General features: G+C 33.3%; 2 protein-coding genes across 2 annotated transcripts in view; both read right to left on the bottom strand.

Moving 5' to 3' along the window:
- Positions 1 to 15,802: 15,802 nt before the first annotated feature.
- On the bottom strand, positions 15,803 to 98,324 carry LOC129218295 (calcium permeable stress-gated cation channel 1-like). The gene is made up of 23 exons (XM_054852528.1): positions 98,254 to 98,324; positions 94,168 to 94,364; positions 93,984 to 94,066; positions 88,887 to 88,989; positions 88,744 to 88,781; positions 88,504 to 88,643; positions 84,645 to 84,696; positions 62,059 to 62,170; positions 60,781 to 60,854; positions 58,429 to 58,509; positions 55,362 to 55,479; positions 48,746 to 48,879; positions 39,858 to 39,989; positions 39,557 to 39,713; positions 37,751 to 37,857; positions 30,987 to 31,073; positions 30,745 to 30,798; positions 30,502 to 30,664; positions 26,504 to 26,609; positions 24,602 to 24,769; positions 21,178 to 21,290; positions 17,392 to 17,454; positions 15,803 to 15,817 (listed from the first exon to the last, which is right to left on the bottom strand). The coding sequence occupies exons 2-23, from the start codon at positions 94,351 to 94,353 to the stop codon at positions 15,803 to 15,805; spliced, it is 2,286 nt and encodes a 761-aa protein (XP_054708503.1). The 5' UTR covers positions 94,354 to 94,364; positions 98,254 to 98,324.
- Positions 98,325 to 130,872: 32,548 nt separating this feature from the next.
- The window catches only part of LOC129218294 (uncharacterized), a 5,043-nt gene continuing 254 nt past the window's right edge, over positions 130,873 to 135,661 (bottom strand). Inside the window, exons 1-6 of the mRNA XM_054852527.1 lie at positions 135,438 to 135,661; positions 134,906 to 135,059; positions 134,041 to 134,181; positions 133,786 to 133,917; positions 132,235 to 132,402; positions 130,873 to 131,157 (exon numbers count right to left, since the gene is read on the bottom strand). The exon at positions 135,438 to 135,661 is cut by the window's right edge and continues 254 nt beyond it. Coding sequence (XP_054708502.1) covers positions 130,873 to 131,157; positions 132,235 to 132,402; positions 133,786 to 133,917; positions 134,041 to 134,181; positions 134,906 to 135,059; positions 135,438 to 135,661 — 1,104 coding nt within the window. The remainder of the gene's footprint in view (positions 131,158 to 132,234; positions 132,403 to 133,785; positions 133,918 to 134,040; positions 134,182 to 134,905; positions 135,060 to 135,437) is intronic.

The raw sequence follows: 135,661 nt of genomic DNA, 5'->3' as shown, positions 1-135,661 counted from the left end.
AAAACCATTTTTGTAAAATAACAAAAAGAAAAAAAAAAGATTGTAATGTAACAAAAGCTTAGTTTATGGCACCCTCTAATCTCGGCACCCGGAGCGATCCCCCCTCCCCGACTGGCCCAGCTCAGGGCCGTTAAAAAAATGACGACTTCTGGGGGTGACCATTTTCTGGCGCCCCCGTCCCTTCCCTCACACAGAGAGGTGAAAAAAGCACCGAATATTTTCATATTAATTAGTAGGTAATTGGAAATGTTTTCTGAAGTCCATGTGTGCCATAAATGAAATGAAAACTGAAATATATTTGCTTTTTTAGAAGCCTTTTCTTTTCTTTTGTAAGAATAAAATGTAAAAAAAAAAAATTGTAATGCAGCGAAAGCTTAGTTCATTGCGCCCTCTTACTCACATATTTTGGCACCCACCAGGGCGATTGCCCCTCTTCGGATAGCCCCGAAAGATGGCGCCCGGGACGAATATTTTCTAGTGCCCCCCCCCCCCCTCCAGTGCTTTTTCACACTGAATGATAAAAAAATGCCCAACAGTATTATATTAATTATTACATAATTAAAAATGCAATCCGTGCACAATTAAATCAGGAATTTATCCAATATGTTTGCATTCAAAAATACACTTTTTTTAAAGAATAAAATAAAAATATAATAATTGTTATGCAGAAAAAAGTTTAGTTTAGGGCGCCCTCTCGCAGTGGCGTACCCAGGGGGAGGGCTGATAGGGCTACAGCCCCCCCCCCCCGAAATTTTCAAAATTAATTATAAAAATTATAATAAAGAACAAGTTTTTTTTTATGATGTATTTTTGAAATCTTACATTCGTATTGATATCAGAAAAGCGATACATGAACTTTTCTTTGCAACAGTTCATAAGTATCCCCCCCCCCAGCTCAAAGACTTTCGAGCTCAGCACCCCCCGAACTGATTTGTCTGCGTACGCCGCTGCATCTCAGACTTCGGCGTGTGATGTGATTGCCCCCCCCCCCCCCTCTTGGGTCGGCCCGTGGCACGAGGACACTGCAATGCTTAAAAGCGCCATTATATTACAGCTAATCTCAAGGGTACACTTATAGGGGGAAGAGGGGGTTCCAGCCACCCCCCCTTTGAAAAAACTTTCTTGCTTTTAATGCTTTTTTCTTTGCAAAAATGCAGAAAAAATTTCTTTTTTCAGCCATTAATGAAGAAGTTATTAAAAATGTAAAATTTTAATATGTCTAATCTGTACTGAAATCGGTTTCTACGGGGGAAAATCACTGTTTCAAAAAAGAATGCGTCTAAATACGTATCAAAATAATTTTTTCCCAGTATTTACTGCTATTTTTCAATAAGAGAAATAGTCTTGTCTATTATTGCATTCGTTTATTCTAATTGACAATTGTGTGCATTAAATCTTTTTTTCAGAAATATTTTTCAAGTTTCTTTAAGCAGAAAATTTGTTTCAATATATATTATTTAATTTTCTTTCTAAGCTCATGCATTCTGTTCTCTTCAAACGCTCGAGCATTAAGAGCCATTATTTTGAAATTCAGACAAAAAACGGAAATTTTGGCAGTGACCATTTTTGATTTTCCTAATTTTTTTATATCTCAAAGTAGGTCATTAGAAGTAAACATTCTGAAATTTTTAGCTTTCCAAAAAAATTTTTTCGCTCGTTAAAAATTACCAAAGTTTGACGTTTTGCAGCGCTTTTTAGAAAAAATTCTAAAAAGTCGCGTTTCAGTGCGCTTTAGCTCTTTACAGAAACACCACCCCACGGTTATGTTTATATTTATTGGTTGTACTGTATCTAGTGATGACGACTTCATAGTTATTTTGGTTGGGGGTTGTTGCTTTCTTCAGATAAGGGGTCGCAAAGTATGGATTTTATCCGTTTTCGCGCAAGTTGAACCTGCGTTATTTCCCCCAAAAAGCCACCCCCCGAAAAAAATTTAACATATACTGAAAGTTTATACTATGAAGAGAGTAAATGACACAAAATTTGTTTGAGGTTTAATTCTTTTTAGGAGAAAAATGCCCTGATATTTTTTAAATTATCAAAATTTGTGCTTTTTTGATCACAACTAACTCAAAACAGCATCACTAGGAAAAAAAACCTTTTATATATTATGGTACCTGGCTATGTGTAAAACATCATGAAAAAGAAAGCAGCTTGGGATCTCTTCTTGTTTTCCAGAAAATAATTTTTTTTGTAGCTCATTTTATGCGTTTTCTCGTACGTAAAACGTGTGTCCAGTATGAGGATTATATCTTCTAAAACTTTAAGGATGTAGTAAGAATGTATATATGTATAAAAGAAAGAGAAAAAGACTAGTAATACTTTATTTTTCTGATTTTTACAAATTGATGTTATTTTAATTGCAGGTAATTCAGAAAACGATAAATCGATATCATATATTTATATATATGTATATATATATATATATATATATAGGGAGAGAGAGAGAGAGAGAGAGAGAGAGAGAGAGAGATTTATTGTATCAATCCCAAAATAATTCTTTCTTATTTATGTCCGTAGCAATGGAAGAAATATCATGAACAATATCTGTTTCACTTTCCTCTAAATGCCTTTTTTCTATGTCATCTTCAAATACCTCTAAAAGGCTGTCGGTTCTTGATAAATCAGTATTATCCGCTTTTTTTTTCCTTTGTACATCGGTTAAAAGCAGCTTCAATTTGACTTTTTGTCAGATATTCGTTCGGTTGGAATATTTTTATGTCTTCAATCATCTCTATTCTCATTGCATGTTCTGCAACAAAAGAGAAAACAAAGAAGAAAACTTTTTGGAAATCTCATGTGAGGGGTGGGCTCTCCCAACTCGTAAAAGCACACAATTTTTCATTGAAACAAATAGAATTTCTTTATGAAAAGTTCCTTTATGGTAAAAAAACCGGCAGAAAACAGACGGTCCGACCAAGTAGAACATGCAATGAGAACAGAGATGATTGAAGACATAAAAATATCAGGGACGTAACTAGGTCATTTTCGAACAGGGGCAAGACCTCGTTTCGGCGCCCCCCCCCCCCCCATACAAAACAAACAAAGCAACAAAAAAAAAAATCCCCGAGAAACTTCATAACGTTAACACCAGGACCCCTCACGTACATTACAGAGAAAATACACGCTCCCTACATTATATATATATATATATATATATATATATATATATATATATATATATATATATAATATCAATTATTATTATTATAATAGAAGTGAAGAATATTGAAAAGACCAATCTCCCCCCCCCCCCCCCAAAAAAAGCCCATAGATGCGCGACGCAGCAAAACTAAAAAGCCAAGTAAATATATAAAATATACAAGCCAAATAACAAGTTTCAAACAAATTTTAAGAATAATAATGATGAGAAAAAGAAAAATACAAGCAGCAATTAATAGAAAAAGTATTTAAGCAATTATTAAGGCAATTAATAGAAAGGTTGAAAAAGCAGAATCACGAGGAGACGGTTACATTTGAGGCAGTGATAAGCAAAGGGATGCAAGTGTCAAAATTAAAAATTTGGAGATAACCAGTACAAATATTAGGTGAATATCTCTTCTGTCTTGGGGCAAGAAATAGTACTAATAGCTCTGTTAGCTGCTGCTGTACAGCATGATTTAGAAAAAAAAAATAATAATGAAAGCCTACCTAGGCTATATACGCGTTTTACTCAAAACTTGTAAATGTCCACTTACATCCCTTTGCTTCTCACTGCCTCATATGAGCCAAGGACGAATTTTACACAAAATGCATTTGCAATTTATACATGTCTTGTAATGTAACTTTTCGTTACACCATGATGGAGTACTGTTTAACCAGTAGAACAAATAGATAAATAACATTCCATTTGGTATTATTTTTGAACCGTTTCACCACTGGAAGCCATATTTGAATTAGGCAGTGATAAAGGAGTCTGCCGCCTATAATGCCATAAGCCTTATAAATGCGACTTTTAAGTAATTATAAGTTTTTTTTTTATAGCTTTATCACTGTATTGCTTTTTTAAAACCAGCGATAGGGGGTAAAAATCATTAAGTATTTTATTTACTATTTTACACACGAAGTTATTCAAGGAAAAATATTTTTGTATTATTCACAACTTGTTGCAATATTGCTTTAAAAAAAGAAATTAAAAATTATAACTTCAATAAAACAAAGATTTTCAATTATTTATTTTTCAGTATTTTAATATACTACTATGAAGAAATTCCCAAGAAAAATAAGAATATTCAACTACAAAAGAGCAAGCAACATATCGCAATAATGCGTGAAATAATTTTAAATCCGATAAAATATTTAGTAGGTTATTTGTTTTTGTTTCTTACTTGAATTTAATTGAATATTACTATACTTGGCTTATACTGACTTTAAAATGTCATCTTACTGTAGTTCAAAAGGATAGATTATCTTATTTAAACTCTATCTTAATAATTTTATGTGCAACACATTTTAAATTTTTGCAATCTGTGCAGGTAAATATTAATTATTACAAGAGCTATTTTTTTATAAAGGACGCACGTCCCCCAACTCTGGTATATAGTATACATCTGAGAAACAGTTAATAGAAAAACAGAAACCTAATGTTCTTGAGATCAAAACTCTTTCTGTTAACCTTTGTTTTTAAAAAAAAAACACATATCTTAAAAATGTTAAATATTATATGTTTTCAGTGCGCTTCCGTTCAGGTTATTTTCATTTACAGTACAACTTAATTTTTTCCGAACTAGCGGAGACCAAAGGCAAGCCGGATAACGAAAATCCGGGTAATTTGTAAAACACATTCGTAAATAAGCAGACTTATCTTTTATAACAGCAAAATGCGCTGTAACAAACTTACATAGGATTGTTACTCGCAAACACTTAATCATTTATAGTTCAGCTGCTGTGGTGTAGGAATGCCATGTTGTTTATTAGATGACTATAATTTATTGCACGTCCTATGCAGGAGTTGTGTATTTAATCAAAATAAAGCGAAAATATTTGGTACATTGACAGTTTCGTTCCGGCTATCATAATTTAGAATTATATCATTTCAGTGAATGTATTTTTTAACTTTAAAAATTTGATCTGGATAAGCCGGGGATCTGGATAAACGGGGGCAAAATAAACGAGGTTCTACTGTAATTATAAATATGTATCAAAGTACCAGAGAAAAATTCAAGTTTAGAGCCGTAAAAAATAGCTGATTTTTGACACATTGATTGACGTTGATGATTTAAGCATATTTAAAATATTGTCTGGGTGGAAAAAATATATTGAAACTAAGTCGAAAATTTATCGTTTTAGTTCGATTTATCCTCAAAATAACCCTAGTATTTTCTAAAGAAAAATTGGCAGCCTCCTGAACTTTAAATTGAATCTCTATTATTATAGTGCGAGATTTTTTCCAAGAATGAGAAAAATTATAAAATTCAACAAATTTGTATTACATTATTCAAATTATATATGCAATGCCTTACTTGCTCTCCTAACGTCTTTAGCATTTAACCACGATGATAAATAAGATGAAGATTATATTCAGTAAATTACCGCCCGTTAGCCAGGGCTAAAGCAAAAATACAAGAAATACACCGCCAGCTCAGTCATTTCCAGCCGAGGACTGCAGTTTCGGGCTTATTAGCACTCATCAGCCCGGCATAGGAAAGTGACTTTTCTCCGCACACACCCCACCACTTAGCCGTAAGCCTTAGGTTCCACCATAGGAAAGTGACTGAGTTGGAGATGGAAAACCTCTTAAGGAAGCCAAGAGTGCGAAACAAACTGGTAGCTAATATAGAATTAGCAGACCAGACGAGTGACCGAAGCAATGGTTCGGTTCAACTCGAAGATTGAACGCGAGGCAAGATATATTCATACAAGAAATACACCGCGAGCTCAGTCATTTCCAGTTGAGGACTGCAGTTTCGGGCTTATTAGCACTCATCAGCCCGGCAATATACCTTGCCTCGCGTTCAATCTTCGAGTTGAACCGAACCATTGCTTCGGTCACTCGTCTGGTCTGCTAATTCTATATTAGCTACCAGTTTGTTTTGCACTCTTGGCTTCCTTAAGAGGTTTTCCATCTCCAGCTCAGTCACTTTCCTATGCCGGGCTGATGAGTGCTAATAAGCCCGAAACTGCAGTCCTTGGCTGGAAATGACTGAGCTGGCGGTGTATTTCTTGTAAGATGAAGATTGTTGGGGGCCTCTTTTTCGCAGTCTTTCGCTCTCTTTCTGAATTCAGCTTCAAATAGTTTTTTCGACATGTCTTAAAATTGATTTAAAACTATACAAGATGAGCAAAAATTATTCTGAGAACGGAGTAAAAAGAAGAAAAAAAGTTCGTGGTACGAGCTAGAGAAGATACTCTTTAGAGTATCTAAATGGTTCTGTTGGATAAAGATAAAGATAGTGACTTCAGTTCCTAAGCCATGGGCTACGGCCAAGGGAACAGTGCAACAATTTTCCCTTAGTCCTTGGGGTGGGGTAGACAAGTTCTCGTCATTGTAAAAGCTGAGAGAAAGACATCATGTTGACAGCTTTATGATGTTTAATTGTGCAAAAAGGACATTTGAGCATTTCTGCTGTTTTGTATTGGTGTGTACTTCCCTCAGCTTAGCTCCCATTTTCCTCCTCCGAGAGGAAAATTCTTAGATAAGGTATAACAAGTATTGGTCACTCTGAGAAAACACATTCATGCTATTTACTGCGCCCTCCTACTCTCTCTCTCTCTGTCTATCTCTTTCCCACTCTTTCTCCACATTAAACCGTGCAAACTTTCTGCCAGCGTCTGCACAGCATGTTTTTTTCCCTGGGGGGGGGGGGGGGTGACTTATAATAACTTGTCCTTTTTTAAAAAATTAAATTTAATCATTTATTAAGTCAGTTTAGCGCCCCCAAAATCTGGCGCCCGGGGCACGAGCCCCGTCTGCCCCCCTCTAGTTACGTCCCTGAAAAATATCCCAACCGAACGAATATCTGACAAAAAGTCAAATTCAAACTGTTTTTAGCTGATATCCCAAACAAGAAAAAGCGAATAATACTGATTTATCAAGAACTGACAGCCTTTTAGAGGCATTTGAAGATGACATAGAAAATAGACATTTAAGAGGAAAGTGAAGCAGATATTGTTCATGATATATATATATATATATATATATATATATGATATGGATTTATCGTTTTCTGAATTACCTGCAGTTAAAATACCATCAATTTGTAAAAATCAGAAAAATAAAGTATTACTAGTCTTTTTCTTTCTCTATACACACATATATACATTCTTACTACATCCTTAAAGTTTTAGAAGATCTAATCTGCATACTGGACACATGTTTTACGTACGAGAAAACGCATAAAATGAGCTACAAAAAAAATTATTTTCTGGAAAACAAGAAGAGATCCCATGCTGCTTTCTCTTTTATGATGTTTTACACATAGCCAGGTACCATAATATATAAAAGGTTTTTTTTTTCCTAGTGATGCTGTTTTGAGTTAATTGCGATCAAAAAAGCACAAATTTTGATAATTTGAAAAATATCAGGGAATTTTTCTCCTAAAAAAAATTAAACCTCAAACAAATTTTGTGCCATTTACTCTCTTCATAGTATTAAACTTTCAGTATATGTTGCATTTTTTCCCTGGGGGTGGCTTTTTGGGGGAAATAACGCAGGTTCAACTTGCGCGAAAACGGATAAAATCCATACTTTGCGACCCCCTTATCTGAAGAAAAGCAACAACCCCCAACCAAAATAACTATGAAGTCATCATCACTAGATACAGTACAACCAATAAATATAAACATAACCGTGGAGTGGTGTTTCTGTAAAGAGCTAAAGCGCACTGAAACGCGACTTTTAGAATTTTTCTAAAAAGCGCTGCAAAACGTCAAACTTTGGGAATTTTTAACGAGCGAAAAAAAATTTTTGGAAGGCTAAAAATTTCAGAATGTTCACCTCTCATGACCTACTTTGACATATAAAAAAATTATAAATATAAAAAATGGTCACTGCCACACCTTGTCTGGACTTCAAAATAATGGCTCTTAACACCTAAGATAGTATTTTTAATGCCACTTTCTTTACTGAATTTTAGCATGATGTCGTTGCATATACAAGTTTGAGTGGCCGTGGCCTTACATTTTGATGAATAAAACCACAACTTTCCTTCACACATTATCCAGGCTTAGGACTGGTAGCTTTAAACGGCTGGCATGTTTAAAAATTGTAAAAGTTGATATTTTGAAAATTACTATTTTTTAATTGGAACTGAAGTTTCTTACTATTGATTTAAATATGTTAATAAAATGCATTTATTTAGCAGAAGTGTTTAAGCTAGACTGGAGCCATTTCTTTTGTTTTTTATCTTCATTTCTTTCTTTCTTTTTTTTTTTTTTGAAAGATCGGTTTAAATGTCGTATTCGAATCGTTCGAGTTCGATTTTTTTTTCAATGCATCTTTACATAAATTTGGATACTTGTTTTCTAGTATATGAAACAAATCCGTAGTGACACCTTTGCCTTTGTAAATATTATTTTTTCTGTGAATATTTTTGAAAACTTCTTCAAATTCTTCTACAACCCTTGGTTTTTCGATAGTAATTGTTGCATGTTGCAACAGCACAATTGACATTATTATCTCCTCAACAGATAAATTTAAATATAACAAATTTGCATATGAAATGACAAAATTACTTGAAACAGAAACAAACAAACAAACTTAAAAAATAACAATCAAACATAAAAAATAACAACTCGAGAAATAAACGTAGGAAACTTAAGACAGATCTCAAACCCCTAACAACTCTGACGTCACGAACTAGTTTTTCCTCCCAGCTTTTTTCAAAGGAATGAAGTAGCCCTCATATAGAGGTTAAAAGAAAATAGCCCATCTGGAGTCAATTTTGTGGTTTGCCTCAAAGCTATGGACACAAAGACTAATCTCCTTTGTGAGACCAATGGTGTCTTCCCGGAACCACCCACTGAGTTTCCTACGGTTTTATTAAACTCCGACAACATGTCGGAGGGGCAGATACAGAAATAATTTTTGGAGGGGCGACGGAAGTTGAACCTCCTCCCCCCCCCCACCGATTCAATGTTTCTTAAATGTTTTCAGGATATTTTTTTTAATGTATTTTTTTGGATCTCGCAAGGCAATTAATTTACTCTTGTACATAAGTATTATGAACTAATACACTTTGAATGCGGACGTAAAATATCTTTAAAATTTCAAGCAATTGAATATATAAAACCCTTTATATTACAGTTTTTATAAACTAATTTATATTTTAACTATAACTATCATAAATTTAAGAAAATCATAGCTTCATGACATATAAGTTTCATTGAAGAATTCAGAAACTATTTCTTTGCGAATTTCAAAGCAGTTGCTGATTTTTTCTTAAAACCGCGATGCAGTTGATATAACATTTTGATACTGCATGCCGTTTCTATTGATATTATGGTTATGTTAAGAAACTACCATGTGATTTCTTTCATTTTTCATTTTTTATAAGCTGAAGGAAAAAAATCTATTATCTCGATCATTCCTGGATCTAAATGACTTTTCTAAGTAAGCCTACACATTATTTTAAAAAATGGTAATTATAGATTCTATTAAAGAATAAAATACTAAAGGAATCGCGATATGACGTTCCCTTGAATTTGAAACCAGTGAGTTAATTTATTCTGTCGCTCTGGCCTCTGACTCCAGTATTATTTCTTTAACAGACAAAAATGCTTTTACTCAAGTATGCTTTGTGTTCATTTTAAATAACTAAAAAAAAGTAAAAAATCTTAATATAATAGAGAAGTCAATGCAAATAATAAATGAAATAGCTAAATTAATTTATCCTTTGGGAGAGCCCAGGGTCCCTGCTCCCTCCTCTAAAATAGGCTACTGACTATTCGGTATTCAGTTCCGCAGAATACTGATAAAAAAAGCACTTAAAAAATTTCACTGAATATTCTGCGAGAGTAGCAAGTAATAAAAAGAAGAAACTGGCAACTTTTATTAACTTTCATACGTATTACAATTGTTTAAAAAATATATAAAAAGAAGAAATGTAGAAACTGGCAACTTCCAATAATTTTCATCCGTATTACAATTATAATTTAAAAAAAAAAAATTCATAATTTATAAGGATTAAAAATAATTTTGTTGTTAAAAATATTAACTATAAAACTTTTCATATTTCACTCTTCATGGCGCCAAGGTAAGTACCAGGCCAAGGGTACTGAATTGTCGATGTGAATTTACCGGCGGCTAAGTACCAGGTTCTCGATTGCCGGTGTGTGAGTACAAGGTCCTCGAATGCCGGTGTGTGAATACCTAAGTCCTCGGAAGCCGGAGTGTATGCTCCAGGTCCTCGGAGGCCGGAGTGTATGCTCCAGGTCCTCGGAGGCCGGAGTGTATGCTCCAGGTCCTCGGAGGCCGGAGTGTATGCTCCAGGTCCTCGGAGGCCGGAGTGTATGCTCCAGGTCCTCGGAGGCCGGAGTGTATGCTCCAGGTCCTCGGAGGCTGGAGTGTATGCTCCACGTCCTCGGAGGCCGGAGTGTATGCTCCAGGTCCTCGGAGGTCGGAGTGTATGCTCCAGGTCCTCGAATGCCGGAGTGTATCTGACTATGTAGCCGCTTAGCAAATGCGATTATATGCATAACCTTCAATAAAACTAAAAGAAGTGGCACGGAGGGGGTCATGGCGGACACTGCACATATGAAATTTTTAGAGTTTGTATGAGAGTTTTCACGCATTAGGGTCATCGGTTGTGGTGGGTCTCCGCAAATTTTAGGCGACGGGGAGAATGAATACTTTATGTAGAGGTGTACAACTCTAGCGATACGTCATACATTGCACGTATAAAGTAGTATATTATCAGTTTTTAAAGATCATTAATCATTTTCATAAAATTCAGCAGATTGAAATCAATTTTTCAATACTTTTCATGTCCGATCTCTTTATGTTAAGCGCAATAGTGTTTTCCCCACTAAGATGTTTAAATTTCAATCAGTGCATGAAATTTATGATCTCAGTGACAGATTGAACTCAGAATCTATTGAAATTAGAATCAAGTAAACAAAAACTAATAAAATTTAAATTGAATATGAAACAAACGTTATTTGCTTCAAATTTGCAGCAGAAGTTGCACAAATGTATTGGGAGTTTCCCATTTTTAGTGTAAGACAAAAATCAAATTTAATGTTAAAATAGGTTTATTTCAGAAAAACATTTCACTCTGAACAAAATAAAAAATTACATAAACTTTACAGATTTTTATTTTAAGGGAAAGAAAAGAAGAGAAAAATAAACTTTTTTGAGGCACTATGACTGTATCTGTAATACAAAAGTGTGAGTTTTTTTTTTTTTTTTTTTTGCTATAAGAGATGATTGATAAACGAATATGTGGAAAGAAGACTTTAGAATGTGCTTCTTTGCAATTTTAATATCGTTCTATCAGAGTTCACTATAAAGAGATTTAACAATGATAAGTTTTTGTTTTGTGCGCGAAGTTTGAGGTTATCTAGTTAAAAGTCAAAAAGAAACTGTACAAAAAAATATCAAAATCGTCTCAAAAAAGAAAAAAAAAACATCGTTATATCACTTTTACTTTTAACGGGACCTTGCAAAACTATAAATTTAATATAAAACAAATGTGCAAATTGAATAAAATTTGATTTAAATTTTCAGTAGAAGTTGCACAAACGTGTTTTCCTTTTTTATGTACAATACAAAATCAAACTTAGCATATTTCAGTAAAACATTTTCCGCTAAACGAAATGCCAAATCATATTTACTTAACAAATAAAAAAAGAAAACTATGTAAATAAACTTTCTGAAGCAGTATGACTGTATTTATAACACAAAAAAATATCTTGAGAACTTTTTTTTTTCTTTCTTTTTTTTTTTGTTTAATTTTATTTTTAGATTTTGCTTTGTTGCAACTGAAAACATAAAAAATGTTCAATATGTTGTAAACATCAATTTTCGCAAAGAGAAATGACCGATGGTCGAAGTATGCTCGAATATGTGGAAAGAAAACTTTAAATGTGTTTCGCCGTCGTGGAAATTACGTCGTATAGAAATTCGTTATAACGAGGTTTTACACAACTAATTATTATGCTTTGTCCATGTTGTTTTAGTTTATCAAATTTTGAGTCAAAAAGAAGCAGAATAAAAAATATCAAAACTGTTTGAAAAAAGAAAGAAAAAACCCCTTCCTTATATCGATTTTTTTTTTAACGGGACATTTCAAAAGGAAATTCGTGCTTTGAAACGCAAAAACTTTCAACTTATACATTAATGAACATCAATGAAAGAACCAGAATGAGAAGAAAAATCAATTCCGAAAAAGGTGTGTATTGGACATACATTAACTTCGCATTACCGAGGACTTACACTCGTGTTGATTAATAACGTGAAAACGGGGACGTGAGTTCACACACGAACTTTTCGACACTTCACACACCAGTGCGTAAACACCGGCCACCGAGGACAATTTTAAATTTTAATAAAAAACAATTTTCTACCATAAGACAGATCCCCTGATAGCGAAAACAGCGTTAGTTCAAACCGAGGACGTCCTCGGTTGCAGGTGCGTCCTCGGTTTGAAGGTGTGTTAGCATGTTGAGGTCCTCGTTTTCCACCGTCCGCACACACATATATATATATATATATATATATATATATATATAAAATAATAATAAAAGTGAAAAATATTGAAAAGACCACACCAAGAGCCCATAGATGCGCATCGCAGCAAAACTAAAAAGCCAAGTAAATATAAAATTAAGCAAACAGAATTACAAATATTAAACAAATTATAAATAACAAATGATGATAAAAAGGAAAAATGCAAACAGCTATTAAGTAGGAATAGAAAAAGAGTGAATCCAGAACTCATCAGCCGTGGAGGATTCATTAATTATGGTCAAAAGACCAAAAATTTTAACTATAAACTAGAAGAGAATGCTTAAGCTCCAGTACATGTAATATAGAGTAACAATGGGCAAACGCACCATTTGCTAAGCTAAAACAATAAACTAGAGCTCAAACCTAAAACTAAAAGCAGGGGGTTTCGCCTCGACTAATTAGGAAAACAAGTTCCGATAATTAGCCTTCCACGGGACAGTACCTGCCAATAACAAAATTGTCTTACCTTGAAATCCAAGTAAACATATCATGTCCGTTGTTCAGCCTGATAAAAAAGCCTGTCCATTCGTCAACAAAACATTAAAAATATAAAAACCATGTCCGGAAAACTGTCCAAAGACGTACCAGGTCGCCTGTTTCGCACGTGTAAAAATTTTATCCACTACGGTGATTCATAAAAAAATGGTTTGTCACGGTTGTATCATACATTTACACAGTTAAACAGTTTCAAAAGAAGCGAAATGTTCATCGAAGGCTATACTTAAGCAGATGTTTTCAACTAGATTTTTAGGGAAGTTATTATGAAAAAGTAAGTTTTTGAGTACTGAAATTTCTTGCTTAAATGCAGAAATGGTGTTGCAAATTCTTTTAATTCTGATAGCTTGCGAAACAATAATGCCAATAAAAACCTTTTTACTAAGGCAGGAGGAGAAATCTTGTAAACTGTTAACTGCGAAATTGAATTCACGTCTTTTATCATAGATTGTAGTGGAACAATTTGAGTCAATTTGTATGTTGATATCCAAGAAATTAAAGCTATTATGATTAGAATTGGTCTTTTTGAGCGTTAATGAACTATGATAAATAGTTTTGCTGAGTTCAGAAAAATTAGGAAAATTTATACACAAAAGGTCATCAATGTATCTACAACAAAGAGGTGTAAACCTCTTCACCAATATCCCACTCGTTGAACTTTTTTCCTCTGTTTCAGAACTTTTTAATTCAGTCAAGGATTCCCTTGATTTTAATGAATTGTTTTTTCTTGGTCTTTTTAAATTTTGTATTTTCAATAATTTTTTCAAAAATGGTAATTCATGTTTTCTTCAAATTAATGGCATAGCAATGGGAGCTAATTTTAGCTCTACATTAGCCAACCTTTTTCTTTTATATTATGAACGAAAATATTTCATTGACAATCCTTCCTCTACACCTCTTTGTTGTAGATACATTGATGACCTTTTGTGTATAAATTTTCCTAATTTTTCTGAACTCAGCAAAACTATTTATCATAGTTCATTAACGCTCAAAAAGACCAATTCTAATCATAATAGCTTTAATTTCTTGGATATCAACATACAAATTGACTCAAATTGTTCCACTACAATCTATGATAAAAGACGTGAATTCAATTTCGCAGTTAACAGTTTACAAGATTTCTCCTCCTGCCTTAGTAAAAAGGTTTTTATTGGCATTATTGTTTCGCAAGCTATCAGAATTAAAAGAATTTGCAACACCATTTCTGCATTTAAGCAAGAAATTTCAGTACTCAAAAACTTACTTTTTCATAATAACTTCCCTAAAAATCTAGTTGAAAACATCTGCTTAAGTATAGCCTTCGATGAACATTTCGCTTCTTTTGAAACTGTTTAACTGTGTAAATGTATGATACAACCGTGACAAACCATTTTTTTATGAATCACCGTAGTGGATAAAATTTTTACACGTGCGAAACAGGCGACCTGGTACGTCTTTGGACAGTTTTCCGGACATGGTTTTTATATTTTTAATGTTTTGTTGACGAATGGACAGGCTTTTTTATCAGGCTGAACAACGGACATGATATGTTTACTTGGATTTCAAGGTAAGACAATTTTGTTATTGGCAGGTACTGTCCCGTGGAAGGCTAATTATCGGAACTTGTTTTCCTAATTAGTCGAGGCGAAACCCCCTGCTTTTAGTTTTAGGTTTGAGCTCTAGTTTATTGTTTTTAGCTTAGCAAATGGTGCGTTTGCCCATTGTTACTCTATATTACATGTACTGGAGCTTAAGCATTCTCTTCTAGTTTATAGTTAAAATTTTTGGTCTTTTGACCATAATTAATGAATCCTCCACGGCTGATGAGCTCTGGATTCACTCTTTTTATTGTTATTTCTTACTTTACAAATTTACTTGTTTTTTAAAAATATGAATTTCATATTTTTATAAAACAATAGAATATTAAACCCCTTTTTCTTCTCTAGTGAGTGACATATTGGATGAAATGTAGCCAAATTTCATGGGCATACACAGTTGACCATGGGAGTTTGATTTCTGAAATTAAAAAAAAAAGTACCAAAAATCGACACCAGGGGACATTTTGGCGTTGAAAAGGTGTATTACTGTGAATATTGAAAGATTAAATGCTAACTGATAAAATATGCATCAATTTTGTTCACAAAATATAATTTTTCTGACAAATAAGGTTTAATATGACCAACATCGAGATTTTCCAGGTACTGCATACAATGCACAATATTTTCCACACATCTGGGTGGGGGAGGGATTAATTTCGTCTATCTGTAACATTTTTCCTTTGTTTAAAGTTCAGGTATCAGGAACATGTCGTTGGTACTCAACACCGTTAAGAAATCCCCATGGCCAAAAGTCATAAGGTGAAAGACTGGACAAACATGGTGGTCATATCCTAGGAAATGCATGACTAATAAAACTGCTATCAAAGAAATGTTGCTGCCATACACTCAGTACCTAAAGCCCAACATGGGGAGGTGCACCATCTTACATGAATATTATTCAAAAAGAAATCCTTACTGCCGCGCTGAAATTTCTAACTGATGACTTTTGGTAAAATTCTTCTCTTGTTACAAATTGAAATTTCTTGTTGGTTGTTTTGAATCTCATTTGTAAGCAACAATTATTTGTTGTAAAAAACTTGATGTGTGCTGCATTTTTTGGCATTTAATTCTTCAGTATCTGTAAGTAATAACACTTTTGCAGCACCAAAATTCCCCCTGGTGGTGACTTTTAGTACTATTATTTTTATTGTAGAAATTGCAATTCCATGTTCTGCTATGCGCGCCCACAAAATTTGGAAGTGTTTTGTCCATTACTTCACTTGCTAGAGCGCTCTAAACACCTCATGTTACTTTATAACCACTCCTGTATATATATATATATATATATATATATTTATATATGCAGGGTGTATCAGTACAGCGTTCACAGACTTTCAGGGCAGATAAAGTACACCTAGACGATGGAAAATCACATAGCAATGCATGGACGGAAACGCTTTCCTGACATGATAGTGATGGCACAAAGCACAATAAAGACAGGACAAATAAGAGGAGAAAACATGTTTATAATTTTTAATACAGCAAAAATGCTGGTAAGTTTTGTCTAGAGTACACGATAGATATCGTTATGTAAACCAAAGCATCAGATGACGGTGCATGCGTACGGGAGGTTTTTGTTGCCATGCTCACTTTAACATTCGATCTTCAATGCGCTGGAGATGTGAGGCATGCATCACGGCCCAGGGTCGTAATTTCGAACACCTACTTTGATGATGATCATAGGCTCCTTTATGTTTTCTCTTAGTTTTTTGCTGTATTAAGGATAATAAACATGTTTTTCTTCTCTTATTCACGCCTTGACTTTTTGGCGATTCGTTTCGTCACTACCCCCCCGGGAAAGAGTTTCCAACCATGCATTGCTATGTGGTTTCCCCGTCTTCTAGGTGTACTCTATCTGCCCTGAAAGTCTGTAAATGCTGTACTGATACATCCTGTATATATATGTTAATGGCACCAGTAACAGACAGTAGTAAGTTTGGCTTTAAATAATAAGAATTTTAAGGCTGGTAAAACTAACATTGCTGTGACCCATGAACATGGTGCAACTATTTATTGTAATCAGAGTTAACTTTATGAGCCAGTTGGTATTTACAAGACAGTGGTGGAAGGTTATGAACAGCCACAACGAGGTCTGCCGGACTCTGCCAGTGTTTCATGTTCATTTGAAATTAATAAGGTTTTACGCATAAAAATAAAGCATTTTTGTACATTTTGAAGAGAAAAGGGGAATTTTGTCCATTACTCATCCTTTCCTTATCCTATCTGTAACTGGGTATTATCAGCGTTTTCAGTGTCTGTTACTCTGGGTTGGATCTTTGTTCGAAATTTAGCAAATAAAATTAGAATTAACTAATTCAGAGAATCTAGAAGCTGTCAAACGTTACATGAGATGTAGTTGCATGAGAAGAAAATTGTTTTAAAAGTCTAAATGCATTAAAGGGCTCGAAAAATTGAGTTAACATCACAGCAATGTCCTTAAGCATGTCGGTTACTGGTGCCATTACTATACATATCTAATCAACTTTAAAAAGTTTTTAAACAAATATTACTTAAAAATAAGAAGCTTTAATGCCATATTCATTAAAGAAAGACAAAAAGGAAAGGCAAATTCAGCCATAATGAACTAGTATGCTACAATTAATGTATAGAATCATTAATTACAGCATACAAGTTATGTAAGATATATTTTACCTGTTGAGATAATTCCAGGGTGGATTTTGGGGCACATTCATCCTCAGGATTACTAATTGTAGCCTAAAATAAAATTTAACTATTTAAAAAGCATACAATACTCCTTGCTGATATACTTTAAGGTAACATTAATATCAATCTACAATAAGTTGAGCTACTATCAAATATTTAAATTAATAAAACGTCAGTCAAATACATTAGCATTGCTAGAAAATATCAAGCACAAAACTTAATGTAACAAATTGAATTGTAATTGAAGTTAACTATTGTGAGCAACTGACAAGATGAAATCAATATTAAATTAGATTATTTTAAGTAATAGGAATGTCATTACTTTGCAGAATTGCTGAGTATTTTGTCTACACAATGATTTTTAATTTCGAATAAGAAAAAAAAAAATAGTAAAGGAATGATATACAGTTTTAATAACTTCCTACTGCTTAAGACTGTATGCATTTATGGAAAGTTTTAGCAGAAATGATTATGAAATTAGTCATCAAGTAAAAACGTTCTCCTCAAGGTACCAGGTGAAACCTTGTAAGCAACCTTGTACTGGGTCAGGGAGGCTATGTGGGTGTCAACCAAGGGACAGATTTAACCATTAGCTAAACAAGCTATGGCTTAGGGTCCCCGCTTTGTTGGAGCCCCAAACTATTGAAAAATTGCATTATTTGTTCCTAAATAAATGAAGAGAACTTGAAAAAATAATTTTCTTTTTCAAGTGCTGGAAAACCTTGAACATTTTCTAAAAATATGCTAATAAAAAAAGGTTGAAGTTTGAAATTTCTAATGAATGCTCAAGAAGGGAGGGGGAGGGGGCAAAATGTGCCAAATTCAGCTCTTTGCTACATCCTGCAGTTAAAACATACAATTCATACTTCTCACGTTTCTTTAACATATTGCTTCAGATAAATTTTTGTGAATTTTTAAGTAAATCTAACTTTTTATTTAATCCCAAATTTAGCACAGTAAACTCCCGACTATCGGTGGTCGTATTATCCGCGGTTCTTTTCACATTTTTTACCCTTAACAGTCATTAAATGATTTTTAAACTAATGATTGTGTTATTGTTCGCGTTTAGTTTTTATATATATAGTAGACCCTTATTTTACGTGGGAGTTACGTTCCACGGAAATGCCGTGTAAATAGAAACCACGTAAATTGAGATCTAATAGTTGTGTTAAAATAGGTGTTAGGTTCCATAGCTAAAAAAATACTTCCTTCTAGTGATGACTAAGTGTATAATAAGTTTAATGTGTACTTACATCGATTTTTATGCACAACATAAAAAAGGAAAACAAACTATTTTCGTGTTCTGTTTATAAAGAAGAGCTGGCTATGATTCACGTGAGTGATTAGTGGATGCCAGCTTCCCTGCAATCACTCAATCTGTTTAATTTTAAAGCTCACTTGGCACTGCTCCCCTAATGATCACTTGCGTCAGTTCCATGATAGACTCTTCCTTCACTAACAAATCAGAAAGATCATTTCTATTGCCCAGGAATGGCTAAAAATTTTCAATGTGAACGTTTTTGGTTGTATGTCACCGAAGTCGGTATCCTCCTTGGTTCTGGCCTCCTTTGTCACTTCTAAAAGCTCTTCTTCCGGTGAGTTCTGAACTGTACGAGTTTAATAACTTTACTTCTCGAGCTCTAGAACCAATTGCATTAAGTGTCTCCAAGTTTGGTTGTTAGCACGCTAAAATGCAGTTTCGTGCATGCAATCTGCAATCTTTAGGAGTTTGGATTTTGAAAGAGAGGAAAATGTTATCTGTTTGCATTTCCGCATCCGCGTGAAACCAAAACTCATCTGCGAGAAATAAAAAGTGTCAAATCTTAAACTGCGTGAAATAAACCTGCGTAAAAAGAGGGTCTATTGTATTTTGCACATTTCATATTAGTGGATGCAATGTAGCAATGTTTTTAGCTGTAATTTAAATGCATGCATGAGTATCATTCATATTTTTATACACCGGTATTGTTTTTATCAATTATTCGGATTATACACAGTTTTCGCTTATCCACGGTTACCGTGCCACCCTATTCCACAGATAATCAGGAGTTTACTGTATTTTGAAAGTTACAGTCTACTCTTTACAGTCAAATCTTTCTTTATCTCAAAGTTTTCATAGGTCCCAAAACTATTTAGTGTTTTCAATACAAAGTTGTCTTTATTTCTTGAATGTACTCCTTTGAAGTTGAAGTTTTTACGAGAGTTTCGTTTCCATTTTATGAATAAAAATGCAGCGAAAAAATTTAAAAAAGTGTTTTTTCCCCTTTAACTCATTGCTTTGCTTATCAGCTTACATGAGGGGGAAAATTTATTTTCAATAATGATCCTTAATGTACAGTCTTGCAAAATTACATGAGAAGTATCCTATTGGGCTACTTTTTGCTGTGGCTCACAACCTAAAATTTTACTGCTGGTTAATCTTTGAGAAACTAAAATTTTGGCAAAAATTGAAAAAAGGAGCCGTTATTTTCCGAATTACTCAAATATTCTGCTTTTAGGACAAAAACACGTTTAAAAAGAATACGAACTGAAATCTAGAGAAATGAAATTGGGACTACGACACACAAACTGACGTTTTAAGATGCAATAAAAAAATTTATGCAGTCAAAAATACCTCCCTTTTTCGGAGTATTTTAATAAAATGTATTCTCTGTAATGATATATTTGAGTAGCACTAATAATTAATTTATCCAAACAATAAGTGTTATAGTCTAACAATTAGGCACTATTCCTGAAAATGAAAACAAAAATTATTCTTCAGAAGGCTGGGAAAGGAACTTCCAATAACCCAAAGTAATTACTTGAAGCTGCAGTTCTGTAGTGAGCTACAACTACTTTATTACAAATGTAGTTAGTTACAACTACTTTTATTTTCAATGCACTGCTACAAAATTTGAAATGCAGTCACTATTTAACAACTTTTGGAAGACAAATTTAGCTGTATTTTAAAATCAATTTCAAAAAAAAAAAAAAAAAAAGTTTAATACTGAAAGAAAATATTCGCAAAAAATAGTTTGGAGTAATAAATTAGCTCATTTTAACATGAAAATTATTAAGAAATATCTAAACATGTCTCTTGGAATCAATTTTTCATAATAAAAAAAAAAGCTAGAAATTTATCAAATATTTGATTTTGTTAAATATTTAAAGCTCTTTAGATTCCTCTAAGAAGTAATATACACTGAAAGTAGGGCTCATGATGTATTCCCATCTACAGTCCCACTGTAGATGGGAATACATCATGAGCATGCATTCCCCTCTACAGATATAGTTATGGTATGAACAAAAAAGGGAAATAAAATAGCTATTACTCACAAGTGATAGCAAATTATAACAAAAACATAATAAAATATCTCTTTTTACAGTTGTTGTGCTGAATTAAATCATTGTTATTCCTTTTTGTACAGAAACCATGAAGGAAATTAAAAACATAAATAGGGATGAAAATAAGACAGTAATAATTTATTGAATGTTTGTAATTAATGGATAAGAGAAGTAGCCAGAAATTCTTCAAGGTAATGTTCATCTTTCAGGAGCTAAAGACCAACTTCATAAAATTTGCAGTAAAGTTTTTAAGGAATTTAATTATTTTAAGGAAATTTTTCTGTCTCAGCCTTCTTGTTCCCATAATTCACACTTAAATTGAAAAAGGATCAGAAATTTTCCCAATCTCAATCTTTAAATATTGTCTTTTGCCAATTTTGGTTGTGAATTCAAAGCAAATATTTCACCAAAAAAGAAAAAAACACACACACACACACAAATTATAATTACCATGTAAGCAACTGGACTTAGGAAAAGAAACCACTGGAAAGAAACTTGTCCAATGAAAATCATAACAGTAACTAAACATATAGCCAATGATACAATGGACATCTGATTCCAACCTAATAAAATAAGAAAATTACTTGAAAAACTGTTTCATAGAAAAAAGCTTGTATAACACGTAGTTTTATAGTATACTGGAGAACAATTTCTCTCTTTAAAGACTATTTTAATAGTAAAAAGACTGGGTAATAAGTTAACTTAGTTTTTAATTTTAAGAAAGGCATATGAATTTTCAAATCCTTTAAGATAATTGTTTTAAGCTATTGTGTTAAGCCAATCTCAGACTTACCTGGAAATTAAGGAAACTTACTACTTTAGTAGAGTTTCGGGACTTGGAACAGCCTACCCAAAGAGGCTGTAATGATCAAGGGGGTAGTTATTTTTAAAACGGCCATTGATCTTCATTGAGGACTAATAAATGGACTAGAACCTGCCTAGTTGTGCAAAGAGCCTGTTGCTAGTCATCACATTTGCATTTGTATTATTTAAAGTCATCATAAATTAACTGGGAGGGGGGAGGTAACGCTCCCCCTATGCCCCTCATAAATCTGCCCATGCTGCTCTGTCAGATTGAGAGATACCAACTAACACACAGTTTTCAAAATTTCAGTTTCTCAAAGGTTATCTTGTGCAGAAGTGACCTGGAAATCCAAGGAAATTCTAAGCAAGTATTATTGTGGTACATCTTCTGCTCTTCATATTTTTTGCAGTAACTGCTGTAACCAAATTGTCATCAATCAAGGATGGATGCTCACTTCGTTCCTTATCATCAACATTTTCACATTTGTCACAGAAATGCTTTCTGACTATGGAATCGTTCATTGCATGAAGTTCATAGATAGGCAATTAGACCTCAACTGTCATTATTAATGTCAAGTACTTTCATGAAGGTCACTTACACTCAACCCTTCCAAAAGCATTCATACAATAAGCGCTTGCTATTAACCAATCTGTTAACATCTGTGTTGAGCACTGACTGCCGAAATCTAATACAGAGTATCATCGTTTTCAAATGAGAGTTATTTTAAGATGATATCAGTGGCAGCTTGTGCCTTAATTTATCAGGTGGGGCCGTTGTGCAAAGTTTTCACTATGATATTTATACAGATAATTTGAAGAGAACTTAGTAATGCTGAACAACAAAATATAGTTCTTTTGCAGTTCTTAAAAAGCTGTGCATTTGTTCGCTTATATATTAATAAAAAAAAACATTTTGGTGTTAATTATGTAAAATATCATAATACTGCCATAGTAAATTTTGTTTATAAGGATACAACAAACTCTCAACATTTCAGTTATTTATGAAGTGCGTATCCAATTAACAATTCTGCCGTGTGCAGGTAAAGGGCAGTAACTGCAAATTTTTCATTTTTCTGCATTTTTGTCATCTATTGTACGTTAACTTTATTGTTTAAGTTTGCTTATTTGGTTTCATCTGAAAAAAAGGCGCAAAAAAGAAGTCTAATTCCAACATTTTCCTATTGTTAGTATTGAATCCAAAATGAGTTTCTTCAAAAACTAACATCTGCAGATACTGCCCTTTACCTGCACACCGCAGAATTTTGTTAAATATACACTGACTGCATATTTCACAAAATTCTGCGGCAAAGACTGCATACTGACTGCAAAAAGAATTCCCATGAAGCTGTATTTTCAATAGAAAAATATCCTTAGCTATTCCAATAACATAGAAAACACACACACAACAAAAGAGTTTAAATTTTGAGATCTTAAATTCAAATCATGTTTTTGGCAATCACAGATTGCGATAGGACTCTACTCGTTGGGTTTCATGTTTCTACTAATGGCTTTTATTGCAACCAAAATTTGAATTCAAGATGTCAAAATTTAAATGAATATCAGAGACTGGATGTTATGTGCTCGATGTTGTGTGCTGGATACTGTGCTTGTGCAAAAGGGATACTGTAAAGTCAAGGAGGGTCGTTTATAAATAATTCGATTCCGAGGCCAATTATTGTAAGCATAGAAAAATAAAATCAAAGGGCAAGACCTCATTCAATGGTCAAGTGAAAACAATAAGTAATTCGTGTTTTCTCAAAAAAAAAAAAAAAAAAAAAAAAAAAGTTCATCGAGAAAACACACCTAGCGTGAGCGACCTAAATCCAATAACTTTTTAAATAATTAAGCTAGAGCGTAGAAACTTTTTCCATAATGTTTGAAACAACTTGAAGTTTTAAAATAAGCAATGAAAAAAATCAATAGTTTGGTCATTTTTGAGGTATTGTAGCCCCTATGCCTTTAAAGACTTAAAGAATGTACAGGGACAAATTTAAATAATTCATGTTTGTTTCATGTTAAAATACTCGAGCATAGAAAAGGCATAAATAAAGCCTATAATACAATAATTTTTATTAGCACCACATTCAAAACTGAGTTGTGCTGTGTGCTACTCGAAAATAAAATCTCCATTCAGAAATTATGAGAATTCCGCTCATATTAGTTCAAAGCAGAAAAATAAAAATATGCATGAGATGCGATACAATCGGTAGGGCCGTTTAACTTTAAAGACAAAAAGGGATGGAGGAAAATGATAAGAAATTTTTTTTCTATCACTTGGACCAGCAGTTTTGTGCCCTTAGCCAAGCTGTTGCTTTGTACAAGTGACGTGCGTAAAACCCTTCCCACCTACTATCACCCTTCTACTGTTATTAGGTAAAGATATTTTCCAAGGGCCAGGGACCTTGGTGTCCATGCAGAAGGGATCAGGTTTGACACAACTTTTCATTTTGGTTTGTCTGGTTAAATCGTTGCAATTGGCTAGGAGCAGAGGAGTGGCAGGGGCCACGGTCAAAATGGCCCAAGGGGATTATTCTCAAAGCTTGCAAGCGCGAACACTAACAGATGGAAAACTTGCAATATTTTGTTAGTGATATGCAAAGTGCTCTAGAGATTTAAAATCTGTTTCATATCCCCAAATCGTTGTTTGTTTTTTTAAAACTGAAATACAAAACGTTATCTTTAAATAATCTATTTAATTGTGTACATTTTTTCTGGAGGGGGTGGGGGTGGCCTAACAGGCCCATAGTGACGAGCCGCACCTGGATGATATTAGAAACATGAAGCAAATAGTGACAGTGAAATGTGTATGTACACCACCAAAACTTGGGTTCAGTTACTTCTTTTGTCAGATAATTTTTTTGGAGAAAACATTATTTTTCCCAATAATACTGTTTCTTGCTTGAGAAATTACAATATATTTACTTCTTAAATTGTTCGTTTTATGAAATCCTTGGGTAAGGAATAAGGTAGAGATAATGAGCATTTCATACCCAACAGGGAACACCATTTAAAAATCTAATTAACTTATAAGTTTTGTCTCTTAATTTATTAAAAAACCAAACAAACTTACCATTTCTTAAGTAGAGAAAAAAGAAGATACACATCTGCATCAGGATTATAGAAATCATCACAAAATTTATGGCTGTTGCATGTATCTTGTGACTTATTTTGGATGAACCATAGACAAAATAAATATTGTATCGGTCAATATAGTGTTTCAGTAGCATGTATACAACACCTATATAAAAACAATATTAAAAAGTTTTTTTAAAGGAAAATAGCAGTGGAGGAACAAAAATCCATAACACTTGGGAGATGTGGTTATGCAGATTTTAGGGTTTTGTTGATTTCAGGGTACTAAGATACAATATCTAAGCTATATATCTTAAAATTGGAAAAACTATAATAGCAAGAAAAATGGCAAAATATTCATGAATTATTTCTTTAATTAGACCATCAAATTTTTTAAATTCTTTCTAAAAAGTTTATAATTAAAACATTTTTTTAGCTTTTACTATTTGAAATCACCATATTGAAAAAACTTGGTTTTTCTTTTACTTTCAATATTTCAGGCATTTCTTTTCAAATTTAAAAGTCCAAAATCATTAAAAGTTGGCATTTATATGCTGAATTCTTTGTAATCTGAGCTTATTTTGCTTTTCTTTGATGCCATTTGGCATGCATAATATCAGCGTTTTGCTGTAACTGTGCAGCAATCTTTTAGCATCTGCTTTTGGTTTAAAATATTTCTCATATTTTCTTTAATAACATGAAATACAAAGAATAATGAGCAAAATCACAGACGTATTTATTAGAATAATTTTGTTTTTATTTGATTGTATTGATCAACATGGCGCAATGATGCCACAAAGCATAAACCCATGGATTTTGCACTAAAAAACTTTAAGGCAAATAAACAAAATGCAGATTATACTGGGAAAAATATGTACAGAAAGTAAATCTGTAGGGGCAAAAACAAAAAGGTTGAAAAAAATATATATTGTCTGAAGATGCCTTTTTTTTCAATCGCCATTTATTGTGGCGATCCAAAAAGTCATTGTGTGGTGGGAGAATATTTTCAAATGTAGATGGATTAGTAACACTCTACTGCACTTTATCATTGCAAAAAAAAAAAATGGATAAAAAAATTAAGAATACTATGCAAAAAAAGTTCGGCAAAATAAATAATACACTGCTCAAAAAAATTTGAGGAGCACTTGGTTTCAACAAAATTACCCAAATAATTGTTCTAAAAACTGATGTCAAATAAAGCCTCCATGTTTTAAAGCATGGCAGAGAGCATAAGAATAAAACTTCATATAAAAATCACTGTTTTTCATGTATATTAAAAAGCTTAGCAAAAAAAAGATATAAGTACAGAAATTGTGTGTGATTCCACACTTTTTTTTTCAGTATCTGAGGGGAGGGGGACAACCATTCAACCATTGTTTTTTTTTTTAAGGCAACTGATAAATGCCATGACAAGATGATTTCCTATATTATGACCAAATAATAAGGAATTACATGTAACCTGCATGGGCACCAATTGTCATTTACATGAAACCACATTGTTGCTCTGAAGCTTAAGTTTATGCTCTTTTTACCGTTTTAATGAATTAAAATTCCCATGCAAATGCGTTTTCCTTCGTTTTTGTTGCGCTATATCTTGCTACATGTGTATTTTCTATTTTATACTGCTGCAAGGCTACCTTGCAAAATGTTCTTCATTTTTTTTTGGCGGGGGGGGGGGGGGGTGCTCCTTTTTTTTTTTTTTTTTTTTTTTTTTTGAGCAGTGTACTTAAAATGTTAATAGAATAATTAACTATGCATGATAATATACATGGTAATAGAATAATTAGCACATGCATGGCAATATAATCATTAAACTAAAAGACATTTTAAAAGAGATAAGTTGAAATTTTATTTATTCATAGTATCACACTAGTTTTACACAAAAAACATTAATACTAACCAAATGGAGTAATCAAAGGACACAACACACTATAGATTATAGTAACTGAGAATATTAGAAGAAAATATGCATATTGAACACCAAATTCAAATTCCCACAAGACAGCCTGTAAAATAATAAATAAGTAAAATATAATAATAACATAATACACATTCAAACTTATAAAACACATTGATTACTTGATTGTATCTAATACAATTCTTTTAACAAATGGTGCTTTGATAAAATAATGATGCTTTAATACTGCCTAATCAATAATATGATTTACTAACAGCCTATGGCAGCTTGATTGGACATCATACTCTCAACAGTCAATAAGAAGTGTTTATTACTTATAAATGCAGATATATACATAGATATGGCCGGATTTTAATTAGCCACCTGCAGCACCTCATATAGCGATGAAGCCATCACTGTCACATGACAGCTTTGATTTGTGACATCCTCAAGGTCATGTGATGTTAAATCTAGCTATCAATGGTGCATTACAAACAGCCAATCAAAAGCTATGGACATGGATGAATTGATGTTGGAACACATCCGAACACTGTTCAGTAACTTTTTTCTGGGAAAATAATTCCTCTCTCACATAAAACTGGACACAACACAGAGGATTTAATTAGTTCTCATTGATGTTTTGGCATTGGAAAATTTACAAATTCACTGCAATATATATATATATATATATATATATATATATATATATATATATATATATATATATATATATATATATATATATATATATATATATATATATATATATATAAAGGTTAGATTTTAATAGTACAGATTTTAGTGGATCATTCTTTACAAAGATCTTTTTTATTGGGAATCATATTAATCATAATAAATTTTGGCATTCAAATACCAAAATATGATTTTGCAGAAGTGATCATCAGCTACTACACTGAAATATTGATATGCCTACAATCTTTAACTCTGCAGAGTGAAAATCAGACTATATCTGCACCTTCCTCGACTGGTCATGAGGGGTGCAGAAAAGTATTTTGTCAAGTAATTTTTGAATGTTCATGTTTCATACAGAGGTGCACACCCCTCTCCCCCAAGGATGATGGCATACCCCTCTTAAATGCTACAGAGCAACCCCTGCAGAACAGGAGTCTCCTTAAAATTAGATATATAACCCTTGAAAATTACTCCAAGCACACTACTTGATAGATATTATTTAGATTGAGGGGAGGGGGGAGAGAAATCATCAATCTGTTCATAGATTTGTCAAATGGGAACATAAAAAAGAAATTCTGGTATACATCACCAACAAGACTTGGTGAATAAAATGTAAGTTTTTAAAATAAATATTTAATAAGGCATTAAGGATACTTCCTAACTGATAAATACACTAATGACCATATCATTGAATAGTGAATGACAAACAGCATATGAGTACTCAGTGGCATAGCTAGGGGTGGGGCAGAGGGGGCGGTCCATTTTGGGCGGCACTTTTGTAGGAGCGACAAATTGACCCTTTTATTTGGAAAAAATAAAAGTGTTTTCCCAATAAGTAAATTATGAGTTTATTCTATTGCTGCAAGTAAAAATAAAATATCTTTGAAATGTAACACTTTCGCATTACTACCAGAATAAAATTACAACCAGGAGATTACTACCAGATACCAGGCACGTGTGGTGGTCCAAGCAAGTGCCCAAGCAGCTGCAATATCCAATTGTTTACATATTATTACTTATGCTTTATAATATTTGTTTGTAGTATATCTGTGTATCTAGTTACTGTCAAGTTGAATAGAACGTTTTTTAATCAGCAAAAACAAACATGTGATAAAAAATTTTAATTGCAAAAATACATAAGAAATGCATGTTACCAACACGTTAAGAAAACAAATATTGACTGAAACTGGGGTCGAAAATATGCTGCGTTATAAAATACTAAAATCCTGATACAAAACAAGAGTTTTTCTTGGTAGCATAACAATACAAATCCAAATATTTCTCCGGGGTTGTGGAGGGGGGCAGTGGAAAGTCATGGGATCAATGTTTTTTTATACTGTAGATTTTAATTCCAAGAGGAAGAAAACAATGTAGTTTTTCCAGTTTTGGTTATATAATTGGGTTATAGTTATAAAAAAGTTAATTCTTGGTTTTAATAGAGTTTCTTGAAAAGCTCCTCATGAAACAAGAACTTTCCTTTTTTTTTACTTCAGGTAAATAGTGACAAGAGTAAGAAAAGGAGGGGGAGGCGTAAAAAGGTACACAAAACTATTTATTGCTCAGCATAAGAGTGACTATATATTATTTCAGAGTTTGCTTTGATTTCTCATTCATTACAAGAGTTCTCTACTTCATAAGGAAGTAGAGAAGGATTGCTAGAGAGTAGAAAATCTATTCGACAACTTTGGATCACATGTTAGTCAGTTACTTTTTGGAAGTAAGAGAATTTCATGTTTCAGCATTTCGTTTGGTCCCTTAACTGCCCAACTATAGTCTTACATTTTGGTTAATTAAGTTTCAAATAATTTGCGTTTGGGGTGTTGGGGACCTCTCCCGCCTTTACTCTGTTGCCTGATATAGTGAAAGAGAGCTTCAAAATGTGTTTTTAGATAGGAGAGCTCTAAAATTTCTCATCTCTTTCCCTATTATTACCAAATACAGCTCAGAAATACGTTTTTAAACCTCAAAGTCGAAAAATTTCCAGGAAGAGCCCAAAACCCGCCTTTTCCTTCAACGTCAGCAAAAACAGCTTAAAAATACATATTTAGGCTTTAAATTCGAAAACATTTTCCTGGAACAAAATCTCACCTTCTCTTCTAAAGTCTCAATATATAGCCTAAAATTATGTTTTCAAAAATTCAATATGAATTTGTGAAAACAGCACTTGAACCCTGACTGTCCTTGATCTCCAAACATGATCAAAGATAGACGAAAATACGTTATAAAACTTCAATTTCGTAATTTTTCTGAGAGAGATCCCAAAAAATATCTCCCCCCCCCCATGTCTCCAAAGATTAAAACTATATTTTTAAAACTTCGATTTCGAAAATTTTCTGATATAGGGACTCCGAAATTCTCACTCCTTTCTGTAACATCCCCAAAGATAGTATAAAATTTCGTTAGTAGAGATTTCAGTGGGCTAGCCCATTAACCCTTCCTCCTCAAAAACAGCTTAAAATGGACTTAAGCTTCAGGAAATATTTTGGGAGGTGAACCTCCTTCTGCCCTTTCTTCCTCCCGCATTATCAAACAAAGCCTGAAGTCAGACGTGAATTTCGGACTTTGTAGCCCCCCGACTTCACATTCTTGGTGCAAAGATAGCTTACAAATGAGTCTTTGAAAGTTTGGTGCCGGAAAATTTCCGAAAAAGCATCTGAACCTTGCCCATTCCACCAGAAATTCTCCTGAAATTCAAATTTGAATATATTTGAATAAGAATTCTCAGCACCCTTCTCTCCCTTAGCCTCTACAACTGCGTTAGAATATGCATACAATTGCGTTGTCAAAGATAGCCTGAAATTGCATATTTAAGATCTAAAATTTTTTTTATCTAAGTGACCGAACATTCCTGATTTCCTTAACGTCTCCAAAATAGTCTAAGCTTGCATTTTAAAACTTGAATTTCAGAAAATTTCCTTGCAGTGCCTCCGACCCTGTAAAGTCAACATAGAAACACTAAAAGAGACTTTAATTTTGAAAAAAAAAAAAAAAACTAGGAGAAAGTTCCAACCCATCCTTTCCCTTAAGGTATCTAAAAATTGCCTAAAATTGCGACTTTTGACCTAAATTTAGCAACTTTTTAACCCCCCCCCCCCTTTATTTTTCTTTAGCAAGAATATGATATTTAATTACATCTTTTTTTCTTGAGTTAAGTTTCTAGTTTTATTATATACACCTTTGACAGTTTAATGAGCTGCTTCACACTGAAAGGGCGGTTCTGAAAGTACTTATACTAAAATGTTTAGACATGCTCATATTAAAAAGGCAGTTGATTTGAAAAGTATTCAACAAGCAGTTAGACTACTCACTTTTCGAAGGCCTGCTTGCTCAGCACGAGAACGTGAGAAGAAAATGTAAAATGCATACATAAACAACTCAGGAAAGCGAATAAGGTCTAATGCTGTACCAATAAAACTGGCAGTTATTACATAATTTACAAAGAATGCTCCATTTCCTGACAGAAACACACAACTGAAACATATTTTTAAGAGAAGTTAGAACTTGCACTTTAAAATGTCCATTTATGAAAGAAATATGAATTGATAACTTACGCCCATCTGTAAGTTTCACCTTGTCTAATAGTCCATTCCAACAAAGCTTTTACACTACAGAACAAAAAAATACACAATGGAGTTTAAAACATTAGACAAATTGATTAAAGACAATCAATATAGATTAAAATTCTTAAAATATCATTTTTAGGTCTTTTTTTAAACATTTCTTTCGCACCAATGTTGTAATTGCAAAAATACATTTATTGCAATCGAAAGCATTTTTGTATGGAGATGCTTACCTTGTCAATTGGAGAAGGGGAAGTATGACAACCATAAATAGGAGAAAAATAAATGTCCTAACCATCTTTGAGTAGTTGCGAGCTGATCTATATTAATTAAAAGAAGGATTTAAGCTGTTGAAGTAACAAAACATCATCTTTTCCAAAAAATATTTATAATACTTTGTGTTCCTCCCCTTATTTCTGACACTTCCAATAAAATAACACTGAGCACTGTTGGTTTAAATACAATTTGCTATAAAAATAAAGCTTCATATTAATATTGCACGGAGAAATTTCAAAAATTAAAACAGACAAACCTATATACAGTGAAATCCTGCTACATTAAACTTCAAAGGACATCAAATTTTATTCTTTGTAACAGGAATTTCGTTCTAATGGAATTCAAGCAATGTAATGGCAATTGAATTGGGACTGAAAACTAATTTCTTTGAAACAGATATTTCCTTGTAATGTTATTCCTCTCAACAGGATTTCAAAATCCTCAAATAATTGAGTAATATATCTAGCCAAAAAAAGAGGGAACAAATTAGTTTCCATTGTACCTAAAGCTTTATTTAGTACAATGTACCTAAAGCGTATTTAGGGTGACCCACCAGTATTTGACCGCAAGCTAGAAATTGGATCACTCAAGTACAAAAATGTAAAAAGCAAGAACCAATAAGTACATATTCTTTATCTGATTTCCAGAACAAATATCTAGTATTCCACAAAATGCTCCGTTAGAATTTATTGATGTAACTAAAATTTTGATTGGAGGTTAGGACAGAACACTTAAAAGCCATCTAGAAAGATTTAAAACAGTCACTTTTACTACAAGTGAGAGGGTTTTATGAGAATGAATGTTTAATTGTATTGCTTTAGGTTGAATTTAATTTGACAGCTTTATTCATCGTACAGTGAAACCTGTGTAAGTTGACCACTTGCGGTGCAGTACTTTGGTGGTCAACTTAGACAGGTGGTCAACTTATAAAGGGGGTAGTGATTTTTTCTTTTTTTGTCATTTCTTGCACCATGTATTCATTTTTTGACTAATTGACACTTACTCTTTCCATTCAACTCACTTTCATTGTTTAACATTACTTTGAAGCAATAATTTAAAATGTTATTCAAATATTTTTAGAGGTTATTTTCTCAGAATGACGTATAATGTGTCATGTAAATTTAAAATTTCAGTAAATTGATCAAAAAAAAAAAAAAAAAAAAAAGAATATCATTGTTTATAAAATGTTATTTGATATTAACAGTTCCTAAAAATTCATAGCTAATCAAAAATAACAAATTTTTTGATTATTTTTTTTCTCATATACATTTAATACATTTATAACCATGATGATCTACTTTTCAACAAAATAACTCCTTATTGAAGTTTGGCGCTCTTATTAGACACTAGTTTTGGAAATGTGTCAGCGAATTTTCTCTGGATTTCTCCCTTTTCAATTAATTTTAATATTTCATACTTTTTATCAATCTCAAGTTCAACTAATTTTCTTTTTGAAGCCATTTTATGTAAAATTATAACACAAAGAGCAATAAACTGGACTCTCATCTCTAAAAGGCAGTTGAAAATGAAAATGTCCTATTTCTTAATCCCTTGCACCAGAAATACTGCAATGCAAGTAACTTTTACTCTAGCACAATTCCAGTGTTGCCAAAAAATATTGCAACTGGAAAAAAATACTTTGTACTTTTCTACTGACATATGTTTTCATTGAACAGAGAGTACAAAAGGTAAACTCAAATAGAACAACAAAAGAAAAACAAGTTTGGAGAATCTGGTTCTTAGTAGTTTTCCAATGTGGTTAAACTTACAAGGAGATTTAGTTATGCTGCTGTTTTATTTAGTTGGTAAAATGCTGGTCTGGCATAAAAAATATTCTTGGAAAGCTATAAAAAAATAATAAAATAATTTGCTAAATTAAGTTTTAAAAAATAAACCAAGTGGTCAACTTACAAAGGGTTTTTTACATTACTCCAAACCAAATTTGGGGTACATTAGTGGTCAAGATAGACAGGTGGTCAAGATAGAAAGGTGGTCAAGTTACAGAGGTTTTCCTTCATTATACGAGATAGGACTAATTCCGTTCCTGACAAAAGTGGTCAACATAGACAGGTGGTCAACTTACAAAGGTGGTCAACTTTGCAGGTTTTACTGTAATATGCAGATCATTTATGTTTCAAGCAAATAAAAAAAAAAACCATTTAATAACTAACCATTTATGTTAGGATTAAGGGGTGGTCAACTACTGGTTGTTTAAAATGCTATCAGTGCCAGCAATTGACCAAAATGGTCAAGTAATGAATTTATAATGTTTTAAAAGCTTGTTTTTTTTTTTTTTTAAATCAAAGTGATAACTAATGTTTTTGCTTCAGATAAAATATAATAGAATTTTTATTCATGAAAAAGTATTTTTCCCAGTAATTTACTAGTTGCAGTAATTAATAAATATCTTTCATCAACCACTAAAAAATGAAGGTAATCAACATCTCTATAACTTATAATTGTTTTTTCCCCTATAAAAAGCATTCACTATTAGTAGGAAAAACAATCAAGGCTGCCAAGAGGGTATGTCAGCCAAGTTGGAAACTAAGGCCCAGCCTGACGAGGTGAGCTGGCTAGGAATAGGGTAAATTGGAGAGGGTAAGTTCATGGGAGAAAAAGGGGGGAGGTCTGTGTTAAACTGACATAGCCAATATTACTACTATTAATTATTATTTATATAATATTTAAGAGTAAATATTCATGTTAAGACATTACAGTAGCACTTATAGCGACTAGATTCAGGTCCTGCAGCAACTCAATGCATATTGGCAAGTTAGCATTATTTTTGGCAACTTATTATTGGCAGTAAATTTAGTGAAAATTTGCTGCATGTTGCTATGTTCAGTGACATTTGGCTACTTTTTGAACCTTACAGGTTATCACTGGCACATGCTCATCATCGAGTTCACATGTGATGACGTCATCCACTTTAATTTTCAGTACTGAAAAATTTTTTTTTTGTGATAATGGTGAAATATTAAAAATGTTTGAAGGTCTTCCTCAGTTCCTTATGTTAAGAAAAAAAGAATTAAAAAAAAATATATCCTTAAAAATAACAAAAATAAAAAGTTTTTTTTTTGCACACATTCCGCTGTGGGTTGCCAAATTAGTGTGGACAGTCATTAATTTTCATGATTTGATAAATAATGAAATTATTTAATGAAGTTATTATGAAATGAAATATATAATTAGGAAATACATAGGAAAAAATAATAAAAGGATGAAAAATTTAATAATGAATAAATAGTATATTATGTCAATATTTGGTTACATTTTCTTTATCTTCTGATAAGGTTTTATTTTGCCTCAACAATGCTTTTTATACAGAGTTTTGTACAGTTTTTTTCAAATCTGGAAATTGGGAAACCATATACTTATTAAATTTTTAACTAAATGTTACTTTGGTGTGTTATTTTTGATGGAAACGTGGAGCTTTGCAACTTCCTACAAAGTAAAAATTTGTTTACTACCAAGAAAAATACCTAGCAAATGCTAAACTCGGATACTACTATGCTTTAATAGTTTTAAAATCCTTCTTGCTGCATGGCAAGGAGCAGAATCTTGCTTAAAAACAAAATATTTGCGATTATTCTGGATCCATTCACGAAACTGTGGTATTAGATGCATTTGAAATATTCCTCTGTATTTGTCCTGCCTCATGGCTTTTTACACAATATGAAGCTATCACATTGTCCAACTTCTTTGGAACTGATTAGAGAGCACAATACTGCTTTAATAGGATGCTTTACCCACTCTAGACTATAGTCAGAATAATACTTTTCCCTGCGGAGTATCTACATAAAAGTACTTTTGTGTACCTAAATTTCAAATGTGAACTCTTATGTGAAGCATACTTAATATTAGACAAATGTAATTTTAATTACCTATAAAGAAGTTAAAAATAAATAACAATGCACATAAACCGCTCACTTACTTTATTTCAGTCCTGAAATATCATGTGCTAATGCTTTAGAGCGCAGAAAAGAGGTTTTTTTCTTTATTGCCACAGTAAGTTTTGCTTAATACAGAAAGATGCCAGGCCATTTTTTTTCTGTCAGTTTTCTTTGGGTCGATCTTTTCAAAATAGCAATTCAAATCTTCTTGAATTAATTGGGTTAGTCTTGCAGCACATTTTTCTATTTTGTAAACAAATATTTCCAATTATTTTGTCAGAACATTTGTGTTGTAATGCTTTTTCTGTCACAAATCCCATTTTGTTCTGTAGAAATTGCGAAGTTTATATCCAAATTAAGTTATGTTTTTACCGGAGCATAATAGTCCCAATGTAGTCCATGTGTGTTGTAAGAGGCGATTAAAATGGACACCCAATCCAAGGTGTAAGGCACCCTGCTGATGAATGAATGGCATCTGGGTTGTATGATGTCTGAAACAATCCCCTCGAGGAACCGGGCAAAACCTCATTGTATTTAGCCTTGCACTTGTACAGGATGGTTGTGCGGGTGTTGACCTTATACCACCTCAGTTCCCAGCTCCTGTGGAGTTGGAGGCTGACTTGAAGGAGAAAACCAGCAACCTTGCTGCTGGAGGAGGTGGGGTGCAAGGCTGCAACCCACCGACTGAGAGAGGTGAGGGTGCAGAAGTGCAGGGCTGAAACCCACCGACTCCGCCCCCCCCCCCCCCCGGGCAGGGAGCACTCAATTTTGCACAAATATGCAGCAGGCGCAGGCAAGAGAGGGGGAGGCTGGTACAGAAGGTGAAAGCCACTGGACCGGCCTTTCCCGAGAAGGTAGGAGAAACCAAATATCTTTGGTCGGAGGTTTCAACTCCTTCCACTGTTCAAACTGTTGCATCTTTAAGAGTAAGGGCAGGCCAACCACTGTCCTATGCTCAAGCAGGGAGTATGTTTATGATGGCTGTTGTGAGAGAAACCTTCCCTTCGGAGAAGTTCTCACAATGACATTGAACGTATTCAGCTGGTCATCCTAAGAGAGACAGTCCTGATTCTTTCTGGGTATCACTTGCCGAAAATGCAAAAGGCTTCTTAATAAAAATAGTATTAGAAAGGCTTTTAGTCTTCTTATTGGTCGTTGCACCTTAAAGCGGCACCTAGCTTTAATGGGTGTTAATAAGGGTCCAACTTTCTGGGGTTGCCTCTTTCTTGAGGAAACTGTTACTCACATCACGTGTGATTCTGAAGTGTTCTTTGCCTATAAATGTGAACACCTTGTCGTCATTTGCTTGAATAATAGGTGATTCATAGCATTCTTATTAGGTGTTTGTAGAATTTTGCTTCAGCCATTGCTCTGTTTTAAGGCTTCTGTGTGGGGATTAGTACAATAGACCTCTGGTCGCAGTGCTTGGTTGGGTTGAACCCCCCTTTCTCTCATTTAATTTCAAGTTATATTTTGTTCACAATTGATTTGTAAACACCAGAAATGCTTGCTATCTTCTTTTGGAAATGATCAGTAACCAACGGAATCGATCTTATCTTGAATTTTTTTTCTGGGAAGAAGGATCTGTATCTTGACCCATAATTGTTGAGCAATAAAATAAACAAATTCTTGAAAAAAAGGTTTTTTGCAAGAAAAGCCTCTTATTGCTTAACTGTAGGCATAAAAACCCATTGTGAGGCTAGGAATTAGAAACAAAATGGTAGGGTAAGAATTTCGTAATTAATCAATTTGTAAATTTTACAAATTTTAGTACTGCAACAAAGTAACTGTTTCAAAAGAATGTGAGCTCAAAACTAAAAATAAATAACTTTTTACATAAATAAAACCAGTTTAAATTCTAAAATAAAGTAATGAACAGTTGAACCACTAGTAATTATGTGAAACATACATAAAAAGTGAAACTATGGAATTTTCTGAATGTCCACATTAATTTTGCAACCCACTCTATGCCAAAACTTCTTACAAAGTTTTTTTGAGGAAAATCTTTCTTTTAGCTCAGGATGCATGAATGTTTTAAATTTTCTCATAAGAGAAAATGATACAACGTTTTGAAATGTTCAACAAATACCCTTGAAATAACCAAATCAAAAATATCCTTTGTACATAACCTACATCAAAAGTTTTCTCAATAAAGTTTGCTCAAAGTAAATTTGACTTTAGTTCAGTGTGTGTATATATATATATATATATATATATATATATATATATATATATATATATATATATATATATATATGCTTCATATTGAATTTTTTTCCTTCAAAAGTTATAAGGAGAATAGAAAACTCAAAACATACTTTTTAAAATTTTAATGTGTGAAAACAGTTTCTACAACCTTGAAAATTTAACTGTGTAAAAAGTCTTTGTGTAAAGCTTTCCTCAGATGACTTTTATCTCTGAAGCTAACATCTTTGTTCATTGATAAAGGGTTTTTGTAATCATAAAACATGTGTAAGCTACTTAATTTGAGAGTTTGTGAAAAAAAGAAAAAAAAAACATTCACCCAGTTTCAAGTTATGATATTATTTTCGTTCTACACATAAAAATAGCTTAGTTAAGAGGTAATTGAGATATTTATAAACATTTCAGTAATTATCACAACAGGACTGATACAACCGAGTGCATTCATCAAACAAAGTTTTTTTTTCTTTTCTTTTTTGTAGTTTTTCTAGTGTCTCAGCATGCATAGCATTTCAATCACATGAAAACTAGTTTTGAAAATAGACTTAGTATCATGGTATGGTATTATGCAATGACATTTGAAAACTAGATCTGTTATATAATATTAATAATTACTCAGTTAGTACCTTGTCCAATGTGGAATAAATCGCTCAGAAAAAGAAACGATCACAGGCAATAGTGATGAAAACAAAAGTAACAGCAAAGTTGAGAAAAAGTCTTTAACTACAGGTGTCTGAAAGAAAATGTTGTGTTACTACAAATGAAACAAAGTTATGACAAATCTGGATACAGAGCATACAGGAGTGTTATCATGATTAACATCTCAAAGATGTATAAAGTGATACTCACCCAGATTTGTTAATGATTGTTATTTAAAGAAATAACTTTTTTATTGACAAAGTAAATTGCAAATATGATGGACGACAAAATTAGGTATATTTTATTTATCTGTTACAGAACTTTTATCAGAAACATTATTGTAAAATAATAGTTTTTAGTGATGATCATGCTCAAAGCGTTAATATTTCAACAATTACTATCTTTTATTTTCAAGTTTCTTTTGAAAGGAAAAAGTTAATAAATGAATGAAAAAATCAAGAAATATGAATATGCACATTAATTGTTTTTTAGCCTGTAATCAATGAACTTTTTGATATAAAACCAGAAAATGTATTATTTTGGTCAATTCTTAAAAAAAAAGTTCTACACCAGTTTGATTGAAAATTTTGAAAATTAAATGCTTTAGTACAAAATACACTAGTTGAAAAAAAGTTCCGATTTAAATATTTATGTTTTGCATTTTCAGTACAATTCAACCATTAATTTAAATCTCATACAGAAAAATACTCATCAGTGATTTTTCGACAATGGGTTTGTCAATATAAGTGGGAAGTAGTTCTTGATGGCAGAGAAATTTTATTTCAAAATTTCATTCATCAAAATCAAGCTTACTGTCATGTATTTTAGATAAAATCACACAGCGTTTACAATGATATCGTCCACTTAGGGATGAATTTCAAAATAAGACCATATATGGTCGCATAGAGATTCTATTTCGTACTGTGAAAGAAAAAATAATTTTCCGCTTTTAAATTGTGCATAAATAAAAAATCATCTTGTCAATAACATTTCATACCATTCATAACAATATCCAATTATATGAGCAAGCATAGCTTACATACTTCTCTTCAGCACCATAAATTTAAATTAGGTTTTAATGCAGTAAAAAAAGGGTTCTTAAACGAAAAAATTTTCAGAATTTGTTCAGTTTTGAGAGAGTAGAAGCTTGTTACAGAAGGTTTACAAGAGTTTTTAGAGATGATATTGACTGAAGAAAATCTTACATAATTGTGTTTTAAGACTATATCAACATGTTAATGGATGGAGTTTGCTTACATTTAAAATTCTAATGTTCCTCCAAGTTCTGGATTTATTCAACAAAATAACAGGGTTTGTTTTTATTGTTCAAAATCTGGGTTTTTGCTTTTTTTTTTAACACGGTTCTGAAACCTGCACAGATTATTAATCACTTTGCCAATACTTCATAACCCCATTAAAAGTTTCAGGAAGAGGAGATGAGAGATTTCATTCATGAGTTATCACAAATTCAGATATAATAAAGAAATCGCTTTTTTATCGACTAAGTATAGAGCAAATATGACTGATAACAAAATTAAGTATTTTCAATTCATCTGTCACTGAACTTTTATCAGAAAAACATCATTGTAAAATAATAGTTTTTAATTGCACACCATGATTATGCATAAAACATTAATTTATAATCTCAACAATTATTATTTTTCATTTCAAAGAAAAAAACAGAAAATTTATTGATTCATTTTTCAAAGAAAAATAAATCAATAAAAAAAAGCAAGTGAGAAAAGAATATGCACATCAAAATTTTTTAGCCTGTAAACTTTCTAACTACATACCTCTCTGACAATTTTTTTCACTGCAGGAGTGTATAATACATCTAAATAACTGAGAACAATAGTAGGAGTTGTGAGGAAAAAGAATAGTAGAAAAAGGCCAAGGTTAGTGAAGACAGCTCTACTGTACCAGAGACTTTTGCGGACACTGAGATTCTCCCTGAAGTAAAATAAGATATTTTAAAAAAGAGCAACTAATTTAAAACTATTGATTATGATTCTAACAATTAATATAAATGTATTTTTAAGTGAACAATGAAGTCATATAAATAGAGATGAACTAGACTTAATAAATAATCAATACCAGAATATATCTTCAGGTGTAGGAGCAAACTCAACATTCCAATTCCATTCATGGGGATTCCAATGACTCAAAAAACGAGGAGATGGAGTGATCACAGAGCATTTGCACTGCTTTTGATAAAATTTATACACTCTAAATGGAATTGAATAAAAAATGTTACATAAATCATTTAGATGTGATCAATGCAAAGAAGCAATGATTTTAAGATAATGAATCAATGATTTAAAAACTACTCTGCAAAAAGGATGTCCATTAGTTTAATATAATATCTAACTATATATTATACATCTAACACTAAGTTTATTTTAATAATTTCACTGAGTAAATTATTCGAAAATGTGATTTGATTTTCAAACACAAATCAAAATGGACAAGGAAACTGAACTGAAACAACATTGTAAACTTATCTATCAATCCAGATGAATATCTCACCCTTTGCAAACTTAATTTTGCCTAAGAAAATATTACTCTGAGACAGAACAATTGCTCTTAACAGGGCTTAAAATTAAATTTTCAAGTGGAGACAAAACTCTCCTCCGATATTAATATGTGGAGGAGATAACAATTTGTAAGTGGGAGAAGAAGTAGCAATATTATTACACTATTATAGTCTTTATATATTCCCACAATACAATATACAAGTTTGCATTCTACGTCTTTTTTTTTACTACTAACCAGGGCCCAATTTCCCAATAGAAAGAGTAAGCAGCTGCCTAAGTTCAGCAGCGGCAAATTTTGCTTTAACCACACGTTTTTAAAATTTATTTTTTATTCTTGAAAGTAATATATTAGCATTCTTTCATTTTCCACAGAGACAATTTTTTCTTGAAATTTAATAATGATTATTTCCACACATCTTATAAAAATCAAATGATTTTCAATCATGGTACTAGATTAGCTGAAAACAGTAAGTGAACACAAAAAGCAGGAGTCCATTTCAGAAAGTGTCATTGTGTTTGGCCAGAAGTCACAACAAGATTGGAGTGTGACTAAGATTTTGAGTGCTATACTAAAGTTTATTCAGTATTGGTTTCTTAAGTAATTGACATTTTTTTTTTTTACAATATTAATATTTAAAAATTGTTTTCTGTCAATATTAAGTTTTGGAGGCAAATGAAAATGAGTGACGAGCAAAAAAGGCTAAATGATTTTAAATAAAGGAAGCATGCTAATTTCAAAACCGAAGAACAAAAAAGTGTCCTCAAAATTTTCTTAAATGTGACACATTGTTTTCAAATGGGCAGTTTCAAAAGCCGAAACTTTGGACTCTTTGCAATATAATCCAGTTACAATTTACAAATGAAATATCATCGAAACAGTGAGGAGTGCTAAAAATACAACTGAGTGAACATAATAACAGAGGAAATTATTCAAATCATTGTTTTGTGGATGAAAAAAAAATAACAGGATAAAAATGCTATTATAAATAAAGATGACAACTGATAAAATTGTTAACGCACAAGACATTAAAATTCAGTGCTCATCAAAGATTCAGCTATATAGATATTAAATAACTAATCGATTTCGATTTCAAAACACGGTTTTGATCAAAAGAGCAGTAATACGTAACTTTAAAAAAAAGAAACCGAATTTAATTCAGAAGGCTATTGTTTTCTTTTTCTTTTGAGTTTTTTTTTTCTGAAATCAAAATGTCTTTTTGAGCAAACAATGACAAATCATGAGGTAACAAAGAAATTAGTTAATTCATTCTGAAAATAAAGATGCTGTCTTATGTGTAATATACTAACATGCATAGCATACGAGACAACTTCGGGGGGCTACTGTTTACCTCCCTATTTTCTATCATTATATTTTCCCTTATAGGTCTAACCCATGTCTATATCATTTTGCAGTAACTCGTCTACATTGCCATTATAAGGAAATGTTTTAAAACTTCAAAGAATGAAAGAAAATATGTTTTATGAAACTATAGGGTCATGAAAAAATAACCATGCTCTATTATTTGATAAAATTGTAAATAAATATACATATTGTAAATATTATTTAAATTGGTCTTATGTGAATTGTTCAATAAGCTGCACAAGAGCAGTAATTGAGCCATGAACCATGTACAAAACTAAATAACATAAACAGGGCTCTCAACACATTTTAGCCATAGAAAAGGGTAAAAGAGGACCACTTTCAATCAAAAAGGGGACTAAAGAGGACCAGTTAGGATTAAAAAGAGGACCTTGAGAGGAATATTCATAGTTTAAACCAGGAAAGCACCAAAAGGCAAATTAGCTGCCTGCTGCTAAATCCGTGAAGATAATTTGTTAATTAACCATAATAATGATTTTTAATAATACAATTCCTCATCACCATCTGTACAACTGAGCTCATTAACCATTGAATTACATTATTCACAAATATTTGGATGGGGTGGGGTGGGGGGAGTGACAGCAAGCATGTAACTAACGATCTTACACAGTAATTTAAACTGAAAAGTAAATTTTCTACTGTTTAACAACTGAAAACTGGCTGATTATAAATTCAACTAAGTGACCAATAAATCAGTTAAGACCTTTTAGATACAGTTATTACAGTAAACATCTTAAAAAATAGTAGTCATTTACAAAACCTTTCACGTAACCAGTTTAAACAAAATTCATTTTGATGTAAGGTACTGCAAGACAAGAATATATAGTTTAGAGCAGAGGCGTACACAGAAATTTTGTAGTTTGTCACAAATGATTTTTAAGTCTGTAGTTTACTCCTATGACTCTACATAAATTTCACCAAACTTGGGCTCTCTTTAGGCTTGATCCTGTGCCAACAGGTGTACCCCTGCCCCCCCCCTGCACGCCTCTGGTTTAGAGGCCAGGAGGGAGATCCCCTTCCCCCAGAGCCCTTGGATTTTACACATTTTTCCAACCCTAATGTGATAGTTGAAAAAAACATATGAGAGTTTATGACCTAACACCCAACTTAGGAGGTAATTTCTGACTACGCTATTGCCAAAGTTCAAAAATATTAGAGGTTTGCCACATCATTTATTAGTGTACTAAGTATCCAAATCATTTCTTCATGTATATGTATTAGTTGTTCTGCCACTAAGGTATTGTAACCAGGCCCGGACTGGCCATAGACTTGACCGGGACATTTCATGGTGCACCCTCTCAAAAGGCGCTCTTCTGTTTGATTTTTCCAAAACAATGTTTTAGCAATATAGAAATAAATTATGTGGAAGCAAAGAGTGCTTTTCAACGCAAATGTTTTAAAACTATGCTCTCTATTTTCTTAGATAAAATATTATCTTTTGCCATCATAAAGGTAATCGGGCCTGCTTTCGTTTCGAAAACAGTCTGCTCTGCTCTCTACTGGCTTATCTTTGCTCCCTACGGTCAGACTTCAATTGTGAGAGCAAAAGCAGTCCCACTCTATTGTTGGCGCTATGTTTCCTCAATAAAAAAGGGAGGTGAGGGTGAAAGTCACAGCCCAGGGGCCGCTCGAGTGCCGGGCAGCCGTGCAAGGCTCCGCGCCAACTTGTATTATAATAAATGTTTTTTTTTTTTTTTTTTTTTTTTAACATCGTTATAGAACAAGTTTGACCTAGTTCAAGGCTCTATAAAATGTGAGTCCCCATTATAAGTGCAAAACAAGGATGGACAGAAGGGTAGCATTGTTTACAACAAGGACAGCGGGCCAAATGTGAACTTACAATTTGTTAATGATCAGAACTGGCACTATGGCACTACCATATTTAATCTATTTCATGACATGTTTGATGATTTATTCTTTTGTTAAAAACTTTCAACTTTTCTGACCGATTTTCATTTTTTACTGAATTGACTTTAACTAAGCCATCTTGATTTTGGGAAGATAGAATTGTTTCTTCCAGATTTCAGGTAAATTCTGAAAAACTTAAAGAAAAATTCTCTAAATCCTTTCAAAAGAAGTGCCACTAAAAAAAAAAAGAAAAAACTGCTGGTGGCTTAAATGGGACATTGATAGCTGTTCAAAACGGGCAGAGGGGGGGGGAGGCATCCCCATTTTGAAAGACATAGAATATAAATGAAACATCTTAAATTATGCTTAAATATTAAGACATAAGATAGAATGCTCTTACGGTATTATTTTATTTCAACTGAAATGACTCTTTTATGTGATTCCTTAGCACTTAAGAAACAAGCTGATGTGTGTGCATCACATGAATTCTTTTTACTCCAATTTAATGTCATTTTCTCATTATTGGGAGTTTTAATATGATTCAATAGTTTACTTAATAAATATCACTAACAGTAGCCAAATCGAAACCAGATTTTAAAATAAATAAATAAATTTAAAAAAAAAAATTTAAAAATTGCCAAATTTGTCGGCAAAACTTGACTACCAAAAGACTGGCGATATATCGCCAAGTGTCCCCCAAATTATAACACCACTTGAGTTTACATCGAAATTAACAATGATTTCCCCCCAAAAAGGAAAAAAGACCCCCTTTGGAGCATCAGAATGCAACCAAAAAGGGAGGTGCACAACTAGACCTCACTAGGAGTCTAAGTACCAAATTTCAACTTTCTAGAACATTCTGTTCTTGAGTTATGCGACATACATACATACACATACATACGTACATACATACAGACGTCATGAGAAAACTCGTTGTAATTAACTCGGGGATCGTCAAAATGGACATTTAGGGTGTCTGTACATTCTTAGGCACATATCCACGTGTGGTCGGGTTGAAAAATAAACTCAACATTCATTTGGGGGTGATCAAAATGGAAATTAAGGCCAATTTTTGGGTGAAAATTTTTTTGTGAATACAATACTTCCTTTTTGTAAAAGGAAGTAAAAGCAGGTTAAAATTTAAAAAAAGCATTCATTTCTGAAGAGAATGGTATATGGCAAGAGGCAGAATATTAATATTTTTAAAATTCAAGTGTCATGTCTCCTTTTTCCTGGAATTCACCTATTGTTTAAATACAAGTGAACTTTTTGGAAAGTTGATACTTCATATTATGGTATATAATGGTCCCTTATGCTCAAATATATCACAAAAGCCTAAATTTTGAATTCCGAGAATAAAGTGCAAATAATATGTGCAAAAATGTTTCATTTGTCCAAATGTGGAGATTGAGCTCACTCTCTTTTGGTACATGTTCTACGTTAAAAGATAAGTGCTTGGTTCGAAGCACCCCATGAAGCCAAATAATTAAGTAATATTCAGTTTTAAAACTGAGCGAAATATTTCTCTAGTACAAAAATGAACGCGAATACAATACTTCCTTTATTGTAAAAGGAACTAAAAAGCTCCAAAAAATTAAATTTTAACAATATAATAACACAATTCTGGAATAAAATATATGAAAAAATATTTAAAAAAAATATAAGTAAAATATGTCATATTAAGTACAGAGTTCTAAATAATTATTTTACGTCACACTTTGTTTCATATTCAGATTTCTAATAATGGGGAGCTGTCAAAGAAAAATAAGATGAAGCTGGTATCAGTTGAACACAGCTCAAGCTGTTTAAATAAGTGTTGAAGAGGAATATGGATTACAACAAAAAAAAATGAAAGAAAAAAACATCTACGGATCTCAGTGCTACTACAGCAACTCGGTAGGGGGGGGGGAACAAAAGAGGCTAGATACAATATTCATTGTTTTAAATGAATACCTCAATATTTCCCAATTGGTTGTCCTAAACGTCGACCTTGCTCCATTTTCTAAAAAAATACTTCTCTACCTCATCCTAATTATCGTTTTGAAGTAAACATTGCAATCCGAGAATCTGAAGCCTATTCTCAGAAGAAACTAGTTTCAAAGTTTGTCGTCTTTAAAACATTTTTATATTTTTCTTCAGACCAAGATGTTAGCTTTCCCATTTTGCACAACTTTCCACTGCTTTTTTTGGAATTCTTGACTTATAGAAGGAGTTATTCTCCTGATCACTTCTGCAATCCAATCGAAAAAATAAACATTATTCTTACTCTACAGTCTCATATATATAACAAATCCTTTAAAAATTACAAGGATTTTTTTTTTAATTGTGTTTCATAATTCAGTATAAGTGCATTTCTTTACAGGGAAGATAAAATGTAAGATATTATTTTCTTTCTTTTTTCTTTTTGAGTTCTTATGTAAAGTATCCAAATTAGGTGTCTGTTAATTAGACATTAATAACCACCGCTATATATGCGTAGTCTGCAAATTGCGCCCAAACAGTATTTTTTCTCCTTAAAACAACATATTTAGCGCTTAACTGGTTCCTGAAATAAACGGTTCAATTACAATTTAGGTATATGTTAAGCAGTTTCAAAATAAACACAACTCCCAAGGCAACCTTAATTTCAGACCATTCAGAGTAATAATTTTAATCATTTTAGGGCGCATTTTATGCCTACGTAATTTGATTTTTCCATGTATGTTTTTTGGTGTCCACAAGTTTTATGAGATTCTAACAAATTTCATTTTCACAGATGCTTTCATAATATAAGGCCCAATGATGGCACCTTAGTCAGCAAAGATGTCACAAAGAAGAATCAAGTTCGTGATGTAAAAATGTTGACCTTGAAAAAATTAGCATTTGATTTTAAATGAATTTCTGCAATTTCACTGTAAAAACTACTAATCTATATTTATAGGTAATGTACATGAAATAAAATAATTTTTGGAAATTTTTAATGGTGTGATTTTTTTTGTTTTTTCTCATGAAAACAGTATAACAGAATATAAAGTTACATAATTTTTGGAGTAGTAAAACCAATTTTTAACTTCCCCCATTACTAGTACTCATACACATGACAGATTTTATCATACCAAGTGAAAAAATTATTTCTGTTCAGTAGCTCTGGAATTTTGAACCGTCACATAAAAATTGTTTTCATATATGTAAACTTTAAAAGGTTAATAGGATAAAGTATTATCTAATCTATAATAATATTCAGTTTACAATAAAAAACATTCTATACAATTTTTAAGTTTGCAATAGAGCTAAAATTTTCTTGTAAAAATGAAAAAGCACCACTTTTTCTTCTTTAACAGGTGTTTATAAAATATAGAGATGGCATTGATTTATTTTGTGTACGATGAAATTAATATCAATAAAACATATGTTTATCAGCAGTTAACTATTCTTATGTAAAAGGCTTTTATATTTCTTTACTTGTCGCTTTTCATAGCCTAAAACATTATTTTTGTTGTTGAAAAACTTTAGAAAAGGAACAGATTTTGTATGTAGGCTGATTTCTACTGCGTACATACAGAATCAATTGCTTTACTTTTCTATATTGTTCTTCAGCTGTAAAAGCTGATTTTGGCTATGAAAAGAGACAAGGATAGGGGGGGAAACCCTTTTGCGTAAATATTGATAACTATTTAATTTATGGTTTACTGCTGTTAATTTTACTGTACAAATCTTAATATATAAAAATGAATGTCCTGAGATAACATATATATATATATATATATATATATATATATATATATATATATATATATATATATATGTCTCAACGCACAGCCAAAACCACTGAAGCTTCAGACTTGAAATTTGGCAGGCATGTCCGCATGATTACGAAAGTAACCACTAAGAAAGGATTTTTCGAAATCTCAATTAGTTCGGGAGAAATTAATTAAAACCCATTAATTTCTGCGAAGTTAAAACCTGTCCTTGAAATTCAAATCCCTTATTTTCGAAGGCTTCCCTCCACTCAAATCATTATTCAATACTTCATCTCAACATTTGGTTGATAGCGAACTATAAATTTGATATTGTTTTTGTTTCTCACGTCATTCTTCGAGGCTTTTCTCAAGTCAAATCATAATGTTTCTGTCTATTGCTTTCATTTTTTCAAAACTAGAAACGAAGTTTTTAAGAACATCATCACAGGCGGACTATCCTTTTGAATTTAGAAGAGTGCAGTTTCCTGTTAAAGTTTGCTTTGCAATAACCATTAATAAGTCACAAGGACAGACATTAAAAGTAGCAGGGATCGATTTAAGAGGAGACTTTTTTTCACACGGCCAATGTTATGTAGCTTGCTCCAAAGTCAGTTCATCAAGCAGCTTAATAATTTTAGCACCAGAAGAAAAAAACTAAAAATGTTGTATACAAAGAAGTTTTTGCTTAAACATATAGGTATATTAATAAAATGTGGATGGCCTATGATTGCAAAGATAATCAATACTTTAAAATGATAGTTAATAACAGTTAAAGATCGGTTAAGGACAAGGGCATATATGTGAGGAGTCCAGGGGCCCTGGGATCCTCCCCAAATTAGAAAAAGTTATAGGTAATAAGTAATTATTGTAGGGGATTTTCGAAATTAGGTGCACTAGGCACTGTTAACCCCCTGCTAATTCCATTACCCGAGCAATGCCGGGTACGGGAATGCTAGTCATTTATAAAACCATATACTACTGCTACTTTTATGGCGCAGTGCAGCTGATTTCACCGCATATTACTGCTAACTTTACAGTTTGATACTGTTAATTTTGCAAGGCAATTCCATTAAAAAACAGTATATAATTTTACATATTATCTCTGTTAAATTTACAAGCCAAGTCATTCCTAAAACAGTATATTACTGCTAATTTTAGTTTAATGCTGTAAGTTTTACAGGGCAGTTCCATTAAGAAACAGTATATTACTGCTAATTTTAGTTAATCATTGTTAATTTCACAGGGCAATTCCATTAAATGACAGTATATTGCTGCTAATTTTAGTTTATTGCTGTAAATTTCACAGTAAAAGTCGGTTTTAAGACAGTACACTACTGCAAATTTTACAGTTTAGAATTGTACATTTTACAGGGGTTTTTTTTTTTGGAATCTCAGCTGCCAGTATTATACTGTAAAAACAACAGTTTTTTTTTTTTTTTTTTTTTTTTTTTGCAGTGTATATATGATGCATAACTGGAGAAGAAAAGAAATTTTCAGTACCTTTTAGTCATTTCTTCATTCTTTAAAGTGACAAAAGCAACTCCAACAGGATTTAACAAAGCAACAGATCTTTGTCTGTCAACAGCTGTATTTAAGGCATGTTCTTCTTCTGTATAATAATCCAAGGCATCAACCTAAAACAGCATACATCCACAATAAAATCATTTGAAATGTATAAGGGTGAAATCAGGATAAGTGCTAAATTAAGTGCCAGATGAATTTCTCAAGCACTTCAATTAAAAACCAAAAAACAAATAAATTATCATATAGTAAACTTCATTGCACACGCAATCCATGACAAAAATTTGAGGTTTTGCTTTAATATATGACACTGGAACTCTTTCAGTTGCTCCAAAATCTTTTCAGTAACTCCCACTTTCGAATCACAAGTATCAAAATAATCCTGTGCATTTTAAAACATCTCAGCAGAAACAAATGAAAAATGAAGTAATGTGTTTTATGTTTGTCTATGAAAATTGACTTTAGAAAAAATGAATTTACGTTGATAAAAAAAAAAGCAATTTATAAAAAGCAATATTGAAAAGAAATGATAGTATAATTCAATGGCTATCAATATAAATTAAAATTTCTGTAAAAACTACATATATTTACTACATATTTATATTATATTACTCATATAAATTGTACAGGCAATGTGTCACGCCCATTAAGTATAAAAATTTGTAATTATTTGTAAGATCTAAAACATTTGCATCAGATCTGTAACAGACAAACACAACCCTCCCCACCCTCAAAATGGGGTTAAATGTTCACTTTGACCATGCCCCTAATTAAAAAAAAAATATCTGTTACAGATGTGTAGTTAAAGTACCCTATTAACTTTAATTTCTGAGTATCTTTAAAAATCGAAAATTTCCATGATCAAATCGGCACTTTTCCTGATATACACCCATAAAAAGAAAACAAATAGAATCAATGGATTACAATGCAACCCAATATTAAAAGAATATCATGCCCAATTACTGAAACTAAAAACAAACAAACAAAGGAATAAAAACAAAACAAAGCAAAATAAAAAAACACCATAGTATTAATCATCATTTAATGAAATGAGTAACATTAATCTTACTCTTTTTAAAATATGAAGAAAATCTACTACAAGACATTTTGTTCCCCCCCCCCCCCCCAACACTAGTAAACGTCTTGTTCAGTATCTTCATGGAAACTCTCATTTAAAGAAATAAATTAAAAACTGGAAATTCAACTTCATAACAATTATTCTAAATTGATTACCTTTAACTAGTTATTCATTAAATGATGTTAACTACTGCAGTGTCAATGCGGAACGGTTTAATTTATAAAAAGCTATGTATTAGTAAAAATTTGCAATTTTAGAACAACCTTTTATCTGTTAATTTGATACATTGACTTTAAGCCAATAGGAAGTTTTTTTTATTTTTTTTTTAGTAAATGGAAACAAAGCTATTTAATAATGTAAAACATTTCTGCATAAATAAAGTGAATTTTTGTGCAGAAATCATGATTGTCATGCTACTGCCAAAAATAGTCATGTGCTTCAGGCAGACTGATCCAATATAATTTACATTTGAAGACTTGTCCATGTGTCATTAGTTAAAAGATGCTAGCAAATCAGGAAGTGGATTCCTATGAAAAAAAGTTACTATGCTTTCTGCAACCAACTCTATTAATATCAAAATCTTTCTTCAAAAATATTCAATGAAGTAAAAACTTACAAATGTAAGTACCTAAGAATATTCAAAATCAAGTTAAATATTCTTAACATATTTTACTTAAAATAATCAAATATTTATCTTAAATATAGTGAAAATTAATTTGATTTTTATTTTGTACTAAAGGTAAAGAAAACTGCTAAATGCTAAATCTCGTTCTAACTAGGAAACTATATAGCAGGGGTTTGGCCAGAAGATAAATTGGATCCGTTAATGGTCCTTTCACAAAATTCCAATCAACCAAAACGGACCCATCACAAAATTCTGATACACCAAAATGGATCTTTCACAAATTGTTCAGCAGAAAAGCAAATCTGAAATCAAAATAATGCATATTTCTGTGTGCATAAAAGGATAATTTTTGGAATCTTTTTCGAAGTTAAATTAGAGAAATCAGCTTAGACACAAATCTGATAATTTTGCAAAAAAAAAAAAAAAAGCCAGCACACTTCTGTGATGTTCTTGCTAGCAATAAAAAACTAATACAACCAAATATAGTGCTTGTTGTTCGTTTCTTTAAAAGAAATTAACTGCTAGTCAGTTGTTTTGTTAAAATTAATTTTGCTTATTTGTTTTGTCACTAGCAGAGGTGTTGTTATCAACTCCTCCAAAAATGCAGCGCAAGGACTTTTCTCCCCACTCATGATGTAAACAAAAATTTTAAAAAGCAAGTTCAATCAGTGAATTGAACTTAGAACTGCAAACATAGCTATGGGTGGTTAAAAAATGTGATTGCTTTAGATAGGGTTACCAGCTTTTGAATTATCGCCATTTAGCTTCTGGCGCTTTTACAGCGACTTGATTGGAAAATATTCCCTTTTTACCAGCTTTGCAGTATTTTCGCATTTATTTTGAGAAAAAATTATATGGGTTTGAATTTTTTATCCATACGGAGATGATGAGGTTCCGGTTATATACCTGAATTCCTGCATTTTTTTGCGCTAATATTGGAAATCCTCTTTTGTCTCTGTTATGCTATACCTCCTCACTTCCCACTTTTTTTCCATACTCCAAATTTTCGGTGTGTATGTCAGTGATTATTAATGACTAGCAGGATCTGCACGGTGTTGCTTGTGCTAAGAATTTAAAGAAAGTTTGTTGAATACAAAAATCCATGCCCCTTCCCCCCTCTTGATGTGAAATTATCATTTTTCTTCAACTAAAATGCATACACTACTTTTCAAAAAAACCTATTAAAGTCTCTTTGGAATTTAAAACTATTCACCAAAACACATAAAAAGATAGCCGCATGCGGCGATCCGCTGGTTCGCCTTTCTATGCAAGCAGCCCAAAGGAAATGGCGGGTGAGGTGTACTCTCAGTGCCCATTTTGTCGGAAAATAACAAAAAGCATGTCCACTTTTATGTGAATGCTTTATTTTTTCAAAGTCGAGGGGCGGGGGGAGCGGGGGCATTGATCACCCATTGAAGTTCCTTAAATACAGGCCTATCTATCTCTTACGGACACCATGCATTTACCAATATCTATTGTGCGATTAGATTACATCAAATGAAGTTATTGCACCGATGACTAATTTAATTAGCGCCCTTTTGAGTTGCAAAGTGTAATTGGAGTCCTTTGCAGAAAACAATACCTATGGTTGAAATTATTTCCTTTTATTTCCTCTATGGTGATATAATACAATGATATCCTTGGCGAGCTATTTACATATGAAAGATGAAATTGGAAAATAATTTTTCTTGAAGCATTGATAATTGAGTAAGCTTGCAAAACCATTATTGATCAATTTGTAACATGACTAATACAGAGTCATTGATCTAATTGAGGTTCCATTAATTTAAACGCAAGGTTTGCTGACTAAGTTTACAGTTTTAAAGGGCTTAATCAAGAGCAAGATGGCAAACAGCCGACTAGTCTGACCAAGAAACTAAAAATACGGCTCCTTAAACGAGAGAGAATCTGAGCTACCAAAGCAACAAGGTATAGTCAGCCAGAGTCATATGCATGGATTTCAAGACATGCATTTGAGATGTGCATTTCCCAATTTTAGAACAGCTGCCAATCAAATGAAAAAGGAACTTCATCATTTCTTCTTTTCACTCACGTGTCTAGGATCGGGAAATACGTTACAATAATTGAATTAGCAAGATAAATGAAAACCAGGATTTAATTTTAGCCAAATATATCAAAATAAACATAAAGTATTGATAAGATCATTTGGAACTCCCAACAATATCGACCTCTCTTTATATTAGGGCTCGACAGATGGCACTTTTTTGGTCGATGGGCTGATGCTGATTGCTGGAGCCCAACTCCCCCTTATACACACATAAAAATCAAGTTAGTTATAGTACGCGTCAACACGTACTTGCATTTTCTAGAAATTAATGAACAGAACAATCAGACTGCTATGGATAATCTTACTACTATTATATACTAGAACATCTCCCGTGAAGGAATGATGGGTGAAAATTGCTTCTACTCTTCTACATTTGAATGAAGCAATTACTTGCTTGGTGATATTTTGATAGTTGAAATTTCAATCCTAACACCAGTGGCTTAACCTTAAACTCCAGTAGATAGTGTTAATTGTTTTTGTTTCAACATTCCCCTGAAATGACAGTCTTACCAGTAAACCTGTTAAGTTACTGTATGCATTTGATTGTCTCCCCCCCCCCTTTTTTTTGACATTTTTGGAGAATGTCAGTTAAAGACATACAAAATCAAAAACTAAAAGTAAGTTATTTTCTTCTTCTAAAAGGGTTATTTATGTACAGTAGAGAGAGTACATTCAGGAAGTTTGGGACCATAGCTATCCCCCGTATATCTGAATTTCCTGGTTTTCTGGATCGCTAAAAAGAGCTTTTGGCCGATTGTTAATAAAACTTAAATTACTATAATAAATAGTAATACACATTAAAAATAGTTCAGAAATGCTTATCAATACCGAAACATTAAAAACTACTAGTGAGAGAATAATTTAAACACCAAAAACCTTAAGTTATTTAATAAGACCTGAGACCCTCACATTCATTTTGAAAAGGAAAGAAAAACACCAGTTTTCGATGTTTTGAAATGAAAGAGAATGAAGGGAAGGGCAAGAAATAAGTTTTTGAACGTAAATGTGCGATTCTTCTACTATAGTGTATGAGGAGAATTTGTTTTCATGAACTTTTTTTTTCCACTTTTTTTGTAAAGGTCTGGCGTTAGCGATTATCGATAACTTTTGCTTTTGCCATTCAGTTAATACCAATTGAAATTTAATTTATGAGTTCCTGCAGCCTTATTACAGTCTTGCGTTTAACGATTTCTAGATCCCACCATCAATTATCTGGAAAATTCGAGAATCGCGGCATTAGACATGCATGCTATGGTCGATAAGGTCACTTTCAAAATATCATAAAACATTTTCTGTGAAAAAAATACGGGATGCAGTGTATATCCACTTGTTAAGCATTAAAAGGGGTTCAAATGAGCCAATTTTTAGATTTTTAAAAAATGGTTTTTTGAGTGATCTCACTTCAAAAAAATCATTGATTTTTGAAAATTTTCAAAATTTCAAACTTTATTTCCAAGGCTGTATGGATCTAATGATTATAATAAAATACGCTATGAAACTATAATATGAGGACTTTAGACTGCCATCTCCGTTTAGTAAAAAAAACTTTTTTTCATAGAGGAAAAAAAAATCATAAAATAGGTAAAAATGCAGTTTTTTCGCCACAAAAATATATATATATATATTTTTTTGAAATCAAAAAACCCAACTAAAATTTCGAAAACGATGTCTGGATGATATATGGGCCCTTATTTATTTTTAGAAAAAAAAGAATTATTCAAATAGGTTAAATTCTTTTGAAATACTGTCCATTTCAAATCGAGTGTTTTGCTGATTTTTTCCAAAATGGTTCATTTTGTGCAGAATTTTAGTGAGTTGTAACTGAAGAAAATTTTTTTTTCTTCCAAAATTCTTTTGGGATATTTCATACGTCCCTTAGTTGTAACTACTGCAATTCTTTCAAAACTATTGGTCATGGTCATGTGACAGGCTCTGCTTGGTCTGAAATTGGAATGGCTGATATTGAGAATTTTTTTGACATAAAAAGATTTGCCCTCGTGCCCCCATACTGAGATATAAAGTTTTACAAATTTACCGAAGTTTTAAGAAAAGCGCCAAATTTATTCAAAGATACCAGTTTTTTGCCAATGATTTCATTGTCAGTATGTAGTAGGGCATCCATCTGCAAAGGCTGTGAAAGATGTTTCCCATATCTTACCAAGACTCCCAAAATTTGGTGACTTTACTCAAAATTTTAACAGACTTCAAGGCCTTACATTTCAACAATGGGGACCCAAGAGCAAAATATTTATGCATCCAGGAACATGTTTCACTATGCTTCTTTCAAATGCTACTAGTTTAATTGTTTTTCATTATTACACTATTGTATGACTTCCTGGTAAAATACAATTAAATAAATCGAGGATTATAAGATCTTGGAGAATCAAAGCCCAATGTATGCATTCTTCATTATGTAGTTTCCTACTGATCTGAAACATTCTTTGCCATTTACTACATTGAATTATAGCATAGATTTAAAATGCTTCTTCTCTGCCTGACAAATCAAGAAATAGAACCAATTAACTTCTTACATAAATTATCAAAAGTTCAAGCAAATAACATTACCTTTTGCATGGCTTTAAATATTAACTTACATTCAAATGCAAAAGGAAATAAGTATTTATTAAATAATTCATCATAAAAGAAAAACTGTGGCAGTCATTGGAATGAACACAGAATATCTTTTTCACTCAAATTGCTAGTTACATCTACTCAGTAGAATGATGAAAAAAAAAAAATAAAAATAAAAATAAAAAAAAACTAGGCCAGAAACCTGGCCAAATAAGGGACACTAGTCATTATTTTATAATATATGTACACTTACCTGTTCACAGTAACAGCAAATGCATATTTGGCCACAAGCATATGGTCTCATTTTAGGTCTGATTCCAGTTTCTTTCAGGATGTTTTCACAATAAATTTTTGCATGTGTAGATGTCTCCCTTTATGAGAAAGTAAGAGAGTACTTAACTTAGATAACTTTGTTGCGCTAATTTATTCATACATTTTTTATTTGAAGTAATTTTATATTACACTATGAAATGCCATTACATCATTTAAATTACCATTTCTTTGGTCGTTTAGTTTTTTTACAGACTTCATATTGCTATAAACAAAATTTTTATTAGATTATTTGCAAGAATAATGAGTTTTTACAACTAAACGCCTACATTTGTGCAAAAAATACTATAACAATAGTAAAAACTGAAATAGTATGGACAGGGTATCTGCTACATTTTGAGTTTTAAAATCCATGACTTTCCCCGACTTCCCATGACTTTTGCTCGTAACTTTAAATGACTCACGGGATGCAGTTTTTTCAGAAAAAATCATTATTTTTTCACATGAATAGCTAAGTCAGTGTTTTGTGAAAATTAAATTACAACCATCTGATCTATGCTTTGGACATATGTTTCTAAAAATTCAAATTAAAGTGAAATATCACTAGCTCAGCTACTATTATATAGCTAAAAAACAATTTATGCATCAATGACTAGTGATACACATGAAATAATTACAAAGTTTTAACTTAATTATTTCGCTACTAAAGACCTAGATACATTTATAAATCTAAAATATTTGAAAATATTTTTTGTATTCCAAATCATGCAAAATTTTTATATTAGGGAAGAATTTACAGGTAAATAGATTTATTATTTTTGCTCCAAAAATTCTGACATGATATACAATAATTTTACAATCACTAAAAATAATGCAAAAAAAGTTTTACCGAATTTTCCTGTGAATATATAATCCGCACTTTTTCTCTCCAAATGCGAACACATTGAACTTCCATTTTCAGCAAAATTCATCAATAGAGACCGATTTCGTAGCCTGTATGTTATTTATTTTACATAGCAAGTAAAAGTTTCTCTCCTTCCCAGAGCCCTGGGAGTTGCCTCTTTCCGAACCATTACTGGACATGACTATCTACAGGCCCATTTACATAAAATTAACCTGGCAGATTCACCTGTGTGCTCTGTGAGGGGACTTCTCCAATGACAGGGGAGCATCTTTATAGTTGCTCCTCTCTTCATGATATTCATAATTGTGATGACTTCCAGGCCCTAACACTCTTTGTAGCCACTTCATTGTTATACTGGACAGCAAGACGCCTTATGTTTGAAAGAACGATGGTGGGCGTAATTTAAAAAATTTATTTTACATAGCTTAAATTTTCCTCTAATGCGGTTCAAGCTGTGTAAAATAAACAACCATACAGTCATAGTAGAAGCAGTCTCCATCTGCACTGGATGAGTGCTCCTTTGCCTTGATCCTGTCTTTAAGCTATTAGGGTACTGTAATCACGATTTCAAGAAGAAATCATTATTTTTTAGATTAATTTTTATTACACCTTAAATATTATTACTTCTTCACATTTTTAATTTAGTTGCTAAAATTGTATAGTAAATAAAAACAACTTTGTTTTTTGACATCGCATTATCCGTGGATTATACAAAGATATTTTATTTTCAGCCCGATTTTAGGGCCTACAGATAATACCCCTGCATCAGATAACACACAAGAAAATACGGTAATTGCAAAATGATTTTTCAGAATAAAAGAAGCTTCAAACATGCAGCAATGATGATTTAAAACTGATGATGAACAGCGAAATTTTTAAGCTTGGTTTTTAATTATTTTGTTTTTAATTTTCTAAAATAAATATTTTATTTTATAAACAAATAATGAATCTAAAACTTTTTTTTTTCAAAAAAAGCTAGTAGTTTTCTAAAAAATTTGTGTCTAGCAATAATTTAGATTATTACAAAAATAAAGTTTACAATAAATAAATAATCAGAAAAAAAATTAAATAAAAGTACTTTATAATTAACTTACCAGACATTACCAAATATATTACCAACAAAGTTTTAAGATAGGCTAAAAATATTGAAAAAAAATCCTGTATTTGTGATTTTTGCAACATTTTCGGACATTTAAAAAATTTTACCCTCGAAAATTCTGATTTCTGTCTTTTTTCGATGTCCTGAACATAATTAATTCTCTAGACCAATTTTATTTTCTAAAATCTTCATTAACTTAAAACTGTTGAAAATTAATGATAATTTTTATGAGTCTCTTGAACCAACATGGATGCAACTGACTTAAATTTTTGAGTCGAATGAGAGCGGCAAAATTAGAAGTCTACAAGTCCTCAACTACACAATTAGACATATAAGGTGAGTTAAAAATAATGCTAAACACATAATTATGAATGTCCAAAGGGTAGAATCACATAGAAAAGAAAAAAGAGCAAATATTACAGAAGTGGATGCAATCAGATTTCGAAATGTGGGAAACATCGGGACTGATGCGTAGATAGCATAAGAAACGGCTAAGATGTGTAAATTTTGCACCTACATCTGAACAATTCAATAAATATGCATGTAAATTTCTTTTTATTTTTGTTAAAGTCATGGAATTTATAAGTTTTAAAAGAACTTCTGTGCTTTTTAAGAGTGTCTTGGGTCAAAAAGTTAAATGTTGAACCCTTGTCTGATTTTTCTTTTTTTTTGTTACAATTATTTTAAATACTGTACAGAAATATTTCTAGTATAATTTAACATAATGTAGAATGGTAGATAAATATTGATACTTGAGAGTGCAATGCCGCCCCGCCCCCCCCCCCCCCCCCCTCCGCCAAATACTAGAAAAATACTCCAGAATCATATTCCCGACATAGAAGAGGAAAACCCTCAACTTTAAGTTTAAATGAGGCAGTTTGTGCCATCTCTAAATTCTAAAATTTCGTTTTAACAAAAAAAATTTTTTTTGCAAAATTATTTTATTTTTCACAAAATTAATTCATTTTTCACAAATTATTTGATTTTTCACAAAAAACGGACCTTGTGAAAAATCCGGGACAGACCCATGAGTATAAATCTGTTTACCTTTCAGAATCCAGCTTAGTAAGAAATCTAACATCATAAGCAAGATGAACTTTTTCTACTTGGCATTCAGGATAAGCATCTCTGTGAGAGGAAATAAAAATTATATATGCATTATAATTTTTTTTATAAAGCACTTATTTATCAGCTTTGTATTAGAAAAATAGAAAATGCCGTTGTTTTTCTCAAATAGCTTTGACCTTTCAGATGAAGTGTTAACCACCACTTCTGAACCACCATTTGGTAGTGGCTCAGTAAAAGAGAGGCTGGAGAGGTTTATTTCAATATTCACTACATTATTATTTTGCTATACACAATATTTAAATTTTGTCATGAAACATCGCCTAGAACTGAAGAAAATTTTACAATATCTATGTTTTACATAAAATTTCAAATTATAATATTTTTTAATGCAGTGAAAGTAGTAAAAGCTTCCAAATTAAGGGCAATTTGATGCTTTCAGTAAAATTAAAAGATTCAGAGTCTTTTTTTTTTAAGCTGGACAAAGTGAATGGGGGCCTGATAGTTGACACCTTCAATTTTCCTGAAACTTTCAGGATATTTTACTAGTATTGTGATAAGAAAAAGTGAAGCTTCTTTCCTCTCTAATTTGACTTGTTAGCCCTCAAGTGGAGGCCAAAGTTTAGGGTTTAGGGTCGTGAGAAAAAAAGAGCTAAATATATGATTGCTTTGCTTCAAAAGCAATGAGTGAACCGAGCCGATTCTTTTAAATAAGGATACTACTTGATACTAGGTACATTCTGCTAACTTTCAGCTTCCGAGATCTGAATCCTGAGGATCTGGGACCTCCAAAATATAGTGCTCCAAAATGGTGGATCAGCTTTTTGAGAAGAATTGCCATGTTGGGGTCAAGGTTACAGAAAATTTTATTACACTGGAAGCATGAAAATTTGGGAGCTTAAAGTACATTTGGCTGGCGATTCGTTCTAGTATTTATGTGAGTTTGAGCTTATAAGATTTTGAGTAGCATGCATATAAACTTGTGAAAAAAATGCTTTTTTATACTGAAATCGTCATTTTTGAGACCGTTTAAGTAAGTAATACGATTAGATCTCATGGATTTCTGACATGAGTCTAAAACCACACCATGTAGAGCATAATTACAGCTCTTGCTCAAAGTTATTGACTCAGGCATTATAGAGTAATTGACCTAAAACTTTGGTTCTTGTTGTTTCAAATTATCAACTTTGAGACCGCGTAATTAAAAAAGTTCATTAGTTGTCATGGGTTTCTAACTCGGACCTTAAACTACACCATTTTGACTAGAACTACAGCTGTGTCACAAAGTTGTGGACCCATCACAATCAAAGTTATTGACCTCTAAACTTGGCCATTTTTTAAAAAATCATCGACTTTGAGACTGTTTAACTACTAAAGTCAAGGGAAACGAAAGCTATTTTATATTTTTCTTAGTACTATACTGTGGTGAGTAGTTGATCATATACTTATTTCTGAGGGATACTCATGGCAATAACAGATATCTGGGCCCAAACAAGGCAAAAAAAGTTAAAAAAATTGCATTTTCAATTGACCTTTGCCCTCAAAGCCATGAGTGAGACACCAAAATATTTATACCAGAATGTACCTAGTATCAAGTAGTATCCTTATTTAAAAGAATTGGCTCTGTTCACTCATTGCTTTTGAAGCAAAGAGATCATACATTTAGCTCCTTTTTTTCATGACCTTAAACTTTGGCCCCTACTCAAGGACAAACAAATTAGTTTTTTAAAAAAAGAAACTTCAAATTTTCTTATCATAGTACCACTAACACATCCTGAAATTTTTACGAAAATTGAAGACATTAACTATTAAAAGTGTCCAGCTTTTTAAAAAAATGTCTCTTAATAACATGTATTAATAACACAGCAAACAGTTGATTGCATTTATTTATTTTTAAAAAGCTTTTCTACAGTAACTTTGAATTTAAATTAAATACTTTTAAAATTTATGTTTTGGTGATTTGAAAAGTCAAATTTCAGTTTTAGAGCAATTTTGTAATTCTATTTACCTTACTAAAAGTCTGATGCAATCATTTCAAGACAACTTACACAGACATTAATTCTGCATTTTCATTCATTTTGTTAATGGCATTTAAAACTACATTTTGTGTTTTAAGTGAATTAAAATAGAGGAACCATCACAAACACAAGGTTTTTTATTTGAAAAATTAGCATTTTTTCAGTATTTTTAGTTAATCAGGATGAAGGAATTTCAATGCAAAATGGAAAGCGTTTTGATTTTTGAGAATTATTTCCAAACAAATAAGAATGAAAGTGCAAAGTCTTACACAAAATTTAAACATTCTACAAAATGAAATGTTATCAAAAGACTTACTGAAAATGTTGAACTAAAAAAGGCTCATCACATAGTTCTTTTGGTATGTTAGAAATCATCAGTGTTCTATTTACCTGAAAAGAGAATTTGCATATTTGAATTTAAAAAAACTGTTAACAATTATCAAGATTACGATAATTAAACTCCTTGCATTGCATAAGAGCTGCATTTGTTCAGAAAAAATTAAAAAGCAAAAAAGCAAAACTCATGCTGTTCAATTAGATAACAATAAATGCAAAACTCATTCTGTTTAAAAAATATTCTATTTAGTATTAATGACATTTAATTTAACATTGCAATAGGGGGTGAATACTGGATCTAGAACAAGGTAAAACAAAATTTGGGTACTTTGGATTGGCCAGAATGAGAAAAGTTGCCCTTTTAAATCCACATGAATGAAAGAAAATTTTTGATACAGAATGTTATTATGAACCTCAAGCAACTTGAAGAATTTATTATTCAGTTATCGACGAGAGACGAGAAATTATGGCAACATGCTATTGAAGTTACTTGTTTTTTATATGCACGGTGATGTCCAATACCTTGACGAGGAGGATGCTTCAGAGCTTTCAAGGAGAGGAAGAAAAGGGGGAAAAAAAGAGAAGAAAAAGCTTTAAGAGGATTTAGATCAAATTTCTAAAAGGCCAATTAAACGGGCTATATTCTTCAATGTTGGAAAATGTGAAATGCTTCACTTAGTGATTTAATATTATTAGAGAAGAGGCAGAAAAGAAACTCTCTTCTAAAAAGTTTTGGAAATTGAAGTTGTGAAAATGCAGCTTTTAGTAATCTTTGATAACATTGAGGAGGAGAGTGGGATTCAGGGGCTCTAAGCCAGAAATTTTCTGCAATTAAAGGTCTAAAAGTAAACGTTAGGATCTCTTTTGTCTCGTCAAGGTGATCAGATTCCTTTTTAATTTTGGACTTAACTTGTTGCCCTTTGAAGTTACCACTCCAGTACCAACCCCAAATTTCCCCCATAAATTCGGCACTGGGATTACCTATTCTTTCTTTATGCTACAGGTGAAGAGATTAAAAGTTGCTGAATCCTCTAGCTCAGCAGTGCTGGCTGCTCTCACCTCTCTTAGGATTTTCTTCTTTTTTTAAGCTAAAAATTTAGATATTATTTGTGGACAAATGCCAACCAAAATGCATTCAATGAAAAAAAAATGATTTTGGCAGGGACCAAGGTCCCGCCCGTCTGAAATACATACTCTCTTGAACAGTACCTACAAAACACAAACTATAAAAAAAAAGGATTACTTTAACAAAACTTACCACACTTTCATTTTCATTAAACTTTAAATTACCAGCAAAATGCTTTAAAATATATGTGCCAAGCACAAGAAATAAGAAAGAACATCCTACATGGACCCACAAATAAGATGACCTAAAAGAAAAACTTGAAATTAGTTACACCACAATTAATACATGATTAGTTTAATTCAGAAAGAAACTTCATTTATCTTTCCAAAGAAACTTACAATGAAACTACAAAAAAACATCATACTAAACGAGCTGTGTGCATCACATGACTTCCTTTTACTCCAATTTAATGTCATTTCCCCATTACTGGCAATTTTAATGTGATTCAATAGTTTACTCTCTAAATATCACCAATAGTGGCCAAATGGAAATCAGATTTAAAAAAAAAAAATGCCAAATTTGTCGCCAAGTTGGAGACAAAACTTGGCGACCAAAAGACTGGTAATATATCGCCAAGTGTCAGCCAAACTATAACACCACTTGAGTTTGCATCGAAATTAACAATGATTTCCCGCCAAAACGAACAAAAAGAAGGGGGGGACAGAAAACTCCTTTAGAAACACCTGATTGTAATCAAAAGGGGAGGTGCACAACTAGACCTCACTAGGAGTCTACATACCAAATTTCAACTTTCTATGACATACCGTTCTTGAGTTATGCAACATACATACACACATATGCACATCCGCACATACACACATACCTATATATACACGGCACAAGAAAACTCGCTGTGATTAACTCGGGGATTGTCAAAATGGATATTTCGGGGGTCTATACATTATTAGGCACTTATCCACGTGTGGTCGGGTTGAAAAAAAAACTCAACATTCATTCAGGGATGAGCAAAATGAAAATCAAGGCTGATTTTCGAGTGAAAGTTTTTTCGCAAATACAATACTTCCTTTTTTGTAAAAGGAAGTAAAAAAGTGATAAAACAAAAACCTATAGCAAATAAGAATAAAGAAACTAGTTGATGTAGTCCGCAAAAAATGTGATTTAATCAGTCTATTCAAACTAATTAGCAACATCAGTCAAAAAGATGCATTGTTTATTGAAGCATTTCTAAAGCAATTGATAGTATAATTTTCACAAGAAGGCATCAACGGCCATTCCCTCTTTCTCTCTCTCTCTCAATTCAATAGTTAAATCCATTATTCATTCTTCTGAGTACATTAGACGGCATTAGCCATACAAATCAAGATCGTCTAATTCAATATGCAAAACTTGGAACCATAAAAAGTAGGACATAATTTTAAAACCATTTGCTTTGTTATAAACATTTGTCATTATGCATGTCACATGACACTATACCTTCACACTTTATTGAGAGCTGTGGAGTTATTCCATGTCAAATCAAACCATAAAAATAATATTCAGTTTGATCATCTCAGATTTTGATGAAACTCTCAGAAATTTTACTCTTTGACATCATAAATTTATAAATGATTATCAAAAAAAAACTATAATTGACAATTGAAAAGTAACAAATTTTTCAAATTTGTTAAAAAGCACTTTTTTACTTGCTGGCAATGCTTTAAAATGGTATAATTCAAGTTCTATGGGAGTTACAAAGTTATAAAATAGCTCATTTTAAAGAGAATTATACACTTTAATATATTTTGTAATTTGAATAATTTTTCAAAAAAAGCTTTTTCACAAAATTTGAAAATTCAAATATCTTTGAGAGAATTTTTTAAGAAAATTTTGAAATATATATGGGCAATTCCACGTGTAACTGACTGACACTTTTAAAGCAAAACAGTAAGCATTTTGTAACTTTCAATGCAAAATATATATTGCGCAAACAATCTTTTACCCTGGATTATTGTATTTTTAAGCTAAATTTAATGGTCTAATTGAATTCTTGAAATGCATTTTGGTTGATTTTTTAAAAAAATTATTAAAAACATGGTAACTGACTGACATTTTAAAAAGTACCATGTCAGTCAGTTACCATGCTTTTGACTTTTTTTTTTTTTAAATCATCCAAAATGTATTTCAAAAATTCAATTATACCATTAAACTCAGCTTAAAAAAATACAATAATCCAGGAGAAAATATCATTTGCACAACATATATTTTGTGTTGAATGTTGCAAAATACATGTTTTGCTCTAAAAATGTTAGTCAGTTACCCGTGGAATTGCCCACACATAATTGGAAACTTCTTTTAGGGAATACATCTAAAATTTTCAGAGAGGGACCATAAAGGGATCAGCAGTTTAGCAAGGGCCAAAAAAAAAAAAAAAAAAAAAAAAAAAATTGGCAAAAATTACATAAAAAGACCCTACATTATTTGCTGTAACTGCTGATTCATTCATGGTTCCACTGTGAAATTTTTTGGAAGCAGGGGAAAGGGGCCATAACATGGTATGTTTTACTAAGATAACTTGAAGGAAGAAATCTTGAAAAATTCTCAAGTGATGGAAGTACCAGTTTTACTTCTCAAATTTTGCACATTTTTAGAGCAATGAACTCTATTATTTTTCTGTGGTGAACACTTTTTTGTACTAGCAGGTGTTGTACATAATTTCATCGCTGTCTTTCTCACATGAATACACATTTTAAAGTAACTAATAAGCTAAACTTAATTATTGCAAACCATTGTATGAGCATTCAGGTAAATTTATGACAGTTTAAATTTTTTTCTTGAACTAAAATTCTTTATTTTGCAACCTAGTCCTAAGGTAGATGCAGGTCAAGGGCAGATACAGACTACCATTTTAAGGGGGGTCATGTTGAAAAATGACCCCCCCCCCCCTCACACACACACACACACAAACGAACCAAAGGTTTTGAGTTCGAAAAATATCTGAAACTCTTGAGTGTCAGTAAAAAGCACCAAATTGGCCAGGAATAAGGCCCTTAAGCGGCGTAAACGTAAAAAATTAATTCCATAAGCAATGAAAAGAAGGAGTATTTCAGTTATTTACTTTCCAAAATAATTAATGAATTGAAAAGACTACTGAAATTATTTAAATTTTATGCACAAAGTGTTTGAACACAATGTGAAAGGATACTATTGTCAACAGTTTAGGTGGGGGTAATGACCCCCATGACCCTAGCCTTGTATCCGCCACTGGATGCAGTGGTGGCGCGCTAGGAAATTCCCGACGGGAGGAAAAGCTTGCACGACAGGGGGTCATAGCCAAATTTTAGTTTGCAAGATCCCCCTCACTCCAATTTAGGTGATAAAGAAACTAATCATTCTTGCGGCTAACAACAAGAATTCCCCATAAAATTAAAAGCAAAAAATATAAATTTTAAAACAGATAAAATTATAAAAATGTACCTGTATATATATAAACATATATATATATATATATATATATATATATATATACACTCCTGTTTGTGAAAACTGCAACCCCATAAAGGAAGCATCATAGTTGAATGAAATTTAATACACAGTTGAGTGGTAATGATAGAAAAAAATGATTACATTTTCAAACCAAACAAACAATAAAAAGAGATAGAAATTAGCATTTTGTGTGGCCACCATGCGCTGCAATAAGAGCTGCTACACAACTCGGCATGGAGTGAAACAAAGTTTGAATAACTGCCTGCGGAAGAGTATTCTATATTGTTTGTATGCAAAACCAAAGTTTGTCCGTTGAAGCAACAGGATGAGGCTCACGCACGAGACGCCGCTCAACAAAATCCCACACATGTTCAATTGGTGACATATCCGGGGAATATGCAGGCCAAGGAAGAAGCTGTACCTGCTGTGAATCAAGGTAGGATTTGACAATCCTGGCGAAGTGTGGACGGGCATTATCCTGCTGGAATACAGCCCCTGGCAATCCTTGCAGGAAAGGAACAGCTTAGGACTGTAAAACTTCAATTATGTATTGGGTACTGTTCAAATTGCCCACAATTCGTTGCAGTTGTGATTGTCCATGATACGCTATGGCACCCCAGACCATAACTCCGGGTGTTCGTCCACTGTGGCGTTAGATAATGCACTCCAAAATGTGCCGTTCACCGGCATAGTGCCTGACACGAATTCAGCCATCATGGTGCCACAAATTGAAGCAGGATTCATCAGCACGCCAGCTCCTATGCACATTGGCCCATTGTAGCCACAGGAGGCAATGGTTTTGCGTGAGAGGAATCCTGTATAAAGGAATCCTTGCCCACAGCACACGTCTCTGAATTGATGAAGCACACAATGAAACACCTGTAGCTGTTGACCACTGTGCTGCCAATTGTCTAGAAGAAGCTGCGCGGTCGGTCAGCACCATACGCACCAGCACCAAACCAACCCAATCCCAAAGACCAGGTGTCTGTCATCGTGAGCTGACGTCACATTTCGGGGTCCACTCCCGGATTTCCGAGCTGTCCAACTCTCGTCCGTTCATTGCTTCCAAACACGCATGATTGTGCTGCTGTTACGCTGCACACGAGAGGCTACTGCACGATAAGACAATCCAGCTTCACGAAGGCCGATGATTCTGCCACATTCAAACTCCGGAATTTGCTCAAACTTCGTTTTCTTTTGTCGAAGAGGAATAGTAAAGATTCAGTTAACGTTTACTCCAGCATATAACCACCAATAATCATACACGCCTCACTAAGGCCGTCTATTTATACTTGGTTCGATCCGCTGTTCAGAGGCCGCTGCTCAGCATACGCATGCGCTACCGGTCTGCAATTCTAATCATTTGCATATCATGCCCTACTTTACATTTCTTGCAATATTCAGCTCACTCGTCTAAGTCCTTCGTGGTTCGTGGTGTTGCAATTTTCACAAAACAGTCGGGACTCGACTATACTTGTAACTTCTGAGTGAAAATAAAAGATAATATTGCAGTTATTTACCTAGAGAAGAAATGCATCAATGAGTGTGTCAGCAAATTTTGACATGCTCAAATTGTTTAGCGGATTGTATGAGACCATTTCCCCTGTAGCTTAATAGCTATCCCTTTTTTTTGTCACCATCTGGACGACGTATTTGGAACTCGGGCTAAATTGCAAGGAGGGTGGCTTCAAAAAGGACTTTTCTTTATGTAATATACCTCTACTTTTTTCTACTAATTTTTTTCCCCCCCGAGTTCAATGCCAAGAAATTTTTTTATCATTTACGATAAATGCCAAAACACACAGATTCCCTGACGAAATACCAAATTTCCCCTGACAGGGGGGAGGGCAAGAAGTTTCTGAACGGGGGGCGATTGCCCACCCCTCCCCCCGCCTCTCTCTTCGAGCCACCTCTGGGTAGATGATGGGTAAGGTTGATCATTTTTTTTTCTCAAAACAGGACTTTTAATGAACTTAGACAACTACATGTGTGCTTAAAAAAAAGGTTGCATATTTTTTAGCTTGTGTTTATAAGAGAAAAGTGCAGAAATGAACTCTTTATAGTTTACTTTTGTAATCGATGTTGCTTTAAGATCTGCTACATGAAACTACCATACTTCACAAATTAAGCAAAAATACCATTTTACTGGTTCATTAAGGGCAGGAAAACATCAAATATATTTAATAATTTTGCAAAAGTCAGCATGAATTTGTATGAAATTTCTTAAGCAACTCCACCCAATGACTTTGTGTAGGTACATTCATAGTGTTTCCAATCTGTCACTTCAAAAAATGAGACAGTGTCCTTTAGCTGTGTGCAGGGACAGTGGCGGATACACCCGGCGGGCAACCGGGCATTTGCCCGGTGGGCCGGTCATGTTTCGGGCCGATCAGTTGCCCTGTCTACAAACAGCAAAATGTAAATACCGCTACATAAATTCTCTAGCTTCAATCCCTCTTTATGTATGGGTTCAAGCCCGCAGATGGAGGGTGCAAGGCCGTCGCTAAGGGGGTGCTACACCAGCCCAGTTTTTCAGAAATAGGGCCGCCAATTTCATTTTAGTAATGCAATAAGAAACAGAAAAACAAGAGCAGTATGTAAAAGTTAATACTTTTGTCCATTTTTCAATTTCATCTATGAATTGCAATTCACATTTACTTTACCTATGAATGGCAATTCACAATTGTTATGAATTGTAGTTCATAACGATTGCAATAAAAGTGACAAAAAGGATTTTTTCAATGAAGCTTTAACAGATAATGCAATCTTAAAACACAATTTGGAGCATCCAAAATTCTGTATTATGAAGATATTATTTAAGTAAAGCCCCCCTAAATGAGCGTTTCTAACACTTTTTTTTTGCGAAAAATAAAATATTCAGTTTTTCTCACTCAATATCCCTCGAAGGGTTCAAACCCATGGTTGCAGACCCTTCAGTTAAAAATGATTATATAAAATAATATGATTCTCAGGGGCCGCCGACACACCGATCTTTTCTACCATTTACCTTTCCTATTTTTTTAATGAAAAATATCATCCTGAAAATCAGAGTTATGTATATAGAAAAATACACAGGCCCCAGAAATATGGTTTAACTAGGAAAAAAATTAAAGGTTAGCGAGAGATTGAAAATATATTGAAATTAATAGTCACACCAGTAGTTCTAAGTGTTTGAATGTAAAAATCATGTATGAATCGAAAATATTAACAAAACTTTATGAAGAGGTGAAAAAGGAATGATATTTAAAATAAAACAGAGTGAAAAAAAAGCAAAGATCGTTAACGTTATTTAAGGTCACCAAATCACCAGATCAGTTCAAGAAAAGTTTTTTTACCTGGGGCCGCAGATAGCTTGCATTTCAAGCAAATACTAGGCTGTAAATAGAAAATTTCGTTATGGAAAATCTAAACCTAAATTGGTTTCGAAGGAGAACACTGTTGGAGGGTGTTTCATATTTTTATCAATAAAATAAAAGAAGATTGGGACGTAGCCAAAAGGGGAGAAGAGAGGGATCCAAAAGCTTATAGCTTCCTTTTTAGTCACCAAAGCTTGGCTAAAGTGCGTTTTTGAAACTTAGTTCTTCAGTTTAACGTCATTAAAGATGGCCTACAACAGCGTATTTGGGATTTCAGCTTCGAAAAACTTCGAGGAGAGTATTTCCGCCGCACTTGATCAAGAAATGTCCCCACCCCACATTAAAGAGCGTCAGAAATCAGTGTCGAAAAAAATTTCTGAGGCCCCTTAAGAGTGTCCCATTTTATGAAAAAAACTTCCTTTACCCAATAGATGGCGCAAAATGTTGCACCCTGGTTGTGACGAAAGCATCATGCTCGTTGTACGTTTTAGCCGCAAACTAGTTTTACAACTGACAGGATTTACGCGACATCCAGAAGAGGGGACAAACCGGAATTTGTGTGGAGGAGATATTGTTCTTCAGAGGAGTCAGTGAGGAATGTCTTTCATTGTTCAACACACACCCCTCAAGTGCCTTCAGGCATTGACAGCGCGAAGGAATCGGAAAAGCAAACAAAACCGCTGCAGAGAAATGAGATGAGAGCATTTTTGCTTCGATTTGAAGTTTAGATCAGAAATGATTTCGTTATACCAAGGGTTCATCTTTTTAACCGCGGAAACTTCGGTAAATTTATCGCAACATATTTTAGAAATGTCTTCTTTTTGGCTATTAAATCTACTAATAAAAGTTGTCAATCTAATGTAGTTTTTTTTTTTTTTTTTTTTAAATATTAATCTTTAGAAGCTTTGTTTCCTTCATGCTGCATTTATAGAAATTGCTAAATAGTAATAGAAAAGACTGGAAAGTTTGTTAAATCAGACTTGGACAGTTTAAAAGAAAATTGTCTTTGAAAGGTCACATTTTTTTAATCTTTACGAGCAAGCCCGGATTACCCAATAGGCCAACCTAGGCCCTGGCCTAGGGGCGCAAGCCAAAAAGGGCGCATATCCAGGAGGAGAAAAAAAATGAACAGCTCATTAGAAAAATAAAAGGAAAGTGGCATGCTAGTATTTGGACAGTAAAAATACAGCTAGAACTGATTGGGACCTTACCACTGAGCAGAAAAAAGCAATTAGAGGAGAGGGGGCGTAATGCTTGAGTCTAGGTACTGTTTCTGGTCAAAACAGATAATTTTCTAGGGGCGCCGACTCCAAGGGCGCTGCGATGCTCCAGCAACCCCCCCCCAATATTTGCGGGGGTGCCGGGCACCCCCACTATCAGCAGAAAACTGATGAAGACCTTTTTGTATGGCCTCTTTTTCTACAAGCAGAAAAAAGAGGCCATACAAAAAGGGACGAATTTTTAAATATTTAGCTAAGCTTAACAAAAAGAACAAATTATACTGTTGTGTTTTTGTTCCTAAACTATTTGTGTTTTGATTCTCACTAAAATTTTCTCTGCTTTAATTTAATTCATTCTATTTTACTTTATTTTATTTTCATTTATTTATTTTTTCTCGTAAAATTTTTTTGTGGTAAAAACCCGAAGTAAAATAAGATATTTTCCGCCTAGTGTTTCTGTTTATAAAACTGAAGCACATTTTCTTGAGAGTTATACGCTCTGAAAAATTGCCCTTGTTTGGTCCATTATGCTCGGTGTTTGAGCACCCCCACTGGTTTTCAAAACCCGGTGACACTAAATTTTCAATATCTTTGATTTGAACAATGATTTCAAAATTCGGTAAAGCTATGATATAGAAAATGTTCAATGTAAAAAACTTGTTCATGAAACAATTTTTCTCTTGATGTCTTTAAATCATGTCAATAAGTATATGTTTTGCAATTAATAATTTATTAGTTCATGTTTAGTTTTGACAGTCAATAATTAGCGGCGCCCGAAGCTTAAATCTTTGAAGGGATGAAATTATTAATTTACCGAATGAAGTTTCAAATTTTATGGAATGACAAAACACGAGTATGCATAATTGCACGTGTAGCAAAATCTAACGAAAACAGACAATAGACATCCCTTTAAAGAATATTTTTATGTTGTCTCCAAACTGTCAGACATTGTTTGACGCATAAGGAAATTTTGGGGAGTTCACAGTGACCTCCTGCGGCCTTTGCCAATAATATCCCCTATTTTGTACACAAAATATTCGCACCATAGTCTGCTTTAGTTCTCCACACTAAGCATTGCATACAAGTTTCCTAATAAATAATTTCTTTGACACAATTTTCTATCTTTTCCTTTATAATTACCTCTGTTATTGGGTTTCACTTCCAACATATTATTTTTCTGAATATTTTTTTTTTTTTCAAAACATCATCTAGATCACAACAAAGTTGATAAAAATAAAAGAAAAATTAAATATATTTACAGAGAGAGACCAGCAGTTTTAAATATTTTCAAGGTAAAAAATGAAACTATCAAGGAATTCAAGAGTCATGATATCTAAATGTAAATAAAAAGGGGAAAAAATACTTCAGATATCACTGCTAAATATCATCTCAGCTCAAACCGGTAAAAACTTTTTCCTTGGGCTACAGACATTTGTTTTCCAAACAGATAAACATTTTGAGGCGGAAAATTTGAAAATTTCACAATGGAAAACCAAAACAGTTAAATGTTTTTGAAAAAGAAAAATTGAGGCAAGATGTTTGATAACATATTTTAAGAAATGAATGAAAATTTCGGGACGTAGCAATGTGGGGAGGGAGGCGTTTTCTGAGCCTAATCCCATCATGTTACGTCACCAAAGGTAACCTAAAATTGCGAATTTTATAAATTTAATTTCAGAAAAAAAAATACAGAAGAGATTCCCCCAACCCACTTCTACTAACATCTTCAAAGTTTTTCTGGGTTTGCTTTTTATGAAACGTTAGTTTCAAAAAGTTTCCGAGTGTTTCTATATTTTCCGAACATTATCGAGATTTTTTTCATAGGACCTCAACTTTTGAACATCTGTGCAGGAGGGTCCCCCTCCCCTTCTTAGCATTTTGAAGATGGTCTAAAATTTCGAAAAATTTTCCGGAAAAGAGTCCTCAAACCCCCAATCTCTTTACCCAGCACCATCAAATGCATTAGAAGTCCCACAAATGTATGTTTAGAGTTTTCTTTTCAAAGGCTTCATATCATAACAGATCATCTAAAACTTTGTTTTTAAGTCCTCAAGCCCAAAGATTTTCCAGGGAAGTGACCTTGACTTCAGTATCCCCTCCCCCCTTCTCCAACTCATTTAAAATCGCCTAAGATTAGGACCTGAATTTAGAAAAAAAAAAAAAAAAATCCGGATAGCTGCAGAGTTCATTCTCCAACATTATTAAAATTGTCTAAAGCTTTGTTTTTAGGACTTTAAATAAAAAAAATTACGGAAGAGAGTTACCCAATTCCATCCCTCCTCCTTTTGTTATTAAAGATGACTCACAATAAAGTATTTAGGCTTTTAATTTAGAAAACTTTCTGGGGGAGAATGACTTAACCCCATCCATTTCCCTAACATCATAAAAGATGTCTTCGAATGTTGCAGTCTTTAATTTCAAATAAGTTCCTTGCTAAAGCAACCCGCTCATCAAAAAAATATCCTCTAAAATTGTTTTAGGACCTCAATTTCTTCGTTGTCTCCCAGCATCATTAAAGTTTTTCAAAAACTTAGTTTTATGACTTTAATTTCGAAAAGGGAGGGGTAGAGTTCCCTAACCGATCCCTTTCTCTAACATCATCAAAGATGACCGTTACTTCGAGTTAAATGGCCTAAAATTGCATTTCTGAAGCGTCAATTTTGGCAAATTTCTGGAGTGCACCGGCAAATCCACAGCCCCTCCCCCCCCCCCTTTTGAACATTAACCATGGGAAAATTGAAAATGAAACCCATCCCTTAATTTTCAAACTGGGGAAGGGGCGCGAAATTTTCACTTATCTCCCGGACGCTGCTACGCCTCTGAGAAAGAAGGGGGGGGGGGGGGTTACGATTTCGATATACTTCGAATATGTGAAGGGAGTAGGAGGGTGTAATCTCTAAGTTTGGCCTAGGGGCGTAAATAGACGTTAATCCGGCCCTGTTTACGAGGAATTTTACCTTTTGTTCATGACAAAGGTCCACAAAAATTACCATGGAATTACAGAGAAAACTTGGTGGTACGAATCTTTTAAAATTTTGAAGAAGAAAACATAGTTTTTTACGGCATTTAACAGGGCCCAGTCGTGCAAAGAGGGGGAGGAACAGCTCAACCCCCCCCCCCCCCCCCCCCGAGATCGATCTTAGTTTTCGCCTAACTTGGAAATAGTCGGGGGGCTACGGGGGAAGAAACTGCAAATTGTGATAAAATTATGAAACTCGGCATGCTTGTAGACATTGTATAAACAAAAATTTTACAAAGGGGAGGCATTCCAAAATCCCCCCCTGGCGGCCATTTTTGGTCCAGAACCAAAAACGGCGATTCTTTTTAAATTTTCGTTATTATAATTTTTTTAATCATTGGTTGTGTCATTCCATGGATGTTTATTACATTTTTTATTATTTAAAACTCCAAAAAAATCTAATTTCAGAAATAACTTCACAAAAAATGGTTTTTTAAAAATAAAATCAATATTTTTAAAATATGAGTTCTCTGAAGTGAATTTTTCCCCCATAACAGAATTACAGGTTTCTGAATTTGAAGATACATTACATTTGTGTTATATCAAAGTAGGACTCCAGTTATCCAAACTCTAATTGCCCGAACTGTCCAATTATCCGGTCATGATGCCCCTCGTTTTAAATGACTGAGCACGCATAATTGAAACTATTTGAGAAGGGTATAATAGAATAAGGACTTGAAGAAAAAAGAGAGAAAAAAAATTAATTTTCAGACAACATAATTCTTATAGAAAGAAATTTAAAGTTAATTTTAAATTTCTGTTTATTATTATTATCACTATTGTTGCTGTTTTTAATTCTCCGTCACCCAATTGATCATCAGTAAGCTTTTTCTCATTTTATAATTAAAAAAAAAACATATATATACATAAACAAATTCAAGTTTTGGAGCACCGTATCAAAGCTGGTGCTTTTAAAATTAAAGTTTATTAGATCATAGATTTCAACTAACTTGAGTATCTTTACTGAAACTTTGAAGGAGTTGATTTTGTGTGTGTGTTATATACAAATATACATGTACTCGTGTACAATATACGAATTTTGTATTAACTTATCCAATTATTTAAGACATTTATAAACAGCCTTTAAACTGTTCCAGACCATTTCTTAACAATATATTACCGTTTCTTGCATAAACAGCTGAATTTTTACCGTATTTTTAAAAAAACAGCAGTATTCAAACGATGCACAATATCAATTATCAATGGGAGAGAGAGACATGAAAAAAAAAAAAAAAAACAGTATGGTACATATACAGTATGCAGTAATAATAAAGCACTACACTGTAATAGTACTATACAGTATTGCTGTGCTATCTTCGATTAGTGGCGGATTTACATTCTTTTCAAGGGGGGTGGCGGTTGAAAAACGTGAAAGCCATATTCCTCCCCTCAACCCACTATGTAGGGGGGAGGGAATCAATTGCCCCCTTTTAGCCTGTATTTTAAATTTTAATCACCCCCTATCGCCCCTCACAAACTTATCGCCCTTCCTTTTGGGGGCTATCACCCCCAGGGTTAGAAACCACTGTTCTAAATCATAGCAAAATGTATCATCATACCAGTATAGTGTAGTCCATGGAAGAAAAAGGTTGGAAGATACATATAGAAATATAAAAATTATTAATGTTCAAAAAAGAGGGGAGGGGCGAGCTTCGGTTTCAAATTAAAAAGTGGGTAATGCTGTCCATCTTCGACTACACTGTCTCAACTTAATTTAAAGCAAATTTGTGGAATGTACTTGATTGAAATTAATAGCGAAAGCTAGTAATTCCTTTAATTCTATATTATTGGTTTTCGAAAATGACAGTTACGGAGGGGGCGGTCGTCTCCACCACCCCCCTGGTAAATCCGCCACTGCCTTTGAACCATTTTTTAGAGTTTCAAGCGTTCAAGAATTCGTTATCTTGTCACAAATTTTCACTTTTTCCTTCTATCTTCACAAACATAGCATGAAACAGCGTGCTTTGGTGCAGAATATTTCATCACCTTTCATATTTAGAATTTAAAATATTAAAAGAAAATTGTGGAGTTGTTATTTATACACACTAACAAAGCGATGTTTTGACTAGCGCTGGGTGGGAACTAGAGCAGTTAGTGATGCTAAAAGGATGAAAGTATATTCACGAAACTAATATTTAGTAGTAAATAGTGAAGCCGTCATTTTGCGCCACGATTCCTTTCTAAAAGTTTTCGTGTTGTGGGTGAGAAATTAGCGTTAGCTCTAACATTCGTTACTCGAGAAAAACTCGCGTTATAGGCATTTGGCGTAAGTTGAATCGCTTTGGAGCGGAAGCCGACTGTATATGAGAGATATAAATGTTCAATTTTGAGTGGGGAAAATGTAAATTTATCATACATTTCACGACAGTATATTTTTGAGTATTATAGTTTAAAGTTGATTGTATTCAAAACGTTGATCAGAATAAAACTTGCGTCTTGTTTTGCCACAATGACTTGAGCAGAAAACGGACAACCAAGTTAGAAAAGTTACTAATTGGATTTAGTTCAAGCACTTCTCTGCTTCCCAAACGTGATGAAATTTTAACTAAATACTGTTTTTTTTTTCCTTTTGTTTTAGCAAGATTAGTGAACTCCCCCCCCCCCCTTCGATGATGAGTAGTCATTTGATTGTCATCATTTTTATTTGGAGGAGAATGGAATATATACTATGACAACGAGCATTCTTCGGAAGGGCTAGAGAGGTGAAAACCAGGAAAATATGTAGCAAAAAGGGAGATCCAATGGGGTATTCCCCCAAAAATATTTTAAAAATCAAGAAAACGATCTATCCTTCCTGGATTTCGTTTCAAAGTTTATTTCAGGTCCGTCATTTGGGAAATCAGGGTGAGGAGGGGCCATTGGAACCTCCTGGATTTTAGAAATATTTTTTAAAAAAATAGTCTTTTTGTTCGTATTTTTTGTTTGTTCCTTTAAATATTAGGCAAATGTTTGGATAGGTAGCCTCTCCCCCGGAATTTTTCCGGAATTGAAGTCTCCAAAACGTATTTTAATCAAGTTTTAGTGATTGGGGGGGGGGGGAGAAATGATTGGGGGTAATATGAAGGAAACTTTGGAAATTTAAGTTTCAGAAATAGAATAGTAGATTATCTTAGATGGCAAGGCAAAACGATCGGAGACCCTCACCCGGAATTTTTTTTTTAATTTAAATCCTGAAAAGGAATGTTTGTACGGTCTTTAATCATGCAAAAGGAATAGAAGGCACTCCTGTGAAATTTTTCCGAAATTGAAAGCTTAAAAATCCATTTCTTTGCTATTTTTAGGGAATGGGATAGGGTTCTAGGAACTTCTCGAAATATTTCCAAAATTAAGTCCTGAAAACGCAATTACATGACATCTTTCAGGATGAGGGTTGGGGTTAAGAGACTGTCTCACAAAAAAATTCGATATTGAAGTTCCAAAAACGAACTTTCAGACAATTTTAGATAATGTTATAGGGAGGTTTTTTTCGACTCTTTCGCGGCAATTTGTAGGGATGCAAGTCCGTAAACCAAAATGTAATAATGCTGAGGGATCATCAGGCTCTTTAAATTCGCCACTATGCTCAAGTATTGATGCTTCTCTAAAATGATTTTTTTCCTCTACATATTTTAGTTTTTAAACTGTTTAATGATATGTTTTTGAATGTGTTCTCTTATAAGAAATTCTTCGCGACTCCCTTGGAAGTCACAACATGCTGGTTGGGAACCGCTGATCTGGAGCATTAGTAATTAACCAAGCTAGTCAATTAATGGTTAAAATATTTTTTTTCTCAATAAAAGTTGTACTATACACATTCATATCTTTAACATAAAAATGTTTGTAATTACTTTGGTATAAAGAAAAAAGCTTTAAAACTAGCATTTAACTATGTCATTACTACAGGTAGATCGTGTTTGTCAATTACTGGCGTTGAAGGCATTTTAGATCAATGCATGTAATCGACCAACCTTCAATAACAAACAGCATAAATGGATAGTTATTAAATGCATTTTTTTTCCTTCACTGAGAATAAGCATTGATCAGCATATCTCAGTAAATGAACCTATAAAATTAAATTTAACCTAGAAAAAGGTGATTCAACATTTTATCTGATAACAATTTGCACCAGTAAGAAAAGTGACTTCCTTGAAAACTTCTAGATGTCTCTGTAAGTATATCGTACGTAACCTTCATAATGGTCAAATCAAAACCTTTGTTACAAGTTAGTTCAACTTACTGGCTGATGGTCAGTAACTCGCGGATCACACTATAATACTTCCTGTGCAATTTAAATTAACGCTTATCAATATAATGTTTACTTAATCTGTTACTTTTCCAAGTCTAAAACTTTAAAGTATAAAATTGAGATGAAGATTTACTTAATCCATTTGCACAAATTTGACATTTTTATGCTTGTATTTGCAATTTATTCCCAGAATTTTAAGCTTTGTCTTAAAATTTTGATACATTCAAATATAAAAACCATTAAACGTTACATAATATATGAAGTACCTACTTTCTAAAAAAGTTTCGTGTCTACAAGGTAATGATTTGAGCCTATTACGCGTACGCACACAATATGTAAAAATCTTTACTTTTCAAGTTCAATTTTTTTTTTTTTTGAAAGTTCATATATTATTATACATAATACTTTGCTCTTTGTTATAAAGGGCAAATATATGCACAAAGATGTCACACCTGCGCAAATGGATTGAGCAAGGTTTTTTTTATTAAATAAGAACTATTTTCAGATCATCTTTGTCCTTCGTTAACATTAGAAAATATTAATTACTTCTTGAAAAATAGTTAAAATCGTTGTTGAAATAAAATATCACGAAATTTTAATGATCTCTGTTGCGTCAATTTAGAAAGATATTCATTGCGGATTAGGAAAGATTCTGTGGCGAGCACTCGTAGGCCAATCCTCCACTTCTTGTTCACCCACCTGTTTCTAACAACACGGAAAATACACACGGGGATGTCCTCCCTCCCCCCTTTCTCTTTCCTCGACTACAATCACTGCCGCCTCAAGCATAAGCTACAAGCACTGACATCCGATACCACTGGCCATCACTTCAGGCACACGCATGGAAAGCCTCACTTTTTCGCAAAAATCTAGTTCATCTGCAAAACTCACTGATGGCGATATTTGTCCGGCGGGATCACCACGCGATCACGAACAATTGGTTTTAGAGAAAAAAAAAATCTAGACTGATTTATGAAGAATATGAAGGAATGAAACTTGTTACAGAAAGTTTATGGTCCATATGGAATCATTTATTAGCATAAAAATGAGAAAAAAGCCGAACTATTAATAAAATAGACCTTAATTTCACGTATCCTGACTTATTCGAGTTTTTGACGCCATCTATTGGCACTTTAGGCAACTATAAGATTAGTGGACAGAATCGAGTAAGTTTCAGAACACGTGAGCATTGAAAATTTTTTTAATGATATTTACAAAATATTTCAATTGCAATGCGTCTACATTGTTTCTATGGTTCAGAGAAAAAAATCTCGAATCTCTGTGTTTAGATGATTTTTCATGAATGTGTTCAAGAGAAATATTTCATATTTGACAAAAAGTACTTTTTAATATCATTTTGTGATAAATGTAGGTAACTCAGCAGCAATTTACTTCATGTACGTTGTTTTTTACACATTCATCTGATATAGTAAAAAGTTTCATTGCAATCCGGCGATTAGATTTTTTTTGTCGCTGTTCCCAAAGAGTCAAGTTTAGCATGTTTTTCTACCGGAACAGCCTTAAGCATCTCCTTCCCATAATATCATCGAAGATCGTCTAAAATTACCTTTTTTGGGCTTCAATCTCAAAAAAAGGGGAGGAAAACCCCCAAATCCCCACTTTTCCCATAACATCATGACAAAAGATTTCTTTGACCTATTCCCAAAAATTTACTAAAAACCTCAAATTTAAATCTAAGCACCACACACCAAGCAATTTTTGTAACTGGCCATAGTCCTTTCCCTATCCCCCATAGTCCTTTTCTTCATTTCTCACTTTCAGATTCTGTATCTATGCAAAAGTCCATGTCATGGTGTCATGGACTCACAGGTACACCAGACCTTTATATCTTCCATTGTCCACTAACCTCATCTTTTCGCATTAAATATTACCCCTCTAATTTCTTTTTCCGAAGTTTCGATTGTTTACCGCGTGAAAGCCCTTGATCCTCTCCTCTTGGTAACACTATGAAAGATCGTTCATACCTCCGTTTTCGAATCTACATACAGCAACGAAAAATTTCAAAGAAAGTTCCCCCCTCCCCCTTCTTCATCATCAGTAAAGCACGTCAGAAATCTCGTTTTTAATGCTTTAATTTCGAAAAAATTCCAAGGAGAGCCTCGCCATAACTCCTCCTCCTAAAATCATCGAAGGTCGGTAAAAGTTTCGTTTTTGGAACTTAACTTTTGAATAACTGTCGATGTCCTAGGTTTTATCAAAAAAAAAAAAGCTTACAATTACCTTTTTAAGGTTTCAATTTCAAAAAAATTCTTGGTAAATGTTTCTCGAATCTCCCTTTTCCCTAGCATCACTCAAAATCTTTTTAAACTGTTTTTAGAGCTAACATTTTGAAATTTTCTCGGAGCCCATCTTCCTAACATAATTGAAGATAATATATAAATGCAAGTTCGGAGTTTCACTTCCAAAAAATTGCCGGAAGAGGATCTTCGAACCTCCGCTCTCCCTAATATCACCAGAGATCATCCAAAATTGCGTTTTTAGGACTACAATTTGAAAAAATTTCCGGGGGAGAGACCCCAGGACCCCATATATCTGACTCAATGTTAAACATACAATTAGGTTTCTAATGCTAATATTTAATAACTACCATATCCAAGAAAAAAATCAATTTACTCCCTATCTCTCTGTGTATTGATACATTTGTTTGACAAAATTAAGGGGTCGCACACTTCCCTCGCCTCCCTATTATACTCTTTATTCTAACTGAAGTAATGTTAGAAGATATCATTACGGAAATAATCAATACAGCACTAGGTACTTAAAAATACTTAAATAGATAATTACAATCACCTTTTTTTTTACAAACAAAGGCTTAGCTTATCTTGTATCAATTGTCTACCATTAAAACACAGAAAAGAATCCCATGTGTTATATTTTGTTTAAAATAAAGTTATTTGATTTTTTTGAATAATTTCCTCATATTTAAGTGATATCGGTTCCCAATCATTTTTTTAAAACTTAGTATCTATAGAAGCTATGGGGCCGCGACATCCCTTTATGCCAGGGCCGATTTCTTCAACCAGTCCGCCACTGTGCAGGGACAAAGAGGCCTGCTACCCAAAAACGAGATTTATGGCCACCTTAATAATGGGGCACTTGTGAAAACATCTAGGATATATGGGAAAAGTTCTCATATGCCTCTCTATAATATTAATTTTTGTGCAGGATGCTATAAGATATTTAAAAATGGGTCAACATTAATATTTTTTCTGTAATCTATAAATTTGTTAACTAATTCATTTTAAAAATTTAGTGAGAGAAATTTCTGGAAAATTGTTCAAAATATGATATATAGGGTCTGGTGGGGTAAAGTGGTCATAAAATCGTAGGTTTTCAACTTATGTGAATAGTAGGTACAATAAATTCTTTAAACATTTAAACTTTTTTTGTTTTTATTTTACATTGCATTATTAAAGAACACAGTACATTGAGTTTTAGGAAAATAAATATTGATTTAAGTAGTTTTATAACACTTTCTTTTCCCTTTCTATTTATGACCACTTTACCCCATGGGGTGGGGGAAAGTGGTCATAGTGTGGGGTAAAGTGGTCATAGTTAAAAATAGATGCAAAACAATTATAAACAACCCTAGCATTTGTATATTTCGGTTATTTTTATAGTTACAAGTGTATGCACAAGCACGTGTGTATACACGAGTATATACGTTTCGTGTAAACATTAGTAAACACGTTCATATATGAGTAGATACATGAATGCATCAGATACATGCATGCACGTGCCTACTCAAGTATATACGTGTATAAATGAGTATATAAGCATGTATACGTGATTACCTACTGGAGTGTATACGTGTCTACACTAGTATATACGTGTCACGTGTACGTACGGGTATATACGCGTGTAAACGAATATCATATGCGTGTATGCACTTCTATTTAGAGTACATACGTGCATATCTGAGTATATACGTGTACAGTAGACGCATACGCGCATATATAAGTGTACATACACACATATCCGGGTATACACGAGTTAATTTGTGGATACACCCAGTGCGTGTTTGGTACGTGTCTACTCACATATATATATAGATTGTGAAGCACGAGTATATACGTATGTACGTGCAAATACGATTATATATCTGTATAGACGTATATACGTACATTCACGTGTATACACGAGTACACGCATGTATACACGTATATACGTACATTTACGTGTATACATGAGTACATGCATGTACACACGAGTACAAGCATGTATACACGAGTATATAAGCTTATATACATGTGTGCCTGCAGAATGAGCAAAAGCTCTTGAGCAAAAATCTAAGCAGTGTGAAAAGGGAGGATAAGAAGCAAAGAATTATAAGGAACTTGCGTTTGCTGACGCGCTACATGCACACAAAGCCAGAAAATGATGGATGCAAACAAATCGCAATTTTGTTACACAAAGATAATTTTATCCAACATTTTAGTTTTTAAGAAATATTTAGAGCAGTTGTTAAAAGTTACGGCCTGTAGTAGCTCTAGTACAAGCATCGCAACAAAGGCGCAGCGACAGATGAAACTTTTTCAAAAGTGTCGTTATTGCAATAGAGAGTGCTTTGTGATTGCGACGCACATGTACGAGTATTACAGCTGCAGGCCGCAAATTTCATCAATCGCTTTTAAACTTTCTTGAGACATAAAATGTTGTGTTAAATTTTCTTTGTGTAATATATAAATTTGTGACCTGTTTTGCATCCATTAGCTTCTGGCTTCGCGTGCGTGTAGCGCGTCAGCATTGTGTTTGTGACCATATGTTCCTTATGTGATTCTTGCTTCTTATCCTCCCCTCTAACACATTTTAATAATTTGCTCAAAAGTTTAAACTCACCCTGTTTACTTGTATATCATATGCTTGTATGTAAGTGTCTACTCGAGTACGTATGCGTATATTCGTGTCTACCTGAGTATATAAGTGTTCATACATATACGAGTATAAGCGAGTATATACGTGTATAGTCGAATGCATATCTGTATAGATTAAAAATACTTGCAGATACTCATATACGTATTTATTGGTGCATTTATTTGAATACGTCTATATACGTCCGTACACGAGTATATGCGTATGCATATGCATATACTCGTAAATTTAACCTCGTTTACTGTAAAAACAATTTATATTAAGTGAAATTACAATTTAATTTATATCTGCCTTATAATTAACGATTAAATGGCATTAGAAGAACAATATTTGTTAAGCCTAATATTATGACCACTTTACCCCATCTTACTTAAATTGTTCTAAAAAATTATCCAAAATAGATTCAGCTAACTGCTAACGAGTAAGAGTTCTTGAGACAGGTAGGAAGCTTTCTATGCAGTCAATCTGTTCATAATTCTAACAAACAAAATTTCCCAAGGAAGTTAAAAGAGGTGTTTAGATTTTAAAACTTTTCATATTCACACAAAATATTTTTTTTCATCAAATTAAATTTTGCCAGTTGTAAAATTTTGTATTCAAAATGTGGTTTCTAACTGCCCTACTGTATAATAAAAATTTTACATTCATTTGAGCATTTATTTCCAAGCTATAGCCATTTATTTCACGAATGACCACTTTACCCCATTGACCACTTTCCCCCACCATACCCTATGAAATATATATAGTTCCATATATGAAAATAAAGTGCATGTTATTTTTTTAAAATGAGCTTTATACAAATCTGTAACTCCCATAAAACTTGAGGCATAATATTTTAAAGTATTACAGACAGTTAAAAAAAGTACTTTTTAGTGAATTTCAAACGCTAATTACTCATAAATTACAAATGACAGATTTTTTTAAAGTCATATATAAATTTCAGACGTCAAAGAGTAAGAGTTCTGTAAGTTTCGTGATTTTTCTGGGTTTTAGAACATTCCAGATTTTAGATCAAAATCCAAAAATTCACAAAAAAATTTGATTGTGCAATGTTTGGCATGTTTTTTGAAAGTTCGTTAAACTTTGCGAAGAGTTATTCTTTTTATTTCTTTATCAATCTCAATGAAAGAACATTCTGTAAGCTAAAAAAAAAAAAAGGTCTGAAATAAGGGCTTGTGCACGGATGTAGTTGTTTACCATTATGCATTATACATTGTTCCAATCCATACAGTAAATAAATCATATTTATACAAAAATGGCCTTAGTTTGGCGTATGCTTTACATTGTATACTAATGAAAAAGTAAAAAGAATTATCATTAACTAAAAGCAGATACTAAAAGTTTGCCTCACAGTTACAGAAAAATGCTAATTTAAGCATGACACATGGCATACATAAAAATATGCAGCAAGTACTGCTGTTTTCAACAATTTATAGCCAAATTTTAACATTTAAAATAAAAAATTTTAGAATTTATTTTATATTTTTTACCTTTTAAATAAGAAAAAAAAAATGTTTTGAGTATATATATTCCGGATTTTCAGATTCCAAAATTAAGGTCCGATATTGAGGTAAATTTTATTGAATGCAACAACACATAATACAAACCAAATAAGAAAAAAAGAAGTATTTATGACATTTTCAGTTTTTATAATAGGGTCTAAGTAATGTGTACCAAATAATCTTTTTTTGTAAACTTAAGTAACTTTTACTAAGTAACTGTCTTTGTGAAATAAAATTTCAAAATAAGCTCCATTTTTAAAAATAAGTTAATTATTTTTAAGCATTTAACTTCTAATTTCTTCTTTTTCCTTTTTTTTTTTTAATTTTCAAGCTGCTAAACATTGTAAGTCAGTGCCATTTTGTGATTAAAAAAGAAATATTTATCATTGGACACATTTATAATTGTGTTGAATAATGATAATGAATACTATTTCTAGCCAAGAGTAGGTTGAGTCCCCAAGCTGACAGGTACGGGGGAACTCTGGGGATTAAGTATGCAATAAAAAAATTTAAAAAATCTTCCATCTATACCTCTAGAAATACTGCTATAAGAAATATTCAGCATTGTTTGAAAATGTATAAAACTTTAAATATTGCACATAGAACTTTTAAAAATGTATTTGATGTGAAATAATAAATGTTTATGCTTTAAGCTGAACATTGAGCAACAAAAATAGGTTATGAAATGAAATAGACAAGGTGAGGGGTAGTTAACTACTCCTGGAGAGTAGTTCATTTCTAGTTGCAACTGCTTCCAGAAGAAAAAAATAGTAAGATATTAGTTGAAACTCTACTGGTTAATAGCTGGTAGTATTAAGCGTTAGACCAATAGTTGATGAACATTGCTGTTAAACGTAGCATAAGACATTAAATTCAAATTATATTTATAAAAAATAAATACTAAAATAATATTTGACATTCATATTGCTGTTTTCACCTTCCTACTCAGCATTAAGCTGCAAATTTCATTGTTCACACCTCAAATGTCATGCAGATTTTAGGTCAACAGATTTCAGAGAATTGAATGTAGTTAAAATTTTTAAATCATACAAAGTCAAGAAGAAATCTTTGACTACTTACTCTGGGTCTAAATTGCTTAATGTTGTACGCCCAAATTTGCTCTCATCATCAACTATTTTAAAAACAATTCAAAATTATCAAACAAATAATGACCAAAAAATTTTGTACAGTTAAATAAACATAGAGTATGTTTGATACAGCAGGTCTTTTAATGATAGCTTCCTATGTATAAAAGGAATAAATAAGATTTGATTTATTAAGTAAACCCAAATTCAAAATACTAGAATACTAGAATACCCTTTTTGGAAAAAAGTTAATTCTAACCAAATATAAGTGCAAATTAGCTATTTAAATGAACATGTGACCTTTCTTAGACTTTTAAGTGTACATTTCATTTCAAATACAATTAATTAAAAATAATCTAAAATATAGAATAATCCAAAAGTTTATAGCGATGAAAGTTTACATTGAGTCAAAAAATTAGAATATTCAAATTAAAGGGGGGGGGGGGCATTTTCAAAAGAAACAATAGCAATACTTGAATGAATCATTTTTTGTTGGATTTGATTCTTTAGCTAATCCTTTGACGTACGGATTCTACCACCAATTTACAGCCATCGCTTCTGACAGTTTCCATACTCTCTTCAACGTGGCAACGAGTTCAATTTTGTTGGCGGGCACTCCATCTTGAATCGCTTTCTTTAGTTTTGACGGTACCACAAATTCTTGATTGCTTTGAGATAGGTAGAGTTACTTGACCAGTTCAATACTGAAATTCCTCTTTCTGTTTAAAATACATGAGCTGATTTAGAGATGTGCCATGGAGTAGAATCTTACTGAAAGATAAAATGTGTCACTGCTGTGCCTCAGATGAAGAATCATGCAGTATTATTGACGAAAGAGGTCACACATATTTTTCTATTTTAAGATACATACAATCATCCAATTCCAGCAGCGCTCATGCACCCACACACCATAAAGGATGGCTTAAATTTGAGAGAACGTCTTACACAAGATTTCTCAAACGCTTTATACAAGGGTTATTCGTAAATTAAGGTCCGAATTGCCGTATCCAATTGAATGTCGCGCCTACATTGAAATGTGCATGCGTACCAACTCCCGGCATGCCTTGTTCATCAAACGACGCCATTTGCATTGGAATTGATGTAGTGTTCTTTGTACAGTGTCAGTTTTAAATGTTTAAAACAATTGATCAGCCTGCCAAGTGTGAAATACGGTCAGCGATTCGGCTTTTGACGGCAAGGAACATTCCAGCAGCAGAAATCCATCAACAGATAAGCGAAATGTATGACCCCAATGCGATGAGTGACAGCTAAATGTGTAAATGGGTGAGAGCTTTCAAAGACGGAATGTCCATGATGAATCGCGACAAGGCTGACCATCAGTGATCACAGATGATTTGGTCATTGCTGTGGATGCAAAGATTCGTGAAGACTGGAGATTCACAATTTCAACTTTATCATTGGAATTTCCTAATGTGGGTAGAACAACTTTGCACAAAATTGTCAATGAAGAGTTGCAATTTCAAATTGTGCTCACTTTGGATTCCCAGGTTGCTTACCGAGGAACACAAAACGAAAAGAATGGCTTTTGCTCTTGAATTTTTGAGTCGATATCATAGAGAAGGTGATCTGTTCTTAGGATTGTCATGGGAGACGAAACGTGGGTGTCGCACTTGACCCCAGAATCTAAACGTCAGTCAATGGAATGGCGTCACACATCATCACCAGTCAGAGTCAAGGCCAAGCAGACAATTTCAACACACAAAGTTGTGGCAACCGTCTTTTGAGAGACATGGAGTGTTGTTAGTCGAGTTTATGCAACAAGGGACAACAATTAATACCGCCACTTACTGCGCTATACTGACAAAACTTAGACGAGCAATACAGAATAAGCGACGTGGACTTGTCATCTGGGGTTTTGTTACTGCATGACAATGCCAGACCCCATTCGGTTATTCACACTCAAAATCTGATTAGATCTTTTGGATGGGAACAGATCCACCACCCACCGTACAGTCCAGACTTGGCACAGAGTGATTTTCACTTGTTCTGCTACCTAAAGAAGTCTACTCAACGGCAATTATTTTGCCACAGATGACGAGGTGAAGGAAGCAGTTCAAGACTGGTTATCCTCACAGTGGGCAGACTTCTATGACTTAGGCATGCAAAAGCTTGTTGAATGTTATGACAAATGTTTAAACAAATATGGTAACTAGGTAGAAAAAATAGAGAAACATGTAAGGAGTTAAATAAAAAAAGTTTTTGCAAAAAATCTGTGTTTGTTCATTTTTTATAAGAAATCGGACCTTACTTTATGAATAACCCTCATATTTTACAACCCAAACCGGAACACCTTTTGTGTTTACAGATATTTAAAAAAAAAAAAAGATTCATCACTGAATATAATACTTTTCCAACCTCGTTGCTCGTGTATGAGCTTCTCATTGCTTTAAAAGGTATGCAAATATTTTCGCTACTTTTTAAAATATGCATTGAATGAATAGATTATTCTAATTTTTTGACCCATGTAAAAAATCAATATAATTTTCCAATGTGTTAATGTACCATAAGTTGTTAAAATAATGTCTGCAAAGTTGTTGAAATTGATTTACCCATTCATGAATAACATGTTTTATTATTTTTAATTTGCATGCGTTCATTTTTTCCAACTCAGGGACAAGTTTTGTTCAAGCAGTTCAGGTGGATCCATAAGTTCTTATAATAATGTCTGCAAAGTAGTTGAAAGTGAGTTACCCATTCTTGAATAACGTTTTTCATTATTTTTAGTTTTGCATGCGTTCATTTTTGATGACTCAGGGGCAAGTTTTGTTCAAGCAGTTGAGATATTCTATCATTTTGAATGTGGGTTGCATAAATAAATTTACTAATCACTTTGGGGAAGCTTCTACAAAAGCATAACCTAAAGACAATGTACAAGCCATCATTTGAGGAATAAAGCTTAGTACATGTAGTATCAAAATGATTAGTGAAATGAATTTGAAATAAAAAAGTTAAATTAAAAAAAAAACACACATTATTTGATCAACAATAGAAAATCAAGCAACCAAATCTATGAATACAATTCATACGGGCATAATTTAACTTTTTTTACTATTTGAAATAAATTACAGTAACCCCTCGTTCTATCTCGCCTTGTTATATCACGCCTCGTAGAATAGCACATTCCGATACGATATGGTGGGGTAATGGTGGTCCAAAATGGCAGATCTGCATTGCGAACCGAATTGTCATGTTTAGCATGGTTCCCCTATTGGAGGCCATTTTGGAGCCCACTTTTGTTTTCTTTTTGAGATATCCTCAATCCTCATGAATTTTTATCTTGGTAGCTAAAAATTTGCATAGTTAGTTTCAAAGGCATGTCTGCACCTCTTTAAAACATCCTCCAAATTGGAGATAGTTGGATGGGGACCAATAGGTCACGTTGACATGGAATGAATCCACCCAATAGCGTAAAATTTTTGCAGCAATTTTATGCACCTTTGCTACTTGATTCCTGCTGAAGCCTGTGCGACTCAGCTTAAATAATAGCGAACCTTTCTCATCTTCTGTGATGTCCTTACAGAGAAAAATTTTGGGCCTTTATACTATGACGTAGGTCTGGTACTCATGTTTTCTTGAACTATAAGCATTTGATATAATATAATTTTCTTTTACTGTTTTTTTTTTCCTTCAGAAATTCAGCTAAATTTAAGAATAGACTAGATTAATTTCAGATGCACATAATCAGTTACTTGAAAGTAAGAGGGATCACTGTTTTTAAGAACCTCAATTATATTGAGTGTTCAGATTTATCCTAGCTTTTTAGTCTCCCAACAAATGTCATTTGACGAGGGGCCACTGTATCTGCAAATAAATAAAGTTATAAAAATACTTACCTAAATTGCCTTGATAATTTACAGGAAGTACAACAGTTAAACAAACGATACAAATAATTATCAAATATAGAATAATATGCTTCTGAAAGGATAAGTATTGAATAGCATCAGGACCATTCCGTTTCAAAATCTGCTCATTTCTAAACAAGGAAGCAAAAATAAATAAACAAATAAATAAAGAATAAAAATAAACTTCCGAAAAGGGAATTAAAATATATAACAAAAAATTAAAACGCTTACTTAAGCAGGAAAATTGCTCTTAACCATGAACATATGCCCTAGAAGAAGAAAAATGAAAGAGAATGATAAAATAACAATGTATAAATTATACTAAGAAATAACTGATTTTTGGAGAAAAACAATATGCAACAAAAGTTAAATACCTGATCCATATGTAGAGCTATTTCAATAGAATCAAACGCATTTTCATCGTTATTTGACCGATGAGATGATGCTGTGACATCTCCATAAAAAAGTTGTGTCCATCTTATTGCGGACGAAAAAAATCACATGAAAACAAATTAAATATACATAGAAAAGATGCAAATTACAATATTAATTAAATGTTATTAGTATATTTAATGTTATTAGTATAACATTAGAACTTTAGTGGCTCTTGAGATAGATTACTGTTACTGTTTTAACAAGGAAGGAAGGAATATGACACCTTATACAGGGCTTAATTTTCTCAGAAAAAGGTGTTGGAGGCCTATAATTCTCATGCTCAAATAATTGAGATTTCCATCGACTGTGCAAAATGTCATATAAAACTGGAAAAAAGAAAAGTGCAGGAGCCGTGTTCCCTACAAGTCCTCTTCCAAGTTCTCTTTCTCACACAAATTAAGCCCTAATCTCACATTTCTTGCTGAACCAAAAAAATTGAGTTTGCAATAAAACCAGTGGTCACTCCATTCCGAAACTTAGCACAAAAAGTTAAAAAGGAGCTTTTGTTTTGCAAAAAAAAAAAAAAAAATGTAGGTAGTGTATTTGAGATTTTTTATTTCAATTTTTCAAATTTTTAGGAAAAAAAATTTTCTTTTGACTTTTATAATATGTTGCATATCAGCTGAAAAATCATAAAATGCAAAAGAGAATGACATAAAATTTAACTCTTTATATCAAAAACTTCTTTCTTTACAATTATTTAATACAGATGTCAAAGCGCTGTAAATCTGTGCAATTTTTGACTTTTACAAAAATTAATAAAAAAAACTAAGAGACCAAAATCAAAAAACTTTTTTCTTGTCGGTATTCTTGATGATTGAATCAGAGATTATCAATTTTTGAGATCGAAAGATTCAGACCATTGGTTCATTAGATATAAAATAACCCATCTAACTTTTTGAAATGAACCTGAACCAGTGACGGTTCCAGACTACGGATTTGGGAGGGGAGCTTTTTTAGCAAGTATGTTTATACGGGGCGGGGGGGGGGGGGGGGGGAGGGTTATGAAATTGCTACTTAAAAAAATAACCACAATAATGAGTTTTACAACTTATCTTTTGCTTCTAAACACTTCTAATCAAAACATTTTATGCATTACAAATTCTACAAGTACAATTCTGAGATAATAATTTTTAAAAGATTTGTTCATTGTTATACTTTTAAGTGCTTAAAGGAAATAATATTTACAGCAGTTGCTCAACCACAACATAGTTTTAGGGGGGGGGGCACTTTAAAAATTTTCAGCATCTGATAAAGGAGTCTGGGGGTTCTCCTTCGAAACTTTTTTTAAATTGTAGTCCTAAGAATGTAGTTTTAGACAGTCTTTGGTGAAGTTACCAGAAAGAAAAGTAGGTGGCCTTCTGCGGAAATTAAAGTTTTAACAAAACGATTATAGGCAATTTTTGTTGATGGTAGGGTAAGAGATGGGATTATATCAGCTGCCTCCAATCAATTTTTTTGTAAAACAGATTTAAATTGATAATCCCTCTGCCCAATTTTTCAAAATTGAGGTTCCTAAAACACAGTTACAGACAAACTTTGATAATGTTTTGAGCAGTGGGGTTATGGGGCTCTCCCCCAAAAATATTTTGAAGTTGAAGTCCTAGAAAACTAAGTTCTTAACCCATTCATGCCGGTTGGTACAAAAATATACCAACCGGGAAAAAAATTATAATATATAGACATAAAATAAATAAATACTAATAAAATTATCACAGTTTATTGTTTTTTTCGAAACCGGCATTAATGGGTTAAGCAATATTCAGTGATGAAGGATTTAAATGCTCTCCTCCTTAAAAATTTTCAAAATTGTAATTTTTTAATTTCCAGATTTCCTACAGGAGCATTGGGGTCCTTTTCCGGCAATTTTTCGTAATGAACATCTTAAAAACATGACTGTAGACCATATTTGGTAACATCAGGGGTTCTGCAATTTTTATTTAATTGAATCTCCAAAAAAGCAATCTTAAACAATTTTTGATGTAGTTAGAATGGGAGGTGTTAGGTAGTTCTCTTGGAAATTTTCCGAAATTGAAGTCCCGAAACAAGATTTGAGATGGGCTTTAAAGGTTTTGGAGGGGAAGGGGACTTTCAAAGCATAGCGTTTCTTATTTTTAGACCAACTAAAAAGGGTATGGAAATAGAAGAAAGAGGAGGTGTGAGATGTAATTAAACTGATCAATAATCCGCCAAGATTGAAAATTTTTATTTCAAAGTTCTTTTCAAAAGAAATTTAGAATTTTTGCGACATTCTTTTTTTCTCCTTATTAAAATAACTTCATTTTCCCAAGGTACATTCTATTTTTCTCTTTAGTTATAAGAAATGTTTTTGAAAAACATACTACTCCACCTTCTGGTGGGGACTGTGCTCCCCTCCCCTCTCGTTGTGCCACTGAATTGCAAAAGCTTTAAACATAATGATCAACCCTACATGAAATAAATGCAAAAGACAGTTTAAACAGGTTAGGCTTGTGTTCAAACAGACTTATTTCAAAAGGTTACTGGAAAACAGATACAAAATGCAAATACAAAAATTTGGGAGACTGGAAATGGCCCTACAGTGGATAAATTAAACTGTGACCAGGAAGCTGCATTGTGCCATATCAATGAGACTTTAAAAATTTGTACGATGAAAAATATTTACTCAGTCCCCGAAATCGAATTTTTAAGTAGTTAACTTCTCGTAGTCTTATAACTTAGCATAACTTAAAACATATGACAAAAGCATTTAATTTTTGTAATTTTCTATAACTATCTTTACATTCCTGCAGTGCTGGATCTTTGATTTTTCAGAACCGGAATAAAACCTAAAACCTCCACCCTTACCCATCTTCCTTTAAATTTTATATTGAGGTAAAAAGAAAAAGCAACAGAAATGGGATAAATTTGCCTCCCTACAGAAGTTGCGACCCGGGCAGCTAGGGGAGGGGGGCCAAAGGGTATTGGCTATGTACAAAAGGTAAACCAAGGATACGGGCTTGCTGCTGCCTAGATGCGGTTGTGCGATTCCTGTATTCATACTAAGTTACTAAGTAGGCATGAATTTATTTATTAAGCAGTTCCTGTTTTCCTATTTCAAAGCATGAGTCAACTACTGAAAATCAAGTGGGTCAACTATTAGATGTTCTCGTTTTAGTTTGGTGCCAATTCTGACCCAATGTTTTAAAACATAAAAATTTTTCATTCATTTAATTAATCTAGTTCTACAGGGCTAGTTGGTGCAGTTATAACTGGTTAAAAGTTCCCCTTAGGATGATTTCCCTCCAAGCTATGTTAACTAACACCAAAGTTTAATCCTTTAAGTGTCAACTACTGGTGGTTTTACCTTACTCTGTTTTCTGCACAGTTTTAGGTTTACTTGAGCTTTGGTGTTTTGGAGAAAAGACATTAGCCAGTTCTCCTCTTTGAATCTGCTTTTGCAATTCTCTCCTCACTTTCCCCAGTGCCTTTCTTCATGTTCTATTTCTATAAAACAGAAGAATTTTCCTGCATCCTGTTTTAAAATTTTTTAGGTACATGCGAGATTTTTTGGGGGAAGGGAACATTTTCCAAATTTCCCTTTGTGGATTTGATTTTGCTATTGTCTAGTCACTTTTCCTGGAGCCTTTTGTCAAGCTCCGAAAAACGGAAATATTTTTCCTGTACTCTGTTTTCTGAACAGTTTTAGGATCACTAGGGTTTTTTTTTTTTTTTTTTTTTTTTTTTTTTTGAGGGGAGGGAGGAACATTTCTCAGTTCCTCTTCTTGAATCCGCTTTTGCAATTATCTCCTTGCTTTTCCTTATGCCTTTCTTTAAGTTCAAGTTCTATAAAACAGGAGAATTTTGCTGTACTCTGTTGTGAAATTTTTTAGGTACACTTGATATTTTGGGGGAAGGGTTACATTTCCCAGCAGGGGCAAACTGGCCAGGACGGCTAGTCAGGAATCCATGACTGGGCCAACCGCCGAGTGGGCCACTTCAAGCAATTTTTTTTATTAAACTTAATACATTTAAATTTACACCTAACATTTTTTTAAAGTGTTTTGATAACAAACAAAAAAAAAGTGTGATTTGTTTACTATATGTGAACAAAGGTTTGGAACCAGGTTTATTTGTTTCTTCCATCCTAAGCAGGGATCAAAGTAAACAGCCGAAGTCCACGTGCAAACGCTTTTCTCTCTAGTTTTTAGAGCTCTGGGGGCCATGGCTCACATACTGAGGAAACGAGAAGTGGCCAGAGAAATTGCGGACAGTCGTGGCCTGAAAAAATGCCTGGTAGTGAAAAAAAAAGCGTTAAAAACTTATATTTATAAGTCTATTAACAAAATATAAAGGCATTTTTAGGTATGTCTATGGGATTTTGGGGAGGAGAGGAACATTCCCCCAGTTCCCCTCTGTGGATCTGCTTTTGCTGTTGCCTAATTGCTTTTCCTGGCGCCTTAGTTCTTGGTCTAAAAAACAGAAAAATTTTCCTGTACTCTGGTTTTCTGTACAGTTTTAGGCACACTTGTTTTTCTTTTTTTTTTTGAAAGCGGGGGGAGGGGGGGGATTGCCGTTTTCTCAATTTTCCTCTTTGGATCCGCTTTTGAAATACTCTGATCACTTTTTCTGGCGCCTTTCTTCAAGTTTTAAAAAACGGAATAATTTTCCTGTATTTGGTTCTGAAAATTTTAGGTGCACTTGGGATTCTGGGAGGAGGGGGGGGGGCGAAGGTACCTCAGTTCCTCCTCCGTGGATCCACGCCTGACCTTAACAAGAGCAATTAAGCTGGAAAATTCAGACAGGAAGAATTCAGTATTTTTTCCACTTTTTTGGTACTCAAGCATTTTCTACATAAAATACATAGCTCAAAACAATATAGAGAAACCCTGTTACAACCAAAACTAATACAACAGAATATTTATTTGACAAGCAAATTTTCAATCCTCATTTTATTTCTTTTATTTCTATTACATCACTAGACTTTCGTTACTATGAACAAAATTTGCAGTCCTTTGAGGTTGGTTGAAACAAGATTTCAATGTAACACCAAAAAAAAAAAAGCATAAATAAGTTACCTCTGTTCATTTTTCTGCACTAAAGCAATTCTGCCATAATCCCAAGCTCTCTTTCGTAAGAAAGTGAAAATTATTAAAAGGAGCTGAAAAAGAAAGAGATGAAATTAGCAGATAAAATTCAAAACTTAAAACAATGTAATAATATTTAATCAAGGTATAGAAAGATACAAATATTGGTTCTTACCAGCCAAGTGATGAAATTAATTGCTAAATTGTCTGGTATTCCTTCAAACTTTCCAGACAGAACTAATATTGAATGATTTGACCTTAAAACACTGCATTTGTTAGAAATATTGTCTGGTGTAACATCTTCATCTGCAACAACAGCATGATGAAAACTTGGAAAGTATATATGCATTTCATTATCCATTTTACTGAGACCTGAAAGTAATTTTTGAAAAATATTAACAAAAACTTAAGAGAAAAGAACTTTCAAAATTTATACAAGGAAAAAAATGTGTTTGTAACCGGCAATAGCTAAGGAACCTCATGAAAGAAACTAACAGCTGAAAATATTAGAAGAATAAAAGCCTATTCAGTGGGGGTGTTGGTATTTATAATATATATACACGCACATACTTATGCACATAGATAAATATTCGGAAATTGTCGAACTTTTTTAACAAATTTCAAATGGATTTCGACTTTATGGCGTCTTGTGTCCTCTGTTACATGCTTACACCTTTTTTTTTATGATTTTCTATTAAATTATTTAATAAGCACAATTATAACTTTTGAAACATTACTCATAACTTAATATGCTGTAATTAAAAAGGTGTTTAACATTTTTAATAACTTGACACTATTTTATGTTTGAAATTTTGTTATTATTATATTTTTGATATGGAAATATTTTGCTCAGAGCAGTTTCCCTAAGTGCTAATCATATTATTGTGAGGTCAGTCATTTGAGCAATAAATTTCAGTCAATACTAATTTGTTCACTATTTTTTGACTAAGAAAAATTTGGCACCAAATAAAATGTTGGATTTTTTTTTTAATTTTCAATAGCCAAATAGAAATGCTACAAAGAATTAAGCAGTTTGTAAACAGTAAAACTAAGAACAGGAAGACAGAGGTCATTGGCTGATCTTGTCTACCAGGATCAATCTTAATTCAATTTTCATAAGTGGGAAAAATTTCAAAATTGGGGGGAGGGGGATTACTGATGAGAACTTCTAAGATACACAATTAAATGAAAATAACATGATAACAATTTGTAAATATGTTTTTTACCCTCACTGATTAAATGGTTTTTGAAACTTTGATCCTCAAATGACACATTCTGAACAGATATTGTGAAACATGGAGATCATTTAAGCTTCACTTCATTGAATATAGCCTATGTCATTGAAGTATTCCAATGGACTTTCATCCTTTTATTGAAAATTCCCTCATCACAAAATCTGAACCTGTTTACTAACAAGAAATAAAAATTAAAGAAAATGCGTAAATGCTTCATATCAAATAATCTTGAAAAATGTGTCAATGGCACTGGAAGAACTGATGAACTTCCCAGCAAGTTCATCATTTAAACATATCATTGATATTATACTGGCAAAATGAAAATGAAATGTTAAAGAGCTAACACACTGAAAATGAAATGAAAAAAATTTTTTTAGCTCATTAATTTACCAAACTGATAAGCAGTTACAATTGCTCAACTTCTCTACTTACAAGGAAACCAAGTCTTAGCGTAATTTAATAAAAATGATTTAACTAAGCAACAATTAAAAGATTAGAGTTAAAGGACTCTCTTAACCATTGTTCTGGAGACAAATAGTTAAAGTTGAAAATTTACATATGAAAAGCCAATAGAAGCTGCTAATTGAGAAATTTCAATTTTCAGCAGGCTCGTCATTTCAAATTTTTCCAGGGGGTGGCAAACTAAAAACAGAGACTTAGGTATATATTAAGTTCCTTGATTTCCCAAAGCCAGACAGTTACTCCTGACCCCCTAAATGACGGGTATATTTTCTGACTAATATAAAATTTGAAACATTTTGCAATATTCTTCCTTAAAAAATTAAACTTATAAAAAAAAGAAATAAATGCTTCTGACAAATATAGTACTATTTTAATGAGTTTTCACAAGATTTCGTCACAGCCTTTCACTTTTGCATAAACCTAAAAATAAAAATTCCGGGAACAAGCAAACATGGCATATATATATATATATATAGGTATATATATGCATACATATATTAAAAATAATTTAGACTACAGTCTCTTGGATGAGTTTTACAATTTCAGAATAGGCAGGGTTTCCTGGTAAACAAAGACAGCCCAGCAGAAGCACCCCAATGGGAGACTACAGGAGGTTGCAGTGACCTACCAAAAATTTCCTCGTTCAGAAAATTTTGCTTTCCAATTTGGGGACTTCATTGCAGTTCTTAAATGCTCGAATGACCCTTTTCAGTAGATGTACTTTTGTATGCATACCTGCATTTTTTCATTTGCAAAGTTTAGAGTTTCAGTCGGCAAAGTGAGAATTTCCATCATCCAAAAATTTAAGTTTGGGGTGCCCCTGCAGCTATACTTATATTGCGCTCTTATAACCCACTTATTACCGACCATTTTCTAGTTTTTTATTGATAGCATGAATGTCCAACAGCTTTCAAGTTAAGTTTTTTGAGTTTCCTACCCTGAATGCAGTTTTCAAAATTGTTTAAAGCACTGATTAAAACCACTTTTAACACATCAATAGTAAAAATTTGTAACCAGGTAATGTATAGCCTGGAGCAGAGGAGAGTAAAAGGGGACATGATTAAGTTGTTTAAATTTATCAAAATGAAAGATGTTAATGGATTAAATTTTTGTGCAGAAAGCAGGACGCAGGGTTTTCGCTTTAAGCTATTCAAATCTCAGGCTAACCTCGAAATTAGGAAAAATTATTTTAGTAGGGTCCTGGGCACTTGGAACAGCTTACTAGAAGAGGCAGTAATGAGCAAGGGGTTGGATAGCTTTAAGAGGGCCATTGATCTACATCGGGGACTAATAAATTGGCTAGGACCAGCCCTGCTGGGCCCAGAGCCTGTTGCTTTTTGTCCCATTTGTATTTTTTTTTTCAGCAGGAGCACTGATATGAGAGATGTAAAAGTGCCTTGTGAACATTGCTAGTGAGAAAACAAACTTGCAAGTAACAGTAAGAAATAAAGTTCACTCGTTAATACGCTTAAGAATTGAATATTTTCTATCGGGAAGTTTTCCTTTTTTAGTTCCCACGGCTCATAATCAATTTTAGAAATAAAATGAAGGAGTTTTGAAGGAGTAAAATGAGGTTTTGAAGGAGTAGTAATGGGCTGTCATTAAATGATGTTGCACTTTTTTTCAACATATTTGACCCCTTCCCCCTTTATCACAAAGTGTCACAATTCACCTAACTCTTCCTCTTGTCACGTGCCATATTTTTCATAAACATATTGTTCCAATAACTGTGTGATGTCACTTTTTGTAACCCTCTCCCTTCTTCGTCACAATTTCATGAGCACGTCTCCTCCCCAAGGCATGACATCACTTGTGGATGACCCTTATTACTATATTATAACTGTGATTTACTAAACAATTGTTTTTTTAACACAATAACTTACTGTAGTACATCTACTTACATAGTTTTAAATATTTGAATAATAATTAGACAATGCATGTTTTACTTCACTTACAAAATATTTTAGACTTCTAACAAAATTTTCACCTTCAACTTTTATGACTTAAAAATGATCAATTTGTAAATCACATCTTTATGAAAAAAATAAATGCATGAAATTACAACATTAAAATCGCTTTTGTGACAAAGTTAGTTGTTGATCAAAGTAGTATAAGTTACTGTCATAGAGGAAGATTATGTAGTCTTGAACTAAAAAAGGAGTTTTGAAGGACTTAAAACCAAAATGAAGGAGTTTGAAGGGCCCTTCAAAAAAATTTCCAGAATGAAGGAGTTTTGAAGGAGCGTACGAACCCTGGTTCTGATTTATGAAGAATTTATTGTTTTATTCGCATCCTTCAGGACTTTTTGCTGCTCAAACAGGCAAATCTAGAAAAAAGAGGGGGGGTGGCAAAATAAACTTTTTTTCTCTCTAAAAATCACTGTGATCATTCTTAAAACAATGTATGAATAAAATTCCATCACGCTGTATCATCAACACTTCGGTAAATTTTTGTATGCAGTTTGCTGCGTAAGGAGAAATAAATGATTTAACAAAATACAATTAAAAAAAAAAAAGAAAGAAAGAAAGAAAGACATAATTCTAATAACTAAACTTTAAACTTACTCAAAACGCTGGATGTTAAAAAAGTGATTAAAATTTGAGATCCAAAATTAAAAATTCGATATCCACGCAAAATGCAAATTAATTATTCAAACAACTTTTAACCATCATCCCATATTTTCAATTAGTACAAGTGAAAAAAACTTATAAGTTCGTTTTTCATTCCTGAAAATAATATTTTATGAGTCACAAAAGATAAAATACATATTTTTTTTAACAAGTCACGAGCATATTTGCCGACTTCGTAGATCAAAAATTAAAACGAAAGTTGTTTTCACTGATCCAATTTCTGTATGCAATACGGTTAAGAACAAGTCATAGTAAGGTTGCGTTCGACGAACCTCACCGGTTAACCGGTAGGTAACCGGTTACTAACCGCAGCGTTCTATGATCAGCCGGTTACCGCAGGGGGGGGTAATCATTCTACGCAGTTGATTGGTTGATTGGAGCACGTGATCATTAGCTGTCACGTGATTAATTAACCGGTCGCTACCAGTCGTGCTTGTCGAACGTAAGCTAAATGATCAAATACTATGCTTACGTCCGACGAGATCGAACGGTTAGTTAATCACGTGACAGCTAATGATCACGTGCTCCAATCCACCAATCAACAGTTTAAAATGCTAACCGGTGAGGTAACTGATAGATGATAGAACGCTGCGGTTTCTAACCGGTTACTTACTGGTTGGCCGGTGAAATTAGGAAAAACTGTATGAAGATATTTTGTTTTATTTTTAAAGCTGATTGAAATTTATTCGCAACTCCAACGAACTATAAGAGGCACTGCAGTCACTGTCTAATGGCCGACTTAAAAACTAAAACAAACGCATGTGGTAACGAAGAAAATGCTAAAAGTGTTGTGATTTTTGTTCGTATGTATGATTTTTTCGCTTTATTCATTTGAAAAGATTTTTCAAAGTCTTTTGGTTATTCTGACCCATATAGAAAGAGATTAGAAACCAAAAAGTATTACGAAAGTAAACAATTAATGCAGAACACACAGTAAGTTGTTCTGAAGCAGCCATTTTCACGATGTTGAATTCGGAATTCATAAATTTTTGGTTCGCTTCGAACGGCATTTTCATTTTGTACCGTTTTTTCTATACATTAGTACATATTCAGTTCAGTTTCGTGACGTTTCTGGCATTTGTTGACATTTTTGTCACATAGTGCACATACGTGGCAGACTGTCAAGAGTAACGTTTAACACTAGATAATTTATTTCTATGACTATATGATTGGATATCCAAAGAAATCATGCATTTAATTCATTCGTCATGGAAATGATTTACCTGATATGCGAAATCTTGTCAAGATACATTATTCTTTCACACAATTTTAAAACCATAACAGTATAAACAGATTTTTGGCGAACTTTTATTTTTTATTGTTCAAATTCTTAACGTTCTTTCTGGATTTTTCAATCTGTTCTGCGATAAATATTTTCAAGAAAATTTATTTGCATACTGTCTATTTCAGTAGGATACTGTAGTAACAAAGGTTATTTAAATCATTTATGTGGAATTAGGTTAAGGAAAAGTGTCCAGTCAATGTTGTTAAGTTCTTTTTTTTTTCATCGAATTGAAAAACTGATATTTATTCAAATTCACTCAGAACAAAATAAATAAAATGTGTACTCACAGTTTATATATGGTGGTAGTTTTTTTTTTCCAGTTGATTGACCATTATTACTTTTTACTTATCGAATTCTGTAATCTTACTATCATTTTATTCCACTCATGATAAAAATTAAAAATGGTTTAACTAAAAACGCGAAATCTCGCCAAGGCTACTTTGCTCGCACAATACTAAAACTATAACCCTAAACAAATTTGGCGAAACCTTTCAGCTGAGAATAAAAGGAATAAAGTAAATTCTTTCTCGGTTAAACATTTTTCATTTTGTTCTACGATAATAAATTCAAGAAAATATTTTGCATACTGTCCATTCCAACTAAATGCTGCTGTAAAATATGATTACAAATTCATACAAAACAATAAAAAATTTTACCTGGTATAACGTTATCCAATTTTGTTAATCCAGAGTTTTCTTGTTTACGCTTCCACCATTTAATACTTTTTTGAAAGAAATAAGGAAAACTAACATTATTTTGAAAAGCTCGGAAGTACTACTAAAGGACGAATTAATTTCTGTAGCTGAAAGTAAACTAAGACACATCGATTGCGTTAATAAATACTCAGAACAAACTGCCTGTGTTTACGTCAACAGACACACGTGGAACGCAACGTGGCAATGTTTTAGTTTCAGCGGCAGTTTTGTAAATCACCGCAAGGTAGCGTATTCGAGCGCTGGAGTTCCGAATTAGTCCTATTCCTATTCCTATACAGAGTCACAACTGACTACAACTGTATTTATGTCGAGGACTGCACACTAAGTGCCTTGCCTCCATTATTTTATATACCGATAGATGGCAGCACCATCACCGGATCGAACAGTTAATGTGAATTTAGAACTAGTCCAGGAGCTAATAGCTACCTGATGCTAGCACCCCCAGAGGTATCGTTTCACTTGGAGGACATTGAGACCACGAGCATATTTAACGTCGCCCAGTCCCCTTTAATGACGACGGTGGATCTTCGACCATCGAGGTTCGAACTCAGGACCCTCCGGCCCCGAATCCGACACTCTATAAATTTATTAGTGTGAAGAGCTGGTTGATCTGAAGAAGAGGATAGAATTCGGAGATTACAGGTGGCGTTCGACGAACCTCACCGTTCTACCGGTAAGTAACCGGTTACAAACCGCAGCGTTCTATCATCTATCGGTTACCTCACTGGTTACCATTTTAAGCTGTTGATTAGTTGATTGGAGCACGTGATCATTAGTTGTCACGTGATTAACTAACCGTGTCGCTCTCGGTAGTGCTCGTTGAACGCAACCGTAGTGTTTGCAAATGACGTCATCTTAGAAGACACAAATGCGGATGATGTTGGACGAATCTTGACCGATTTTTTTTGATAAAGTACGGCAAAAAATGAGAATTTCATAGCAAAAATATTATATGTCAATTGTTTCGAACACTTCTGGCAAAAATACACGATAACTAACGTCGGCTACCGGCCGAATTTGTTTCACGTGATCACGTGTTGTCATTCATGATCGTGATACGTGTTATGAATGAGATCTCGGTACTACGTGATCTCGTCTCTTGTCTTAAATGTTTCGTGAATCCCATTATGATTCATCCAGGGTTCGCGCTAGAACCAGGCGCGGATACAAAGGGGGGGGGGCAATGGGGGCAATTGCCCCTCCCTGGAAAAATCAGGGGCGCCAGTAGGAAAGGGGCGCCGAAGGCGCCCCCAGACGAATAATTTAATACCAAACAGAATGAACGAAAGACAGTTGGAAAATTTATTTGTCTCATTCACCAGTTCTCAACCTGTGTTGAGTGGAGCGCCCGTGCCCTTCGAAGGGGCGCAATATCCGCAAGTTATGAGCTTTCTTTCTGAATTTGGTAGGGAAATTTTGGTATTGGGTACAAAAGAAAGAAAGATATTTGAGAAATTTATTTGCTTCATGCACCAGTTCTCAATGTGTGGGGAGTAGGGCGTGTCCCCTAGGGTCGCAATATCCACAACTAATGAGTTTTCCTTTTAAATATAGGGGGGGGGGGTATTAGGTACAAAAGAAAGAAAGATACTTAGAAAATTTATTTGTCTCACTTACCGGTTCTGAACCAATAGCAGGTAGGGCGCTTCCACGCCCCTCTTAGGGACGCAATATTAGCAACTTTTAAGTTTTCCCTCTAAATTTCGGGGGAAAGTTTTGAAATTGGGTACAGAAGAAAGACATTCAGAAAAGTTATTTGGTTCAGTCACCAGTTCTCAAACTGTGGGAAGTGGGCCGCGTTCCCCTAAGAAGCGCAATATCCGCAACTAATGAGTTTTCCTTTAAAGTTTAGGGAGGAAGTTTTGGAATTAGATACAGGAAGAAAGATACTTTGAAAATTTATTTGTCTCTTTCACCGATTCTCAACCTGTGGGAAGTGGGCCGCTTCCGTGCCCCTCTGGGGGGGGGGCGCACTACTCGCAACTTATAAGTTTTCGATCTAAATTTAGGGGAAAAAGTTTTGAAATTTGGTACAAAAGAAAGATTCGAAAATTTATTTGGTTCATTCACCGGTTCTCAGCACTCCCCGGGAGGCACAATATCTGCAACTTATGAGTTTCTCTATACATCTACTGGGAAAGTTTTGGAATTGGGTACAAAAGAAAGAGAGACAATTGGAAACTTTATTTGGTTCATTTACCGATTCTCAATCTGTGGCGCTACCGCGCCCCCTTGGGGGCGCATATCTGCATCTTATGAGTGACCCTCTAAATTTAGGTGCAGTTTGGGAACTGGGTGAAGAAGAAAAATATTTTATTCTTTTTTTACTTCATTCACCGTTCCTCAACCAGCGAAGAGTGGGGCGCGTCTGCGTCTCCTTAGAGGCGCAATATCATGAGAATTGCCTGTTCTCAACAGCGGATACAGAAATTTTTCAAGTGAGGAGCGATTGATTTTAATCATTCAACCTTTATTACGTACCCTGGTTACACATGTTAATAACAAAGATTTAGGTCTTCCATTCTGAAACATTTCTGACACATCTGACCCCCCATCTTACTATTATCGAAGATCACCTAAAATTGCGCTTTTTAACATTCAGTTAACTGCGCTGGAGGAAACTCCTAGCGGGGGCGGCCCTCTTTCATCCTCCTAACATCATCGAAGATTGTTAAAAATCGCATTTTTGGGACTTCAATTGTCGAAAAATGTCGGGAAGAGAGATTTCGGGATTTTTTCCCGAATTCTTTCGAAAAGTTTCAGAATTCCATTTTTTCGTCTATCGTTAAAACTGTCTTGCGATTGTGTTTTTATTTATGATTTTAGTTTTTAAAAATGTCCGGAATAAAGGGTGAACCTCTTCCCTCTCTGCCGAATATCGTCAAAAATTGCGTTTTTGAAATTTCAATTGCGAAAAATGTTCGGGAGAAAGTTCTAAATCCAAACCTTTCCACTAAAGTCTAATGTCATCAAAGAGGTACTACAATTACTCTTTAGAATTTCAATTTCGACAAAATTTCCAAGGGAGAGCCTAACCTCTCTTTGCGAAGCATCATCGAAGATCGTCTGAAATTGCGTTCATGAAACTGTTTGAAAAAAATGCACATGAACATTACGAAACATAATTTACAATAACGTTTTTATGACTTAAGTTTTGAAAAATATCTGGAAGTAGGACGCCGAACAACTCATTTCCCTAATATCATCAAAGACAGTCTTGTTTTTAATTACATTCTTCTTATGCGCAACCAGCGGAGGGGTCCACAGGCCCCCTACCTACCCCAGAATGCTGAGTTGTATTTTTTTTTCTTCAGAAGCATTCTTTCTTACTGAAATTAAGAAATGTAAAACATGTCTTAGAGAAAGAAAAGTAGTTTTAGCAAGAAAAAGAAATGTTAGGGAAAAAAACCTTAATTATTTTCAAAAGAAATTTTTAAGTTAAAAACCTTTAACAGTTGCAGACTCTTGGTCAGCTAAATTGTTCCGCCTCCCTTCTGAAAAAAAAAAACAATGCTGTGCGAGAAGCCCCTCCCCCCAGCCCCCATCGAAAATTATTACTGATGTCTCAAATTTTGTTTCCTGATCTTTAATTTTGTAGATTATTCAGGTGGAAGAGCTGCGAACACCTTGCCATCTAACAGTACCGAAGATCGTCTAAGTAGCGATTTAGAATCTTCAATTTCGAAAAAGTACCAGGCCCTTAACCTTATCAAATATAGCCTACAACCGTATTTTTAAGAGTTCAATTTCGAAAAGTTTCTGGAAAGGGGCTTTCGAAATCCGTCCCTCGAATATCAATAAAGAATGAAGAAAATTGTGTTTTTAAAGCTGCAATTTCGCTAGTTTTGAGGGGACGAACCTCTGAATTTTTCGCTAACATCATTGAAGAAAGTCTAAAACTTTTGTTTTAAGGACTTTCAAAAAACTTCCAGAGGAGAGCGCCCCCCCCCCTCCCCGCGGAACTCTCCTCTCCTTAATATCTTCAGATTGTCAAAAATTTCGTTTTGGAGCTTCAATTTTGAAACATTGGGTGATTGTTGTAAATCGACTAAAAAAATCGGTATTCTAGTAGTTCAATAATTCTGGGTATTCTAATGTGTTTTTTACCGTTTGATAATAGTCTATTTGCATAGGCGACATTTCCTGAACTCCAGTTCTTTCTTTAACGTCCACAAATGCATTCTATAATCCCGTTTTTCGACATAAATTTCCAAAAAATTCCCGAACAGTTGCTTCTTTTAACATAACCAAAGATCATCTCCCAGTTTTGACCTCCGAACGGTCCTGTCAGTTTTTGTATGTTTGTGTATATATTACATATACTATATATCTGAGGGAAAATTTTTAAAAATGCTGTCCCCCCTCCCCCCCTTTTAAATGAAAAAAAAAATTATTTTCAAGTTGTGCACCTGCTCTTTTGGAACTTCAACTTTCCGGAGAGAGTTCTGAACCCTCTACTTTCCCTTACGTCAATAACGATAGAGTCCAATTGCGTTTTTAAGACTACAATTTTGAAACATCTTTGAAGAATCCCCACTACCCCTTTCGCTAACTTCATCGAAAATCGACTGAAATTCCGTTTATGGCGGGCGGACATTCCCTCAAAGGATCACCCCTATCGCCTCTCCCTTGCATCCGCGCTTGTATTTTTGCATTTTGTTATTATAAGGCTATACCTTAACAATTGTTTACATTGAAAACGTTATGCGCATCAATTACCTTTATTGCAATAATAAATCACAATACCTTGTTCTACTTTTTTTTTTGGCTGGGCGAGTTGGGGGGGGGAGGCACAAATTAACATCCGAGGTGTCACCCGTTCTGGGAAACTCCACTATAGAATCGTATTATGCCCTACGCACACAATCGTATTATGTACCCTTAGTTTATATAAACTTTTTTTCGCTTGCAGTAGCAATGCATTTTTACTAAATACAGTAAAACCCCTCTTAACGCCTTAACGGTCACCCCTCAAGTGCGGACATCCCTCTTATGCGGACAATTTTTAATTCCCCGATTCCAAGGCAAGTACACTGTAAAAAATCTCGGAAAACTCTCTGAATATATAAAAAAGTTTTCCGTAATACACAGATTCGTACGCCCTCCGCAGTTTTCTGCTATAATCAAAAACGTTTCCCGTATAGCAAGAAAGTAAGAGTCGACGCATGCGCAGCTCACAATTTTATACTCCAGCAGCAAATCTAAACTGAAACTTTCGAAAGCACGCAATGAAAACAAGTGCTGACTCATGTACGCGAAGTAACACTCATCAAGGGGATTAGTAGAAGTTTTGTTCCTCGCATGAATTCACTGAAGATAATTCTAAAGTCTTATATTTTCTTGCATATGTATCGTCATAAGATTGAATTTGAAGCTATGTCACTTATTTTTAAGTACGAAGTGCAAATTCTCGACGCATGCTCGCGGAAGGAATACAAACTGAAATTGAAAACCAAATAACTACCGAGAGGACGCCATGTAAATTCATTGCGTCGCATAACTTGTGTAGGTAATTTACTTTTTTCTTGGATACTTTTCTTCTTTCTACCAAATGGGTAATTTTTGTTGGCAGAATTTTATTCTGTCATAAAAATCACCTTTTTGGTGACCAAAGCCTGCAAAAGACCACCACCGACGAATAGGTAAGTCGCTTTGCAACTCTATTACTTTAAAGAGATTTAGTTCATATAAATCTCGTTAAAAAAAAACTATTTTCTTCAGCATTATTTTTTCGTTGTGAACTATTGCAATTTGAAAATATTTTACATTACATAGAACACATATTTAAAGTGCAAGTGTGTCTAGTTTTATTCTGTAAAATTTATGAATTGAAGATTATAAAAAAATTTAAATATGTGTTATTGTGTACTTTGTTTTTATGTGTCAATCTCAGTTAATATTTGGCTATGTATCAAGCATTATGAATTAAATGTTATAATATGCAAATTCTCAGGTTTGATAGTTCATCTTTAAGGTTGCATGTTTTCATTCTCTTGTAAACAGTGTAGCTAGATTGTATGAAGTAAAAAAAAAAAACTATCTCTTGTAATTAGGAACATAGTGCTTCAGTATTATCTAAATGACGATATCTCTTTAAATATTTGCATTAGCGAAACGCTTTAAATTAGTTAAATGTGTATTAATTTATTTAACAAATAGATACATATATGTATTTAAAAGTGTCTTCATTTTTTTCGTTTTACGAGCCTCAATTTTACCAAAAGCAAAAAAAAAAAAAAAAAAGAAAAAAAAAAGACTTAATAAAATAATTTTGTATTTTTACACCATATTAAAGTATTTGACTTATAATTTATATGATACTTTGATTTATAATGTATGTGATACTTTGATTTATAATGTATATGATGTTGCTTTTTCAAGGGGGGGTGGGCGCTTCATAGCATTTTATGGGTGCACCATCACTTTTATGGTGGGGGAGGGGTTATTCTCGTATATATGAAATGGAATAATCATGTAATAGAGTTCAATGTTTTAATAAATAAAATATATAATGCATTTTGCGCACACTGTAAAAATAAAATCAGTAACCTATTTTGAATAAGTATTTATATTTGTGATGAGCTGGAAAAGGGCAAGAACAGAAGAATCAACCCGAATGGTTCCAGCAGGGGGACTTGGTGTCATATTTAAATTCATCAATTTCTCTGTTGGTACTTTTCGGTACACTTGTTCGTCAGAGAAATTGACTTGAGGTGAACGAATTCCGGAACGCGAAGGGTAGGTAAGTCCTGTCAAATTTTATCCGAAGATAAAAGCTATCAAGTTTGATACAAGATATGTTTTTAAGTTCTGCATTAAAAATGCAATATGTTGATAGTTTTGTCTTGAAAATATTGAGAGAAAAACTGAAGTTTAAGATTGTTTAACAAACAATCCCCACTTTTCAGAAGGTACCCCCACTCCAATTCCCCGACGATTTTGTGATTAGGAATGAAACTACTAGATTATTTCATAATTTTTCAAAAATTTATAACTGTGCATATGTTATGCTGTTAACCATGCTATTTGTCATTAGAAATTCCAAAAAAAAAAAAAAAAAAAATCCACGAATAATTCTAAAATTGCTTGTATTATTGCTCTTAGATATGAAAGAATTGAAACTGATATGGTATGCAATACTATAATAAAGAATTATGTTTTAGAAAAAATCACGGAAAAAGGATTCCGAAATTCTCGGAAACGTTTTTGAAAATTGTTTGGAGAATTCCGAAATACTCGGAAACGTTTTCGAAACTTTTATGAACCACAGCTGCACAGAATACTCAGAAACATTTCTGGAAATTACGGAAAGAGGATTCCGAAATACTCAGAAACGTTTCTGAAAATTACAGAAAGAGGATTCCGAAATACTCAGACACGTTTCTGGACATTACAGAAAGAGGATTCCGAAATACTCAGACACGTTTCTGGACATTACAGAAAGAGGATTCCGAAATACTCAGAAACGTTTTTGAAACTTTCATGAACCACAGCTGCACGATATACTCAGAAACGTTTCCGGATTTTTTTTACAGTGTAACATTGTTAAACCCCTGTCCTGTGGACACCCCTCTATTGAGGGCAAAAAATATTGTCCCGTTAGTGTCTGCATTAGAGGGGTTTTATTGTATTTTTTCCCCTAACGAAAAAAATGGCTGAATGTTCAAAAGTAAAGACGATGTGGATAACAAACAAAAATGTGATTTTTCCTCCTTATGAATTCATTTGGCCCGGGGGGGGCGCCAAGTGGGTGGGGGCGCCAAAATTGGAAAAAAAATTGCCCCCTCCAGAGACAAACCCTGGATCCGCGCCTGGCTAGAACACAGGATTGCGCGATTGCTGCAACTATTTTGAAAATACCACTCAAAAAAACTCCTTTGCGAGCTGCTCCCGCTGTTCATCATTAGCGAACATACTTAAAAAGATCGCGAAATTTATCATCTCGAAGTTTTCAACGTTTCAAATTTATTTTATGAAGACAGCAAGTATAAATAGAATGGGTGACGATCAGGAGCGCAGGCGGGGGGGGGGGGTTAAAACCCTCCCCAGGATACTTGGTTTTAACCATGGTTTTAACACAAATTGCCAATCCTAATCCAGTTACAGTTTAGTTTACGCATATACGGGCGGTTATGATCAAAAACCCCACCCAGTAGGTAATTTCTTGCTGCGCTCAATGAACGGAATAATCTAAATTTAGCCGCAAAGAAACAGAGGTAGAAAAGAAAAGATGAAGAGCAGCGTTATTATTTTGGTTTATAGATCGTTTAAACACCTTTGCAACTTTGAGATTTTCTCTTGAAAGTTACACCAAGCAAAACATATTTTTATACTCATAATGCCAAAGCAGCACAAAAACGCATTCTTTATCAAGATTGCCATTTTTAGGATTTTTTTTTTTTTTTACATTTTAGGTCTTAATGTTGAGAGCAATTGAGAGTAGATCATTTGCACACTATTTAGTAAATGATTAATTAGAGGAAGACTACTGCCTAAGTAAAAGACATTCAAGAAGTGTTTAATGTTAATTGGATCGGTAACTTGCTACTGGGGCATTCCAAGGTATTTTTGACATTTATGTAGAGTCCGTAACGTGACCTTTTTTGCCATAACTTTTTAATTTACTGTTTGATTAGCATATTATTTTATTTTGATCTTTTCCTACCAACACACCAGCTCAAATTAAAATAATTTGCAAATCAAACGGTAAATTAAAAAGTTATGGCAAAAAAAGGTCATGTTACGGACTCTACATAATGTCAAAAATACCGTAGAATGCCCCTACTGTAAAACTTATTACTGTTGTTAGTATTTTACACATTAAACAATTTTTCTGCTACATAATATTCATGTATTTTGTTTGAATAAATATTTGTCTAAAATGTCAAATCAAAAAACTAAACGGCAGAAAAAAATAAATAAATAGAAATTGAAAAATAATCTATACATATAATAAAATAAGATGTTTGTGTGTGTGTGTGTGTGTGTGGCGCGCATCCCGGGAAAACGGTAAGGCCTAGAAAGATGAAATTTGGTATACAGGTGTAGTTTTTGCTGAAGCTGTGCACCTCGGGCTTCGATTTTTGATATTTTAATTAGAAAAAAGTTATTTAATCTTTTATGTGATTTTTAGCACTTTTTAGTACTTTTAACCTCACAGACCCCGAACCAATCGCGGCAGACAAATATTTTTTGTACTATAGGGTCGGAAATTTAATTTTAAATATGATGAACAAAAAAATTTTGAAAATAGAGAAATTTTTGTATTTTTTTATAAATTTTTGAAAAAACCTTTATTTTGCATTTTTTTCTGGGTTTTATATTTTTCTAATATCATCCTGCGAGAAGTATCAAAGCCTCATTTCTAAAATTTAAGTTGGTAATAGTAAAAACATTTCGCCCTCTTCAAAGGAAAAAAGTTCTTAAAAATACGCAATAGTTCTTTTTTTTACAATTTTTTTAATGCTGAATACATCATGTCTTTACACGCATCAGTCGAAAAAAGTGTTCTTCAATCTTCTATGGCTCTGACGTCACTACTTGGATTTCGATTCGATATTTACGACGGAATCTTAATCGCAAACATTGTTAATCTTTTTTTTTTTTTTTTTTTAATATATAGCTTACTTCTACTTTTATGACGTGATGACCACGTGTTTTTCCGTCAACGCTTGTTTTTTTTTTCTTTCCTTTTTCTGTTTTATTTAGGGATTGCATTTATTTCTTTTTTCATTCTCTCCCCCCTCCCCCAAGCTGGACGTTCTGTTGTATCTATATTACGTTACATTTCATAGTCTTGCGCATTTAAGTCACTAAAAACAGCGAGATTTTTTTTTCTTTGTCACTTACTTTACTTTGTTACTTTTGGCACACTACGGGGAATTTTGGAGATAACTTTTTTTTTTTTTTGCTCTACTTAAATAAAAATGCGGTTTTTTGAGTGATCTTTGTTTTTATTAGGAAATGAGCTGGAAGGTTAAAATAAATAGAGATGGATAAGAAATTTTAGAGATAGATCGTAAAGGTAGATAGCCGCCGAAGGCGTCAATCTTGGCGTAAAAATGTGAATGGCACAAAAAAAAGATAGAGATGGATTGATTAATACTGCTGCCAAAATTTATTTAAACAGCCGCCAAAGGCGGCAAATTTGAATTAAAATGGTAAATGGCAAGTTAGCCAAACAGCCGCCGTAGGTGGCTGCTTGCATAGAAAGGTGAGTGGCGTAAGAAGGCGAACCAGCTGGTCGCCGCAGGCGGCTAGTAGTACATATAAAAAAAATCCCACTTAAAACTTTGGTCAAAGTCAGAAACCTTTCGTAGTGCGAACCTAACCCTAGCGGGTTTAAAGAGGGGAGGGGGCACAGGGGTCTCGTGACCCTCCCAAAGTCTTGAAATAATGTAACAGTTCCACTAAACATTATTTAATTCATTTCTCCACAGAAAAAAGAACTAACTATTAAAAAACAAACGTACACACACATACGTAGAAAAAAATTAACCATTTTTGTTTGCTATAGGAGCAATTTGTTAGAGTCTGAGGTCAGTGCAAAATGATTCATTTAACTTGCTTATAATTGTTTTCGAATTCATGTGCTTATAACGTCATAACTCGTCATTAACTCTTTGTAGATAGAATCTAATTAACATGTTAAAATAAAGTATGTGTACCAAGACATGGGTGCCCACAAGGGGGGCGGGGGCATGACGCAGATTGCGCCATTAAAATTTTTAAGGGGATTGCTTTGAGGGGTATTTTTTTTTTGGGGGGGGGGGGGGTCTTCGCGATATTTGAGAATGATGCCCTTGCTCTTAGGGGGGGGGGGCACCCCGGATCTAGAAATGTGATATCAATCAAGAGATTTAACTGTGAATTAAATTTTTATGAAACGTCGATCGTTAATTTTGAACTAAGAAAAGCGGAAGGGCGAGGCTACTGTACTTTCGGAAGTGAGGGGCAGTTGCCCACCTCCTCCAGTACGAGCCGCCTGTGTGAGAACCCATCAAGATCTAGGGGGGGGGGAGAGAAGGGGAACCCGATCTTTGGAAGCCCCTGACAGTCCAAAGTGTTGTAATCATTCTTTATGTTGATTACAAGGGAACTGCTCCTCTGTATTTTCCTAAATAGCTTAATCCTTTCTTGACTTTTGGTAAATCATCAAAATTTCAAGCAAAAAAAAAAAAAAAAAAAAAAAAAAAAAACGTGCTTTTTTCCAGCTACAAATAGGCATGGTACTGCAAAAGCGCCGTTTCCGCGGAAAGTTTAATTTTCGTCAGCCAGTTCTCTTGATCTATTTCACCTTTATACATGCAAAAATTTACGGTGCCGTCCATATTAAATTCGCGAAATCACTGATGTCTTCATTTTTAAGAAAATAAGTTATTTTACTGTATAAATTCTCTTATGAAAGTATTCTTTTTAATTATTTGAAGCTTTACACATTTAAAATTTGATACTGATATTATAATACGATGAATTATACATTTTAAATCATTTATATTCGAAATGTACATGTTTTCAAGCCGCCCGCCATGTCTAGTCGTCAGAGGAATCTGACTGCGATGGGGAGGTCCCGGGTTCGAATCCCGGCTTGGGCGTGGATGTACTTTCTCTCTCTCTTCAGTCCTTGTCCTTTCCTTTGTGTGAATGTGTTGAACTGTGAATGGTTGCCTACCCTATAAACGGGTCCTTATGGCATGTGTGTACTGTGGAAGTCGGACTTCACACCAAATTATGGTACAGTTGGAAAAGTGAAGCAGCGCACCCCAAATTGGCAGCCTAGCTGGCACACGACAACAACAACATTATTTCAAATTGAAAAGTTTTTTTTCTTCAGTAATCACGAATAACTTATTGTTCTCACTTGACCGTTTTGATGTCCGTCCGTCATTTGATTTAATTTTTGGACCGCCTTCCTCTGCTGCAATACCGAGTAAATTATCATAACATATTGGCGAGAAATTCATCCATTATTTTTCTTTGAGTTAAAAGCTTAACGTTAACTATCCTTGAAATAAATTTTTTGTTGTTTACATGTTACAAAAGTATTCAAAATTGAGCATTTTTTAAGCAATCACGAATTGCTTATTGTTCTTATTTGACCGTTAAATAAAGTTCGCGTCCTTTGATCTTTGGACCAGACGTTCCACTTCTGCCGTCCACCTCCCCCCCCCCCCGGTTCTGCTTCTGCAGCGAACACCATCTCCAGGTTCCGTTCATACCTTACACACACACACACACACACACACACACACTACACACACGCCTACGCAAACATGCCATTGCACACACACGCACTCGTGTTGTGAAAACATAATTTGAATTCAAGATGTCAAAATTTAAACTAATTTTTTTTTTTTTTGTATTTTTTATACAATTTGAAATTTATCGTTTGACAAAATTGTAGAACGCGCACCAAAAGCGAAAAGTGTGCCAATAAAGGGGAGAAGCATTCATATTGGGGACGCCCGTTAAGTGCTCACACAATAGAGAGAATCTTGTGGAGACCAATGAAATGCGACTCACCTACGGACGTCAAATATCTAGATTCTAATCCCGTTGATGGGTCCCGTACAATACCGCTTGCTGTCATGGCAACGCCGGTCGAAAACTGGCTTTAGGGAGAAAAGTACGTCGGTGACGTGATGTGCGGACGCAGTGTAAATGTTGCTTAATAGGGGCTCTAGGATCCACCAATGCCAAAGCAAATAAGCACCTTCGAACAATACGCTTCACAGCACAAAATTAAAGGCCTTTTCTACAAATATTTTGCAGGTCCAAAATGACCCTCTGATTAAAAATGGCGACGATTTGTTTCGTCTAGCCTGCTTCCAGTTCCATACCAATTTCTTATTTGCGGCTTTCCAGGAATATTTTCTTTTATCGGGACCACTGGTTTATCCGTATAAAAATTGTAGAGTTAAAAAAAAAATACATTCCGTTAAATAATAATTTTAAATTATCATAGCAAGGAACGGAACTATAAATACACCAAATATTTGCTTTTTATTTTGACTAAATGTAGAGCTCCTGCATTGATAGTACTATAAATTATAGTAATGTAACAACATGCTGCAGGGGTGCTCATCCCGCCCAAGCTCAATGGCGCAAAATCCCCCCCCCCCCCCAAAAAAAAGAATTTCCCGACTCTCTTGTTTTAAAATTAGGTTTCCATAATTTCCAGTTATATTCACATATCTTTCTGAATTAATCACTATAATGAATTACACCGCCAGCTCAGTCAATTCCAGCCGAGGACTGCAGTTTCGTGCTTATTAGCACTCATCAGCCCGGCATAGGACTAACTGAACTGGAGGTGGAAAACCTCTTAAGGAAGCCAAGAGTGCCAAACAAACTGGTAGCTAATATAAAATTAGCACTGACCAGACGAGTGACCGAAACAATGGTTCGGTTCAACTCGCGAAGTTCTGCCGTTTGCTCGGTAACTTTTTTGAGTGTTGCGGCTACCAGATTCGTTCTATTTGCAGCCTGTCTTAGCGATATTTCTAAGTTATGCAAAAATCCCAGTTAAGATAAAGACAATGATAATATTAAATTTCTCAGGGGGGTCACTGTCCCCTTCCAAAAATTTGCTTGTTGGCAAATCTTGTCAGACGATTCGGCAAAATTTTCATCATTCGGCACATTTTGTCTTACGATTCGGCAAAATGATCGTCATTCGGCAAAATTTTGAGTTCCATTCGGTAAATTCAGAGTTTCCGCCCTCCCAAAATTTTAACTTCCTCGCGCCCCTGACAGTAACTAAAATTCTAAAGCTTTGCATATATTTGCATCTGTTCCTCTATATCACTATACATAAAGTAGTCTAATATTATGAGCAGCAACAATCAAATATCTGATGTTATTCAAATATTTCTGAAAATAATAATTACTACATGATTAAATCTGTAGGAATGGTCGATCCCCTTCCCTGAAGGGCTATTCCTAGAAAAAACAGACATTTTGTTCCGTACGTGACAGCTCTATATTTCATTTCAAAACGCGCCATAAACAAAAGTTTTTTTTCCCTAAGAAGTCACACATGTATCTGGGATTTCTTGGGGGGAAAATGTTTGTTTACTATTTTAAAAAAAATAGGCATTGAAACGAAATATAGAGCAATCACGGGTGGGACAAAACGTAAGATTTTCTGTGGAAGGGCCCACTATTTGTTTCTTTTTGAACACAAAAAAAAAAAATAGTAAAAAAGCAATGTATATATATTTTAAAAAATTGCAACAGTAGATTCGAAAGATATATTGCTAGCATTGAGAACTCTACGGCTGATGACCAAAAGGTCTGTCCTCGTGGTAGGTAAGCATTGTTTTAAAAATAACAATTAAAAAGATATTAGAAAAACATTTTTTGATCCACAGATTGTGAAAGTAAAGTTATTTCACTGGGTCAGCAAATTTTTAACTTACTGCCGTTACTAATTTGTACATGTAATTAAAATTTCGATCCAAGTTGTCCCACTCATGACGGTTGAATCACCCAGAAGTAACCTATGTCCATCTGGCCCAAGTTGAACTCCCAATTATCTCTTGATCCAAGACAGAGGAGAGGTTCACCCACCACTTGTAATAGTTATCTTTAAAATTTTAATTTTGACACTTACATCCCTTTGCTTCTCACTGCCTCAATTGATCAAAAAAATCGCATCCGCAATAAATGCGGCAAGTGCCTCAAATCGTTTTCATAATTCACCGAAAGAAGGAAAATACGCATACTCCTGAAGTTTTCTCTCACTATTATGTTTTTTTGCCATGATAATAAGGCAATGGAGTTATGTCACCTCGATTTTTGGTGTACTTGTACCATTCCACGAAGCGGTCAGAATGGCACAAAGTATTCATTTTTAACTATCTATTAGAAAATTAAAGAGTTACATTTCTTCAGTATTGTGTAGTCTTTAGACCACCACAGTTCCAACGAGAAATTTAATTTCCAATTCCAGCATTGCGTTCAAAACTATTTTCAATATATCATTCCCTGGTTCAGTTGCGTTGAGGCTCTCCTCCATTTTTATTTATTATTTTTACATGGGTAAGGCGAAGAGGGAGCATTTATTCGGCAGATTGTTTTTAGAAAATTGTGCACGAAAACTGTTAAAAAGAATCAACATAACTTGTCTAATACAGTTGAACTCGCTTATAACGAACGCCAAGGGACCACGTTATTCGTTCGTTATGCCCAATTGCTCGTAAAAAACGAGCTCGTGTCAAAATTGATTAAACGCATACATATTTGCTCTGTTTTTTCCATTTATTATTTTTGAACAGTAGCAAAGAAGTTAGTTGCTTTGCTTCGCTGACTTATCCCCTCTTTTTCCGCTCTTTTTGAAAAATACTCATGTTCCGAAAAACTGTCATTTGCACCCCGGGCTTAGAAAAAAGTGAAGTTTTTCTGAGCATCAAAAGCAATTGAATATGTTAAGGTTTGTCTCACTTTAACTTTTTCATATTTGTCGTTATCGTCGTCGCTTTCATTATTTTTTTCACTTCATTAACTTAAAATTGATCTACAACATCCCCGAAAGTACTGATAATAACAGAGCCAACAGGCACATGATTTTCAAATGCTTCTCTTTCTTCTCTACATCTGAAATGAAAATAAAGGGCAACAGTCACTTGTTCTCAGGATTTATAACTCACTAACTTTCGGTTTACTTCATAATGTTAAAGGAATTTCTCTAAGAAAGTATATGCTGTGCTGAAAGTCAATAGAAAATTTTGAATCTCAAAACACTGTTCGCTTTAAGCGGGGTTTACTCGTTAAAAAAGAATTATGCTCCCAAAGACTTAACATTGCACCAATCAAACCGGAGCCAAAGATTCATAAAAAAACTTTCAACTAAGACACAATTTAACTGCATAAGAACTACAGGCTGCATCAAGGTTTCGAAACAGCAGGAAGCGTTCCTGCCTCATTTATCCAACTGCGTTACGTGCGTTATTTACTGTATGTTAAGTAAACATGTAATGCGTGATAATGGTCTATTTTTTCAATCCGGCAGATCGTCCCGACAGGGCCCGAATTCTGGTCCAGCAGGTTAACAACCGAACGCTCTACCGATCGAGTCACTCAGCTCTGTCGGTCACAATGCAAGGTTAACTTAATAATTTAACCGAATAACTCAGTCCGGTGATTTAAACAGGTTTTTTTTTCTTTTTTGACAGAAAAAAAAAACAAATTTTAGATCGTGGGTCTATTTTTCGTTATTAGCCGACACGATAAGCTTTAAAATGAGGGGAAAATCATTGAATTTGATCAAGAAATAAGGAAGTTCTTGCGTAGCGACAAAAGCAGGGGCTACAGAAATAATATATAAGATTTGATTCATGAAATGCGAAATCTCGGTATATTTTTTTTACAATGAATTCAGTTCTGAATATGATTAAAACTTGTAATTTAAGGAATTCGATCACATTTCAGACTTTCTAACATAGTTTAGAATTGTTAATTTTTTTAATTCTTCTGTCCGTGCTTTAACTTTCGTATAGCTACTTGGATTGCGCAGTAATTTTAATATGTTATTGACATTCACTATAGCAGTGGCCCCCAGCCAACGGCCTGTGTGCCACATGCAGTCCGCAAAGTTAGCTAGTTTCGCCCGTTGTGTATTTCTGAATGTTAGAAATCGAAAACCACGACTATTCACAATGTCACAAACTTGTAGCCAAATAGCCAGAAATTGGTTTTTGGAACGTCGATAGAATTAATGAAATAAGCATAAAGTAACTGATAACAACAATTCTGGGTTTGTAATTCTCTTTCCTTTTCACGTTTTTTCGAGTTACTTTGAAATTTTTTAATATTTTGAAATTCTGTGTGTGCCATGGCCTACAAGAATACAGTGCTGGTAAAAAAAATTGCATCACCCTCGCATTTTCACAACAATGGGATTATATGAGAAGTTTTGGTCGCCCGATTAACGATGAATGTATGTGAAATTATGCAAAACAGCAGGAGTCCGATAATTGTTTTCGTAGATCGGAGCTGTTTCCGGGCCAAGGCAAACTGCTGACCCCATGCTCATTTTTCCATTCTTGAACCTGCGTGTTTAGAGAAAAAAAAATACTTAACCCCATGTCAATTTAAGTCTCATAGCAGAATAAAGGTTTTTAACTTGTTTTTTACCAGTTTTGCCCTATGGCACGGAGCAGAATCATCTTGGAAAATGACGTTTGGAACAGAAGTAAAGTGATCCCGGATAGTACGAAGCAATTTCTCCTCCAAAATGCCAATATACACCTGAGCGTTTACTGTTCCTTGCACAAAGTGAAGCCCACCAACTTCTTGATCAGAAATACATCCCGAAATCATCTGGCATACGGGATGTTTGACTGTGTGTTGAATGCAGCCGGGATGATATTCCTCTCTTTTGCGGCGCGGGTGATGCATTTTTTTTTTTTTTTTACCACCACTGTAATTTTAATATGAGGTGCGGCTCTTGGGTGCAAAAAAAAAGGTTGGGTACCACTGCACTACAGCATGATCATATAGATTAAAAATTAAAACAAAGTATTAAATCTACTAATTCTACAAAAGAAAAGCAGTGGTAACACAGAAGTAAAAAAATAAACATAAGTAAAAGGGTATATAGTGCATTTCTTTCATGCAATAACGCTAACGAAGTATATTATAGTAAACACGATATGTAAGTCATGCCATTCTAATATATACAAATGCATACCATAAATTTAAAAAAAGGGGGAGACAGAGGCAGAAGATTTCTTTCTCAAACCGTCTTTTTTTTTCTTTGCTCTTCTGTTTGTTATATTTGTAAGTAACGTTTATGCATGACAACAACAAGGGCTGCGCCGAACTGGCAGAACTGATTAATCAGCCATAATAGACCTCTCTGCCGATTATTTCCGATCAGCCAAATTTTGCCAATTAATCGGCGAAAAAAGTTTGTTTCAAAATGATTTTTTTTTTTTTTAATTTACCTGCAACAAGAAACTTGAGGAATACATTTATTAACAATAAATAAATGTAATTTTCTGCACATATAACTCATGAAAGTGTACAGAGTAAACATAAAACAAATAGTTTCGAAAGTGCGCAAAACTGAATGAATACTAAAGCACAATCCTCACAATTGACATTCACGTGACACTATTTTGAATAATTAAATTTCTGGACATTTGAATTGGAATTCGAAAAACATGAGTAAGAAAATTCCCTCCCGCTCTCCCAATAACACATATTTGCAATCTAAAAAGAATTTCATCCATGTCAAGTCAACATTGCCACTCTTTTTCGTATTACCTGCCTTGCAGCTACTTTTGTTTTGATGTTATTAATGTTATTTCTATTTAGCTTTGAAGGATATTAATGTAACAGAAATAAGCAAATGTGTATATGATCACACAGTGTTCTTCCCTTTAACCTTCTCCAATAAAAAAAAAAGCGCTTCCTAATGCTTTTGTTTTATTTCTTAAAGAAAATCAGAAGCATTTTCTAAGTTTATGTTACGATACCCTCATCCCAGCTTTTTATTACTCAACATTTGTTTTCAGTTATTTTGTTCTTTAACTATATCTTTGACTGCATCATACATTTTACAACTTACTCTTTAAATTATTAATATTTGATTCAACAAAAAACTTATTATTATTAAATATCATTTGATTTTTTAAAAAATATATGTTCTTACTTCATTATTATTATTATCATTTTTTTTTCAAACTGATGGCGGAAGTAATGTCATTTTTTTAAATTTATTTCTCCTACTTAAAATAAATATGCGCATATGAGGCAGTCAGAAGCAAAAGGATGTACGTGGACTTTTTAAAGTTTTGAGTAACGCGTTTAAAGTTCAGATCCTAAGTAGGCTTTCATTGAAATTTTTTTCAAAATCATGCTGCATAGCAGCACCCACCAGAGCTACTTTAAGTATCATCTCTTACCCTAAAACAGAGGAGATGTTCTCCCACTATTTTTACTGATTATCTCCAAGTTTTTAATTCTTGCACGCACATAACTTTGCTTTTCACTGTCCCATACCTGTATATACAATGTTGCAACATTTTTCATGTATCGCTACAATTCCCTTTCAGAGTAGTGCTTTTAGATAACCTTATTATTTTTAATAAAGAAAAAATCGTGGCTACTAATAATTAATAATTTGTTTTATTTAAAAGTGCTCCTAAATTAGCCTGCTAACAAAAGACTGTCCCCTAATATTTTTAAATTTTCATGTCTAGTTAACATTATGTACTTTTAATAACAATAATATGAAAATTGGCTCACAGAAATTGGATGAAATTATAATTGAGAAATTAGGAAAGAGGAAAAAAAAATTCGTTTCTCAGAAATAAACTACTAACTATTTTTAAAGCCGAAATTATAAAAGAAAAAAAAAAGGTAACGGAGAAATTGTGTCTTAAAAATAATCATTGTGATCATTCATCGGCTCTGTCGGCCGATTATCAATAGCCGATTAATTGATAATCTCCCAATCTGCTTATTGGCACATCCCTAGTCTGTACCTTATTTTATGCTATCTGTTTTACAAATGAAACCTTTGGAATTACCGAATCAATAAATGATTCCTTTTATGAACATATTCTACGTCAAAATCTCTTTCAAATAAAGCTTGTCAGAAGCAAATCCATTTTTTTCTTCAGGTTATTCGTTATAATGCCTCAAAATTTCCTTGTAGGGGTCAATGTTAAGTTTTTTTCCCCCAAACAGTACATAATTGAACGAAAAATTGCTTAAATAAAAATATAAGATATATGGTTGGAGTCCCCTTTAAAGGGATCTTTTGAACAAAACCAAGGTTTTTTATAATAGAACTTCCTACTCTCATTTTTCTTCATTGGTCATTGTGTGTGAGGGGGGGGGGACTGTCCCACCGACACAAATAGCTTTGAAGAATATTAGCAACAAATATCCCATTTCAAAACTCTGCTTTCAAATTTTTTACTTTCCAGTATATATTTAATTTGTTTTTGACTTATTGTTCATTTATTTTTTTGCTCTTCTTTTCAGCAAAATTTTTACAATACGGTACGTCTTCGTTCATGCTGTTTTCAAATTTTTACGTCAAACTAATCTGAAACATTGAAATTTTCGCCATTGAAAGTTTGTATATGGATTAATAAGACTATTAGTTTATAGTAAAATATAACTAAACAGCGTATAAAATGCTTAGTTGGCATAAAATTGCAATGTTTTACAAGTTTATATATTTTATATGTAGTTAAATTATTTTTCACATTTCAGACAAAGGCATTAATTTGTTTTTGACTAGTTTCGCGATTTAAAAGAAGCTTAAATTTAGGGTAAAAATTTAGAACCAATATAAGTACTTGTTGATGCTGTTAAAAAATGTACATTTTTTGCAGAATAATTTTTTTTAGAAATCTTTGAACAACAATTACCTACAACGACAAGGGGCCAAAAAAACCTCTCATTTTATGCGATCGTTTCAACGTCGTCTAAGAGCACTTTCTGCTCAGCTCACTTTTTTTCTGCACTCGTTACCCTCTAATTCTCTTTTATGAGCTCTAAACGTGAAATGCGTTCAAATTTATGGCGACATTCTTAGAGTGTTTTCAGAAAGACGATTCATATTTTCGAAACCTCATGTGTGTGTTATCGCCGTCTTGTCAAACAAATGGAAAGCATGTGTCTAACTGGTTCACAATGAGCTTACCCGTTGTGAACTCTTTTTATATACAAATTCTATCTTAGAAGTATACGATGAGGGAAACTATCTGCTGAGCTATTTATAGTGTACGCACATAAATTTCAAAAGCTCGAATATTTTCCAAAATGCTCGAATATATTTTTATTATAGAGAGCCAACTTTGTGCCACAGCATCGTTTTTGGACTTTAGGGCAACAGGGTGGCAATCAAACTGTAAATAGAACATTAAAAAGTTTTTAGAGTGCAATAGCAGCTTGTAGAAAATTGTCTGCTGTTTTTAAGTCCTTCCTTTATGTTATAGCACGAAATTTGAATGTGAATGCAGTGTCATTACCCAGTATTCGTTTTTTTTTTTTTTTTTGAAACGAAATACCGGAATAACGGTATAAAAAATTTCTCTGTCTCAAAAAAAAAAAAAAAAAAAAAACATACACCCAAACCTGTTTTTATGCGGTGGATAGGGACCGCATAGAAAAAATCTCACGTAGAAAATAACCCAAAAATTTACAAAGCTGTAACCTTCAAACGAAATCAATCGAAACAAATCAAGAGATGATAATTTTTGCCGAGTAGTCGGACAAAATTTCCCGAGTAAAGAAAATTTTGGGAGGTCATAGTGACTTCCCATCGGGGTGCCTATGTCGTCACTTGAAGATACTATCTCGCACTCGTTTTAAAAATTATTTTGTCAACTGAATCCGAATCTGATTGAAGTTTTAATGTACCGCACAAAAAGAAAAAAAAAATCTCATAAAAAAAAATAAAAATAAAAAAAACTCGCGTAGAAACAGGTTTAGGTGTACTTGTTTCGTTGCCACATTTCATAATTTTGTACATAAAGTACATGAATTATGACAAAGCGTATTATGGTTTGAAATACGCCAAAATATACTCGTTTATTGTCGTTGAAAAACATTTTTACTTGATATTTCGTAAAAACTATTGCACAGTTACGGCATCAAACAGTCAGCGAAGTAGTTGTCGATATACCCAATCGATAAATTCGTTGCGGTGGGCAAAAAAACATGGCTATTCCCAGTATTGCATAAACTAAAATACTGCATAAATATTTGCCATGTGATCGGAAGGGCTACAAATAGAATATTTGTGGAAACTTAGATATAGCATAACTTTTACTGTAAGTTTGGTTTATTAAAATAAAATAATTACAACGTTCAAGTTGTGCTTTCTTTTTGTCCCATTCAATATAAAACACAGATAGATAGGAAAAAAAAATCACCATGCTTTTTTATTTTTCTGCAGAAGTTTCCAAAATACATGAATGAATAAAAAAATGAATCTGTCATTTCATTAGAGCAAACTCCAAAACGTTCAAATGGGTCTGTTGCAATTTTACTTATATGGTTGACAACTTTCATTCTTTGCAGTCCACTTTTCGTTCATATTCGTTATTCTGTTTTTCTGAAATATTAATTAGAAAACACGTACAAACAACTTTTTTTTAAAATTAATTATTTTTTTATGCAGTTATAGGGTAACAGCACCTAGGTTTTCTTTTCCAAACACATTCGTCTGTTTTTGTTTTCAATAGTGAAATTTCCAATTTCCAGCCTACCTACTGGTCAGCACAATGTAGTCTGAAATAAACAAACAATTCCGATGCATTAAATCAACCGAAGATGTAAATGTTTTATACAGGGCGGCGGTGTCTTAGGGAAAGTGACCGACTCCAACTTCAGGAATTTTAGGGCCTTCGACTTCGACACCGCAAGCCCTGGCAGCAAGGGCGTATTTTGCTCAAAATGGAAGATGGGGCAGATCTGTCATTTGGGCGATTAAGGGGGGGGGGGGGGTCAACCGGAAGATTTTGGAAAAAATATAAATATTTATGCATTTGTGTCTAATTTTTTTGTTTTCCCTAGAAATTCCATTGAGTGTATACCCCTTTGCCACCCCCTCCCCCTCTTCTCATCTGACACACTCTGAAATTTCGGGAATGTGGGAGGTTGGGGAAAGGGGGCACATGTGAGCACGGGGAACATGTGAACATGATATGTTTTACAAGCATAACATCAAGCAAAAAACCTTGAAAAATTCTCATGTAATGTGTGGCAGTAGTAATCTTACTTCCTGGTCAAACTTTTAGAGAGATGAGCCGCCAGTTTATGTATCTGTAGTGACAACTTCTTTGTTTTAGCAGGTGTTGTATGTAATTTTATTGATGTCTTCTTCACGTGAAAACTTATTTTAAGCTAATAAGCTAAAATTAATTACTGAGAACCATTTGAATGTTCAAGTAAATTTATGTCAATGTTTAAATTTTTTAATTAAATTACTAATTATTTATTTGTGAAAATTAGTTGTGAGGTAGATGACGGGGTACATGTGAACAGTTTCCATATCCCCTCCGTAATATAAATACTAGTGTCGAGTTATTATAAGGGATGAAAAGGTGTAAAGATTTATAATTATTATTTTGCTTCAATCAGTTCGTAAATTTATTGTTGATTATTTATTGCATTATTAATAATTATTTTTTTATTTATTTTATTATTTTTTATTTTTAAATTCTTTAATTACTAAATAGTTGACTAACAATTTAGTGCTTAAGTAATATTTACAAGAAAAAACTGCCAAAATATTGTCCTTTAACTAAAAACTGAAATTTAAAATAATTTCAAAATGCATCATCATATTACGTAGGAAGCTTAAACGAACTATGTAACAAGAATACATTTCACATAATAAATTATTCTTTGTATTATTTAGTCCTATAAGTTTTTTCTTGTCGATCTTGCAATCAGAAAATGCTACGAAGTTTTAAAATTTGGCAGTGGGCAGAGTTATATAGTTCGGAAAAAATACCTTCTTACTGACAGTTACTGTGTGATTTAAACTGACACAGTAGGGGAGACTGGAGATACTTGATCCCTTGGAATACATGATCCCACAGCCAAAAATTTACCAAAATCATTTAATAGAGATTTGAAACCTGAGATTTATGTTGAAGTTGTACTTGTACATAAAATCTGGCAACACTTTGTTTTTTTCTGCCATTTTGTTTTAGCTCAAGAAATGATTGTCTGAATGTGTCAAGCAAAAAAATTTTTAGGAAAGCATTCTGAAGTTTACATTATCCAATATACACAACTTCAAAAAAATACTGAAGTGCAATGTCAAAGTATAGACAGTATTTTATTATTGAGTCATATTTTTAGTAAATTGCCACTGATTGTTAATAATATATAAGTATGTTTGTAAAAATTGCATATTATGGATACTTGATCCCTTCGTTTAGAGGGATGCATGATCCAAGGAATCGAGTATCTATATGACAATATAAACACAATGAAAACAATATAACTGTTGTTTACTTAGTTGACATTAACTTTAAACATTCAAAACCATATTAACATAATAAAATTTATCATAGTATGAGGAACAGATTTATATAATCACTGCAGTAAATATACTAAACAATAAAAATATCAGTTCACACTTTCAACCTACATAACACGTCAAACATTTAAGCATAAATTAACTCTACTGATGAGTTATGTTCTGATTAGCCAAATGAGCTTGAACAAGTTGAAATAGATGTCAAATCCTTGTTTGAAAGAACATAAAAATTATTTTGCTATCCTTAGATTTACATCAAAAAAGTTAGTTGCCCATTATGTAGATCCATTAGCAGATAGAATGCTAAGTTGAATTTCTAGAGTTTGAAATAAGTTTTCTAAAGCGAAAAGGTAAAATGCTTACTCAATCTTTTTTCTTCCTGAAAAATTGACAAAAGTGTAGTAAATGAGAATGAATGTATTAAGGGGTCTAAGGACCTTAACGTTCAAAATGTTCGATTTTCTGGAAAAAATATACGTTATGGCTAATTTAATTCTAAACAATTTGGTACCTTATTTTTTACCATACGGCAAAAAACTTTTCAAGTTATCGAAAAAATGCGTGTACTTTCCCCATAGAGATTTATGTTAACAGCATCTGTTGAAGCCTCTTTTTTTCAGGTTGCGTTTTCTCGGGTTTCTCGTTTTGCGCGCATGATATCTCAGAAAGTTTAATTTATTTTTGAAATTTTATAAGTTAATATCAAAATTTTCCAAAATTTTGGGGAAAAATATTTTTTTATTTTAATATTAACTTTTAATTTTAGTTAAAATTTAGGTTCAGATCATAAAAATAAACCAGACAAACATGCATGAAAAGTTTTACGGAAATATATTAGAAATTTTCTAAGATATCATGCGCGCAAAACGAGAAACCGGCACTTGAAAAAAAGAGGTTTAAACAACTGCTGTAAACATAAATCTCTGTGGGGAAAGTTTACGCATTTTCACGATAACTTGAAAAGTTTTTCACGTATGGTAATAAATAAGGTATCAAATTGTTCAGAATTAAGTTATGCATAACATATATTTTTTCCAGAAAATTGAAAATTTTGAAGGTTAAGGGTCCTTAGACCCCTTAAGTTGCCCACATCCAGATGGGTTGAGCTGAACTTAAAAAACTACAACAAACGAATTGTTCGCATTTGATTTTTCAGGTTTTGAAAATATATGCTAGGTTTTCTATTCTTTTCTATAAGTACGCTGATATAGTACGGTGCAAATAGACCAAAAAAAGGCCTAAACTCAACATCCATAGTAAAAGTTTTCCTCCAACTCCAAATTGCTCTATATAGTCCACGTATTGTTTGGTAATAAGTTACACCGTTTTCAGCGTCGGGTTTTGGGGGGAGTGAGGAAAGAAGTTGGTAAATTAGTAGTTTTTATCAGTTTTTCGGAAATATTTAGAAAACTATTGCGTTTAGCGCTAAAAGTGCAATATACAAAATAATCTACACTAAATAACGAACAAAATAGGCCTAATCATTATTTTTTTAAGTGAACGGTACCAAAGTTACAGAGGGTGCAAAAATAGGCATTTTTCGTATTTTTTTAGATTTTTCGGAAAAAATATTCATTATCAGTAAGGAAAATATTTTTTTGTATGAATTGTGTTTTGTAAAAGCAAATTGCGATTTTAGGGGCCGGTGGTATGTTTGTGATAAGCCCTTGAAGGAACGACAACCTCACCACCTACTCAAGGGGCCTTACTTTTAAGGGAAAAGTGGTTTTCACGGGCCATGATTATAAATCTGCGGCACGGAGAATCCCGAATTTTCTCTAGACCAGCGTTTCTTAAATTGTGTTCGCGCGGAACGACGGAACCCCAGGGTTCCATGAAGCTCTCTCAGGGGTTCCATGAGACTTGCATGTTTTCATTCCACGTCTTTCAAATTTGTGACTTAAAAAATCGATGAAAACGCTTTCCCAAAATTAAAAATAAATTTACTTTTACTTTCGTATATTAATCTGAGCTTTATTACCCATCCACTATTGGGAATAATTTTATTTGTCGCCTGAAGTTGTGCCTCTAATATTCAACTTTGAAATTTTTCCAAGATCAGTCATAAAGCACCTCTTTCACTTTTAAACACTTAAATTTCGAAAAAATTCCGGAAGAAGCTACTGACCCTCTAATATACCAAAGATAGTTTAAAAGTGACTTCAATGTTGAAAAACTTGTGGAAGGACAACCAAAATTTCCCTTTCCTGCATCATTACCAAGTATTGCCTAATATTACAATTTTTGACGTAAATTTCAAATATATATTCTACTATTAACATTAGCCACTCTCCGAATATCTATGGCAGAAGTTGAAAGTAGTTTTAAAATTTAACGAGTGAGAACCAATTTAAATCAACATAACATACAGTGACATCAAAGTCTCTGATTTATAAATAATTTCAAAACTTGTAAAATAAGAGACAATTTAGTTTTTAAATTTTAAAAACGTTTTCTGTGTGAATTTTAGTGAATTATTAACACTATTGTAGGTAAAACACATCAGTATTCTTTTCTTAACAAAGAAAATATTTTAATCACGTAACTCATGCATTAGTTCTGAGGTTATATCCCTTTTCAAAATGCTCAGAATCACAACTAGGCATAGGGGCTCGTACGAGGGACAAAGGGGGATTATTGCCCACTCACTTTCAACAGTAAAGGGACTTTGCCCCTCCACTTTTCTAAGCTCAAAAGTAAGGGTCGAATGAAATTGATAGTGATGAGCTATTCACATGTTTAAAGAAAGAACTGACTTAATAAGTGCTTGTTTTATACTTTTTTCGTGTTATTATTTCGTAAAAATTAAAATGGAATTTTGATTTTGGGTAGGAGGGAATCTTTCTTGTGGCCATCTGGTCCCACTTTTTGAGTCCGTTTTTCAAATTTTTGGAAGAAGGTCAATCCATTAATAATGACGTAAAAATTCAATTGCCCAATTTTTGAAGAAAAAATATAGCTTTAAGGGTGTGTCGCCCACCAAACCTGCCTCCCTCCGCACCTCCTTTGACCCCCCACTTTTCTTTGGTGCACCAGCCGCCTATGCAAATGTTTTATAATAATAAATAATGATTAGCAGTTAGCAACAATTACCATGGTCTATAATGAAGTCGATTTCATTATCAATTTAAAGACAAATAGTTAATGTGATAGTCTCTTTGAGATTAGAACCTGAACTTTTCTCAAACAGAACCTTGACTACGCCACTGCAAACTACTGACAAAAAACTAAGGGTTCCACGAAAAAAGTGAGCATTTAAAAGGGATCCACTGATCAAAGACATTAAGAAAGGCTGCTCTAGACAGTGCCGGAAAAAGAATGAATATATTTTCAACATAGATGATTGATTTTAAAAGGTAAAAATACATAACAATTATAATTTATAATTATATCACTTTTAATGATAGCATTTTTATAAGTGCAGCTTTTGAAGATTTTTCTTTAGAAAATAGGCATATTTGCAACCATATTTTATCAAACATTTTGAAGTTCGCAAACTGAGTGCAATACTAATATTTAATAAAAATGTAGAACGTTACATGCGACATACTGATGAAAGATATTCACAGTATTCAGTCCTCTTCAAACATAGCACCGTCCTCTTCTAGATCATCGTCTATGATATTAGCTTCCCTATTAATACATCCTAGACCTGAGCAATTACTGCACATGCTTGAGCAGTTTAAACCACTATTTCTACACTCGCTAGTTATGGACGCATTCGTCTTTGCCAATGTACACAATGAGGGAAATTAATCCTGGGGAGCTGCAGAACGCATTGTTATAATTGGTCTCAAGTGTTCACCAATCTTCTTCCATCCCCACTGGAGCGGATTCTTTTTCTCATTCTGTTGGACCTGATGGTAGGGTTTATATGAATGCTGCCTGGTAGCTGCTGAAAAAGAGGGGGAGGGGTATCTTCTTCCATCCCCACTGGAGCGGATTCTTTTTCTCATTCTGTTGGACCTGATGGTAGGGTTTATATGAATGCTGCCTGGTAGCTGCTGAAAAAGAGGGGGAGGGGTAGTGCAAACAATTAATATATGGGCTGCTTTGCAATAGCCTGCCAGTAACACTGGTAGCGAAAGCTATCTAGATCTTCAGTATTCCTGACTCCAAACATCGCAAGAAGGAAATGCTTTCCTGAGTCAGCCCTTAGAGCAGGAATTCTAATGGAGGGAGCAAGTCCAATCATTGGCTTAGCAAAAGCTGACCCAAAGACCCAAAGTCACAGGCAACAACGACGAATGGTTGGCACGTTTTGCGTGAAACAAGCGAAAGAAACCTGATTTCTTCCAATGCTTTGCTTTAAAATCTATCTTGTGACTTGAAGGTCTTGGTTTCATACATGAAAGTCTTCACTCCCTCCATTTTATCTCTTCTCAATCCGTCAGCCACTGCACTGGGGTCAGCTAGAAGTTTCGTACGAAGAGCGCTGTTGGCTTGTACTTTTCCATACGGTGAAATTTTCCCTTCTTGTAGACAGATGATACAGTGTCACATCCTGTGAAGACGTATATTGCTAAGAGTACACCTTTCATATCTCCAATGCCTCGTTGAATGTCCAAAATAGTGTACACCTTTTCCTGCTGATTGCCTTTCTTTGGTACCACCATTTTCAATTTTTTTCTGATGGTGTGTGAACAGTCAACAAGACTAGTAGGTCCGCACCATCACCAATCACACAAGCTTCAACCCCATTCTTAGCTTTACTAATCGCTGGTAAAATTAATTATAAGTCTGCGTCATCCGATGCTTGATGAACTGTGCGACCGCCTCTTTGCAAGTGCATTGTACACTCTAAAAACTGTACCTCTGATTTCAGAGGCAAAAGTGTAACATTTTTGCCTCTGAAATTCAGAGGCACACTTTTGGAATTCAGAGGCACACTGTGCCTTTGGAATTCAGAGGCAAAAATGTATCTTAGTGGCTTTGAATTTTAGAGTTACATTGTACCTCTAAATATCAAAGGTACAGTGTGACTCTTATTTAAGACATACGTACCTCTTATTTTATTTATATGTACTGTGGTGTAATCCACATTGGATTCCCTTATTTTTTCGTTTGTTTCGATTTCGCGCAGATTTCCTCAGAGCTAACTTTTGATCTAACCCGGTCTGTGATTTTAGAAAAGTGATGACGTCAGAACAGACAGTTATTTCGTGTTTGGCGCCAGTGTCTTTTTCCCCGCGATCATAGGCTGCCGAATATGGTAATGTTTTGTTTAAGAGTTTTGATTTGTGCTTTTCGATCACCCGTTTTGTTATCGGTGTAACCGACTTTTTGCTTGCCACGTAATTTGCTCAGATATTTCGAGAGTTCATAATTTTCCTCTGTGCTGTGCTGACGTGCGCGGGGCTTGTTTGTTTTTTTAGCGGATGTGCCGTTTCTCGCTATGCCTGGCCAAACTTCCCGATTTTGAGCCGGGGATGTTCATTATGTCCCCAACCTGCCTGCATGTGGGTGCTTGATGTTTTGGATGTTAGTTCCCTATCGCATATTATGATGGCCTAAATTGGAATTGATAAAGTATTATTATTCCGTGCGGATGATGTTTCGCCCCAGTGCTGCCGTCCGGGCAACGCACGGCTTGTGTGCCAATATTTGTGACGCCCTTCAGTGTTGTGCTAAAAAACTTCCTTAATTACCATTCTAAACATTGTGTGGACTTTTCATGTTTGGATTACAGCGGGCCTGCAAAGCGAGATCACATGATGGGTGAGACACTTCCAATTTATTTCTGTAATTACGTAATTAAAAGTGCCAACTTTAGTTATCTTTAAAAGTGCTTGACCAGTATGATGATGTCATTTAAGTCTGATTGTCCCCGCCATATTATTCTCACACTTACGAGTTTCGCTTCATTGGTCAAGGGGTTCTTGCGATTGTCGTGATTGCAAGACTCCGGCTTGGGTTCAATGCACCCACTATTCGATACGTAGCACAATTGGATTGTGTCTCTTACATTTTATTCCTTTAAATAAGTCCACATATAATTTTGCATTTTAATAAAAATTTTAAGCACAAGGTAAGATTTTGAAATACTTATTTCAAAACAGGAACTAAACACGTTATTTCAAAATGTAAACTAGGTTTACTGCAGTTTTAATACAAAAAAAGAATAATAATAATAATGGATGAAAATTTATTTATATTTATTAAAAAAAACTCCATTATATGTTTAGTAAATATCTTATGATAAGCATATATACTTTATCATACATAAAACCATATGAAAATGTATTGCTTTCACTTAAAATTGATCAAATTTGATAAATGTATACAATGTTTTCAAACTTTGCATAAATAGTTTATTTTTATTTGAGGTCTAACTCTTGATGTTTTATGATTCTGTATTTTCAAATATATTGGAGTCAGAGTGTGGTAAAAAAGGTACTGGACTCAGTGTAATCTTGATAAAACTTGTAAGAATTTTTTTTATAAACATGTTTTTAAATTATGAAAAGTACACAAAGTACACAAATTTAAAATAATATTTTTTATTAAAATACAATTATTTATGAATTAAACATTTATAAAGACACATTTGCAGTGACAGCCAGGAGATGTCTAGAGGAAAAGGATTTAGGAAACTTATCCTTTGTCAAGATGTTCTGTAATAGTCCCAAAAATTGTCCATAGGCAGCGGGAAAACTGAGATTTAAAATAAAATACACACCCAGCAATAAAATCGCTGCCTCTTCTAATGAGCAGTCTTTCTTTAGTCCAATGACTTGACCTCCATTGGCCATGATGCACGGCCTCTCCCCAAAAAAGATGCTTGGCCCAGGCCTTTTTGCATCATCAGTAAGATCAATCTTAAAAAAATAAATGTACAGAGGTAGTATGTGATATAGAACGCACAAGTGCTATGGTGTGAATTTAAATGCTTTCAAACATAAAATGAAAAGTATTACTAGGAAATAGTAATTCTGATACTATAAGCAGCATAAGAAAAATATGCACACAGTTAAAAACCTAAATTTCTTGATACTGAATGATTTTCCTGAAAATTCTAATTTGGTTTTTAAAACAAAAAACATATTGTTTATCATTTATGATTTGGTCTGAAAACATTAAATCCAGAAGATAATATTCCAATATATATTCTTTTTAAATAGATAAAAAGCTGGTTGCAGTTGAATCTTAATGCAGCAATACCTTAAACACCATTGAATGAAATAAAATCCTGGCTCTTTTGCTAATCATTATACTTTGATCCTACACAGCATTAAAATTGCAGGAAAAATAATTAGTAGATGAAAAATTGAAAATTGTCTAGGAAAACTTCAAAATTTCGAAAATAATAATATATATGTACAGTGAAACCTCAATTTTACATTTTTCAAAAGACTGAAAAAATACTTAAAATACATAAAAAAACAAAATTCAAACAGAAAACATTAAAAGTAGAAGATATCACTCTTTCAAAAGGTGTATCTATATTTTAAGACAAAATTTTTTATTATTATAGATATCCTTTTACATCATTTTAACTTATTTAGTAGCAAATCCGGGCGTTTTGATTGAAAGTAGTCCGTAATAGTGGATTGCTTTTTATTCATTCAGTTTGAAGTAAATGCAGCATTTTCCAGGATTGAAATACTTTGCATTTTTCCTGGTCTTTATGATAAAAAAGAAAATAGTCTCATTATTTCCAACTCTTCACTGAAGCTGATGTATTGAAGGAAGAGACAAACTGTGCTTCTAGTTCATCTTCATCGGATGATTGGCGCGGGAAATAATGAACCTGGATCTATGGTTTGGATGAGTGAAGCTCTATCACTAAGCCACTGTACTCTACGTAATTACTAATAGCTGCGTCCCCCGGCTTTGCACAGGGTACCTCTAAAATAGAAACCTAATACAAGTAAAAATCAAAAGAAAATTGTTACCATTGAAATGGCATTCCAGCATGATCTTTTAGGTTGCATCAACTTTTCCATTTCCAGAACTGTCTCTGGAATTGAATAATGAGCAGCCATTTTTTTTAATGCATTTTTTAGCTGCACAACCATTGCTCCAAAAGCAGTTTCAAAGCGAAGTTCAACTTCAACTTCAAGCTAAAAAAAACATAGATAATATATAGTAATGAACATAAAAATAAATAATATATAACTTTTTTAATACCCCTCCCCCCTGCACACAACTTTCATTGTATCATGTTTGGCCACTAGAAGGTGCTAAAGTACTTGAGGTTCCTTTTTGCTGCTGCAGTGATGAGCACTTTTTAAAGTAAATTTTTGATAGTTCTAATTCATTTTTTAGTATTTTATTGCATTTTATATGTAATTTAGAATTTTAGTTTTTGGGGATTCAGTTTTACTTTACTTGCTTTATTGGAGTAATTTTGATGAGCTAAGCCTAACAATCAGGTGGTTGCTTATGTTTTTGGTCTGTGATTTGTTTATAGAACTAGTAACTCAGGGTATGTATTGCTCTGTTTTAGGATTCAGTATCTCTTTTGTTTCCTGCACTTCTAATGCTTTCTTACCACAATCAATAGTATTTTTTGCTTGATTTTTGCAGTTTTTTCTTCTCTAGTTTGTTTTTTTTTAAGAGTAGGATATAGAATTAAATTCATTTCAAGGAAACTGAACTTCAAGGGATCCTAAATTTTTGTTCTTGTAATGGACTTGTTTCTGTAAGAGAATTGAAGCTATGTAGGAAGTTCAGTTAGTAAAAAGAAAAGCAATAAAGGGGATGATGAAATTAGTTGTTCTGGGCTAGCTGCAGGTTGTGTAAGGATTCAGTCCAGGTTTTTATTTTTAGGTCTGCATTTTGTGAAGGGGGAAGAAAAAAAGAAATTAGTGATTTTTTTTTTTTTTGAAAAAGAGGGAATATTTTTGGGGCATTTCTTTTTATATATATTTTTTGTGAAAATTTTTTTGTCATATCATATACAGCACAGTTAAGCTATCACAAATTTAATCCGATATTCCTTTGGCCATAAGGACATCACTGGGAATGACTTGAAAGCTGGAATTTTTTACCGATGCTTTGCTTTTGGGTGGATTGATTGAGTTTCAAAGAGACAAAAGGCTTTCTCGGAACATTAATATTTTTGCAGATAATGACAGTGTTATGAGGATTGTTGAATGTGAAGAACAAGTGATAAATTTCAAGAGAATTTATGTCAGATTTCTAAGCAAGCATTAAGTGAGGCATGTTATCCAATGTTAGAAAATATGAAGTGTTTCACTTAGGACATGTAAATAAGTATGCAGGCTATTGTTAGCAGGGATCTATCTTGAGCGAAAATTCAACATTTGGTGATCTTAGTGTCTTAATCAGTTAGGACTTGAAATTTAATCAACAGTGCATGAAAATAAAGAAAAAATGTTGATCTCAAGCACTTGGAAAAAAATTTTAAAAAAAGAACAGTGGTAGGCGAATTCCAAAAGGAAACTATGTTTACATTTTTTCACATGAAAGTGCAAACTTACATATTTTTGTACCATCAAGTATGGAGGTAATTTTGAGAGCTCTTGATTTTGCCTTAAGCTGAAGGATTTCTTTAACAAATGTGTAATCCTTTCAGTATTCGTTTCATTCTTTACAGCTTCATATGTGACAGACTAAAATAGTTAATTAGAACACATGTAAATAACAAATACATTTTATTTAATTATAAATTAAGTGATTTAAAATTCTAATTAAAAGTTCCAATAAAATAAGAGTTATTGAAAAAAATTTCTAACTGTTAGTTCAACAAGAGCATCCTCTTGAGAAACTTCAACTTCTACGATAATATCTGCTGGCTGCACAGATTTTGCTTCTTTTTTTTGTGACCGAAGTCTTTGCATTTTTCTCCTCTCACTCAATCTTCGGATGAATGTACCCTAAAAAGCAACAATTTCTAATACATCTATTTTAAAACAAATAAATATCTATTAATTGGCACTCTATGAAGTTTAAAAGCCATCTCTGTCTCTTCTTTGCTCAGGACTGTACATTTTTAGCATTCTAAGTCTCGAATCGTAGTCTAAATGTGAAAGTCCATTAATTAGTCCTGTAGCCCACCTTTGAGCCCTTTCTAATACACTAATATCTTTCTTAAGATAAGGAGACCAAAACTGAACAGCATACTCTAAATGAGGTCTTATCAAACTTCTATATAAGGGTAAAAGAACTTCCTTTGATTTGTTAGAAGTAGATCTATTGATAAACCCAAGCATCTTATTGGCTTTGTTACTAGCTATGATGCACTGTTCACTATATATTCTAATTTTTAAAAATAGAACTTTTGAATGATAGATTTTGCAACCTTATTTATGAAGTAGTGTTTGCACAATATTACACTATTCAATACAAAACTATTACATGCTTCATCTATAAGTTTTCTACATACAAATCAAGATTAAAATGCAATTAGTTACAATTTAATAAACAGGGCAGTTTTGTCATTATTTTGTACCAACAACTGTAGAATATAGTTTTAAAAATTAAATTATATCAAAAATCGTAATTTGCACTTTTTTAAAGCACTTGTTAATTATGCAGGAAAACATCTGACAGCAAAAAAAGGAAGTCTCTTTGAAAAAATCACAAAAAAATATAACTCACATAAATTGGGGCCTTTGAACTCTTGACTTTTTTTTGCCGTTTGCTGGGCAAATCCCAAATCATTTTTGGATATTTATCCATCAGAGTTTCCCCAAGATCCCTATATTGCCACCTCAGAGAACTTGAATTCCCCTCGACAATCATGTTTTCTTGACTAAACAGGAATTAAAAAAAAAAAAATACTATGCATTACATTAAATATTTCATCAATACAAATTATTACCAAATATATATATATATATATATATATATATATATATATATATATATATATATATATATTAGTGAATATATCCTAACAGTAAAACTATGTTACTAGTATTTATGTAAATATAATGATTAATTCAATATTCAACTGTAAAACTAAAAATTATACAGTGGATCAAGAAATTATAGCAGCAACACTTTAAATTTTAAAATAAACTACACAGATAGACATGAAGCATTAAGAAGTTTGGTTTGAGTTACTGTATTAAACTAAATAAAATTAAAGGTTAATAATGAAGTGCCAAATAATATGAAATAAACTTACTTAAGAAACAGAATCAGTTCATCTTTTAAGATTGAACTTAAACGTGCATGGTCTTGCTCAGATATCATATGCCCTTCCAGAAGTGGGTCTAGAACTCTAGAAAAGCTGCCAGGTAAAGACACAGGTTTTAATTCCCTTTTCTTTTTCTTCTCATGTGAAGGAAGACAAGTTGAAGACGCTGCTATGTTATTTTCTGTAAAACCATCAGCTTCCATTTGCTTGAA

Source organism: Uloborus diversus, chromosome 3 (genome assembly GCF_026930045.1).
Source record: "Uloborus diversus isolate 005 chromosome 3, Udiv.v.3.1, whole genome shotgun sequence".
Classification (NCBI taxonomy): domain Eukaryota; kingdom Metazoa; phylum Arthropoda; class Arachnida; order Araneae; family Uloboridae; genus Uloborus; species Uloborus diversus.
Note: the sequence above shows the minus strand (reverse complement) of the source record. Positions and strands in the feature narration are given on the sequence as shown.

Excerpts from the sequence above, each read along its gene's own strand:
- LOC129218295 (XM_054852528.1), bottom strand. The coding sequence starts at position 94,353 with ATGGATAATGAAATGCATATATACTTTCCAAGTTTTCATCATGCTGTT. Across the intron at positions 62,171-84,644 it reads TTAAGCAATTTAGACCCAGA|GTCATCTTATTTGTGGGTCC; the intron begins GTAAGTAGTCAA and ends TTTTTCTTTTAG. Across the intron at positions 48,880-55,361 it reads TTTGCTGTTACTGTGAACAG|GTTGATGCCTTGGATTATTA; the intron begins GTAAGTGTACAT and ends ATGCTGTTTTAG.